General features: G+C 37.3%; 16 protein-coding genes, 1 long non-coding RNA gene, 1 other non-coding gene and 3 pseudogenes across 31 annotated transcripts in view; 3 read left to right on the top strand and 18 right to left on the bottom strand.

Moving 5' to 3' along the window:
- LOC149026893 (protein DETOXIFICATION 40-like) overlaps positions 1-1,075 on the top strand; it is a 4,443-nt gene extending 3,368 nt beyond the window's left edge. The window contains exons 4-7 of the mRNA XM_089146065.1: positions 1-4; positions 468-586; positions 716-802; positions 1,010-1,075. The exon at positions 1-4 is cut by the window's left edge and continues 235 nt beyond it. Coding sequence (XP_089002191.1) covers positions 1-4; positions 468-586; positions 716-802; positions 1,010-1,075 — 276 coding nt within the window. The remainder of the gene's footprint in view (positions 5-467; positions 587-715; positions 803-1,009) is intronic.
- A 1,388-nt stretch (positions 1,076-2,463) lies between these two features.
- Positions 2,464-8,097, top strand: LOC149026891 (phytolongin Phyl1.1-like). Of its 3 annotated transcripts, none has more exons than XM_089157003.1 (3): positions 2,464-2,543; positions 3,137-4,336; positions 4,850-8,096. In XM_089157003.1, the coding sequence occupies exon 2, from the start codon at positions 3,313-3,315 to the stop codon at positions 4,150-4,152; it is 840 nt and encodes a 279-aa protein (XP_089013129.1). In that variant the 5' UTR covers positions 2,464-2,543; positions 3,137-3,312; the 3' UTR covers positions 4,153-4,336; positions 4,850-8,096. The 3 variants fall into 3 exon arrangements, with proteins under 3 accessions (XP_089013129.1, XP_089013135.1, XP_089013122.1); XM_089157009.1 differs by having other exon boundaries at positions 2,478-2,627; positions 4,856-8,097; XM_089156996.1 differs by having other exon boundaries at positions 2,478-2,627.
- Positions 5,731-6,982, bottom strand: LOC149026892 (peroxidase 72-like). Its single transcript, XM_089156985.1, has 4 exons — positions 6,874-6,982; positions 6,555-6,746; positions 6,314-6,479; positions 5,731-6,143 (listed from the first exon to the last, which is right to left on the bottom strand). The coding sequence occupies exons 1-4, from the start codon at positions 6,919-6,921 to the stop codon at positions 5,731-5,733; spliced, it is 819 nt and encodes a 272-aa protein (XP_089013111.1). The 5' UTR covers positions 6,922-6,982.
- A 731-nt stretch (positions 8,098-8,828) lies between the features above and the next one.
- LOC149026890 (RING-H2 finger protein ATL7-like) lies at positions 8,829-10,844 on the bottom strand. The gene is made up of 3 exons (XM_089146052.1): positions 10,060-10,844; positions 9,862-9,944; positions 8,829-9,350 (listed from the first exon to the last, which is right to left on the bottom strand). The coding sequence occupies exons 1-3, from the start codon at positions 10,264-10,266 to the stop codon at positions 8,903-8,905; spliced, it is 738 nt and encodes a 245-aa protein (XP_089002178.1). The 5' UTR covers positions 10,267-10,844; the 3' UTR covers positions 8,829-8,902.
- Positions 10,845-12,758: 1,914 nt separating this feature from the next.
- On the bottom strand, positions 12,759-19,499 carry LOC149026889 (RING-H2 finger protein ATL7-like). Its single transcript, XM_089156974.1, has 3 exons — positions 18,542-19,499; positions 18,352-18,437; positions 12,759-13,611 (listed from the first exon to the last, which is right to left on the bottom strand). The coding sequence occupies exons 1-3, from the start codon at positions 18,746-18,748 to the stop codon at positions 13,164-13,166; spliced, it is 741 nt and encodes a 246-aa protein (XP_089013100.1). The 5' UTR covers positions 18,749-19,499; the 3' UTR covers positions 12,759-13,163.
- A 2,736-nt stretch (positions 19,500-22,235) lies between these two features.
- On the bottom strand, positions 22,236-27,859 carry LOC149026888 (E3 ubiquitin-protein ligase). Its single transcript, XM_089156962.1, has 6 exons — positions 27,382-27,859; positions 27,023-27,093; positions 25,639-25,744; positions 24,063-24,195; positions 23,506-23,682; positions 22,236-22,608 (listed from the first exon to the last, which is right to left on the bottom strand). The coding sequence occupies exons 1-6, from the start codon at positions 27,456-27,458 to the stop codon at positions 22,555-22,557; spliced, it is 618 nt and encodes a 205-aa protein (XP_089013088.1). The 5' UTR covers positions 27,459-27,859; the 3' UTR covers positions 22,236-22,554.
- Positions 27,860-28,243: 384 nt separating this feature from the next.
- On the bottom strand, positions 28,244-28,810 carry LOC149026887 (VQ motif-containing protein 31 pseudogene; annotated as a pseudogene).
- A 467-nt stretch (positions 28,811-29,277) lies between these two features.
- Positions 29,278-30,413, bottom strand: LOC149026886 (polygalacturonase-1 non-catalytic subunit beta-like). Its single transcript, XM_089153832.1, has 2 exons — positions 30,360-30,413; positions 29,278-30,249 (listed from the first exon to the last, which is right to left on the bottom strand). Exons 1-2 carry the CDS (start codon positions 30,411-30,413, stop codon positions 29,278-29,280), a joined length of 1,026 nt encoding a protein of 341 aa, XP_089009958.1.
- Positions 30,414-31,139: 726 nt separating this feature from the next.
- LOC149026885 (ABC transporter C family member 3-like) lies at positions 31,140-37,930 on the bottom strand. The gene is made up of 10 exons (XM_089146029.1): positions 35,561-37,930; positions 35,312-35,398; positions 34,579-35,229; positions 34,315-34,479; positions 32,862-33,156; positions 32,560-32,768; positions 32,192-32,497; positions 31,794-31,857; positions 31,348-31,587; positions 31,140-31,240 (listed from the first exon to the last, which is right to left on the bottom strand). The coding sequence occupies exons 1-10, from the start codon at positions 37,928-37,930 to the stop codon at positions 31,140-31,142; spliced, it is 4,488 nt and encodes a 1,495-aa protein (XP_089002155.1).
- Positions 37,931-48,124: 10,194 nt separating this feature from the next.
- On the bottom strand, positions 48,125-50,421 carry LOC149026884 (uncharacterized). Of its 2 annotated transcripts, none has more exons than XR_016171794.1 (3): positions 49,522-50,421; positions 48,967-49,187; positions 48,125-48,864 (listed from the first exon to the last, which is right to left on the bottom strand). It is a non-coding gene; the product is annotated as an uncharacterized LOC149026884 (long non-coding RNA). The 2 variants fall into 2 exon arrangements; XR_016171795.1 differs by having other exon boundaries at positions 48,967-49,585; positions 49,855-50,421.
- Positions 50,422-50,476: 55 nt separating this feature from the next.
- LOC149026882 (pentatricopeptide repeat-containing protein At1g08070, chloroplastic pseudogene) lies at positions 50,477-56,883 on the bottom strand (annotated as a pseudogene). Of its 4 annotated transcripts, none has more exons than XR_016173611.1 (3): positions 54,856-56,883; positions 53,292-54,624; positions 50,477-51,761 (listed from the first exon to the last, which is right to left on the bottom strand). The product of XR_016173611.1 is annotated as a pentatricopeptide repeat-containing protein At1g08070, chloroplastic pseudogene, transcript variant X3 (transcript). The 4 variants fall into 4 exon arrangements; XR_016173610.1 differs by having other exon boundaries at positions 50,477-53,508; positions 54,448-54,624; XR_016173612.1 differs by having other exon boundaries at positions 54,448-54,624.
- LOC149026883 (polygalacturonase-1 non-catalytic subunit beta-like) lies at positions 50,790-54,295 on the bottom strand. The gene is made up of 4 exons (XM_089153825.1): positions 54,236-54,295; positions 53,413-53,508; positions 51,404-51,761; positions 50,790-51,337 (listed from the first exon to the last, which is right to left on the bottom strand). Exons 1-4 carry the CDS (start codon positions 54,293-54,295, stop codon positions 50,790-50,792), a joined length of 1,062 nt encoding a protein of 353 aa, XP_089009951.1.
- A 75-nt stretch (positions 56,884-56,958) lies between the features above and the next one.
- TRNAG-CCC (transfer RNA glycine (anticodon CCC)) lies at positions 56,959-57,029 on the top strand. The gene has a single exon. It is a non-coding gene; the product is annotated as a tRNA-Gly (tRNA).
- Positions 57,030-57,352: 323 nt separating this feature from the next.
- On the bottom strand, positions 57,353-65,352 carry GDPD4 (PLC-like phosphodiesterases superfamily protein). The gene is made up of 8 exons (XM_089156934.1): positions 65,016-65,352; positions 63,628-63,714; positions 63,151-63,248; positions 61,351-61,411; positions 59,546-59,626; positions 59,260-59,352; positions 58,372-58,461; positions 57,353-57,805 (listed from the first exon to the last, which is right to left on the bottom strand). Exons 1-8 carry the CDS (start codon positions 65,181-65,183, stop codon positions 57,512-57,514), a joined length of 972 nt encoding a protein of 323 aa, XP_089013060.1. The 5' UTR covers positions 65,184-65,352; the 3' UTR covers positions 57,353-57,511.
- Positions 65,353-66,991: 1,639 nt separating this feature from the next.
- Positions 66,992-68,517, bottom strand: LOC149026879 (putative carboxylesterase 18). Its single transcript, XM_089146006.1, has one exon. It carries the CDS (start codon positions 68,328-68,330, stop codon positions 67,332-67,334), a length of 999 nt encoding a protein of 332 aa, XP_089002132.1. The 5' UTR covers positions 68,331-68,517; the 3' UTR covers positions 66,992-67,331.
- An 11,462-nt stretch (positions 68,518-79,979) lies between these two features.
- On the bottom strand, positions 79,980-81,800 carry LOC149026878 (putative carboxylesterase 18 pseudogene; annotated as a pseudogene).
- Positions 81,801-85,846: 4,046 nt separating this feature from the next.
- LOC149026877 (WAT1-related protein At1g68170-like) lies at positions 85,847-88,039 on the bottom strand. The gene is made up of 7 exons (XM_089153817.1): positions 87,846-88,039; positions 87,400-87,462; positions 86,998-87,114; positions 86,620-86,875; positions 86,367-86,525; positions 86,127-86,278; positions 85,847-86,027 (listed from the first exon to the last, which is right to left on the bottom strand). The coding sequence occupies exons 1-7, from the start codon at positions 88,037-88,039 to the stop codon at positions 85,847-85,849; spliced, it is 1,122 nt and encodes a 373-aa protein (XP_089009943.1).
- Positions 88,040-91,685: 3,646 nt separating this feature from the next.
- LOC149026876 (WAT1-related protein At1g25270-like) lies at positions 91,686-94,686 on the bottom strand. Its single transcript, XM_089145984.1, has 7 exons — positions 94,390-94,686; positions 93,924-93,986; positions 92,949-93,065; positions 92,575-92,830; positions 92,295-92,453; positions 92,041-92,192; positions 91,686-91,907 (listed from the first exon to the last, which is right to left on the bottom strand). The coding sequence occupies exons 1-7, from the start codon at positions 94,581-94,583 to the stop codon at positions 91,724-91,726; spliced, it is 1,125 nt and encodes a 374-aa protein (XP_089002110.1). The 5' UTR covers positions 94,584-94,686; the 3' UTR covers positions 91,686-91,723.
- Positions 94,687-96,187: 1,501 nt separating this feature from the next.
- LOC149026875 (pathogen-related protein-like) lies at positions 96,188-97,712 on the bottom strand. Its single transcript, XM_089145973.1, has 4 exons — positions 97,484-97,712; positions 97,234-97,366; positions 96,848-97,146; positions 96,188-96,734 (listed from the first exon to the last, which is right to left on the bottom strand). Exons 1-4 carry the CDS (start codon positions 97,625-97,627, stop codon positions 96,582-96,584), a joined length of 729 nt encoding a protein of 242 aa, XP_089002099.1. The 5' UTR covers positions 97,628-97,712; the 3' UTR covers positions 96,188-96,581.
- Positions 97,713-99,352: 1,640 nt separating this feature from the next.
- Positions 99,353-104,621, bottom strand: LOC149026874 (uncharacterized). 5 transcript variants are annotated; one of them, XM_089156910.1, is made up of 6 exons: positions 103,963-104,619; positions 103,810-103,860; positions 103,584-103,717; positions 103,385-103,476; positions 103,053-103,273; positions 99,353-99,502 (listed from the first exon to the last, which is right to left on the bottom strand). In XM_089156910.1, exons 1-5 carry the CDS (start codon positions 104,368-104,370, stop codon positions 103,086-103,088), a joined length of 873 nt encoding a protein of 290 aa, XP_089013036.1. In that variant the 5' UTR covers positions 104,371-104,619; the 3' UTR covers positions 99,353-99,502; positions 103,053-103,085. The 5 variants fall into 5 exon arrangements, with proteins under 5 accessions (XP_089013036.1, XP_089013021.1, XP_089013030.1 ...); XM_089156895.1 differs by lacking the exon at positions 99,353-99,502 and adding an exon at positions 99,986-100,337 and having other exon boundaries at positions 103,963-104,618; XM_089156904.1 differs by lacking the exon at positions 99,353-99,502 and having other exon boundaries at positions 100,350-103,273.
- A 36-nt stretch (positions 104,622-104,657) lies between these two features.
- On the bottom strand, positions 104,658-134,525 carry LOC149026873 (E3 ubiquitin-protein ligase RKP). Of its 3 annotated transcripts, none has more exons than XM_089156870.1 (11): positions 134,280-134,525; positions 132,245-133,894; positions 126,698-127,531; positions 125,054-125,214; positions 123,076-123,214; positions 121,844-121,927; positions 114,303-114,578; positions 113,775-113,906; positions 112,154-112,353; positions 111,707-111,905; positions 104,658-105,663 (listed from the first exon to the last, which is right to left on the bottom strand). In XM_089156870.1, the coding sequence occupies exons 2-11, from the start codon at positions 133,742-133,744 to the stop codon at positions 105,364-105,366; spliced, it is 3,825 nt and encodes a 1,274-aa protein (XP_089012996.1). In that variant the 5' UTR covers positions 133,745-133,894; positions 134,280-134,525; the 3' UTR covers positions 104,658-105,363. The 3 variants fall into 3 exon arrangements, with proteins under 3 accessions (XP_089012996.1, XP_089013011.1, XP_089013004.1); XM_089156885.1 differs by lacking the exon at positions 134,280-134,525 and having other exon boundaries at positions 132,245-132,530; positions 132,976-133,059; XM_089156878.1 differs by lacking the exon at positions 134,280-134,525 and having other exon boundaries at positions 132,245-134,269.
- Positions 134,526-139,182: the final 4,657 nt, after the last annotated feature.

Genomic DNA, 139,182 nt, shown 5'->3' with positions numbered 1-139,182 from the left:
TCAGGTATGTATTTTCAACATCAAATCAACAAAGAAAAATATTATCTTTTAGGCTTTGTACAACTTGGCCACAAAAAACCTTTGTTCTTAGTATCATGAGCTTGTAAACTTATTTTTAGCTTTATGTCATTCTCTAAATAAAAGCAAGAAAATGGAGAAGAATCTAAGTTCAAGAATATGTTCTACTCTCACAATCAATTCCAATAATGTATACCAAACTTTACTCAAGGAATTTCTAGTATGTGGGCATCCATTCTCAAGGCATTAGAACATGATTATTTGATTGACAATCTTGAATAAGCATCATATTGCCAAATTAAGAATGTGCTAATTCCTACATCTGATTTAAGGATTTATGAACACTTAATTAATAGCAAGTGAGAACTTAAATATTAATCTTGATTTAATTATTTCCTTAATCTATGTAAGTTGAAGAATAAATACAATGTAATCTTTGTTACATGCAGGTGTAGCTGTTGGCTGTGGATGGCAGACATTTGTGGCATATGTTAATGTGGGGTGTTACTATATAGTTGGGATCCCATTAGGAATTCTTTTTGGTTTTAAGTTCAAATATGGAGTTAAGGTATGAGTTTTTGTAATTAGATAAATCATTTAATTAACATTTTAGATTACACTACTAGTATATAATTATCCATGTAATCAAGTAATTAACACTGTTTTTATGCATTTGTGTGTGCTTATGCATTTTTAGGGATTATGGTCAGGAATGATAGGTGGCACCGCGATGCAAACTATTATTTTATTATGGGTTACTTATCGGACGGACTGGAATGTTGAGGTGAGTCATCTATTAGTCTTCCTTCTATTTTTATTTTTTCCAATCTCCTTAGTGATAATCAAAACTTCAAGACAAAATGATCTTTACCATTACATGACTTTTTTGTTTAGAAAAAAAAAGTACTTAAAGAGAGTTTTGGGTTAGCAAGTTCAATGGATTAAACTAAGTTAATAGATTTTTATGGTAATTTTACTAAATATATTGCAGGTGGAAAAAGCTATGAAGCGCTTGGATCAGTGGACACTCAAGCAAAAATCAATAGAAAAAAATTGATGGAAGATGTTTGTAAATAAGGCTTTGTTGATAAATTCATTGCAACGCATGGATTTCGAATCAAAAGGTTTTAAAAGTCATGGAGTAAAATTCTGGAAGTGTTTTCTTATCGGTTGCTCAAGATATTTTGGTTTCTACTTGAAAACCATGGAAAAAATTTGAATCACTCTTATGAATTCATTGATAATGATTCTGATCTAGTTTATACTCTATCAGAAGTAAAAGGTGTTTGGATAGAATTTTTATGGATATAAGAGGGATTGCAATCAATTTGATAATTAATGAGTGACATTGCTTCTTCAGATCGAACAAGAACTCCCACATTACTATCACTATATCACATATTATTATTATTATTGTTACTATTAAAGAATCTGCCAATGGAAGGACCCAAAAAAATAAAATAAAATAAAAGAAGGGGTATTTGATAAAAAAAGCCTATTCAAATGTAATATGTTATCTTAAAGTGGATTCTTCTTCATAATTTAATAATTTTCTGTTAAAAAAAGAAAAAAAATCAATTTTTCATTGGTGATAATGAGGTGTTGTAGGTAGGGGGGTGAAAGAAGTTTGGGTTCTTCTTCATAATTTAATAATTTTCTGTTAAAAAAAGAAAAAAAATCAATATTTTCATTTGTGATATATTGAGAGTATAAAGCTGAGTTTTGTTAGGTTTATCGGATAATATGGGAAGTGGGTTTTGAATGTCTTTAAGAGGCAAAAAGAGAAGGTTTAGATATGATTAGTAACAAAACATCCCAAAGAGTTAACTTTGAAGGATGCCTCCAACAAAACCCAAAGATCCACCAAGTTCGGTTTAAGTGTGAATTATGAACTCGTGCACACATTAGTATCGAACCATGAAGTCAGAGTAGATTTTATAAAGAGATACTAATACAACTATCAAATTTAAGAGGCCGGTAAGGTTACTCTTTTTTTTTGGGTAGAAAAAAAAATCTTTTATTTAAAAAGAAAAACCACGATTACAACATAAACCTAAAATATCAAACAGGAGGAGCATTTATTATTGAAAATGACGTCTTGAGTGAGAATGCCTGCTTTCGCTAAGACATCTGCAGTTATATTAGCCTCTCAAAAAATATTCAAGATAGATTCAAATGAAGCAGTCAACCATAAAATGTCTACTATGATTATTGATTGAGAATACCTTGTACGGATACTCATTTACTGCTATAGTTTATGTTTTTATGTGTTTACTAAAAACAAAAAAAATTTATATTTTGGTGGGGTTGCCATTTGGGTGCTATAATGACTTGGGTTAACTTCAGACCAGGACGGTGCTTCCGGTTTGAAGGCCGGTTGGTTCGGTTTAGGTCGGATCAATGGTCTTACTCGTCAGTTCTGTTTAGAGAGAATGAGAATCTAAAGACTTGACTACCAGTCGTAAGGCAACAGCTTCAAAGTTAAAAGGGCGAAAATCTCAGTGATCTGGTTCTTTCCAGCTTGGGTATTCATATCTGTTCTTTCTTTTTAAATTCAAGTGTGGTTTTTTACTTTTCTTCTTCTTCTGTGATCCCAGCGACCATAGCAGGTGAGACCTCTTTTCTAATTTCCGTTTTCTTTCTGGAGATTGTTTGAAAGTTTGTGATTTTTGGTTTAGAGTTTATTTGGATGTCTTTTCAACACTTTGGGATCTGTAACCCCATTTTGAGAATATCCGTTGGATGTTTCTCATCCAGATGGAGGAACCATTGTGAAATATTTTGATGTTTCGATTCTTCTGTTTGATTTATAAAAGAGGTATTTTTGTTGGCTTTCTCTCTAGTTTGGCAACGAATCTCAGTCCTTCGTGGGGCTACCAATCTGTTTCAGTTTCTGGGTTTGTCTATGGTAATCAACCGAACCCTAATCGGGTATCTTTGATGTTATTCACAATGGACTAGAATGTTGCTTTTATGTGTGGTTTGATTTTAGATCCTTGCCCTACAAATTTGGTTATATTTCTTGGTCGCTTTTGATATTATAACCGATGAACTAATTGAATTCTATTTGGTGCTCGTGGTCGAATGTGAAAAAATCGTTGCTTTTGCCTTTTGTCAGATCTCGATTCTGCAAGAAAGATTTATTAGTCGATTCGGGTGAGATTCTGAAGGGTTGAGAACGACACGAGCACTGTACTGTTTTTAGGTGATACGGAGATTTGCCATTAGTAGCAACGGAAATGGATTCGGATCTTTGATTGATGTTCTCTTTAGATGTATTTTGTGTAAGGCGAGATGGGTTCTATTCAAAACATGGTGTTTTATTGCTGTGTTGCCAAGGGAAATCGAATCCTCTATGCCTACAGCTGTGGTGACCCTGAGATCGATAAGTTGGCAGTTTTGTGCTTGGAGGGGGCTCCTCCCTTTCACACCTGGTATTTTCAGAGTGTCAGGAAAAAGACTTATGGGTTCCTAATGGACGATGGGTATGTCTATTTCTCTATTGTGGATGAGACTCTTGGAAACCGTGGGGCTCTTCAGTTTCTTGAACATGTAAGAGATGAGTTTAAGAAGCTTGCCAAGAGTAGTTCAAGGGGCAGTATATCGGGTTCTAACGTGGACCGCTTTCAAGAACAATTGGTGCCTGTTATAAGCCGTTTGATTAACTCATTAGAGAAGGTCTCACAACATCAATCTGATGGTGACTGGATGCCTGAGAATCCAACATTGCAACATCCAGGGCCGTCACCATCTCCGGCAAGTGGTCAAACTCAAGTTGCCACATCTACCAGGGTTCCATTGCTTGGGAACTGTACCAAGCAAGAAAAAAAGAAAATGAAGGATCGTATTATTGAGGTTAGAGACAGTGGTTCTCTGGAGCACCGGAAGTCTACAGACCGGGAAGTCAGGGATGATGTGTCAACATTTGAATCCCTTAATCAAGGTGTGGTGGTATCTTCATTATCAGTACAGAAGGGTTCAAGTTCAATGAGTGCTACTAGAGATCCACAGCATGCTCAAGACAGGTGGCGGCGTCTAGTTCGGATTGTCATTGCTTTTGATGTACTAGTGTGTTTAATTTTATTTGCTCTTTGGTTGGGGATTTGTGGCGGCTTTCATTGCATTTCTGGCTAGGCGATTCCTGTGTGTGTCTACCTTGAGTTCAAACTGAATCCTATTCCTGTTTTGCATCTGTAATGCATGTCGCGAGGCATCACTCATACATGTGAATATCTGCAAAATCTTGGATGGCTTCCCAAAGCAAAGAAGCAGCGAGCCTCTCATAAAGTTTCAACTGAAGGGGACATTTTCTTCCAAGGTACATCCTGACATCCTAAATGAGTTAGCAGCCTTCCTTGATATATTTGTACAGATATAGCATAGCCTTTATTAGATTTATATCTTTATTATGGCTATGCCCTTTTAGTCATATTTTAACAACATAAGGTTCTCCAACCTTCAAAATTTCAATTTTGTTTGTAGTCTAACATGCCTGATACTATTGGTGAAAGATTTATAATGGCATTGGCACGTTACTGTTGTTCTTTCTGTGCTTGAAATGCTTATGTTTGTAAGCAAGTATTTGAAACCGCTGTCTCATTGAGCTGCAGAGTGAAATGTGTTATAAAATGTATCTAATTAATGCCATCATCGAATTGGAAACCATAATGCAGCACACTGAAAATTATTTTAGGTTCACATGCTTCATGAATCAGGTTAGGTTTTGTAGTTGTTCGATTGAGATTTTTCTTTTTTTGCTGGTTGTGGTTACAAGATGGTTTGATTGTGCTGATTGTCGGTATGGGCATTAACTGAGATTTTGTGTATCCAGTTGCAGATCATATATTCCGACGTTCTCTACATTAGGCATTACAAAGTTCACCGTTCACTGTCCCAGACCAAAAGGGTTGCTGAAAACTTTTTTTATGCATGAGGAACTGAACTTGTCATCAGGTACTCAAATACATTCTTTGTTGGTAATATCAAGTCTCACTGCAAGTGTTGCATTTTCCACGATGAGGGATGTAAACATGGCATTGTATTTTGTTGATGCAGAGTTAAATACATTTTTTTCACACAAATTAAATTGGATACCCCTCCTCTTCCCATTTGCTCCTCTCGGTTATGTGGTGGGGAGCTCACCTGCCAATATTAGCCATCCATATTCTATTTTTAATTTTTTTAATTTTTTTTTTTTTTGGTGTGAAATCTCCACCGGATATTGTTGCAGAGATGCATGCCACTTTTTAGGTGTTTTGGTGAAAGTTGCAAGTTCATGTGGTAGAACAGCCGAATGCTGTCAACTCAAAGTTATTTACTTTAGAGTTATTACCTTGGTCATTTTATTGTCTGAAGGCCTCATATCCCGTCTCCCCCCTATCCCCCGCTCACCCTTATTTGTGTTTGGCAATCCTGTTGAAGCAACCTGCCAAGTGGTGTGAGGAAGAGCAGTGATTAAATTAGGGGGATTCTAACTTCTATTTGTTTTGGTGACAAATAGATAAAGAGTCAAGGAAGGTTAGCTGCTAGGAGAAAAAAAGACAGGCGTGTATGGTCCATTCTCTTTTGATTTCTTTTGACATTTACCCCTTAAGTGAGTCTTTTTGTTGGAACAAGAACTCAAATTTCAACATACTAGGAGGATACAACCACAGAGACAGAGAGATATTTAATTTAGAGGATACAACCACAGAGACAAGAGAGAGATTTAATTTAACTGTTGATCATTCTGCAGTTCTTTCGAATCTCTCCCCTGGAACCTGTTAATGGAGAGATATTTCCCATCTTAATCATGGACTCGGCAAATTGCTTGAAGAAAAGTTCATTGTTCTCTGCATATGTCTTCACCAGCTCCATTGATTCTTTGTTCTTTGTCAAAAGAACTTCATCAGAACTTAACAGGCCCCTATAAGCCAACAGGTTTTTGAAGTAGTAATTATCAAACTTTGTTGGGCTCACATTGTCCAAGAAAAACAGGTTCTGGTCACCTCCAGATCTTGGGCACCCAGTTCGCAATTGTGCAGCATACGATTGGTCAAGTGAATAGTCGGGCTGACCATTTCCTGTCTGGTTGTAAAGCCTTTGCCTGAAGCTGGTGCATCTTGAATTTCCGATTGTGTGGCTTCCTGCATGGATCCATTGGTGTCAGAATTCTCATGTGTTGTGCAGTGGCTCAATTGGTACATGAAGGCACCAAAGATCCCAGAATTTTCCAATATGTTGTCTTCTTTAGACCAGTATGTATAAAAATGAAAAAACTTAAATATCTGTAGTACATAAAATTAAGCCAATGTACCGGAGAGTGCAACAAGATCAACAAGGTGGAGTCCCTGGAGTTTGAATTTAGTAAGGATTGTTCTGAATGTGTTGTTTGGTGCAGGAATGTTATGGTTAGAACCACTTAAGCTTGCACCTCTTGAGTCTCTTCTTCCCAACGGGACTTCCCAGTTAGGACCACCAGCCTACACGTAAACATCCCATCAGGCTCAGTTAGACAAATTTGATTTCTTAAGAAGTAAACTGATTTGGGTTCTTACCAAAACAGTGGAATCTCTGGCGGCAAGAGCCAAGATATCAGCACAGGACACAGTTTCTGGGCATTCCTTCTCCAGGGCTAATTTTATCTCATCAATGACTTCAAATCCTCTTGCTGAATTCTTGTTTGGATTTGAGTTCTTTTCACTTGTAATTGCACCATTGCTATCTAACAAAAGGGATCCATCACAACCCTGTAACTCAGTGAAGATACATTTCAGTGGCAGAAGAAGTTGTATGTACAAAATCAAAAGGTTAAAGGATGGTGAGAGATGTCACTCGATTCAGTTGGTATATATGGACTAGATATAGAGAACAAACCTTGACAAAACAGTCATGGAAATGTAGCCTGAGCAAAGAAGCAGCCATTCGAGCCTCTTTTGCAACAGCCAGTGTTACTATTGACTTTACTATCTCCCTGCGCTTTCGGGCATGAGAAGTCATAGAACTGTGGATAGAGGTAACCACTACTGCTCTTCTGCGAAAAGCAAAGAGGAGCGAAGGCAAAAAGTGAAAGAAACATGAGAAAGCTAAAAGAGAGAGCCATAGTTTTGCTCAGTTTTATCTTCTACTGTATAAGACCAAGTTATACCAAGAAAAGCTTAAGAAGTGGAAGAGACTCTCTCACAACTCCCAGTCGTTTGATCTGAAAACAGACTCTGGGTTTTGGGTGTTATATACTGAATTGACAAGAAATGTGGAAATATAATGTGGAGTTGGTAACTTAATTTACAGCATAAGCTAACTAATCTTCTCGTTACCAAAAGTTAAAGAAAATTCCTTTAAGAGATTCTAAGTGCAGGAAGCTGATAGCCTCACTTACCAGCTTAAATCATCTTTTCCAAAACCATAAAGACAAACAACCCCCACCAACAACTACATCCCACAACTCACCTCAACGTTTATGGGATTGGCTACTCAAATTATAATTTACATCCATTAATAATATTAGAAGTCAGATTATTAATTTAGTATCTTCTTCCATACTATTTTCTGTTTAACTTTCAATGTAAACGATGGCAATCCTAACATGAACAAGCTTTTCCTCTTGAACCACAGTTAAACAGATCTCTTTAATAGTTGACTTTCAGAACTTCACAATTAGGCTGTCTGGTTAACTTTGATCTCTTAGCATTTAATTTGTTAATGTCACGTTGACCTTTTCATTTAGTTCTTGAAGGATTTTTAAGGATATAAAGTTATTAGGAGCAGTCTTAGATTAGTACCTTATGTTTATCAGTTTTTAGTTGTTTAATTAATAAATTTATCCAATGCCTAAGTATATTCACACCGTTTTGAAGTCTTCTGGCTAACCTAAATCGCTTCAGCATAATTTATGTGTTCTTGTGTGTATGGGGTAGTTGAATTATGATTATTTTTTTTTCTCCCTAGAAGCTAGATCTCTCTGTTCTTAGTGTGTGTGGTCAACAAATGGAACACCTAATAGAAAAAGACAGGAACCGAAAGTTCACCAAATTCAAGAGTCAGATGGGAATGTGTAAGTTCAGAGTTGAAGCTTTGGCTTAGGTAAAAGGGTACAATCACCAGTTTTACAACTTTTATATTTTAGGGTAACAGTATTTCATTCTTCACCACTTGGCGATAGGACTATCTAAATGGTTGCAATCTCCAAGTTTTGAAGTATCAGTATCGAGTATCATGTTGAAAGGATGATTTTTAAGAAATTTTCATATTATATTAAAGAAACAAAAGATGTGACAAACATATGCATATAGGATCATTCAGGAAATACATGGAAACACCTGGATAACCAAGAGATGGACATGGAAGTTATGGGATTGAACTAGAGCTTGAAAATTGTCACGAGGATCGAGTCACATGATTTGTTAGATACCTAACCAGCAAAAGAAAGAGGGGAGAAAAGGGTGGGGGGGGGGGGTCATGAACTTTCCCCTGTTTTTTAGTATTTGTCAGGAATGAATTTCAGGGTCATGAATCATGACTGTAGATCTTCTTTAGGCTTAAAGCACAGTAAGTTCACCTGCACCTGTGATGGAAGGGGAAAGGAAAAAAAAAATTCTGAATGGTGTGATACTGATCAGAATCTGAAACAGTAAACATGAGTTTATCAAAGAACCAATTTGCTGATTCATATGTGGGAGGTGGCCTGGCCAGAGGCTTGTAGTGAAGACAATAACCCTGGTTAAGACAATGCTTCATATGGTTTGAAAGGGTGTAGAGGGGGAGGGGTTGGAGAACAGTCCTTTCCCTTTACATTCCAGATTATGGTAATATACAAATGATGAACCCAAACATCTATTATGTACACATTTTCCTTACATGACATAAGAGCTATCTTCAACTTTAAAACAGAAAACCAAACTAGATTTTAAGGCAGCTCAGTCACATGCACTTCCTCGATAGAACAATGTGTTTCAACCTTAATCACAACATCTGAAACCAAACCACCACACCCACATTCTTCAACTTCCCTCTTTGCATCTGATACTTCTTCCTCAGCACAAATAGAAGAACCACCGCCTCTCTCTTCACCGGTGTTCTCGCTCTCAGCCCCTGTTTGAACAGGGGTTCCAACCTCAATTCCAACTCTTGATGATTCCTGATAAGACTGTACATCATCAGTTGGGACTTCAACTCTAACATCAGAGCAGTCAATTGCAGTTTTAGGAGAAGGTATGAGAGAGAAACGGCAAAGAGGACAGGTAGTGTGGGTAGCAAGCCAGTGGTCAATGCAATCCATATGAAAAGTGTGGCCACATGCAGGTATTTGTTGAAGCTTGTCCTCAGCTTGGTAATTCCCCAGGCATACTGAACATCTGCACAAGGTCAAAAGGTGATTTTAAGTGAGAATGGGAAGATAAAGATTGAAAGGTCATAATGAATGGGAAAAACCAAAAACAGAGATTGATCTTACATTTGCCTCTGTTAGTTACATTGGATTTTTATTTTGATTAGTGTAATTTGACCATGTAGCAAAAATTTATTCACCTTTTTTCATAGACTACTTAGTTCAAGCCAACAACCCTGTCTCAAACCTTGGCTGACTAGCCTGTTTACTGTAACATTCAATATCTCCTGCATTGTTTCTGTTTCATTGAAACAACTTCTGGAAGCACAATTCTGCCATGAAACTCGAGATTGTTTAACAGAATTATGTTTTATTCATTACATCATAAATTAGTTTCATAAAATTGGGACATGTGCCTAGAAGAGGGCATCAACACAGGAACATTTTCAAGCCATTCCATAATAAGGGGGGGGCATCTTCAAAGAACGGAAGAATTTTCAAGGCATGGACAGCAAGTGCTCAGAGAAATCTCACTCAACTGCGTATCCTCGACAGAAAAGCTCTCATTGAATACAATTATCGGTAGCATCTCTCTAAACTCCTCCACACCTGGCTGTGATGGCTGCAAATCAGCACAGAGGTTATAAATGGAAATCTCATCGCTGATTGAAAATTGAAAAGTGGGTAATTCCCAAAACACATAACAAAAATAAGAAAAGAAATAATGATAATCTTACTGTGGAGAAGGATTCCGTAATCCCGTTGAATCTCCTCACCCGCAACGATGACCAAACAATCCTCTCTCGTCGAAGATAGCAGAAGTAAAACAAGAACAGAACAAAGGTGAAGATGATTGGTATGGAAAAGATGAAAGCTTCGAATAGTTTCAGCTCGTCTGAAGCTGTCGAGCAACAATGACGCGACTCTGGATGATTATGAGACATCACCAACCACACTCAAAAATCTCAAATCCCATAAATTCAATCACAACAAAAATTTTAAAAACAGTCGAACATGGAAGGGAGATCCCTACGATAAAGTAAACAAATTTGGGAATTATATTTTAGTTAATCTAACAACAAGAAGGAAGGAAAAAAAGCGCAGAAGGAAGAAAAATGAAGGAAAATTAGAGAAGACCACGTTAACTGGAATGCATACTTGAATTGCTTTTTAAGCTAGACGAAAGAAAATAACAGACTATTAAGAGTTACAGAAAGCCGTTGTCCATATCAAAGAACAGGACCGTTGATCAATCAAGAATAGAATATTTATTTAAAAGAAGGAATTATTGTTTTTGAGGGATCAGATACTTGCTAATTCATCTCATCTGTCACTAGAAACCCTAGATTGAAACTCAAAAATCAAAGGTGTGTAGATTTTCTTTGAGATGCAGAGAATGCTGAGAAACACAGAAGCTCTCAACTGGATTCATTTTCACTTTCATGCATAGATCAAAACCCTGTAGCAATGTGAAAGTGAATCCAGTTTGAGGGCTTCAAGAAGCATTCTCTGTATCTCAACTCCCAACGGTCACACTCAAAACCCAGAAGAGTTTAAACGAATTTATGTTTTACTCAACACTATACTTGTAGTTTGTCAACTGTGGAGGAGCCAGGCAGATTTTTTATTTTTTTTACCATTGACTCGTCAATCGAATCTTTGATTGGAATTCGAAGATCTTCTTGAACTTACTGTGTCTATAAAGAGAACTGTCATCACCATATAGAAGCACATCCATTGAAGATTAGCATCAGATTCTCTTATTAATCTCTGTTCTTGAAGGATCAATTCTTTGTGCGGGAAGGCATGAGTTCTGCTTATCTTTTTGCCCAACAATTCTGCTTATCCATCATTAATGGCAAGATGGAGATTGAACTTTGAATCATGGGTCCCATTTTAACTTTTAAGGCAACAGAAAAGTCAAAAACTTAGTAAAATTGTTTCATAAAAGGATTTGTTTCCACCATTTAAAAATGGAAAATTTTCAGTGCCACCCATTGAATTTGTTAATCAGGCATCCCATCCTTATAGGTTGAAACTGGAAAATATATCAAACACACTGCCGACCATTAGAAAATCATACTTGAATATGGATGCAGACAAGTTAAATATTAGATAAATAAACAAGAATAATCTTGAACAAAAAACCTTCGGCTCTAGTGGTTTTTTCGTCAAGTTTTACCATCTGTGACTTCTTCCTCCCTCAATCATCAATTCTCACAAATGACTAATAAATTGGATTACTCAAAAGGTAGCATTAATGTTAAGGGGTAATGGATGGCACTCAAAATTTCGCTTTATAAATAAAAACATGTTTTAGGATATTAAAATAGTAAATTTTCTTTGGTGGGAAAGATAACATAGAATCTTTCAAGGAGCATTGTAATTCTGACCATCTAAAATTTCACTCAATCTGATTTATTTTTTTGTTAGGTAGATCATTAATGGTGCAAGGAGATGGCTAAATGCTATTAGGAGTCTGGATCTGCAACCATGTTTGTGCTCCCTGGAAGCTTCCGGATCACACAAAATATAAGAGGGCCACAGGTATTGGTATGGGTTCTGCTCCCTTTTAAATTTGTTTTTTTTCTGTGCTCCCTTTTGTCTGAATATTTTTACAAAATGCAGGGAAGATATCAAGCCAAATAAAACAAAGTATATATTTAAAAAAAAAAAAAAACACATGTGAACATTCATAAATATTCATGCATAGACCATTGAGAGCATGTCTAGAGATAATCAATGTGGATATAAGTTTCACTGGAGGTTAGATGGTAACTGGATTTGCTCTTCAATTAAGCGCTAGAAACTGCAGAACCAGACCATTTTTTCCTCCTTCACAAGATTATTTACACAATCACTCACTCTGGTAATAAATACAAGGATAACATCAAGGTCACTCATAAACATCATGGTTTGAAACTGCCATATGCCAGAGCTTCTGAACTCCACCTAACATATAATCCAATCAATGTCCAATTCTTCAACCATCAACGTAGTGTCACCAAATATTCAGGGATCCACATTGTCAATGCTCAGAGGGTAGTTTGATCCCAAATCATTCAGCCATGTCATTCACTAGAAAGGCAAAAGTTTCTAACTCTTGGATCATCAGTAATTGAAACTATCCCTATTTGTTTACCTGCCAACATTGTATATTTTGAGCATATAATACAATGTTTGATAACGCATTAGACCATTACAGACCCTGACTTCACCAATCATCTCCAGAAAAATGAAATGAAATGAAGAATCCTTAGATAGGACACAATCATTCACCATAATGACTAGTATCTAATGTGCAAAGCATTGGGTAACAGTTCAGGGCCCCGCCAGGGGGTGGGGGGAAATATTTGACTTGGCTGAATTCCTGTTGGGGAAGAGAGAGGAGGCCCGGGGGGGGGGCAACTATACCCTGTTTTTCAATATTTGTCAGGAATGAACTTCTGGGTCATGAATCATAACTACAGGTCTTCTTTAGGCTTAATGCACAGTTAGTTCAGCTGCACCAGTGATGGAAGGGGAAAGAAAAAAAATCTGAATGGTGTGACATTGATCAGAATCTGAAACAGCAAGCATTAGTTTGTCAAAGAACCAATGTCCTGAATCATCTTTGGGAGGTGGCCCGGCCAGAGGCTTGCAGTGAAGAAAATGATCCTGGTAAGACAATGCACTACTATTCCATATAGTTTGAAGAGGGGTTGGAGAACAGGCCTTTCCCATTACATTCCAGATTATGATGACATACAAATAATGAACCCAAACATCTATTATGTACACATTTTTCTCAAATGACATAAGAGCTGTCTTTAAATTTAAAACAGGAAACTTCAACTAAATCTTAACGCAGCTCAGTCACATGCACTTGCTCAATAGAACAATGTATTTCAACATTAATCACAACATCTGAAACTACACCACCACACCCACATTCTTCAACTTCTATCCTTGCATCTGATACTTCTTCCTCAGCAGAAATAAAAGAACTGCCACCTCTCTCTTCACCAGAGTTCTCTCTGTCAACCCCCGTTTGAACATGGGTTGCAACTTCATTTCCAATTCTTGATGATTCCTGATAAGATTGTACATCATCAGCCTGGGCTTCAACCATAACATCAGAATAGTCGATTGCAGTTTTAGGCGTTGGTATGAGAGAGAAACGGCAAAGAGGACAGGTAGTATGGGTAGCAAGCCAGTGGTCAATGCAATCCATATGAAAAGTGTGTCCACATGCAGGTATTTGTTGAAGCTTGTCCTCAGCTTGGTAATCCCCCAGGCATACTGAACATCTGCACAAGGTCAAAGGGTGATTTTAAGTGAGAAATAGAAGATACAGACTAGAAGGTCATAATGAGTGGGGAAAACCAAAACAGTGTGATCTTACATCAGCCTATGTCAGTTACTGGGATTTTATTTTGATTTGTGTAATTTGACCACGTTGTAAAAAATTATTCACCTTTTTTTATGAACTTATTAGTTCAAGGCTTCAAGCCAACAAACCTATCTCAAACCTTGAATGACTGGCCTGTTAACTGTAACATTCAATTTCTACTGCATTGTTTCTATTTCGTTGAAACAACTTCTGGAAGCACAATTCTGCCATAAAACTTGAGATTGCTTAACAGAATTTTTTTTTTCATTACAAAATATCAGTTTCATAATTCTTGTGGCAAATGTTGTAGAGTTTGGGCTTTGGGGGGCATGTGTTCAGGAATTGGGTTGACCTGCCCCTCGAAAGTAAAGAAATTGAGACGTGCCTAAAAGAGGTTATCAACTGAAGAAATCTTACTGCCAGAAACAAGTCAGACCAGCCTTGGACTGTTAATAGTTCTTTTTATTTAAAAAAACTCAATGATTAATTGATAAATTTAACTACAACCAGATTATATCTATTAACTGAACAGAAACAGTAACCCAAGATATGAAATGAAGTAAACGTCTCATCTGCTTCCCAAATTAAAACCTGTTACCCCTTCACTGAAACCATTTATGGGTTCCAAAAGTGTTACCCACAAGCAAGAAAAAAAATTCATCTGGTCTCCCCTTCTTGCATTTTTGCAACCCAATCCAGAAAATTCATGAGACATTAATTTGCACCAGTAGAGAGAGACACTGGCTACCTGATTTGTCATTCAGTAGGAAGAAGTGTCATAAGAGTTTTGCAAAAAAGAAAAAACAGTGCTGTTACTAGTCATGCCACATCATCAAATATGCACTGCCTTGCTGACTTCTTCCATCTTATGAAACCAATGAAAAGGTTGTGGGTGTCAAGCTCTTTTAGATATGCTTCCTTCCAAATGTAATTCTTGGCATTAACGGATGCTGCTTTAAATCCTCTTTCCTCTTATAACTATACTGCCCTTCACAGGAAAAGATAAATAATGGAAAACTAAGAAAGAGACAGAAAACTACATGCTGGATTGAGTAAGTAACATGGTTTAATTGGAACTAAAATCAGACTGGGAATCCTTGGAGAGCCCAGTGACTCTAAGCCATTGAACTCTACAAAAGAAATGTGAACTGAAAGAAAAAAAAGGGACACAAGGAAGAAGTAGAATGAAAACTTCTGGATTAGTTAATTGGAAATAGAACATTTGAACACGGATAATGTATTGGACCAGTGAAGGATGCAAGAATTAGGTCCAAGTGAAAAAATCATGCAGGAGAATTCTGAAACATCTATGTCACGGTATTATTTGCCAAAAGGAGCATGCTGGAACTAACGTTCAAGTATCAGGATCAGATCTGGTTTGTTGACCAGGATATCAGATTCCCCAGAAAACAACCAGGACAGGGAGAGATTCATCAATCCAGCTCAGGATTAGCAGAAAACAAACAGATCTAATACTGGATCTTGAATCCTAAATGATTAAGAAAAATGGAAATCATAAAAATCATTCTAGCTATTTCTCTTCATCGATGAAAGTCAGACCACCCATTCGAAAGAATTAGTAAATCACCAAAGAATATCTCTAGAATTTCCTTCCATTTTTGTCCTTAGTTAATCTAATTTCAATCCGCCTATCAACAAATGAAACTTCAACAGTTGAAACAACTTGCAATCAGTGGAGGTGGGGGGTGACTTAACGATGACTTCTAGGACAGAGTAATGAGCATCTACGATATCCTAGGTAAAAAGCAACTTATCTAATTGAAAAAAACTACATCATCAAACCTTTTTCGTCTTTAAAAGTAAAAGGACAGGTTTAGCAGTTGGGAAAATCAAGTATTTTCCCCACCTGCAAATAGTGCTAAGTGGGGCCCACCTGCAATAGAAATTACACAAAATCACAAACACAAAGGGTTACGTGGTTCGTCTATGGCTACATCCATGGGATAACTGAGAATTTCTTCACCATGAGAATGATAACAATACAAGAAATACACTTGGATTTATACCCAACCCAATCCTTGTATCGTAAAACTAGATACCCCTTGAACACCCTCTATTAATACTCTTAAACCCCTGAAGAACAACAATCTCAATACCCCCACTGAGCACCACTCATAGAGCACTTGAGATCACCTCTCTCTCTCTCTCTAGGTGTTCTCTCCCTTATGCTCACTGCCTTGTGTTGTTTCAAACAACCCAACCCTCATCCTATTAATAGATGGAGGAGGCAAGGGATCAGCGCTATTTTAACACCATAGAGAGAGAGAGAGAGAGAGAGGTGATCTCAAGTGCTCTGTGAACTGTGAGTAGTGCTCAGTGAGGTATTAGGATTGTTGTTTTTCAAGGGGTTGAGATTGTTAAGAGAGGGTAGGGGTGTCAACGGTGTGGTTTGGGGCGGGGCTGAAAATCACCTAGCCCAAACACGGCCCATTAGCAAAATAACGGTTTCGGACCGGTTTCGGTTTGGTGCGGTTTGGGTTCGGGCTAACTAACGGTTTAGATTCAGGTTGACTAACGGTTTATGGTGTGTAAGAAAAAGAAAAAGAAAAAGAAGAAACAATTGAGCATCCTACAACAAAAGCGAAAATTATATGAAAAGCAAAATTGTTATTGGTCAATTTCCATTAAAAAAAAACCCACCCATTCCATAGAAATAAAAAACCTAGATATTAAGTAGTAAAATGACTATTTGATCTTTGAATTCATGCTTAATTTTTTTAATTGTTTATACCAATTACCTAATGGTAATATAATGATTCAAATACTATTTAATGTAAAATTACAAAATGGGTTGTAAAACGGGTTGCGGTTCGGTTTCGGGTTTGTGCGGGCTCCACAACCCTCAGCCCAATTACGGCCCATTAAGGTTTGGTTCACGCCGGTTCGGGCTATAACAGGTCGGTGTGGTTCGGTTTTAACGGTTCGGGCTATAAATTGACACCCCTAAGAGAGGGTATACAAGGGGTAACCGATTTTGGATACATGGACTGGGTTTTGTATAAATCCAAGTGTATTTCTTATACTGTTATCATTCTCATAGTGAAGAAATTCTCATTTATCTTGTGGATATAGGCATAGTTGAACCACGTAAACCTTTGTGTTTGTGATTTTGTGTATTTTCTATTGCACGTGGGCCCCACTTAGCACTATTCATAGGTGGGAAAAAAATACTTGATTTTCCCAACAAGTGGTATCAGAGCCACTGGTTTGTGTTGAAGATTGTTGAGATCTTGATTGTTTTAGCAATTTGTCGAGTACATCCATCCATGGTACAAACTTGAGTCAACTTGATGGTAAGGGAGGACATCGAGTTATATTAGGCGGCGATAGAGTGAAAGACATCTTTGTTCAACAATCGGCTTAATTAAAGCCTTAAAAGGAAAGGATGGAAAGCTTTTGAGAAGATGGATGATGACCAGAGAAGAAGAGTTTTTTTTGACTCTTGGGTCGGACTACGGTAAAACGTGAAAGCGTTGCTATTAATTAAGGTAGGAATTGTAGCATAAGGTAGGATAGGTTGTCTTTGATGTCCTTGACCCTTGCATACACAGTTCTAAAGAGGACTATAAATGCCAAATCTTCAGATCCCAGTTCTTCTCCTGTAAAACCGAGAAGAAGAGTTGAGAACTAAGAGCGATGGCATAAAACATGAATTTGACTGACGTGATCTCCGATATACATATATATATATATATATATCTATATAGAAATATTTGTATGTCTGCACATATATGTATATTATATATTATAAAATATAAACTAAAAGTAAACTGCATTTAATGAACGACACGGCAATTTTATCAGTTCAAGATGGAAAAATTGGATTTTTTTGTAAATATGTTACACCTTTGAAAATAGTGTTTAATGCGACATCTTGGACCTGCAACCAACTCTCGGTTCAAACTCGATGGTAGGGAGTTCAAACTTGAGGAAGAAGAGTGAAAGACATCTTTGTTCAACAAGGCTTAATTAAAGCCTTAAAAGGAAAGGATGGAAAGCTAGAGAAGATGGATGATAAGGATACGAAGCAGTTGAGAATCAAGGTGTATAAGCATCATTCGATTGTCTCCGATAGACATTATTAATAATGTTCGGAAGAAAAATCAAGCATCACATGGGAAAAGTTAGAAAAGCTTTATCTAGCTAAAAGCTTGACCAATAAACTGCGTTTGAAGCGGCAATTTTATCGGCTCAAGATGGAGGAAGGCGGGAATTTGATGGAACGCATGAATGTGTTTAATGCAATCTTGGAGCAACTAACCAATCAATGCAGTTGATCATTTATAAGAACAAGAAATCCAATTTGTTCTTCTAAAATACAAAAATAAAGTCTTTGGCTCCAGTCCAAAAACTCAAAGATGTTGAAGTACCTAGATACAGCATTTAGTTTGTTCACCAGTTTTCAAGAAAGAAAGATGAAGTTTTTCAACTGAGATTTCAAACTTTACAAACATCTCTGTCATTCTTACTTTGTACTAAAGGTAGCCATTGGTACAGCTACTCTTAGAGGAAACAACTTCGACAGTCATTGTGTAGTATAATAACTGTGGATAGCGCTAAAGTAAACGATGCAAGATCCCCCCATAAACAAGAACAAAATGCAAGTCAGTAAGTGCTCAGAGAAAGCTCACTCAACTGCGTATCCTTGACAGAAAAGCTCTCCTTGAATACAATTATCGGTAGCATCTCTCTAAGCTCCTTCTTCACCCCCGATTGTGATGGCTGCAAATCAGCATCGAAGATATAAACGGAAATTTCATCTGTTAGTAAAACGTGAAATACCCAAAACAAAAAATGAATAATAAAATAAATAATGATAATCTTACTGGGGTGAAGGGTTCCGTAATCCCGTTGAATGTCCTCATCCGCAAAGATGACCAATCAACCCTTCCTCGTCGCAGATAGAAAAAGTAAAACAAGAACAGAAGAAGAAAAGTGAAGATGATTGGTATGGAAAAGATGAAAGCTTGGTATAGTTTCAGCTCAGCTGAAGCTGTTGTGCAACAAGCAGAGTCTTGATAGTTATAAGACATCACCAACCACACTCAAAAATCTCAAATCCCATAAATTCAATGACAACAAATATTAGAACAACAGTCGAACATGAAAGGAAGAACCCTACTATAAAGCAAGATCAATACCAGGAAAGACAAACAAAAATTTGGGAATTATATTTTGATGCTATTGGGGCGAAAACAGAACAAGAAATACACTAAAATAAGAATTAAACAGAGTCAACTGCTTCAAAATGAGAACTGCTCAACTACAAATCATCGACAACCCCAAAATCCGGCATATACTGAAAACTCAGAAATCGGAATTTGTAGAATTTCAGTTAATCTAATAACAAGAGGGGAAAAAAGGGATCAAAACGGAAGAGTAATGAAGAATAAAAAACGAAGACAATGAAGGAAAATCAGAGAAGCCCACGTTAACTGGATGCATGATTGAATTGCTTTAAGCTAGAAGAAAACAACAAAAGGAAAATGTATGACTATTAAGAGTTACAGAAAGCCCGTCCATATCCAAGAATAGGACCGTTGTTCTATCAAGAATAGAATATGTAATTAAAAAAAAAAGGAAAACAGTGAGGCCTCAGATACTTCCTAATTCATCTCATCTGTCACTAGAAATTAGAAACCCTAAACTGAAACTCCCAAAACAAAAGTGGGTAGATCACAACCTCTAGCAATGTGAAACTGAATCCAGTTGAGGGCTTCAATGCTTCTCAGCATTCTCTACATTTTAACTCTCAACAGTCACACTCGAAACCCAGAAGGGTTTATTTACTCAAAACAATGTAGTAGTTGTCAACTATGGAGGAACATGAAGATTTTACCATTGACTCGTCAACTCCAGCTGATGATGGCCTTATGTTTGATATCAAATCCTGAGCGTTAGATTGGAATCCAAAACTTTCTTAAACTTAAAAGTATCTATACAAGAGACTGCACCATTGGTTTAGCAAAAAAAAAAAAAAAAAGACTGCACCATTGGACTATAAATTTTCTATTTACTTGGAGAAGAAAATTTTCAACTGATACATTCATCTCATGTATTAAATTTAAAAATAAAATTATCTCTGAAAAAAAATTTAATTCTTACATTTTTTAATTTTCTCCTGAAAAATATGGTTTTATGTTTAGATTGAATATATATCATGAATTTCACCATGTGGGTTGAAAAAATTCTTCACAAAATAAGTGGATGATCTAAACTTACATTTCACTGTACTAGTAACCCATCCATTAAGATCGAAAAAGCTTGGATCCTGCGACATTTATTGCGCAAGATCATCAAGTCGAAATTTCGATTCCACCTCCAAAAGTGTATGGCTTGATTGTCTTGCGCATTTATTGCACAGGACCCAGTCGATTACATATTAGCATTAGATTCTCTTCAATTTCTCTCTTGAATGATCAATTTTTATGTGGATAGGCATGAGTTGTGCTTGTCCATCATGAATGAAAGATAGAGACTAAACTTTGAATCATACGTCCCATTTTATGTTTAGGAAAACCAAAACCAATGGCTATCATATGTTGACTAGTTCAACATTATGCTCAAATATTATCATTGGCTATAAGAGCATATGGATAAATATAAATAATTTTTTTTTTGATGAATAAACCCTATATATTAGCGGTCCTCACAATTGGTCTAACGTTACGATAATTGTGAATTATGGAAGGAGAATCCAAGTTGTAATGATAATAATGATCACCTTACCCAAAATTTTCCATTTTAAAATGCCAGTGCAATTTGCTCTTAGTTTTATATATGTCTTTTTTTTACTGTTTCTTCTGAATCCAGTTTTCATTAGCTCTCATGATTTTTTCTTTGGCTCGTTTGTATAGAATAATTTTAAGATTTTTTTTATGAAACATTATCATCTTACCTCAACCGACATTGTATAATAGTCTTTCATTATTTTATAGAATTATTTATATTCAATGAACAAAAGGGAATTTTCATATTTAATGGAGAAGACAGCTAGAATTCTTGCTGATCATGTATTCAAAATCACTTCTATATCACTTTCAACTCTTAATCTCATTTAACTTGTTGATTTAGACTTTGTTTTTCGGTCTTTAAATTAATCAAATATCAGGTGCCACTGATACCCACATCATCAATTTTGTGGTGAATAATGTAATAAATTCCCCACGTAACAATAATATCTATTTCGATTAAAATAATGGTTCTTGATGAAGATGACTTTGCCATTTTTTTGCTTCCCATGTCACAAAATGCAAATGGCTGAATATTTTACAAAATGCATGGAGGAAAGTAAGCCAAAAGCTGTGCTATACAATATTCTTTTTTCTATTCCCTGTATCCAAGCACTCTCCCTGGTAGTCTCCTATTAAAAGTGCAGAGACTTTTTTTTTGGATACATGGACAGGGTCATAGAGATCAAAAAATAAAGAAAGAAATCTAATTGGTAGCTAAGTCTAGTGGAGGATTTGAAAAGATGTCATAGAACTCTATGAGACCAAGGATTTTCTCGGCATCCAATCAGCCTTCCATGAAACACCTAACCTAAAGAAAGGCAAAAAACAACCTCTCAGGAATCTGACTCCACAAAAAGTGGATTCCACCCCTACTCAATTAGCAAAGCAAAACCTTCCTTGACGGTATTGGAGGGTATGGTACTATGGCTTGAAATTGTAGAGGTGATGTTATTTTTGCAAAGGTGCTATTCTGTTCTCAGATACGAATCCGGTGTGGCTTATAATTTGTGCAACAACTGAAGATTATGGTTCATGCAAACTCCACAGTGGTAATTAGGACTTTCTGGTACAAACTCTCCCACATTACATCATAGGCCAGCAAACAACTTGTGTATGACCCACACTTCTCATTAGAGTGTAGAGAATTTGAATGTGAAACATTCAAATGGAATACATTAGAGATAAACCCTGCATGAATCGTAAATTCCATCCAAAAATTTCACATATCCACTAATCTTTTTTCAGAAGAGAGATTTTAGAATGTTGTGCACAAAGACTATAATATTGCCAACATGCCAACAACTATAATTGAAAGCCTCTAATTAACTAGTCTTCTAAGAAAAAACAACTAATAACTTGAAAAGGGGATGATATACATATTGAAAAACTATCCATCTAATATCTTGATGGATCTTGTTGAACCAGAAATTATGCGTTCAATCAAATGTAGTTCAAATGTAATATTCATTCTTATCTATACTTTTTAGTAATATGAATTTTATACTTCTTCCTTAGTCTCTGACCACTAGAGGGTTTTTCGTGTAATAGAAAAACAGAGGATAACATATGGTTGTTAGGTTACAGAAGACTAGAAGTTTTTTTCTTATAGAAAATAATAATATCTTTTAGCCCAGAAAAGGATATAAAAGTTTTTTCAAGTAGATAGGTTGGGATACAATGACACAAGCGGTTCTCCAGAGGTTTCCCATACCTATCAATAAATTATTTATTTAAAGATAGGCACGAAACATCTCTACAGATGCATGGACCATTGGAAGCATACCTAAAGATATCAACATGGATATGGTTTTATTTCACATAAGGCTGGATGGTAACTGGGATTTGTTCTTCAAGCGCAAGAATCAGAAACAGAGCACATTTTTTTTTCTTCTTCCCTTTACAAGATTATTTACACAAGCAATCTAGTAATAAACACAAGGGTAGCAATCAAGGTCACTCATAAATATCATGGTTTGAAACTATCAGAGGCCAGAGTATAGAGAATTTCAGAGGAATCACAACCCTCCAAGGTAACCTGCAATTGGGAGCACAAATTCTCAGTCATAAACACCACCTAACATGTCATTCAACGAGAGTCCGGTTCTTCAACCCTCGAGGGTGACGATCATACCAGAGGAATCACAACCCTCCAAGGTAACCTGCAGTTGGGAGCAAAAATTCTTAGTCATAAACACCACCTAACATGTCATCCAACGAGAGTCCGGTTCTTCAACCCTCGAGGGTGACGATCATATATTCAGGGGATCCACATTGTCAGTGTTTAGAAGGTATTTGATCCCAAATCATCCAGCCATGTCATTAACCAACCTAGGTGAATCTTAAAATTCAACCTTAAATCATGATTGAAAAGAATGAGATACTCCTTTTACTTCTGGCCAAAAAAAAAAAGAAAGAAACTATGTACCTATTTCACTAATTTAAATGACAAAAAGTCCCTTCACTGTAGCTTCTCTACAGAGAAGAAAGTGAACCCAGAACGAACTCTAGGACCATCAGAATACTCACACTCTCTATTCATGAAATTGAATCTATCCCTATCTGTTTACTATTTGATGGTACTGATGCTCATGGTGAAGAAATTCCTCCTTCGCTAAGAGAAAAGGATAACCCGATCCCGAAAGGTTTTTCTTCTTGACAGTACATTTCCCAGGAAACAGCTGCAAAATGTTTTAACCCAAGTAGCCCAAATAAAGCATGGTTTTTCTCCCTGTTCCACACATAACTAGATAAAACTAGGATAGTTTTTTCAAGCTTTGTCCAGTCCTGGCCAACATGTTTGATAACGCATTATACCATCATTTTGTCAAAAGCACAAAAGCACTGAAGTCAGAAAACAAATATTTCAGCAATTACAGACATTCCTGTTTTCACCAATCATCTCCAGAAAAAGGATGAAAAATCCTTAGTTATAATACAAAGATTCACCATTGGATAGTATCTTATATACAAAGTGTTGGGAAACAGTGCAAGGGCCCTTGCTCATTGATGGGATGAGGAAGGGAAATTTAAAAATAAGGATGTCAAGCATCCCGTACCTTGAGCTTGACTTCTCTGGGGGAAAGCAGTTGCTTGAGTTCTCTGGGGGAATGTAGTTGCTTCTTTGGGCTTGAAGGACGAGGACCAAACTTTGAAACCAGAAACTTGAAACATGGTAGAAACACAAGGTAGAGCACAGCCAAGATCAATGGAGCCGCAATGAACCAGCCTAGTAACTGTAATGAATTACGAAGTTTTAAAATCAGAAAGACCAATGTGTTTCAGAGAAAATAGTAGACTCATGGTTTGTTTAGCAAATTAATTATGTCACAGTAAGGCTAATAAGTCTCAAGAAGAAATTCAGTGTTGCAGAGTTGCCTTAAAACTCAGTGAGAGCTTCCTAGCCAGGTGACAAGCCAAATAAAAGGTAAAACAAAGCAGATTTGTTGCTTCTGTTTCATTCCTGGTGACAAAGTTAACCCCTTGTTCAATAGAAACTTGTCCAATCATCTTCTATTTAATATTTATGAACGTCAAGAATAACTTTCAAAACACAGTTCAAAAATCATGATCTCAAGGTCTGGAGGAAATATGTTAGATAGGGCAGGGTACATACTGCATGGGCAATGCTGAGTAGGATTTCCCATGAAGCTTGTCCAGTCAATACTTTCTTCAGTGCATCAGAGGTTAATGGGAAATGAGGACCACCAGAAATGACTTCTCCAAAGCGCAAGAAAGGAATCACCAGACTGAGAACAAACACAGCACTGAAAATGAGGATAGGAAGTGGATCCAGAATTCTAAACAATTTGAAAAATAAGCCCAAACAGGAAAATTAATTCTCCATGTTTAAATTTCAGACTTCCATAGTATTAAAAACTGATAACATGGCTTGATTGCCAAAGGCATGGTTATTTACTGAACTTTAATTTTAAAGCAATGGACAGGACAAAATAATGAAAATTTTCGGACAATAAGAATGGACATTTTATCTGCAAAGCTGAAAGAGACACAAGCTAGGTTACTGATGAGTCATGGCAAAGTATGTATTTGGTGTGCTACTTTGTTCTTAAAATTTGAGTTCCAGATTACCGCTCTAGTTTTGAGGCATTGTAACAAAGGTCACAAAGTTATGTTTCTCTCAAGCTTGTCACGGATAAATTCACCTAATATATGTACATTACATTATCACCTAGCAAAGAAAACAAGTGCACCCAGTGCATGAGGTTCCAGTCAAAGCAGGACATGTTTGCAGCCTTACTCGCCCCTCATGGAGAGGCTGGAACATATATTTTAACTAAGCATCTCTTCCCAGAAAACATTATGACAGGCTTTTAAGTCTCAAAATGAGCTCCTGACACAGATTATCATTCATGAATCCCATTCAATGCTCTGTCTCTGGATCTCTCCATTGCTAGTTTTGAAGCAATGCTGCCACCTAAGTCTCTGTTTGGTTCAACAGTATATATTTTATAGGGATCACCGAAAAGAAAAATGAAATTGTATTCACAAAAAGGAAGAGATTGTTTTATAGAAAAAACAATACAAAACTTGGGGAAATGGCTTTCTACATAGACTACTAGATTATTGGAAGACACATTATGAGATCGAGATTCCCTTTTCTCCCAAAAAGAAAAATGATATACATAAAACAAGTGTCCTCTTAGAATGAAAGATCATTCATTTCATCATGAAATCCATCATAACTCCATTTCTGCCGACAAATCATGCAAATTTTGAAGCAAGCTACTTAGGTTCCATTTTGTTTCAACAGATAATATCTCATAGGATTCTTAAAAGCAAAAGGAAATATTATTGTCTTAAAGGCACCAATTATTTTACTTAAATACAATACAGAAACTTCTCTTATATTTCAGGTTTCTGCATGTTTTTGTTCAATGAAAATGGTGGCGTCTTGGTCAATAAAACAATTTTCCATCCACCGAGGACACCAATGTCATCATTTGGGTTATTCTTACACTCATACAAAGCATGTTAAAATATGCACCTTCATGTATACATGAAGAAAGAAGAGAGTAAATGCAATCAATACAATACAAAAAAAAAAAAAAAAAAAAAAATTTGTAAATGAAATAGTCTTGGTAAAAAAAATTTCCAGCAAAACAAACAAAACCTTAAAAGAAATAAGCAGAAGGATTTCATGATACATGATAAGGTTAAGTACAGATTACCTCAACTCTACTGGAGTAGCAACAAAGTTTGCAAGCATCACACTTGGAGCATGACAACGAGAACCAAGTAGTGCAATAGACATCCCACAAAGAAAGAAGGTGACCCCTTTATAATTGCAAAATAAACTTCAGTATCAGATGCTGATGACTAAACTAAGAAAGAAGATCACTCAAACTACCTCAGATATCATGATATATTCTTAAAAGACATGTATTAAACATATGTTGCAATAACATGTATTAAACATACGTTGAACAACAGCACGCACATAAAGATTTTAGACTAGATTAGAAGGTTAACAAAACGTTCAGATATCAGACTGAGCTCAGATTTGGACTTTCATCCCCCAAAGATAGACGAGAGGCAACCAAATTCAAACCCAAAATAATGAGAAAGATCATCAACCAGGCTGGCATGATTGATTTTTGCTACTAGACTATTTTATCAAGTACTATGATCTCTAGCTTCTCTAAGTCAGTCATTTGGTTGATAAAAAGCCATTAATCAATGGCATGTACAAAATGTTTGGTCATTTACATTAGTTCAACAATTTAGATTCTTGTGAATAGAGAGCATGGCAAGCCATAACTTTTGAACCATTCAAACAAAAAATCATTGCCAAAGCTTTTTAGCGGCCATCCCTTGATTTCCTTAAAATGCTTAAAAAGTTAGAGATTAATCAGAGGCTACTGAGATTTAGTCAGTGCTGGAGAAGTAATTGATATGTAATTATTTGTGTCTCCAAAACAAGTTACTCTAAGTTCCTCCTTCGAAGTAAAAAGACAAATTAACATTGTGACTGACTGATGGGATGACTGAGGATAACGAAGATACCAGAAAGAGTCCCTGGAATGCTTGACCAGGGGTCTGATGGGGTTTTGTAATCAGGCGGTGGGCTAGCTAGTGACTTACAGATCAAAGAATATGTGAATCTATGTGATCATTGCATATGTCAAGAGAAAGAGTTGTATGTTAGACAACTTCTAGAGTGGTATAAAAATGCAACCACTCACAGTGTGAGCTCAGAATCATCCCACCCAAACCGTACTCTTTTAGACACTATTAAGATGACCACATGGTTTCAAACTACCAAAAATGTTAGAATTCTTAAAATGTAAGTTGCTGAGTTCAATCTGATTATATTTTTATACAACCACTCACACTGTGAGCTCAGAATCATCCCACCCGAACCGCACTCTTTTAGACACTATTAAGATGACCACATGGTTTCAAACTACCAAAAATGTTAGAATTCTTAAAATGTAAGTTGCAGAGTTCAATCTGATTATATTACCGTATAAATGTGTTTTGGATTCAGTAGCATCAATTACTGTCTTGTAAAGTAGACTGAGTTAAAAGAGCAGAATACAGAGATACTCGTACCACATATGGGGAATACTCCCAAAGTGAAGCCAAGAGCAGTCGAAAATGCTAGTTGCTTAGGTTCTGCTCCCCTGCAAAATTTGTCAGAGATTTTTCAGTAACATTTATCAGGAGAAAAATAATGAAGCTGATCCCTCAGTAGCAAGATAATACGGCTTCCAATCCCAAAATTAGTCTTTTCAAACTTTCTCAGTACAGAGAAATAACCGATCCAGAAAAAAGAAGGAAAATTCTTTAAGCGAAACCAATCAATCCCAAAAATAGATATGCAATCAGAAACTTGAAACCCTAATGAAAAGAGGGCAAGTGATACAATGGCAATCTACTTGGACGGAGCAGAAATGTGGGAGACACATTACCTTTGGAGAATTTGCATGAGAGGATCCACCACCTTCCTGTTGGCCCATGAGATCAACCCGATCTTGGCGATCGGCATATCGAACAGAGAATATTAAGAAAAAAAGGAAACTCTTTATTGAGTACCCTCAAGATCAATCATGAAGCTAAGCTAGGGTTTCTTGTATTGTAAAATCTGCAATTCATCAATTAACCCTGTATCTTAATTTTCTTGACCTGAAAGAGGAATTTCATTCATGCGGAATGTAAAGAGAAGATAAGAGAGAGAGAGAAAGAGACACAGGGTTTCTTAGATTCTGAAGTTGAAGTTTTGACATGAAAATTTCACATTCTTTTCTCCCATTTTCTGTTAATTATAAAATTCCTCACACACGTTAGGAATGGATTGGAAGCACATGAGAGGACAATCAAAGAGCAGAGGAAATCATCAAAACCGGTAGATTTATTCCTAGTTGTTGAGTTGCTGAAGCCTGAAGGAAAATGGAGACGTAGAGGCAATCATTAGAATTAAAATTTAATATATAGTCAATTAAAAAGGAATTAATTACGATTTAATTTTATCAGCCGTTATTTGGAAATTGGAACTTGGAACTTGGAAGTAGATATGACACGTGGGTGGATCTCCTGGTCAAAGTGTCAAAACACAAATGGAGGATTCAAAAGGAATATTACAAAGCTTTGAGGCCCATGGAAACATGGTCTGGGCTCATTGGGCTGGGCTTGTATGAGGCCCATTCATATCCTAAGAGACACTAACATAAATAGAAATACAAACAACAATAGAACTCTTCCATTATAACGCCACTGGCAAAATCATTCAATCTCGAGTCTTTCGGTTCCCTAATCTGATCTGAATTCCAACATTCACGAGATGGTTTTGGGAGAGACGAGTGGAAAGAGGTGAAGTAATTCCGGTTCAGCATTTCCCTGTCTGCACCGATGTGAAGAATGCAAGTAAAACCGTCTATCTTTGATCGCTTTCTCTTCTTCTTCTCTATCGATATCACATGCTTCTTTTGGTGCTTCTTCTGATGTTTCTTCTTTGATGGAAAGGTTTGAGAAAGCCTTTGATGGGGTACCGAAAGGGCTAGCAATGAAGCTGAAGTTAACAGTCCCAGTAGGGGAAAAAACCAGCTCGGTGGAATAAAAGCCAGCCTTATGATGTTGGAGAATGGCTGGACCCGGCTTGCTTTTCAAACCGGGTTTGGTTACTTCCAGCTTAGACATAATGTATCGTCGTCTTTCATAGAGTTTGGACGCTGCCTTCCTGAAGCCTGTGATCCTTGGTGCTGCCTCTTCATTACAGGACCTAGGGGATGGTAATTGGCAATCAACACCGTGGGAGGATAGACCGGTTAACCGCTGAACAAGCTCCCGGAAACCGGTTGTATCGGTCTGAACAAACATAGTCAAGGGTGCTGCTTTATCCATCTCCATCTCTATCTAGTGTGAAGTGAATTGAGGTAGTTACTAAGAGAGCATGGCAACACATATATATGATCTTATGTGTAGGGAGAGAGACTAGAGAGAGATGATGAGAGATCTTGTGAAGTAGGTAAAATTGGTTACACATTATTAAAGTGGAAAATGTAATCTTGTGGAGGAAATGAAGACCACAAATATTGGTTATGGCTCTTATAATATGTATATGTCTCTATCTAAAATGTAAAGCCTATCTTACCAAGAAAACACATGGATAAGATTAACCAGCAATTAGTTGGCATTTTGAAGATTCACTGTAGTGGCATGGTCAAAGAAAAGAGAGTGGGAGAACCCTTTTAGTGATGCAGTCAAGAGCATATGAGAGAGAGAGAGAAGCCTAACTTATCAAGAAAGAAGAGGGACAAGTAGGTCATTATTTTATTAAGTACAAGATAATAAAAATTTTAAAATATTACTCAACCTTGAGCTTTTGCCCATACAAGTCCATTTTCATTTATCCAATGACAGATTTCAATTAGTCCTGGTCCAAAACCTAGAACTTTGAAAGCAAGATGGTTTGGATTCCAAGCTGATGTATCATAGTGACATGACATGATCGCATGTTTCACTCTCTTTTCAACATGTACATCAACTGAATATATTTTTACTTTATGTAAAACATGGCAATAATAAACTTGAAATGGGAATGGCTGACTATGACATATCATTGGTGATTCCAAAAGGTTTTCATAGATGAGTTTCACAACCCCAATTGTGACATTTTCATACAATCCTTCGACACTCTCAGTGGTCCATAATCGTACATTATGTCCAAATTTCTTAACCACAAAATCAATTAGATCCTCAGCAGAAGTCGCACAAGTTCTCTCTTCTCTCCTAATGGGACTTTTCTCACATGTCTTTATGGCATCTTGAATATAATCATCCATGTTTGATTCATCTGCCACTGCAAAAACCTTCTTCAACTCCTTGATCTTGGTGGAGGAAAATGAGATTTTTGAAGCCAAAGATCGCGGCAAGAATGATCTATTAGGCACTGGGTCTCTTAGGTCAAGAAAAAACATGAAACGCCCCTCTTTCACCATTGTCTCTCGGAAAAATGGCAGTCCCTCCTGACTAACAATTGGTATGGGTGTTTCATTTGGAGAATCATATTTCAATTTGGCAATGTTCCACTTTGCTGTTGATAACAAGGTTGTGCCGTCCATTATCTTTGCCTTCGTTGCGTTCGTAGGACAAGCAACATTAGCTTGTTCACAAAATGAATGCAAATGAGAAGCCAATTCATTTTGTTCCATAAGTTTCATAAACATTGTTGTCTGATGGAAGTCCAATGGAGATGCCTTTGCAACTAACCAACTTGGAGGGTGTGGAAGACTGATTTGCTCTTCCCAATATCTGGAGAAGGCATTTTCAGCTTCATAACCCTATAATTTTCATACGACAGTGATCAAGTAAAGATTATAAATCAGTAACAAGCAATAAGATTGCTGAAATTAATGAACAATAGAAGAAAAAAATATATGATTTTTCTTACAGTGGTATATGCTACCATTAGAAGTCCGAGCAATATTAGAATGTCCTGCATCATGGCGGAGCTAAAAGAGAATAGACTTATTGAGTTTTGTTGCTTGGCGAGGTGCTAATTTATAATGATTGAGAAAACAATGTAATTTTCAACTAATAAGATAATAAATCAATCGAACACATAAGCTGTTAAGAGTCTTAAATAAACAACACATCAACCAAAAAAATTAATGCCCAAAAATATAAATTGAATTAAGGATATTTTTGTTTGTGAAGAACCTCGTCCATACATTTTGAGGTCTAAAGCCTCCCACATGGTTTGCTACAGGAACATTTCAAACTACCAATTTTTTGGGGTAATAAGGAGCAAATTTTGATTCTTGAGTCATATTGTATAGCTAAAGGTGGCAAAAATTTGTATGGACGAGAAACTCAGGAAAACTAGCTTCTGGAACTGGTTAAAATAATTAAATCAAAATATACATTTATTATTCAACAACAACTGCTCATAGCCAGAACTGAATAATACAGAAGACTACACACAATTACAAAGACAACTCAAATAATTACGAGCAAATTTGATAGCTTTTCTTCTGCTAGCAAATTATCTGTCAGTCACACTTAAAATATAGTTTAATTGAACTCCAACACCAATCAAAGAATTACAAGCAACTCTCATGTCTATTCCAGTTTTTACCAACAAATTCTGTCAACCACTAAAAATACATTACACTCCTATCTAATGCATTAATCTAGTTAAATTACAATTTGAGCAGTTAAAGTTCTTATTCTAGGAATTACATCTTTGAGTATACTCTTTTACGAGCTTAGCAAATGATGAAGACTTATTTCTTAGTAATTTGGCTGGTGAATCATATTCCAATATAATGCCTGCTAAGACCAAATATTTTTGAATTAATGTAGGCAAAAGTTTAAAAAAAATAAAAATAAAAAATAGCAAGAATAGATGTACTAAATATTAGCTACCAAATACTTACCATTATCGAGATGCAGGACCATATCAATATCAATAATAGATGTTATCCGATGTGCAATTGTGATGACAGTAGATTCTGAGAAGTGTTTCCTAATGGTTTGGTGAAGTAAATAATCAGTTGCAGTATCCATCGATGCAGTAGCTTCATCAAGTACTAATACTTTGCTTTTCTTGAGTAATACTCGTCCCAAACAAACTAATTGCCGTTGACCCATGCTCCAATTTTCTCCATTCTCGGCCACTATGAATACATTTACCATGTCAAATATCTTATTAATTCATGATCTTATTTTAATTTACTTTTTTATCGAAAGGGATTGTGCATTTGCATGGATAAAGTTGGTATAAGCAACTTTAATAGCAAATGAGAAGAAATCAAAGGGATTGTAGATTTGTAAGCATAAATTGATATTGAGTAACTTTAATAGCATATGAGAAGAAATCAACCTGCTGAGTCAAGCTTTCCTTCTGTCTTTCTAACTTTGTCACCAAGTTGGCATCTATCTAAAGCCTAGTGACAAGAAAATAAAATTTCACGTCAACATGCCACTTGACTTCACTTTTCAAGATGATATGGGAGTGACGTGAGGTGAAGAAGAACAAGATATCAAGAGCAATAGAAAATGGAGCAATAAAAACAAAGCACTTCTCTTCCTAGCTAAGATAATCAATGCATGTCTTGGACAAGATGACCGCAGGAAAGCGCTAACACAAATGCATGTCCCAATTAGTCAATTGTGATGGATTTGTTTGGTGTGTGTAAACATCAATAAGGATCATACACATTCATAACCTATTTTTCATAATCATAGATTATTCATCAACATGAGAAAAGCAAAACATACTTCCCAGATCTGTTCATCAGTGTATTCCTCAAGTGGGTCAAGATTGATTCTTAAAGTCCCTTCAAACATTGTTGGATCTTGTGGGATGATACTCAATTTTGATCGCAAGTTATGAAGGTCAATCTTGGATATGTTGATATCATCTATCGATATTTGACCGGCTGTAGGTTCAAGAATGCGAAAGAGAGCTTGTACAAGAGTTGATTTACCACTACCCGTTCGACCAACAATGCCAATATTCATTCCTCCAGGAAAAGTGCATGTGAGACCCCGTAAGACTAAAGGTAGGCGTGGGGCATACCGAACCTACATAAATAAGTAAGTAAATAAGGAGTTAAAGACTAGAGCAATTTAAATAAGATAATTACCTGTAGATTAATAATATCAACTTTCCCATGTGAAGGCCATTGATGATTGAGTGTAGTTTCTTCTGTTGACAAAGAAGATTCACTAGGAATGCATGTATATTGTAGTAATCTTTCAACGGATATCATTTTGTTCTCCAGACTGCTAAGATCCCAGACAATTCCTTGCATACTTAAACCAAGTCCATATGTGACTGCTAAACCCAAAATGCCTTGAAAAAAAAAACGAAAACAAAATATGTTTAAAACAATTGGTAAGGTTGCCCTAAAGAATGACTTTATAAGATTTCAGATCAGCTTTTTACCAGGGTCAAGCACTCCTTTTGGCAATAAGATCAAGAAAATCAAAAAGATAGCATAAGTGATTGATGCCAATATATCCATGCGAAAACATAACCATTCAACTGCTGCAGAGAAATAAAACTTGGGCCGGGAATACCTATCCACCAGCTTGAAGTTTGTATCCATAAATCTCTTTTCTTGATCAAAGCATCTGATTGTAGTTAAACCTAAACTAGATTCAGTTAGATGTTGTATTATTGGAGCTTGACATACTCTAATCAGTCGTGACAACTCCCGTGTTGAATATATATAGAGTTGCTAATCCAAGAAAAAAAAAAAAAAAAAAAAAAAACAAATTAGATACTATGATTAATAATATTTCAGTAATAAACAATAGTATAAGGTTTTTTTAACTCAGAACATAATCGATGTTTCCTACCTATCTTTATACCTGCTTCTTCTTTTGTTTTTTTTTTTTTTTTTATTTTCTTTTTTTTGGTTTTTTATTTTTGTGGGTTTTTTTGTCCTGGTTTTGTTTTCTGGTTTTTTTTTTTTTTTTTTTTTTTGTTTTCTTTTTTTTTTTGTTTTTTTGGTCTTTTTTTCGATAGTGGATTAGATATATAGTATAGTCTAATCCTATGCAACTTATGGAAATTAAAGAAAAATATAAAATATAATTAAAAATAAAAAGGGTAAGACAATGCCAATTGAGTCTTCTCTTAGGCCAAGTGTCAATGCCTTTACATGTTGAATCACTCACTCACAGTGATTGGGGCCCACAGGACCCGAGGGGAGGCGTGAGAGAAGGACAATGTATGGTAAACAGAGGTTCAAATCCATGACCTCCTTGGACTTATTGCCTCTACAAAGAAGGCTGCCATCATTATGCTAAAAACATGTCTATAACACAGACTTTTTGTTAGGTCATAAAAGTAATGTTCTCTTTTTATTGCTTGATATTTAGTTATCGGGAATTACTCATTATTTGTTTATTTATTAATTAATAAGCATTTACCAACTTTAATTGTTCATTTTAAAGTATGTATTTTCACATTTATTTGTTAATTTGTTATTTAGCTATTGATATTGAAAAGATGAGAAATTATTTACACAATGTGTGTACTTTGACGAATGACGACGTTGGTCTTGATTAGTCTTTCTTTTTTATAAAAATTTCCAGAACAAGGAAAATATTACGGATTTGTATTCCTTCATCTGAAAGTATGTGATTTATCAAACAGATTCTTATAAATTAAAGTTTAAATAATATTTCCAAATCCAAGCATGTATGCATTTACCACTAAATGCCTTTTTTTCCCTTCTGGATGAACAAAAAAGAGCAAATTCATATTTTATTGGATTTACCAAAGCTTGAGCCAAGTTGAATTATATATAGTTTGTTAAGGTTTATGAAGATTATGGTTGAGTTTGATTTGAAGCTTTAATAGGAAGAAGAGAAAGTGACCACATAAATACCCGGTACCAAATGCAAGCCACCATCATTGGAATAAAAAGTATCATCATTTGCCATGCAATCAAAGACATCACTGCAATAGCTCCTAAAAATCCTATAATTGAGATAAGAAGTTCTTCTATTTGATGTGGAATAGATGTATCGATCACACTTTGATCTGTAGATACCTGTATAATAAAAATGGTTAAAATTTTAAATTATATATTAAATATTTCACAAAAACAATATTATTTGGATCCAAATATTAAATAAGTATATTTACTTACTCGATTTAGAATCCTTGCACTTGGTGTAGAATTGAAAAATGATAGTGGAGCATGGAAAATACAAAAATGCATCTTGTTGAAAAGTAAATTGGCTGTTTTGTATCCAACAGTCACAATGAGCATAGACCTCATGAGTGCACAAAGAGAGCTTCCAAAAGTTAAAGCAATATAAACAAAAATGAGAGTGGATCTTGAAATATAAGGTCTCACATCATTTGACATTGAAGTAGCCCACACCATCCAATAGCAACTGGCAATTAGGAGAAGATGAAATAGAATTTGCACCAATAATATCAATGGTGCCAAAGCTCCTTTATATACTGCAGTAATGTACTTCCAATATATTGAAAAACTGACACTACCCTTTTCTCTCTCTTCTTCTTGGATAAGTTGTCCTTGTGGCCCAACTAGTATATCTGTTTTGTGCTTTTGAGGATCACTTTCTTCATCATCTTGAGTAGGTTTTTTACTATGATGTTTATCATCATCTTCCTCATTATTAACTAAATCATCCGAAGTAAGGCTATGATCAATAGAATTAAGTTTTGATAAAGCTTTCTTATGTAAATCCACCAACTCCATAAAGTCAGATCCTAAATCAAGAATGTCCTTGTATTTTCCTGCTTGAACAATCATGCCATCTTTCATAACCTACCAAATAAAAATTTATTAATAATTATTCTAAAACTAATATGAAAATAAAACTCAAGGAAAAAGGATAACATATTCTCACCAGGATAAGATCAGCCGAACGTAAAAATTCTACTTGGTGTGTAACATAAATTATTGTTTTTGATTTCAACATTCCCAATATACATTCCTGTCAATGAAATTAAAATATTCACATTTTTATTCATCCAAGATGATGATAAGCATCATAGTAAAAAAAAAACTACTCAAAACCATATAAGCAATAAGATGTATATTTCCTACCATTCTTAATCCATGAAAACAGTTGATGTAGTTGTCAAAGAGAAGTTACCTTAAATATATGATTTCCCGTGTGAGCATCTAATGCACTGAAAGGATCATCAAGTAGATAAATATCAGCATCATTGTACATAGCACGTGCAATTTGAATTCTTTGCTTTTGTCCACCACTTAAATTGATCCCTCTATCCCCTATGATAGTTTGATCTCCAAATGCAAACAATTCCAAGTCTTTCTTCAATGAACATGCTTCAAGAATCATTTTGTATCTTGCTTCATCCATCTCCTTACCAAATAGTATATTGTCTACAATCTTACCACTCTGTATCCAAGATGATTGTGCAACATAAGCCTTTGTCCCATTCAACCTAATTGTTCCGGATATTTTTGGCATTTCCCCTAGTATGCATGAAAGTAAGCTTGATTTACCTGCCCCAATAGAACCACATATTGCAACTCGCATACCTTGATAGACTAGAAAATTAAGATTCTTTAATGTTATATGAGGGGAATCAAGGTCCCAAGAGAAATTTCCATCAACCATTTCAACTGCAACATCAGAATTGTCTCTTGGAAGATCTTGTACTATACTTGAATGAAAATCATCAAGACAAAGGAAAGAGGCTATCCTGTTGAGAGAAACTTTAGTTTGAACTATCATGGAGACTGCGTCTGGGAGATTATAAATAGGAACATGCAATATCTCAAATGTTGAAATTGCAGATAAAACCTTTCCTGACTCCAATGGAATTCCGATAAGCACACAAAACCCAAAAGTGACCATAGAGACACACATAGGAGCAGACAAGAAAAAGAAGGAAGTCATAGCTAAGGTATAGAGCAATTTTTTTATCCATCTTGTTTCAAGTTTTCTGAGTTCGATTATCTTTGCCATAAACTTCATCTCCCAGCTCTGAAGTTTGAGAATCCTTATATTCCTCAAAACCTCAGATGTTGCCTTCATCGTTTGATCCTTTGAGTCCATTAATTCTCTTTGAAATTTCTCTTGTAATTTTCCTAGTGGAAAATTTGCTAACATCAAGATCGTTATGGCAACCAAAGCAACAAGTGAAGCAAGCCCAAGGTTTTTGTACAAAATCAACAATGCTAGAACAATTTGGATAGGGACCCTCCATATATCATGCAAGTACCAACTGAAAATTGCAATTCTCTCAGCATCAACAGACACCAAATTAATGTTCTCCCCACTAGGGTGATCTTGCTTTGCATGGCCAGAAACTTTGAGACTTTTTCTGTAGATTATTACAAAAAGAGCAACACGGACCCTAATTGCCATCTTTCGCAATAGAAAGAACAGATGCCTATCTGAAAGACCCCTTGTGAGCTTTGAGAGAAAGAACATGAATACCAATGCATAGCCTTTATGAGAAAGTTGATGAGAGCTATTGAGGTACTGAACAAAAGCATCAATAAGATATGGCCCAACATAAGATGCTAATGTGGATAAAATAGATAATAGACCAGTCCATAGTATTTCCTTCCACATAAAGAAAATCAGTTCCTTAGCGAGATCTAGTGTGCTTATCCGACCACCATTACCACAATATAATTTAAGTCTACTTTTAAAACTAGCAAAGACCACATTGGCACTATCACAATTGGCAAGTTGAGGGACGTCTTCGAGGTCTAATGTTTTTTTACGCCCAAGTGCAAGCAATGGGTAAATCCAAGCAAAAGTGATAGTACTAACAACATTGGCATTTTCATAAGGGATTATATTTTTTCCACCAACACATGATTCTTGTTTACTGTCACCCTTGTTTTGATTAGTTTCCAAAAGAGGCTTCAAGAGATGAAAATCTTTGTCTTGTCGTCCCTTTCCAAACAACCCAACATAACATAAGAACAAACCAGCAACAACTGATGTCGCATTAGAAACCCATAGTGGTAATGACAAGGATGAATGTTTCCTAAACAAATGGAGAAGTATGATAAGATACGAGCTAGACATTAGGAAGTGAAAGACCCACCAAATCTTTAGCAAAATGGGGAACCTATGTTCCACTGAATGAGAACAATGGATGAAGAGGTAAGCAGAGATGACAAACCATGTAAGAGTTCCCAATGTAAAGTCAAATTGAGCAACAATCTCTAGAACAGACCAACCAGATCTATACACAAAGAAGTAATTTAACATGCATAGGAGTAGATCACAGAAGGATACACCCATGCAACATATAAGGGCTACCCAATAGTATAAAATGCAGGAATTCTTCAACGCTGATTTTGAATTTTCAAGGTGGGGCTTGGTGCATTTCTTGCAAACCCAGTAAATGGATAAAATTAATAAAAAGATCAGATGTGAAGAAACAGAAAACCCATGAAGAAAAAAGGTCTCCGATGACTGAGTAAACAATATCCAAGCATTCTTATCTTCCTTTGATTCTTCACGAGCATCCATGTTTCCAATCTTCTTTGCTTCTTCACAAACATTTCCCCACTGCCTTGCCTCGTCAATGAACTCTAGAACCCATTACATCCACTGGTAACAATATATCTCAGAATCTCAGATTCTCAATATGGAAAGCAGTGAGAGAAGAGAGAGAGAATAGTACCAGACTCCACGGATCATGCTAGGTCTCTAATTAAATTAAGGAGAAATGTTTGAAAGAGCTCCAACAAAAGTGCCCGTTCAAGTGATTTAACCTTCCATAATTATTTTTCTAAAAATACGAAAGCTTATTTAGTAGGAGATCTCAATCCACATCTTTTATTTTACTTGTAAATTTCACTCCTTTGAAATAGGAAAGCTTAGGGCAGTGGGCAATGGCTTTCTCATTTCTTTCATTTCCCATAAATTTTGAAATGAAACATGCTTACGAAGCGTAATGAAATCCCACCCCATCAATCTCAAGGTACAGAGTTGCTACCTGGAAGATCATGTCACCAGCCTAACATCTTCATACATTTATGAGATGATATAATTTATTCAACACATCAAAAAATAAAAAAGATATAATTTATGAGAGACTAAGAGTTGATAGTGTACCAAAATACTAAAATATCTGAAGCCTATAATTTCTTTGATCCTTTAAATCCATAAACTTAACCGGAAAGAAGGACAACTAGGTCATTATTTATTAAATACAAGATAATAAAATCTTTAAAAAGATGGACAATTAGGTCATTATTTATTAAGTATAAGATAATAAAATCTTTAAAATATTAATCAACCTTGAGCTATTGCCCATACAATTCCATTTTCATTTATCCAATGACAGACTTCAATTAGTCCTGGTCCAAAACCTAGAAGTTTGAAAGCAAGGTGGTCTCGATTCCAAGCTATTGTATCATAGTGACATGACATGATCGCATGTTTCACTCTCTTTTCAACATAAACATCAACTGAATATATTTTTACTTTATGTAAAACATGGCAATAATAAACTTGAAATGGGAATGGCTGACTATGGCAAATCATTGGTGATTCAGAATGGTTTCCATAGATGAGTTTCACAGCTCCAATTGTGACATTCTCATACAATCCTTCGACACTCTTAGTGGTCCATAATCGTACAATATGCCCGAATTTCTTAACCACAAAATCAATTAGATCCTCAGCAGAAGTCGCACAAGTTCTCTCTTCTCCCCTAATGGGACTTTTCTCACATGTCTTTATGGTGTCTTGAATATAATCATCCATGTTTGATTCATCTGCCACCGCAAAAACCTTCTTCAACTCCTTGATCTTAGTGGAGGAAAAAGAGATTTTTGAAGCCAAAGATCTCGGCAAGAATGATCTATAAGGCACTGGGTCTCTTATGTCAAGAAAAGACATGAACCGTCCCTCTTTCACCATTGCTTCTCGGAAAAATGGCAGTCCCTCCTGACTAGCAACTGGTAAGGGTGTTTCATTTGGATATTCATATTTATATTTGGCAATGTTCCACTTTGCTGTTGATAACAAGGTTGGGCTGTCCATTATCTTTGCCTTTGTTGCATTCGTAGGACAAGCAACATTAGCTTGCTCACAAAATGAATGCAAATGGGAAGTCAATTCATTTTGTTCCATAAGTTTCATAAACATTGTTGTCTGATGGAAATCCAATGGAGATGCCTTCGCAACTAGCCAACTTGGAGGGTGTGGAAGACCGATTTGCTCTTCCCAATATCTAGAGAAGGCATTTTCAGCTTGATAACCCTATAATTTTCATACGACATTGAACAAGTAAAAATGAAAAATCAATAACAAGCAATAAGCTTGCTGAAAATAATGAACAATAGAAGAAAGAAAATATCATTTTTCTTACAGTGGTATATGCCACCATCAGAAGTCCGAGCAATATTAGAATGTGCTGAATCATGGCGGAGCTAAAAGAGAATAGACTTATTGAGTTGTGTTGCTTGGAGAGGTGCTAATTTATATTGATTGACTAATAAGATAATAAATCAATCAAAAACATAAAGCTGTTAAGAGTTTTTTTTTTACAACACATCTCGCCAAAAATTTTTTTTTTTTTTTTTTTTTTTTTTTTTTTTTTTTTTTTTTTTTTTTTTTTTTTTTTTTTTTTTTTTTTTGGGGGGGACGCCTCTCGCGTGTTTTGTTGGGGGGGCGTTTTTTTGGGGGGGTGGGGTGTTGGGGGGGGTGTTTTTTTTTTTTTGTTTTTTTTTTTTTTTTGTGGGGGGGGTTTTTTTTTTTTTTTTGGTAAAAGGAGATTTAATTAAGAGGGGGACAAGAGCCCAAGACATCCTGAGTACAAGCTTCAAGAAGCCAAGGAGTGGAATTAGACCAAACCATCCTACTTGTCAAGGATAGGGCCTTCCTAGCTAGACAATCGGCTACACAGTTAGCCCATCTAGAGATAAAACGAACCGACCACGACGGTTCAGACATGATGAGACGCCGGACATCATCTACCACACGATGAGCATCCAAATCACATGGGAGAAAGGGATCTTCCACAAGATGAACCAGGTTCATCGAGTCACACTCGAAGATAACATTCAGCAGTCCTTCCTCTCGAGCCCACATCAGCGCTTCTCTGAGAGCCATGGCTTCGCCCGCGAGGGTGCTGCAACAATCTCCAGGAATCGAGAAAGCTCTACTACAAATCCCATCAGAATTTCTTAGAAGAAAGCCAAATCCCCTTCCGTTATCGGCTGGAGAACAAGAGAAATCGGAATTTATTTTCATCCCATCTGCTGTCGGAGGCTCCCAAACCCTAGAACAAGTAAGTGAAGGTTGCAGAGTCTCTGACGATCCATTCCAAAATTCTGTGAATGCTTTCCTTGCTCGATCTACTATCTGATCTGGATTCCATTTAATATTGTTGAAGCAGAGGTCATTCCGAGCCACCTAAACTCCAGCAAGTGAAGAAACAGAGACTCAACATCTCATGTTTGATCTTCTTCTCCGGGAAATAGATGTTATTCCAATTATTCAGCAGCCTGATCAGAGAGTTTTGGGAGTGTGCTTCGATAATTCCGGTAAGTCCCACACCAAACCATATGGCCCTAGAATGATCACACTCGAACAATAGGTGATCTAATGATTCAGTTTCCTTTCCACATCTTTTGCATATTGGATCGACATTAATTTGTCTGATCAGTAAATTGTCCCCTGTAGCTAAAGCCTGATTCAAACCTCTCCATACAAAGGATCTGATTTTTGGAAGGCATTTAGCATACCAGATCAATTTCCATGCTCCTGTGCTTACTTCTTCCCATTTGTGCAGCCGAGAGGAGGAGGGAGCCATGCTCATTCTTGAATCACGCCGATTGCAGAGAATATGATATGCACTTTTAACAGAGAAAATGCCATTGGAAGTTCCTCCCCAAACTGCTGCATCATCCCCCCGGGAAGTGGCCGAGATGGATCTTCAATGATAGCATTTACCTCTTGCTGTGAAAATAATTGTTGTAGCAGATCTCTATTCCATGTATTAGAATTGGACTCGATCAGCTCAGAAACCTTTAGTAAATTGCATGATGTTGGTCTAGGAGAGGAAATCCGAAAAGAGGGGAGACTGGGAATCCAGTTCTCATCCCAAATAGGAGTATTCCTTCCATTACCTATAGAGGAGATGATGCCCATTTGAAGAACTTCTCTACCTTTGAGAATGCTCTGCCAGGCCCAGGAAGCTGTAGAACCTTTACGGGCCTCTAAGAAGGTGCAGTTGGGGTAATAAATGGATTTTATAAATCTAGCCCAATTGGAATCCGGCTGTGACCATAACCTCCACGCCACTTTAGCAAGAAGAGCCCAATTCTGCAAAATCGGGTCACGAAAACCCAGCCCCCCTTTTTCCTTAGATTTGCACAATCTTGACCAAGACATCCAGTGCAATTTATGTTCCTCCCCTTTTTGCCCCCAATAGAAATTGGAAATAATGCTTCTTGTATCATTATGAACTGATGTTGGAAGAAGGAAGTGGGAGCCCGAATATGATGATATGGTAGAAGCAACTGACTTTATAAGAACTTCGCGTCCCGCTTGAGAAAGTAGCTTTTCCTTCCAACCTTGAGTTCTTTTGCCAACTTTTTCTCCTAACTCCTTGAAGATTTCAGATTTCTTGATTCCAAAATCAGAAGGTAATCCGAGATACTTCAAGGCCCTTCACCATATTTAATTTTTAGAACTCTAGAAAACCATCTTCGAAAACGAATAGGCGTGTTAGGACTAAAAGTGAATGAAGATTTACCTTCATTAATAGTTTGTCCACTCGCTTGACAATATAACTCCATACATGCTTTGAGTTGGCAAATCTGATGAAGGTTGACTTCTGAGAACATTAGGCGAGTCTTCCGCAAATAAAAGATGTGATATCCGAGGAGCTCTGTTTTTCACACTGATTCCTTTAATTAATTCTTGGCCTTCTGCATCATTCACAATGGCACTTAGAACCTGAGAACCCAGAATAAATATAAAAGGAGAAAGAGGGTCGCCTTGGCGAATGCCTCGAGTTGGACAAAAGGAGCCTTTTTCTACCCCATTAACCAACAAGGAGTAAGAAACTGATGTAGTGCACTCCATGACCATATCCACCCATTTATTTGAAAACCCCAATTTGAGAAGTGTGGCTTTGATAAAAGGCCATTCCAATCGATCATATGCTTTTTGCAGATCTAATTTCATCACAAGAAATTTTTTTTTCCCTTTCTTCCTATGCTTCACATAATGAAATATTTCATGGGCCATAAAGACATTATCTGAAATAAGTCTATCAGGAATGAAAGCCGATTGTGAGGGAGAAATAATACCTGCTAAAGAATCCTTTAGTCTATCAGCAAAGATTTTTGATATGAGCTTGACCACCACCCCACAGAGACTAATCGGCCTGAACTGTCCTGGAGACTCCGGATTAGCACATTTTGGAATTAGGCAGACATAGGTTCTATTCAGCTCCCTTGGCATAATACCCGAAGTGAAGAAATCTTTAACAAAGCTACAAATTTCTTCTTTCGTGATATCCCAAAATTTCTGGTAAAAGAGAGGGGGGAACCCATCAGGACCCGGGGATTTAAGAGGGCCCATTGCTTTCAGTGCCGAAAGGATTTCCTCATCACTTGGAATGCTACATAGAAGCCCATTTAGCTCACTATTTACCAATGGTTGTACTTTCTCTAATGCAAGGTCCATTGCAGCTTGGGAGATGCCCTCTGATGTGACAGCACCACTAAAGTGATTCAATAATAGCTCCTCCAATTGGTTTTCATTTGCTGTCCAACTACCATCAGATTTCTTCAACTTCAAAATTCTGTTATTTCTTCTTCTTTGAACAGTAGAAGCATGAAAAAAGGCCGAGTTTTGATCACCATGTTTGATCCATTCTACTCTTGATTTTTGATGCCATAAGATCTCCTCCCTCTTAAGCTCTTCATCAAGTAGTTCCTTCAAATGCTCCTCTTCATCAATCAACTCTTTGTAATTCGGCTTACTTTGAATGATCTCAATCTGATTTTTTAAATCTTTGATTTTGTCTTGCACAATACCAAAATCCAGCTTGTTCCATTTCTTAAGAGCTCTTTTACAATTTTCAGATTTCTGAAAGAGTGGGTGTTTTTCACTTCTGCTGCTAGGTACTCTCCATACCTCCCGAATAACCACTTCTTTACATCTTGGGTGTCTCAACCACATAGCTTCGAAACGGAACGGACTGATTAAACCATTCACTTTGCCTCCGAATCGAATCCAAACTGGATTATGGTCCGAATGCGCTGGTTTAATGAAGACAACCGAATCTTCAAAGAGGTAGTTCCAATTCGCATTTGCTAGCACACGGTCCAATTTTATGCGGATATTGGCCCCACCTCTACGCCTATTATTCCACGTAAAGCACGGCCCATTTGAACCTAGGTCCATTAAGGCACATTGTGAAATCATATTTTGGAATTGGCTAATGTCTTTGCTCCCTTTTTTGTTGCCCCCTGCTTTTTCCCCGCCAACTAAGAAAGCTGTTAAAATCACCCATACATATCCAGGCACCCACCCTTTGCCTACTGATATTAATGAGCTGAGTCCCATACTTTTTGACGCTGATTTCTAATGGGATCACCATAAACACAAGATAGATAGAATTTTTTTTCCTTCAACAAGAATTTCAAAATCCATCAATCTGTTATTTGCAAAGAAAGTGGTTACCCGGATTCCATGCTTCCAAAATAGAGCAAGCCCGCCCTGATCCCACCTTTGCATCTCTTGAAAATGAACCGACCCTCAAATTTGATTTTTTTCTTTATCTCTAACATTCTTTTGTGATGACTTTTGGTCTCAGCCCAAAAAAATAACAAGTCGGAAGTTCCGATTTAGAGAGATTCTTTAATGCACGAATTGCCCCGGAACTCCCTAACCCCCCGGCAATTCCAACTTAGGATTTTCATAATTCCCCGTGGGATCGATACCCGTCTCCACGGGTCCACCTCCCTAAAAAATGACCGACATCATCATTGAGAAGAATATTAGCTTGAGTGGTACCAACTGATTTTTTTTTTCGGCCGACCTCTTCTGCCTTTAGAGAGAATCCTAGATGGTTCAGCAATGTTCAAGGAGTTCCTTTTTCTAGAAGTGGGCTGGGCTTTTGGAACATCAGCTATCAGTAAAGGTGGAGGCCTAGGAATTTCAATAATATCCTGATTGGGCTTTGAAGTTAAAGCATCAGCAGGCCCTTTGTTCATCAAAGTCTCCAATGGTAACATGATTGAGTTTAGATGGGCTTGGGTAGAAGGAGGCCCATTATATAATGGATTGTGATTTTTCAAGAAAGCTTCATTCTGGGTAGAGGTGGATGTTAGCTGGCCACTACTTGTGAAATTCTGATTTGGCAGAAGTGGGATAAGCATTGACTTAGTAGTCTCCAGACTACCTTTATCTTTAGAAGTCAGATTAAAACTAGCCATATGGTTTAGGAGAGAGACAATGGCAGGGGAGTGGTCAGGGCACATACGCAGGTATTCCTGAATGGGAGAGGGCAGCTGTTCATGGCAGCTGAAATTTGAAGCCTCTGGAAGGATTTCTTCAGGTGGATTGATTGATGGATGAACAGAGCTGGTTTGGGTTTTCTTGAAATTGCAATCAACAAAAGTGTTTTCATACCTTTCACCAGAAAGGAAGTTCTGCAGGTGTGTATTGACAACGTCTGCATCTTCTGCCATTCTCTTTCCAGGGATGCTCACAGCCGTAGACAGGCTGACCATCTGCTCTTTCCCTGCTTTTCTTTTTGACTTAGCATCCTCAAAGCTTGAGCCCTGATTTTCCGAGCTAACTCCGGTGGCCTGAGCTCCTCTTTCCGGTGTAGTTTCAGAGGTGACACTTTCATTCTCTACCGAGTAAAGCTTAGTAAAAATCACCTTCGCATTCTTGATCAGCCTTGATTCAGTTACAGCCCCTCTAATTTCTGAAACACATTTAGGTTTGGGTCTCTCCCTGCAAATGTTCTGTTCACTGCACCCATGGCAAAATTTTGTATGGACGAGAAACTCAGGAAAACGAACTAGTTGCTGGAACTTGTTAAAATAAATCAAAATATACAATTATTATTCAACAAATTAAGACTGCTCAAGATTTTGCTCGGCAGCAGTGCCACATTGGCGTGGCACTGCTCAAGCACCGAACAGTCAAGCTGAAAATTTGGGTCTTTGATTAAATCGCTATCGTAGATTTTACCCTGTGCAATAAAACTAATTTTATTTAAATGGTAACAAACTCGGTTCAGATCGCACGGTTCAACCATTACAAAACCGAAGCTCCGTTTGAAAATAAAAAATAAAAGAGAGTCGTCTTCTTCTTCTGGGCGTTGCTGTGATCTTCAAAGTGAGAATGAAACTTTGCAGAATAAAATGAAAAACCAACCCATCAAATACCTAATTTTCTAGTAGTGAACACTTCCTCCTGATTTTCTGACCAACCTCCTGATCTTCTAGTGAAATCCATTACACCTTGATTAATTTCCTCCCGATTTGTTATCCCAGTTCGTTATCTATCTCTCTGTCTTCGTTGTTCAATTCTTTAATTTTCCTTCTCCCAATGCTGAGACTCTTAGCTTTAATTGTGTAAGAGTTACTTCTACTTTCTTAAAAACTTGAAGAATCGTTCTGTCCAGGAAATTTCGGTTCTTGAAGATATTGCAGAAATTAATATGATGTATCCTAAACTTAAAAACCCTAGCTTTTTCCTTTATTGCAGCTAATCTCACAAAGACAAAGCACTTGTTGGGCCTAGCCAAAGCGAAAGAGCAACTTACCCTCTAGAAGGCAGAGCTGGAAAGCGAAGGCAGCTTCGATGAGGCATTCTAGGGATGCACTGGTGTGTTCATATTAAGCGTGATAAGGATGATTTCTCATCCTTTCCCTAATTCTTTGTATATCATTTCATCTTCTCATTCGAATTCTTTCCATTCATCACTCCTCTCATTTGAATTCCTTCCATTCATCATTCTTTACATTTAAATTTTTTCCATACAATCTCATCCTTCCATTTCATCAATATCCTAATATCCTAATTTGGCTTTGGTTTGATTAGGTTTCTCTATTAAATCATTTCCATACAAACATTTCCATGTATTATATTTCCATACAAACATTTCCATCTATTGTATTTCTATGTTTTATATCTTTCTAATATTATTTATAGTTACATAATAGCATGGATGTATGCTGAGCTTCTCTCATATGAAATCATTAACTATTTTCCTATTGAGATTGTTTCTTAATAGTTCATGCCGCAACACCGGTGATCTTTGAGTCAACAGACCCTGAGGTAACCTACCATCCACGATCTAAAGAATTTAAAATGGCCCAGACGAAGAAATGAAGAATCATCTATGTAAATGTCACTCAATCTGTGTAGATCGAAGTAATCAAGCTCACGATTAACGGAACACTGAATGTAATGAGATCATCCAAGAAAGCCCAGACAGTGAAACGCATCATCTTCACTTCTTCCGCTGGAGCTGTAGCGGTTCAAGAGCGGAAGCCGCCGCAATTTGACTAAACCTGGTGGAGCAATCTTGAATTCTATAGACGAACCAAGATGACCGGCTGGGTTAGCTTCTTTTCATTTGATCTCTGTTTGAAGCATTTGGCATTAAACCCACATTAAAATCGCAGCATATGACCAAATTTTGAAGCATAATTGCTCTGTTTTAGTATTAGCAGTGGTGACTGCCGCAATTTTCGTTTGTACAGATGTATTTCTGTCTCGAAAATCAGGTATTTGATGGGTCGGTTTTTCATTTTATTCTGCAAGTTTCAATCTCACTTTGAAGGTTCAGCAGCAACGCCCATTGGAAGAAGACGCCCAGAGGAAGAAGACGGAAGAAGACGACTCCCTTTTATTTTTTATTTTCAAACTGAGCTTTGGTTTTGTAATGGTTGAACCGTGCGAAACCGAGTTTGTTACCACTTAAAAGTTAAAATTAGTTTTTTTGTACATGGGTAAAATCTACAGTAGCAATTTAATCAAAGACCCAATTTTTTATCTTGACCATTGCCACGTAGGCACTGCTTCTAAGCAAAATTCGACTGCTCATACCCAGCCCTGAATAATTACAAATTAAAGATAACTCAAATAATTACGAGCAAATTTGATAGCTATTCTTCTGCTAGCAAATTATTTGTCAATCATCTTATCTCTTTTCGGGAAATAAATACCTTCTGGAAAAGAGTTCTCTTTTCCAAAAGGCGATGTGGCCCTGTGCAACAGAACGCTCAGTGGCATCACCGGTAGAATTTTCACTTTTAATGAGGCTGGGAATTCATAACACCCTCACTTCTCTGAGTGGGCAGTGGCTTTCTCATTTCTTTCATTTTCCCATAGAGTTTGAAAAATGAAACATGCTTACGAAGCGAAGCGTAATGAAATCTATAACAGCAACTACAACAGCTTCATCAGATGATTGCACACAGAAGATTAGGAAGCTCTACATGGTGGTATGGCAGTTTCTTCAAATATCAAAAATGGTAGGGTCAATTGTTTTTAAGGTAATCCAGTAGGTATCTACAGCTAGACTTGTTCCACAATTGCATGGAACGAATCCTACGGGGTTGAATGAGAACTATACTATTTTCACCTAAAACAGTGAAGAAGAAATATACAACACCCTTCCCCCCACATGATTGCTGCAAACCCATGAACTGAAGCAATGAGTTGCCGGTGGATTTATTTCTTTATATGAGATGAATGATTTTTCTCGTATAATAAAAATTTTGGTGAGTATTTGAATGGCTATGCTAGTAATTCAATATATTATAGACATGTATGATTGAGCTTTGCTTTTATTAAAATTGAAGTCCATGGAGTGTGGATCTCTTGACGCCTCGATCTTCATGATCAATGTTTCTCTGTTATGTAAAACGTTGAGAAAGTAATGCACAAGAGTACACAAGATGATGATGGCTCAAACACAATGACATAAAGTACAATAGTTTATTCCAGGGACCCAATATCCGTATCAGGATACTAGTGGTAAATAGGTAAATGACATGTCATTTCTAATATTATGATGGTCCCCCCTCCCAAATGATCTGGAACTGGATTCGGGTATTCGATTCCCAATATCCGAATCAGGCGCCCGATATGATATGGATCACCCCTATCAGCCTCGAAAGAGGACCTTAATTGCCTGCAAAATTTCAGGTCTATCCACAGATTGGCATTCTTTAGACAACTGAGAAAGCTTGAATATACTACTACACTACCCAAAAGAGCAGCATTGAGCTTTATACGCATGTAATGAAAGGATTTCTTTCTCCCCCTCTCATCTTTTCAAACCTCAGTTGTTTACTGTTTTGGCAGCTAAGCAGCATTGTATCTTCGAGTATACTCCTGAACAAGCTTTGCAAATGATGAAGACTTGGTTTCTAACAATTTGGCTGGAGAATCATACTCTACTATTACACCTGTTTAATACAATAAAACATGTCAAACTTATTACATAAGTACCATAAAAAGGTTGAAAGGGCATCACTAGTAAGCTGCTAACCATTATCAAGGAGGAGTACCATATCCATATCTGCAATTGATGTTATCCTATGTGCAATTGTGATGACAGTTGAACTTGTAAATTGTTTCCTAAGTGTTTGCTGAATTAGATAGTTGGTGACATGACAGCATCCATTCAAGCAGTAGCTTCATCAAGCACTAATACTTCTCTTGAGCATTACTCGTCCCAAGCATATAAGTTGTCTTTGACCCACGCTCCAATTGCCTCCATTTTCAGTCACTACAATATCCATACCATATGAAAACAGTGCAGTTATATACGATCACATTTACTTTCATAAAATTTTCTTCTCCAACAAATTGTCATAAAAAAAATTTTTTTTAAAATTTAAATAAAAAAAAGAAGAAGAAGAAGAAGAAAGAAAGAAAGAAGAAAGAAAGAAAGAAAAGAAAAGAAAAGAAAAGAAAAGAAAAGAAAAGGAAAGGAAGGGCTGAGGTTGAACAGTGTACTGAAAGTTATAGAGCACAGAATAATAATTTTGGAAGGACTCTGCACTAGTGCATTATAAACCAACACAGAGAAACTTTGGTATAAATTAATTTGAGAGTAATACCTGTAGCATCAAGCTTCTCTTCTCTCATTCTAATCTCATCACCAAAATGGCATCCATCCAAAGCCTATGACAACAAAATATCCAACTCAACTTACCAGATCTCATTATTACTCAAGATGATATACAGGTGACAATTAATGACCAGCTTAAGCAAAAGATGAACTGAACAAGCATGGGGGCAAATAAAAATGAAAAACAGAATAATAAAATAATGCATTTTTTATGCCTAACTAAGATCACATCTTAGGCCCTAAAGGTTGAGACCATCTATCAAAATCTGACCACCTGCAGGTTCAAGTATACGAAAGAGAGTATTTACAATAGTTGATTTACCACTTCCAGTTTGTCCAACAATGCCAATCTTCATTCCTCCAGAAAATGTGCATGTGAGACCTCGCAAGACAAAGAGGAAGTTGGGGGGCATATCGGACCTACATATATATTAACTCCTTAAATTTTTTTACACAGCATTCAAATCATAAAACTAATCAAAGTTCCATAAGAATTAAAGAATTGTCCGCCAACTTTGTATTTCAAAGGCTCTATTTTATAAAACAATGAAATGAGAAAGTAAAGAATTGAGGGATGTAAATTGAAGATTACCTGTAGATCAATGAACTCCACTTTCCCTTGTGAGGGCCATCCATGGCCTACCCTGTTTCTTCTATCAATAGAGGGGGTTCACTAGGAATACAAGTGTATTGTAGTATTCTCTCAACAGAAATCATTCTATTTTCAAGTAAGTGTAAGATCCCATACAGTGATACAACTCCATGCATACTAAATCAAGCCTGTATGTGATTGCTAAACCGACAACACCTTCCATCGAGAAAATGAAACAATATAAATTCTTTATTATTTTTTGTAAAAACTTTATGAAGTCAACCATTTTCTGCTGATTTCAGGATGTCATCTATAAAATGCAGGCTACTAAAAAAATTTAAAAAATAAAAATAAAAATAAAAATAAAAAAATAAAAAATCTATAATTGCAGGAAAATTAAAGAGCAAAATTATAAGTTGGCTTTTAAGGACACAATAAGCAAGCTCTCTCTCCTTCAAATATGATAGCAGTAAAAATGTAAAAAATCTATAATTGCAGGAAAATTAAAGAGCAAAATTATAAGTAAGCTATTAAGGACACAATAAGCAAGCTATCAATCCTTCAAATATGATAGCAGTAAAATGTAACCCAATGATTTTGCCAAAAAAAAAAATGTAACCCAATGATGAAAAAAATGGAAGAGAATCATTATCTTCAAATGTTGCTTAACCACGAGTCTTTGTCCAGACTATTCCATTCTCAACAATCCAATGACAAATTTCAATAAGGCCTGGGCCAAAACCCAACAGCTTAAAAGCAGTATGATTTGGATTCCAGGTTGATGTATCATAGTGGCATGCCATTATTGCATGATTCACCATCTTCATAGCATGTATATCAACTGCATATACCTTTACTTTTGATAACACATGGCAATAATAGACTTGAAATGGAAATGGTTGACTATGGCAAATTGCTGGTGGTTCAGAGAAGTTTCCGTGGATGAGTCTCAATGCTCCAATTGTAACATTCTCATAAGATCCTTCAATGTTTTCAGTACTCCAAATGCGAACTTGGTGTCCCAAAGTCTTGACGACAAAATCCATGAGATCCTCAGCAGAAGTCACACAAGTTCGCTGTTCACCTTGGGTGGGACTCTTCTCACATATCTTGAGGGTGACTTGAATATATTCATCCATGTCTGATTCATCCACCACACCAAAAAGCTTCTTCAATTCTTTGATCCGAGCAAAGCAAAATGGGACTTTAGACGCTAGAGATCAAGGCAGGAATGATTTATACGAAGTTTGGTCCCTAAGATCAGGGACAGCTATTGAACCTCCCTCTTTCACCATTGACTTCCTAAAATATGGTAGTCCCCCCTGCCTAGCAACCAACAGAGGAATATCTGGGAGATCATCATATTTTACTTTGAAAGCATTCCACTTGGCTATTGGTGGCAGGTCTATGTTATCCATTCTCTTTTTCATCAGTGCATTTGAAGAACAAGCAACATTAGCCTGCTCACAAAACAAGCGCAAGTGGGAAGCCAATTCATTTTCCTCCATGAGTTTCATAAATGATGCCACCTGATGAAAGCTTAACGGAGAAGCCTTAGCCGCTAACCAATGTGGAGGGTGTGGAAGACTAACATGCTCTTTCCAGTATTGTAAGAAAGCATTTTCAGCTTGAGAACCCTACAATTTCATGAAAGAAAACATAATGATCATCAATTAATAAAAGGAATAACAAGAAACAAGAAATAATCACATCAAAATAAATGAACACTAGAAAGACAACAACTTTTTTACCCTAAAATATGCGACCATCAAAAGTCCAAGCAACAAAGTGGGGTGCATCATGGTAAAACTGAAGTAAAGAGAAGAATGAGTAGGGAATATCTTTGAGATGAAGAGTAGGATCCTATGTGTGGAGAGTGGGTGCTTAATTTATATGAAGGGAAAGCTTTGTAATTATTGCAGAAAAAGTAAAGTTTCCAGTAGATCAAAACCAGTGTCATTACCAAATTCATTAGAATGAATTTCCATTCGTCTCTCTACAAAAGATAAATGAAGGTGGCAAAATGGGGATGTGATTTAATATAGGGGTCTCGATGTGTTTTTGGCAACAAACTTTTACTAAAATAACTGTAGCCAATTCCAAAGTCCCAAGCTAATTTAATACAGTTAATTATAACCAACTACCCTTTAATCCTCAACACTTATAAATACCAAAATTACCCCTCAAATTTGTTGGTAACATGACCGAGATAGTGAAGTAAAAGCTTCAAGCAACTGATCTACAATCACATATATGATGAGCATATGAAAATAAAAAATACACAGGTTTTAACAAATAAAATGGCTAAGAAAAGTTTGTGTTCAACAAAAATGACACAAACCTCCTACTTGAGAAGCCTAGCAATCACTCATGTCCTCTAAAATTCCTAGTTTACCTGAATTTGGAATGTTAGATACCTGAACAAAAACATGCTAATCAATTGTTGATATCCAAAAGTATTATTTAGTTAAAAGAACTTTTTTCAAAGAACCTGAGCCACACGTTTTTGAGGTTAGAATAACCTTCCACATGGTTGGCTATAGGAATAATTCAAATTACTGCTCTGGTAACCAACTTTCAAACTTTCAAACTGGTGCCAAGACTATGGAAAGAAACTTGGAGGAGAGGAGAAACTCAACAATCTAATCATAAAAAGAATTGACATGAAGACATAGAAAAATTAAGACAGACTCTACAATGAAAAACTTCTAATGGATAAATTACAATATCAGTAACCAGCATATACCCTCCTGTAGAGCTCTATAATTAATCATATTTGAATGGCAAGCTTTAGAAGGTATACAAATGCAGATATTTAGGATTTAACTACATGTCAAAACTTAGACTCAGATGGAAGCATTGAGCCTCCCACCTATTGGTATTTCAGTTTTATTTTTCGGCTGTGTTTATCTATTTCAAAGGCAACATTTATGACATATAAGCAGGGAATGGGGATGTATATATTCACAATTCAACTTCATTCAATATACTACATTTTAGATATTTGTGCAAAAGATACCATTGAACCACTAAATCTTCACTTAAGTTTTAAATAAATGCATGAAGATAATGATTTTTTATTTTTCCATCTCATTTTCTATTTCAGCTTATACTTCAACTGAATACATGCCAACTCAAATGACTAAAATCAGCCTTGATATCCATACCACTATCTTCTCCCAACAAAATTTTGTCCCACTCCAAATAGCAATGCACCTCAGTCTGATATAGCTGCTTTGACATTTGAACCATCAAAAGATTCAAAACTCACTTATTTTGCCAACTCACCCATTTTGCCTTTCTAGAACTAGAAAATATAGACTTCACAAATAATGTGAACTGATCACGAGTTATTGGTCCAGAAATCATATTCCAGTACAAGTCCTGCTTAAGACAAAAAGAAATGCACGTCAATCTGATTAGGCAATCACCAGAAAAGAATGAGAAGCTGTATAACAAACACAACTGAACTCATTTAATATGGTGTATTAGTTATTAGTTACGAACCATCATCAAGATGTATGACAATATTAACATCAAGAACTATATGATCCTATACGTAATTGCAATGACAATAGACTATGAGAAGGGTTGATTAGGCATTTGCTGAATTAGATGGTATATCAAGGAATCAACAGATGGAATATATCAATCAACTCAATGAATTTCTATATGGACACACTTACTTGCCAAGACCACTGGTTGTAAGAGGACCTTTTCTTTGACCCTAGGCGATATTGGTTCCGACTGCTTTCTTAGATTGGATGGAGCAGCTCCATCTAAATTTAAGTCATAATACTGTTTTTAAAAAATAAAAAATAAAAAATCTTGTTGAAGTGGCTCCAACCATAATACTCCACTAGCTGCTCTCACTGAGGGAGATATCTCCCCAATTGAACTCCCATACCACCCTGCACCCCTTTTCTTAAAAAGAGATGGCTGAGTTCACTACTCCATACAGATTAGGCTATACAACAACAATATAAACATAGCCTGTCCAGTTGTTCTCCTGCATCTTCTCCTTTCTCCAACCACCCTTTTCCTTTTTTACGAAACACCCTTCATAAATATATTCTTCATTGTTTTGGCTATTTCTCTAAAAACAACAAACTGATGATAAGGCAGCCTCATCTCCCACATATCCCAGCAATCCCCAGTTCACCCTTCCCATGGTCACATACTTCCGAATTGTATGTGTCACAACAGTAAAGTTCATAAGCAATTACAAATAAAATAGTTAGGATATCCAGTTGATGACCTTGAGTTCCATGTGATGGATGAGAGACTACTATAGCAGGCAGTAGAAATCAGATTCAGACATACCAGTGAAGACAAAAGATGATTCGACTCCATTAATTTATCACAATTAAATGGGACTCTATGTGGATCATCTTCCTCCTATCAACTCCGTTCAATCCATACATTTTGCCATAATTTGTCCTTCCTCATCATTCCATGTAGTCAATTTAAGCCTGCCCCTCACTGTCTTAGCATTAGATCCTGAAAATGGACTCCTAATCAATATGCAGAGATTTTAAGCTAAGGTTCAATAGAATGCTTGATGAAAATGTGCAATATTTCATATGCAAGTGCAATCTTTTCACTTATCTTTTCTTTATTTTAAGAATATGAGATGTTTTGCTTGTGAAGAGCTAAAGGATTACCTAAGAAAATATCTTACTTTCTTTGATACAACATATTATGGAGAGGGGAGTGAGAAAAGAACCATGCCTTTAAATTGAGATATCATGATTCAAGAACTCTAGTTCATAACTAGCCAATTTCAACTGCATTCCCAACCCATCAGTGACACAATAGATTTCATCAGACTTTGGGTGTGATGTGTCTCCAACCAGAAACTTATGCATCCTGTTATCTACTTCTATCCAACTATATGCAGCTGTTTTCTGAACTCTGTTACCACTCATCATTTTCCTCACTTCTAATGCTTCTTGCCATCTCCCTGCATCAGCATACATGTTAGACAGTAAGATGTAGTTCGATGAGTTCTCTGGCTCTAAAACAAGTAGCTTCTCAACTGCCTGCTTTGCAAGCTCTATATTGGAAAACGTCCTAGAAGCACTCAGTAAGGTGCCCCAGATGACAATATTGGGCTCCATTTCCATTTGACATATAAATTCAAACGCCTCTTGTAACTTCCCCGACCTACAAAATAAATCCACAATACAAGCACAATGCTCAACCTTTGGTATAATATTGTAACCTGATCTCATACTATTAAAAAATTCAAGTCCCAGTTCGATAAGGCCTGCATGCGTGCAAGCAGTTAACAAGCTCACAAATGTTATATCATTTGGTTTCACATCAGTTTCTTTCATTTTGTTAAAAAGAGCAATGGCATCTTCAGCAAGCCCATTAACTGCTAGACCCCCAATAATGGAATTCCAAGAAACAATGTCTCTATGAGTCACTTGATCAAACACTTGACAAGCTTTTTTGATGTTCCCACATTTGGCATACATATCCACCAAAGCAGAGCACACATAGGCATTTAAGGTCAAGGTCTCACTTTCTATGTAGTTGCCTATGCGCTCTCCAGCTTCTACCGAGCCCAACTGAGCACAAGATGATAGAGCACTCACTAATGTTACATCATTTGGCTGGATGTTCTCACTTCTCATCAAATCAAAAAGCTTTAGAGCCTCATTTGATCTGCCATTTTGGGCGTATCCCGTGATCATTGCACTCCATGCAATGATATCCCTTTCAACCATCTGATCAAACTCTTGTCGGGCTTCATCAACAGCTCCACACTTCACATACATTTCCAATATTGCAGTTGATACTATCATATTCATACACAACTTGTTTTGATGAATTAGATTCTTAACTTTCAAACCCATCTCTATGTTTCCCAACTTGGCACAAATTGATAGAACAGTCACTAGCGTAGTTTCATTAGGCGGAAATTTCTCAGCTTGCATCATTTCGAAAATACTCAGCGCGTCGTGAAGAAACCCATTATGTGCGTAGCAAGAAATTATGGAATTCCATGAAACAACTGTTCTAACAGTCATCTCATCAAACAATTTTCGTGCAGCTAGAACCTCCCCCGATTTAGAGTAGCCAGATATCAAGCAATTGTAAGATACTGGATCCCTGACCAAAATTTCATCAAAAACCTGCTTGGCAGAGTGCAAATCAGCAATTTTCGCATACATATCTATCAAAGCAGTCTGAATAAAGAGATTTGAGACGAACCCACACTTCATCTCAAGAGAATGGATCTGTTTTCCTTCTTTGATCGCCAACAATGCAGCACAGGATCTGAGAACAGGCGGAAATACGTAACAACCGGCCAAGGTTGACTTACGGTGCATCAAAGAGAATGTCACCAAAGCTTCTTTGTTTAAGGATAGTTTTGAATAAGTGGAAATGATAGAAGCACAGAGATATTCATCCCGTTGAAGCATTCGATCGAATACAAGGCGAGCATAATCAACAATGGACAAGTCTAACAACTTCTTGACGAAGACTGGTGTGACACCTGGATACTTTCTAATAACGAGAGCATGTATTTGCTTCAGTTGGCTCTTATGCACAGAGGATCCAAGTATTGATATCAGATATTGCTCCATATAAAGGGGGAGAAAAGAGCTTTTGTGGATCCAGAAGTTTGCTGCATTACTCTGCATATGGTATGGAACATGGTCTGCTCAATCGCCAATGCACCCCAACTCGCAAATCAGCGGCCGACCTTCTACATTCCACAGTAAAGGTCGACTGTAATTTCCGTTGAACTATAAGAAGAGAATGCAACCCAGAAGTAACAAAACAATCTAAATAAATCTTACAGAGTAGCTTGTCAACGAAGCGCATCTGGTGTAGTGGTATCATAGTACCCTCCCACGGTACTGACCAGGGTTCGATTCCCTGGATGCGCATTTACTATATTATTTTTCCAATTCTCTCATCTTTCTTCCTACCTTTTTATTTCTTGCAAACAAATATTAATTAAATATTTTGGGTTTTTTAACAAAAAGAACAGAAAAAAATTTTCTGTTGCATGCTTTTCCAAACCAGATTATACTGAACGTGCTGCAGCTGATGATTCACATCAGATCTCACAGACTTTAAAGCTATATAAATAAGACCTCAATCCACTGCATGACTGAAACCTAATTGTATTAAGTGCTTCATATGAATCATAATTGAGTTTTTTTGTACTGAAACATACATGTAACCTAAAATGGAACATCAAAGAATTACGCAGCACTACAAAGAATCACCAAGAAAGATGAGTATAGAAGGCCCAATTCAACAATCCAAACGTGCAAAATTTTTGATTAATACAAATTGGTGGATCATAACAAGGATATATGCATTCACTGGGAAAGAAAAGAAAAAAAAAGGAAAGAAGGATTAATCATAGAAAAGAATATCCTTCGTCAAAACATTCTGTCCTAATTTCCCGCATAAGGTGTTGAAGAAGAGTAGGATTGCTGGTGACGATGGCATCTACACGTTCCAACAGCATTTTCCGCATGGAAACTTGATCATCAACAGTCCAAGCATAAACCTTCTTATTGTTCTCATGCAAAATCTTCACTAGTTTCTCATTAATCAACCCATGATAAACACCAACGACACCAGCACCTTTCACCCTCAGTAAGTTTGTTCTAACGCCGGTTGATGGATCCTTCATAACAATGTAACCAACCTGCACATGGCACCATGAAGGAGAAAGTGATGTTAGAATGAGACATGCTAAAATAATTTAGCATCTCCTTGGATAACAGCATCTCCTGTCCTAGCTTTCTTTCCAAACAATTCTTCATCACTGAAAAAGTATGATAGCAGTCGTTTTGTCATTACAGTATGCAAACCCCCACTAGAACAAACGCAACATGCTAAATCAGGATCTCTCTACAGACTGGTTTTGAAACAAGACTCAATCTAAACATACAGGCCGACATGAAGCCCAAGCCAGACAAGGGAATATCCTGTCTCAAAACACCATGGCCAACCCTCCACTAAACTGGGGACATCAGGATTGGGACTTGAACTACTGCTCCTTGAGAATTGCTGAAATAGCCAGTTACTTGAATGATTAACTTTTTCTTCCAACTTTCTGATTCATTTGCTCAATATTGAAAAATTCACACCCTAATCCGTTGCAAGTTCTACAAGTGTGCCCCTTATAATTGCAAATGATGAAAGCGTCATAAAAAGGAAAGACTAGTATTTTCTTCAAGGTAAAAAACAACAAGAAAAAAAGACCCTTACTGCAGCATCTGATGAGAGATCAATAACATCCCTCACTAAAATGTCACTTTTAGCCCAAATGATGCAGTTTCTACATTGTGTCTTTTCCACCTGCAAAGTTCATAAGCAAAGCCTCAGTGAGTACATTAAGAGAGAACGAGAGAGAGCCAGCATTGAAGAGTATGAAACTCAATCTTCACTTTTCAAGTTGAAATAGCCTCGGAAAAAGAAACTTTCAGTTCTAATCACACACACTAATGCACCTTGGGGGGAAAAAGGCCAGGCAGAAAAGGGGTTCAAGTTTCAATATTTGCGTAAGTTTTTCCAGGGCAGTACTAGAAGTATTACCCAGTTACAAAATACTAATAGAACTCATCTTTCACCCTACTAGGAAGAACCAGAATTAGTTTCTTGACAGAACCTATCCAAGTCATGTTTAGTCTCAGTGGAGGCCAATTAGCCAGGTTGCAAATGACTAGCAGTATATGAAAAAATTAGTCCAAACTAATTCCAGGGCTCTTCGTACACCAAGTGAATCAGAGCATTCTGAATTCCAATACAATCAGGAACATCTCAGTTAGTCAAATATCACCATCTATGAGCAGAACCAGCAAGGCACACCCGTAGAACCTCAAAAAGACCTCAACAAGGTTTTAATACCAAATAAACTTGAGTTTCCCAAGAGCAATGAGAAAATAACATATTTTGTCCTTCGTCATTGACGACACACCCCATAAAGGAGAAAGTACAACCATGCACTATAGCCACATCATAGAAGATGAAGAGATGGACCAAATTGTCTTCAGCATGAACTTCAGTTGAGACCATTATGATTATAAGTGCAACTTTTTCACTGTCATTTCCATTTATAACAAACAGTAGCAGGGGGGGTGGGGAGAGAAAGATTACCACAGAAATAATGTCCTTTGCAAGCCCTTGCTCAAATGATGGAGGCCCAACTTTTATGTCCAGTATCACCTGCCGAACTGACCTTGACACTGACTGAAAGAAGACAAAACAGCTGCCTTAATCAATTGAATTACTTTTTTGAGGAGGAAAAGAACTCAATACACATAATTCAAGCGAAGCAGATGTTCAAAGAAACATCATGCAAATGTATCATATTCATAAAAGTATCACTATTGAGAAAGGGAGGCTTATAAAGAGGCAAACCAACAACAAATTTAAGATATACCGTCAAAGCATCTTCTATCATAGGAATATCTTGATCGTCCAACTGCTGTACGAACTGATGCCTCCCACGCAGTTTTTTTATCTAAAAAAAGAGTTGGTGATAATCAAAAGAATGTAGAGTTTTGAACAGATGCTGAATTTTGACACCTGCAAAGCTGCTGCTTATAAACAAATGAAGCTATTTGGGGTTTGCAACAAATCATGTTCCACCATCATGCCATAGGATCTGCTTATTTCATTTACTTGACAGTAGCACTAAACTATGTTGCTAACATATAAATGTTAGAAATGCATTCCCAAAGCATAAACTAAGTGAGACAGATGCATAGCCGTCAAGCAAGCCATGGCCTGTGGTGGACACCTGGGCACCTAAGCAACACGGCTTCCCCTAGGTGCCCAAGCAATGCAATATATGTAATAACGTAATGAGAAAGAAAATGCTACCTAGCCTCTAGGGCCTGCATATGCATGGTGGCCAATGAAAGCATGCATAGAGGCATCATGGGGTGTTAGAATACTGCCTTTCTGGGGGTGGTTTGGGTTTGGCCATTTTACACCCCCATGAGTCTAGGCACAGGGGGCTACTGGCCCAGTTAGAGTTCACTTTTTGTAATCTAATATACCAACGACAACTTTATGGAATACAGTTTCCTATAGAGCCAATGTGAGGCTATTTTCCCCGAACACACCAATGGCAATGCAGAGAGCAGTATCTTCTGGAGAGAAAACATACAAACCAATATGCAAGGTAATATTACACTAATATGGTGGTATGTAATTATACCTTGTATGAACATAGAACATATATCAATGCTGTCTGAAATAATTATATTAGTGAAGATGAAAAGGAGAAAACCAACTATGATAAACAAAGAAAAGGATTTAAAAAACCATTTTCTCAAAAAACAAAGCAACAAATTCAGTCATGAAGCCATCAAGTATTGCCATTTTCTCCTGTTTCCAGCCCATCCTTTGCTTTTTAACCAGTTCAAAAGTGAATATTCAAAGCTTTACACGACCATTACAACAACTCTTTCATGCTAAAACTTGATGTCTTAGCAGGGGACCATGGATCCTACTAAGATTGGGTCCCATGTGATCTATAGCTTGCAAAACACACAGTGGGCCATGCAGGAAACCAGAAGACAAAAAAGAATCAAACTAACAACAGAGATTAATTAGAAACAGAAACATCCAGAAAATCAACAGTTAAAAGGGAATGAGAAAATATAATACTAAAAAGAACTCCATGACATCTATCAATCAAGGATCTCAAGGAGAAACCCATTCTCATGTAAGACAAAACCCAGGAAACCCTTTACTTTCTGATAAAACATTACTAGAAATTTTTCTTCCTTCCTTTAACTTTTTTTTTTCTCTCTCGCTCTGTGGGGGGGAGGGGTGTTTTGAGTGGTTGGGGTTGGGGGGCCTTTAGGGGTAAACAGGATATGATGAGGCAATGAAGGTTGCTAGCAGCCATAACCATATCTACTCTTTGAAATAAAGTAATTTCCAAACCCAACAAGAGAATCAGTTCATTTGATGACCTTATTCAACCAGAATATTTTGTACAGATTGGATTTCTTGAAGAACAGTTCAAGCTGAAAGATTCTATAATCACATTCAAAAGACATGAAATCCAACTCATGGATTAATATTCGACAATCATACCCAGATACCTACTTATAGATTATGGGAAAGCACTGTGCTGATATAAACAATACAGTTTTCTTTGTCATCAGCCAGTATTTAATCTTAACATAGTTTACATTAGTTAGATTTTCATGTTATATAAGAATTACTCACCTCTTTCATGCTCAAGTGCCCAACTTTTGCAGTTTTATTACCAGATATCCGCTGCAAATCCCTGCCTGTGTCATCTAAGTTAGTGGACTAGTGGCTTAAAGAAATAATTCTATAAATATTATGACTATAAAAAAGAAACAATAATCCTGAGACATAACATAATGCTGGTATTATACTATTTCACATCTGTTTGACTGAAAAGAATCAGAATACCATGCCAGAACCCTCCACTGTTTAGTCACATGAAAAATGTAAATCTCCAACTTCTAAGTAAACCTCGATCCCCTAAACCCGGCCCTCAACCCCACCACCCAAAAGAAATTTGGAATAAGAAAAAAATAAAAAAAGAAGAAAAAGTAGATAGCTCCAGTTGTAATATAAACCAGTAACTTAACTCTCCCATCCCCAAGTGCAAAGCTATCGAGCTTACCCATCTTGCCTTTGCTAATGACCTAATGATCTTTCTCCGAAGCCTCGCGTTCCTTCATCTCCTCATTCTTTCCTTCCTCTCTATCCCTCTCTCTCTCTTCAAGTCTCTCTCTGGCCTCCGAGTCAACCGACATAAATCTCTCATCTTCTTGTCAAGTTTCTCTAACTCTACCAAAGCCTCTCTTCTAAAACTTATGGGCTTTTCACTCGGTACCCTTTCTGTCTCTTACCTGGGCCTTCCCCTCATCCCTAGTAGACTCACCAACCATTATTGCTCCCCCTTGCTTGATCTAATCAGGAAAAAGCTCCAAGTTCGGAAAAGCAAACTCCTTTGCTTTGCCGGTAGGACTGTCCTATGGAAATCAGTCCTCTAATCCTCCCATCTCTACTAGTGTGGCATTTTCAGCCACACTTTGTGCCATAGAAGACCTCTTTTGTGCTTTCCTCTAGAAAGCCTTCCAAAATCCGAGGGTCTTGGTTTTTGAAGCATTTCTGATTATAATTTTGCCAATCCATTAAAGCGCCTCTCGAAGATCTCCAAGCACAATTCGATCTTGAATCAATTAATTCTACTTTTACTTTTTGAAATTGGACTCCATTTGAGCTAATCTCAACTCCCTCAAACCCTTCTTAGGTTTGGAGAAAGCTTCTCATTCTGAGGCCCCATGCTCTTTACACTATCTTCACCTAGATGCTGACGGCTCCTCCACCTTCTTTTTTGGGTAGACCCCTCGCATCCTGTAGGCATCTTATACAACCTACTAGGACCCCACCAGGTCTACGCCTCCCACATTCCAAAACTTGCCCAGCTCTCAAACTTAATCTCAAATAGCTCCTAGGCACCCCCCCCCCACACACACACACTCTCTCACTATGTTTGGTCTATTATTTCCCCTGCATTCCCTCCCTTGTGATCCCACCATGTAGACTCTTTCACACTGAAAAGCAAGCTAAATGACTCAAATTTTTTTAAAGAAGGCCTAGAATGGGCTTCTATAAAGAATTTTTTTTTAAATCGGGTAGGGCCACGGCCTCCTGGGCCCAAGGGAGCTCTGCCCATGCTCCCCCCTTTTCCCCTAGTACATTCCCCCCTCCCCTTCTTCTAGGTTCGTGGTAATGAATTTTTTATTCATCCAAAAAAATGTGATCATTCTCAACAATCTAGAAAGACAAAGAGTAGCTAAGACTTTCGACTTTCCAATAAAGCAAAGGCACAAAGGCATCTAAGAGAAGTAGGATTCTACTAAGAATAAATGATAGCATGCAGATGTCAGACTTTTTTTTGGGGGTGGGGGGGTTTAATAGTCAAACTTAGTCATATATAGACTATACATGGAAACTCGTGCATAGGAAAAAGCTCTGAAACAGTACCTGTCATGGAGAGCAAACAATGCTCCATCTGAAGTGCGGGAAACATCGATTTCAATGCAATCTACTTGAGAAAGAAGAGCAATACGATATGCAGACATCTGCAAGCAAAAATGAATAAAAAAATATATAAAATAAATTTGATGGTTTGAGAACCATGAAGATGGTCCTCCATGTATAACTAATAACAAATATTAAAATGAATAAGGAAAATTAAGGAATCAATATTAAATTTCAAAGGGAACTGTTTTATGCATAGAAACACTGCCTTTCTAAGCAGCAAATGAGCAGTGGCAAATTAACAAAAAGGTTATTTTCATGTCACTAAATTTTTTTGGCAAGTCATTATCTTTCCAAATAAGGAATAGGGAAGTTGACCAAAACACAGCACAGACCATGGGAAAACAAACAAATTAGCTATACAATAATCAGCGCCATTATTGAATTATGATAGGCATAAGGACACCTCAACATACATACAGTGTTGGGAAAGGCCTTGGTTGAATCACCCCCATGAGCGCAGACAATTGGAGGATTATTTAGCCAACCACACTTCCTCAGTTGCATCTGCAGAAAATGCATCAACAAATAAAGATCAAGAATCCACTTTCAATTATTCCACCTCAGCACATAAACAATAAATTCCAAATATTAGAAGAAAAAAAAAAAAGTTGAAATTCAGCTTATCAACAAAAGAGAGCATTAAACAGTGTAAATCACTGATGTTCAACAGCATTCCAATGAAAAATGTACTGCATAGAAAACTGAACTATATACCCTCTAATATAATGTTGGATAGCCATAGAAAGTGTGATTAATTTTTTATGTACATTAGAGAGTTCAACTCAGGAAGGTAAAAAAAGATGACTGGGGGATTTGGGTTGTGCCAAATATAATTAAAAATCAATTCCATCACTCAAGTACCTGAAGAAAAGGACATAAGAGGATATAAATGATTTAAGTTCTCCACCTTTAGACTTAAAATGAGCTCCTCTATCTTACAAAAAAAATCTCTTCATAATGCCAAACTAACAAGAACTAGGTCATGAAAGTTAAAAATGCCTCTGACTAATGGCTGACATATTGGAACTGATTCATATCAAGTATAAGCATAGCATTCATTTCTGTTTAACACTAACAACATGCCAATGGGATCCAATTGGCAGTAACTGGTTGTTTTAGCTATTCAAAGGAACTTCAGTACCTGGGTTTGGGACCGGTCTTCCAACCTATTCATCAGCCAGTGCCCTAGCAACCACTATCGGGTAGTTTCCTTCACTAAAGGATCAAATCCAGGGGGAAAGAATCTATTACTTGCATAGGCTCTATCTGCTTGCAAGGCAAGAGAAGGGATATAAGGCTAAATTGATTTTAAACCAGGTAAGGAAAATTTATCCTACGATTAGATACTTTAGATGGAATCTTTGCTTTTCCTCTAAAAACGAACGATTTTAACTGCAACATGTACTAAATTTAATAATCAAATCTAAAATGTGTTGGAGTAATTAATGAAATCCTATTAAGTAACTATTATAAAAACCTTATTCTAGTTTTGATTTGAATTCAACTCCATTCCCTTCGATTTATTTTCGGTAAGTGATCCATAAAGTAGGACAACATGAAATCTCATTTTAACTCAATGAGAAGAGTCAATGATTCTTATCGCAATTTTGATAGCAACACAGGGTATCGCAAGCCAAAGCATAACCAAATCCAGCCAGTTGCAAACATCGGAGTAACCACGAATAAACCCCCAGAATATTAGTAGAAGGAAATTAGCAAAAGAAGACGACCATAGGAGACTTAGACCGCGACAATTAGAATGAATAAATGAAGATTTCTTTCCAAAAATGGAAGAAAATATAAACCTGTTGAAATCGTTTGAGCCTGAAATGGAAGAAAATTGGAGGAACTATAGCCAAGAATGCAAGAATCAAAAGCAAACGGAAGAATCTTCGGTTAATAGTTCTGGAGAACTGATTCCAGCCAAAACCTTGCCGTTGTGGTTGTCTCCTAACTGGTTTCAGATTCCGCATTTTCAGGAGACCTAGAAAGAGAATAGAATTCTCCCCTCGTGGAGAATCAGAAAGAGGAACTCAAGAGGGCTGAAGCCAAAGTTAGCTGGTAAACCAGAGCATCCTCAATTCCTCAGAGTCGACGCAGACGCTCTTAATGGTTATGGACTTTTTCCCTTTGACCGCTTCTACTTTTTCACGCAGAACTTTGAAGAAGCATATTGGCTGGCTCTACAACATTTTCAGAGAGGTTCTCAATGGGCCGAGATGGGCTGGGCCGATCTAAATCCTAGCCCAACCCAACCTTACGGATCGTAGTCTAAACCCAAACTCTGGAGATCTACGGATCAATATCGGGTCCATTTCCTTCTAAATGTGTGACGTGTGTCTCAACATCACATCAAATTGTTGAAATCCACATAAATAAATTTCAACAATTTGATGTGATGTTAAGACACATGTCACACATTTACAAAGAAATAGATGTCCATTTCTTGGACTTTGATAAATTTTTGGAGATCTACTCACGGAGAGTTCTCTCTTCGAGGAGGAGGAAATCCGGTGCAAGGAAGAGCAAAGATCTTGAAGTTCGGCTATTGAGGTATTGTATTTGGCAAAGTGAGATGGGTCAACGCTTACCCATTCCACTTGGGTCCGTCAAATTAAAAGGATGAGTTTAGAATAGGTGAAGAAGCTCTATGCCTCTATTTTCAATAACTTTTAGTTTTTTTTTGCCAAAACAAAAAAACAGCGATTATATTGAATGAAAGAGTTGAGGTCAAATGACTTATACAACAAGACTCTTAGTAAAGAACAAGGCCAACAAGCCTTAGACTATCCCCACAAGTGATCATCAATCAATTTGAAGAAAATGGGAGAATCAATTTGCCCACAATACAATTCACGTCTAAATTTGACAATGTCTTCTTAATTGGTCATATTCATACATCATATTATAAAGAAATCAAATGTAAAATGTAATTTTCATTTAATTTTTCATAAAAAATACTTTATATTAACTTACTCCACACTTAGGTAACATTGATTACATCTGAACCCCGTTTTATTTCTCTTTTATGTCAGCAAAATTTCTTCTTTATATTGTTAAATTTTCGGCAAACTTTCACCATTTCACCAAGTTCACTAGGCTCGCGAACAGCGAATGTTTTTTACTACGATTCTCACTTTGCTACCGGATGAGACAACGTGACTCGTGAGTTCCAATGTAACTATAATTGTTGCAGTCAAAAGACATTTTACCATTGAAAGTTAGTTCAAAATTGATGGTACAACATTTTGCTGAAATTCGGGCGAAATTCTGCAATTTCGCCCGATTCGTAAAACATTGAACTTTTTTTCCGACCAAAACCGAAACCAACAAAAAATCTCCAAAATTTTGGCAATTTCAACGATTTTTTTAACGCCAGAATCTAGAGATAGTCGTTGACACCAAAATATGCTTCCTAGATATTTTGCTGAAACTACTTTTTCTCTTCTCCTACAACAGTCGGATTTTCAGTCATGACGTCATTGCTAACTCCAAAACACAAAACAAGAAATAAAAATAAAAATAAAGAATTCTATGCACCGAAGATAAGTAAAAGGAGAAAAGAAAAAGAGGAACGCCACGGACTTCAAAGTACAGTTTTCATATTCTCCTTTGTCATTGTCAACAAGGGTAAACCCCACACCGAGTTGATGCATCTTATGCCAGGATTCCCTTCTTCAAATCTTCATCTATTCAATCTCGAAACTTCAATGCTTCACCCTGGTAAAGATTGTTTAGTCAAACTTGAAAAGATAAGAAATTGATGGATCGTTTATGAGCAAATATTTAATGGCTTAGAAAATGAGAAACAAGACAACTGCATTGTTCGTGCAAATATTTAATGCTAGGAAAATGAAACATAACACTACGTCCATGGAAAATGAAACATAACACAAGTCCATTTTGTTCACACAAATATTTAATGGCTTTTTGTGCGTTTGGAGCCGAGCAAGCATATCCCTAATAATCATATCATCTTACAAGAAACCCATTTAAGGCTTCTCGCCTTCTCCAGTTCTCCGTTCCTTTAGTAAGATTACATAATAACCCCTCAGTCTTATTTAATCTATATCACAAAATGGTTAGGAGTAGGGCGAAAATAAGAGGTTATACTTATACAGTTAAGCAACATTGGCATGATCGCAAACTTGGTGGATAAAATTCCTGGCCTCCGTCATAAACGCAGAAGCTTCGGGCAATTCCGGAAAAATATAAAAAGCATGGATCGCGTTTGGATACTCCACCATTTTGACTTCTTTCCCAGACTTCTTGAGCCACTGGTAGAAATTCCTCTGCCTGTCCTGCAACGGATCAAACCCTCCGACCACCACCATCGTCGCCGGATATTTCACTTTACTTATATCAATTGCCCTGGGCCCACTCACATTCACTGCTTCATGGTCTCTGTTCTCCCCTTCCGGCAAGAACACCTTCCACATCCAATCCGTCCTCGCCACCGATATCAGCGGCGCGTTCGCCAAACGAATCTCCGATTCAGTCCTCTCTTCGCCGCCAAAGAACGGCTGTATCGAGATCTGACCGATCACTTTCACTCTCTCGAGATCAGTCTTTCCAGCTCTGACAGCCACCTGGTGAGCAAGGTTGCCGCCGGCACTGTCGCCGGCGAGGAAGCACCTGGACAAATCTGCGTTTGCCGGAAAGTCAAAAACGTCGAAATTTGTCTCGTCTAGGAACTTAACAGTGTCAAAGCCGTCGTCGTACTGTGACGGAAATCGATGTTCTGGTGTGAGACGGTAAGTGACGGAGACAATGACGGCGGGGAATTCGACGGCAAACCGGCGACAGACTCTGTCGTAGCCTCTGGAATCGGCGGTGAGGAGAGAGAATCCTCCGCCGTGGAAGAAGATGATGACGGGGAGTGAATCGGAGTCAGTTTCGGTTGGGGTGAAGAGGCGAAACCAGAGGTTTCGAGTTGCGTCGACGGTAACGTCGGAGGTTTTGACACCTTTTACAGGTTTGTTGTTTGCAGGGGCTTTGAGTTCAAAGAAGTTCAGCAAACGACGGTTTAAAGTGCCGTCAGGACGACGAACTGTGTCTGTAACTGCAGAGAGAACGGTGAGAGCGATCTTCGTCTTCCATGGCAGCAGTGGTGACGCCATTACCGTGCTTGTTCACAATCTCTCCTTCCCAACAAAGAGAAGAGACTCTGTGTGTGTCTGTGTCGGTGTGTGATTACTCATTATATTGAGGGGTTGGTTTTCATATTTCATTTACGGCTCTTCTCCCATTTTACGGTTCCACGCCATTGACACGGTGGGGTTCTTCTTCAAGGAAGAGTTGGCGGTTGGCATTAGTGCTGGTTGGTAAGAGTTTTTATGGGACTTAAATGCACAGTACCGTCGAGTCAGCATCAGATCACAATTTTGGACGAAATTTTGTTTACGACGACCATTGAAATGATCGATATTTAATCTTGATTGAGAATTTGAATCTGACAGTCTAAAATTTCGACTTAACGACCGTGCACAACCAAGTATCAACCAAAGTTAGTTTTGACAAGATGGTCGAGACGTGTGGGGAAGTTTAGATCCATCCTCATCGTTTTTATGATTGTGGATTATTAGACAATATTGAGTGAAATCTCTGTTATCTCAATATGAGAATAACACATGTGTATTTATAGTATGACAGAATAATACATGATACGGTATCTAAGAGAAAATACACAATACAATACTTTTATACAATACTTGTATCTCTAACACCCTCCCGCAAAGTCAAGGGTCCTGAGCGCGACTTTGGACCGAGAGTTGAAACGAGTAGATGAGGCCCTTTGGTGAGAATATCCTAACGGTCCGGTAGAATATAGCGACCCGAAGATCACCTTTGGCCACTTTATCCGTCAAATGAAAATCAATTTCAATATGCTTGGTTCGGCATGAACGGTTCACGACGGTGTGCCCCAATATTGTCACACCATAAGCCGGAGGGAGCGGTGCCTAACTCGGAAGAGAGTTGGATCCGGTGCTCGGAGTAGCAAGAGCACCGATACTCACTCTCGGACTAGAGCGGGCTGGTTTTGGGCTGCAAGATACTAGATTATCCCCAAATAAGATATCCGCTTTGGGATTTTCGATCATCGGGGCACCCACCATCGGCATCGGCGCTAGTGAACAAGAGGATGATGGAGTGATATGAAGACCATAGAATGGTACCTTTCAAATAGCGAAGTAGACGTTTTAAGCCACCCAATGATCATCGTCGGGAAGCAAGAACGACAAAGCTTGTTAACGGAGTGCAATCTCTGCCGTGTCGGGTGACATATTGCAAAGCACCAACAAGACTCCTAAATAGAGTCGGATCGGACAAGGGCATTCGGTGGAGAGGTGATGAGAGACATAATAGGAGTAGATATGGGCTTGGATCGGACATACGACGTTGAAGAAGTTCACAAATATATCGTCTGAGAGTAGTAGACCATTAGAGAATGGTATAAGCTCAATACCCAAGAAGAATCGAGCAGGACCCAAATCCTTGAGCGCAAACTCTTCCCGGTTTGACCAAAAGCTCTTCAATAGCTTTAGAAGATGGACCGGTTATCAAAATATCATCAACATAAACCAATATGTAAAGAGGTCCATGGGGCCCATGATAATAGAATAAGGAAGAGTCATCGTAGAACCATGAACCCAAGAGTCGAAGAAAAGAACTAAGCCGTTGAAACCATGCTCTAGGGGCTTGCTTGCCCATAAAGAGAACGTTGAAGCTTGCAAACATGAGAAGGATAGCTAGAGTCAATATAACCGGGGTTGCTGCATATAAACATCCTCTCGTTAAATGCCCATGCAAGAACGCATTATTAACATCGAGTTGGCGGATTGGCCAAGTAGAGGAGACGGCCATGGCAAGCAAAATCGAATTGTAGTTGGTTTGACGGGGGCTAAAAGTCTCATCATAATCAAGCCCGTACTCTTGGGTGTATCCTTTAGCCACTAATCGCGCTTTATAGCGTTCAATGGTGCCATCGGACTTCCGTTTTATACGGTATAACCATTTACATCCAATAATACGTCTACCCGGTGGAGAGGAGTAAGAGTCCATGTGTGATTCGACACTAAAGCATGAAACTCATTATCCATGGCATTGCGCCACTCCGCATGCTTAGATGCTTGTGTGTAACAAGTGGGTTCACAAGTGGTTGAGCGGAGGCAACCAAAGCATAGGAAGAGGATGTCGAGTGGAATAAAACTCCGTGGAACTCGAAGTTTCGGGTCCCGTCTTGAGCCGAGTTAACATAGAATGGGTCGAATAGTATTAGATCCATCTACTATAGAATTGGTAGTGGAGGGTGGAGGAACTAGCAAACCATCTGGTTCTAAAATGGAAGAGGGTGCAACATCCAAAAACTCGGTACTAGAACAGATTGGCAAATTGTTAGAGGCCCAGCAGCAACTATGAAGGCCCAACAACAATATTAGAAGGCCCAACAACAAAGGTAGAAGGCTCAACAGCAATTTTAGAGGCCCGACAACAATATTAGAAGGCCCAACATCAATTTTAGAAGACCCAACAGCAATATTAGAGGCCCAACAGCAACAGTAGAAGGCCCAACATCAATTTGAGAAGACCCAGCAGCAATATTAGGGCCCAACAGCAACGTAGAAGGCCCATCATTAACAATAGAGGCCCAACAGCAATACCAGTAAGCAATTCATTAGGAATTCTACTACCAACAGGGAGTACATGACCCATTATTAAAAGAATTACACTCCAAGTCCGGAAGACTTATCATACAGTCCAAGAGTAGTACAATTATTATTACAAAACTCATTATTATTAACAAATGGTTCGGATGGAGTAAGGTCTTGGATAGTAGCGAAACTCTTGGAACACCATTCGGAGGCGAGCATTTGTAGAAACATCATGTGCGCAAAACAAAGAGAATACCATTGGCGATTCAACAACGTTGAATGAGAATCGGCGACATACATGGGGCCCAAAGAGATCTTGAAGCTCCTGTGAAGTTGAAGAAGAAGCCAAGAAACTAGGCAACCTTGTGCTTATAAGGAAAATGACTCATCAAAAATCACATGGCGAGATACAATAGTCTTCCCGGATGGTTAAAACATCTCGATCCATGATGTTTAGGGCTGTACCAATAAAGGTGCAAGGAGCTGATCTAAAATCCATTTTATGAGAATTAAAGGACGAAGAAGAGGGTAACAACAACAACCAAACACCCGCAAAAATGATAATCAGGCCATGTTGATAAAGCCTATGAAATGGAGAGTCAAACCGAATAGCAGAGGGCCGATTCATTATATAAACGAGTGTAGAAAGCATCGACCAAAATTTTAAAGGAAGCCCGACTCACCAAGAGAGCAAGACCCATCTCCACAATTTGTCTATGTCGCCTTTCAACTTTCCCATTTTGCTCGAAGTATAAGGACAAGAGGCCGTGGACAATACCGTGTGTCCAAAAGTTTAGAAAAACTATGAAACTCACCACCCCTCGATGAAAAGATTTAATTGTAGTTGAAAATTGATTCTCCACGAGAGACTTAAAATGTTGAAAAACCTTCACGGCATCGGACTTATGAGAGATAGTATATAGCCATGTATATCTAGAAAAATCATCAACAAAAGAGATATAGTATCTCGTGACCCTCAACGAAGCCTCATGTGATGGACCCCATAAGTCGAATAGATGATTTGCAAAGGAGCAGAGTGTGAGCAAACAGCAGTAAAGGCAACTTATGTGACTTGGCAAGTTGACAAGAGGAGCAAACATTAACACTACGAGGACCAACACATGGTAAATGAAAAGTACTAAGAATTCTTGAGACGTTGGATATGCGATGACCAAGCCTAAGATGCCATAAATCGAGGTCACCTTAACGCAGATAAGGCAATACCTTTATGTATAACATGCTTCACAGGAGGTAGAGAATAAACACCATTGTCAAGATGACCTTTCAGCAGAATATGGCCCGAGGACGGATCCTTGATATAAAGCGTCATGAAATTCAAAAAGAACATCATTATCGACAAAACTTGCTTACGGACAACAAGTTATTTGAAGCGAAGGCACATGTAAAACATCAGTCATCTTGAACAAATTCTTATCATAAAGAAAAGAAGATGACCAATATGGCGTATAGGCAAACCTGATCCATCCCCAATCATACGAGTCAACACCTAATACTCACGGTGAATGAATATTTTGTATTGAGAGTGGTGATGAGAAGCCCCGAGTCGGAACCCATCGGGCGCGCATGTTGACGGGTGATGAGCGCAGATGAGCCATATTAACTTGAGGAGACTCGAGCATACCTCTGAAAACAATAACGAGGTGTGTGGCCGTCCGATCACAAATATGACAATAAAATGTACGATCACCTCTACCAGACTTCGTTAGCATAACGACCACCATAACCTCTATGTGCACCTCTAGCTGCATATCTACCACCAACAAAGGAACCCCTAGAGAGCAATTGATCGAGAGATGAGATGCCTCTTGAGTTACTCCGGGTGCACATACGAGCGTTTAAGACTCGGATCCAAGAGAATTGAGAACTTGAGCGAAGATTTGTGACATCATGAAGAGCATTGTTAATCCTTATTTCTTCACATAGAAGGAGTCCCCGAAGATCGTGAGCTGAGCGAGACTCTCTGGTAGTCGAGGTGACAACGATTGATATTCGATCCGAGTCCTCCCAAAATGAACAAAACTTGCTCGGTCGTCGGGTTGAGAAGCTAGAGAAGAGCATCGTATTTGCTTGATGCGAAGAGATAAGATATGGAGTCGAGCCCTTCCTCAAATTATGAGCTGCATTCGAGTTGCATCACCCGAGCTTGAGAGAGGATGCAAATGTGAGGAGAGAGCATTCAGCGAAGAGGGTAGAATGCCAACCACTTGAGAATGCCGTTCGGTGGAGCTAAGATCCAACTAAGAACCAACTGATCATGTCGCTGCCAAGTGAAGTGCGGTTAGGGGAGGAACTCGAGAATCAAGATAAGAGAAGGACAAGGGCTCGTGCCATCAACAAAGCTTATCAAACCGGGAACGAAGCGGTGGCATGAATTGAGAGCGCCGGACTAAATAATTGTTGGAATTGAGTTTACCGACAAAAAATGATGAGCATTTGACACAGAGAAAAAGGAAGATTCAATGGATGAAAACATAGCAGAGGGTGGAGCAGAGGTGGAAGAATCAGAGGTCATTTCACCAAAAATATCAAGAAATCACAAGAAAGAAGCCAAGAAGATCAGCCAAAGAATCTGCAAACACGATGGAGAAAGCACTTCAAGAAAGGCCCAAACAATTGAAGAAAAATACTGCAAACCAAGATCGCACAACCAGCAGAGTTGGTTCGACAAGACAACAAAGAGAAATCAAGTTCACACAACCGGATCTCACAACCAAAGAAAGTTTAGTCTTCAGAGACACAAGAAGAATCGCACAACACATCAAGATCGCACAACCATATTAAACACATCAAACACAAGCTAATCGCACAACCAAAGACACGATCGCACAACCGTGAATCTTAGAACCAGCAGAATCGCACAACCAGCAGAGTTTAGTCTTCAAAGCAAACATAGCAAACACAAGAAGAATCGTAGATCTCAAGGAACGCGAAACGCAGAGTCGCACGCAGATCTTCACAAAGAGTACAAACACAAAAACGCAAGAAGTTGGTGAAGATCGAAACATAGAACAACAGAACAAACAGATCAAACACAGATCCGAAACACAAAGTTCAGATCGACAACAGAGACACGGATCTAATCCGAAACCCGAAAAAGAACAAGAAAGATCGAAAGAAGCTTTGAAGCGAGACGAGCGGACGGGGATCGAATGAGCGTCGATACCATATTAGACAATATTGAGTGAAATCTCTGTTATCTCAATATGAGAATAACACATGTGTATTTATAGTATGACAGAATAATACATGATACGGTATCTAAGAGAAAATACACAATACAATACTTTTATACAATACTTGTATCTCTAACATGGATCACATGATTCACGTGACATGAAAAAAATCTGAATGGCATTTTCTATGATGACCATTATTAGTGCATTTGAATTAATTTTTGAAAATGTGGTGGCTAAACCGTCGTGAAGTGCTTGATTGAATGGTCTTAAAATTTTTATCATTAAATTTGGTAGAAAGATGAACACTAAATTCAGAATTCGGATCTTCTCCAAGTCGAGAGTGCTCCCCCATGGCTTCCTGACCACAAACATCAGTGGGTCCCACTGGTGAAAATTTTTTTTTTATTTTTTCCAAAAGGTATTTTTCACCGTGGGCCCCACTGTGTGTGTGGTCAGGAAGCGTGGGGGGAGCACTTTGTGCTCCCGGGGCGGGGGGGTTCCCCGGCGCGGGGTCGCTGATCCGGACTCCTAAATTCACATGAAAACATTGTAGCCCACAAAGGCAATGGTGAAACGTTAAATTATAAGAGCTTATTCGGCCGGGAGTCAATAAGAAAGGAAAGTATAGTTGCATTTTCCAAAGATAATGCATGATTTTAGGGGAAAGAAAGAGAAAAAGTTATATACCTTTGAATAAAGTTAACTTCTATTACGAAATTACCAATACATTCTCGTATGAAATTAAAATAGACAAATGTATTAAATACCCTTGTTTCTTATATTATATCTGACCTTTAAGTGGGTATAGGTATTTCTCCTGCACCGACTCTCCACATGGATCACCAACCACCAATTAAAAAAAAACATCCTTCACCCCTCGGTAAATCCCTTTGATATTTATCACCAGCACCCATGAACATATAAATCACCCCACCACACCACCGGTGCAAACCCCAAAGTCACACAACATCTCATCTTTTGTAGCTTTCAGTCCTTTTATCATTCATCAGTTTCATTGTTTACATTGGAAAGTAATTTAGGTAGTTCATAATAGAATATTAGATAGGCGAAAACAATTATCACAAAATTTGTAATTTGTTAATTATTTTCAAAAATGGAATCCTTATTTCTTTGTTAGATTCGTTAACCAACATAAGTGGAAGGCAATTTGGAGATTATCTTTGCCACATAAGATATCCCATTTCCTATGGCTATTAAGTAAGGATCGGTTACTTACAAACTCACGAAAGAAAAGGAAGCTCGGATGTGCGTGTAATCTTTGTCCAGAGGAGATAGAAGATGGGATTCATGTGTTTCGTGACTCAAATTGGCGGGGTATTTGGTACCAAGTGGTAGCTCGTGAACCAAGCGTGGTTTTTGGTTGTGTCGGCATGAATGGCTGTGGGAATTTGGTTGGACATGCATCGAAATGGTCTCCGGGCGGAAATTTGGTGTTTGTTATTTCTTATGGGGTTGGAGGAATAAAGATATTCATGATGAATCTTATATCGGACCTGGAAATGGGTTTGCTATCATACAAGATTATTATGCGGTGGTAAAAAAAGCTTGGGAGTCAAGTAGAATAGCTGCTCTCCACCCGTTGATGGGAAAGAGGAAACGGGGTTGGATGTGTCCTCGTGGATGGTTCAAGTGCAATCGATGCGTCGGTGAGCACTCGGGATAATATTACCCGGTTAGGGGCTATTATTCGTGATCGGGATGGCAAATTTCGAGCTGGTTTTGCAAAGAAAGAGAGGATGTGGAGGTTAGGCCGTTGCTAGCGATTAAAGAAGGACTAAGATTTGCTCTTGACATGGGAGCATGGCCGGTTCAAATGGAGACGGATTCTCAAAAGGCAGTTATTATGCTTGAATCTCAAGCAATGGATCTAGGGAAATATCAACCCTTAATATTTTCTATTCGGCAACTAGTGGCTTCAAAGGGCCATGTGAGATTTTCCTATGTAGGAAGAGCAGATAATGGAGCAGCAGATTGGGCCTCAAAAATGAGGATTGCAACAGGCGTTACTTTGGTTAATTTCCAAGACCCGCCCCAAGATTTGGAGGCAATTTTAAAGTCAGATGTTCTGACTGAGTCGTTGTAATGTTTTTTCCTTTTTGGGTCCCTGTGATCCCACTTTCATACCAAAAAAAAAAACCAACATAAGTGGATTGGTGACTTTTTTAGATTAATATTGAAAAATAGAAAACTAGACACGTTTTATGGATTAAAAATAAGATAAAATATTATAACTTTTTTTACAAAAAAAAAAAAAAAAAAGTTGTTGGATCTTTGGAAACTATAGGAAGCTAAAGCTACATATTTTCTACTATCTCTTTTTTGTATCAATTCTCATTCTCTATTATTATCTATTTAAAAGAAATAAGTTTAAGAATTCATTATTGGTCAAGAATGAAAAACAATTTGGTGAATTTTGTTATAAAAAAATATATAAAATGAAAAATAAGTTTGGCGTCAAAATAAAAAATTATTAGAAAATGATAGTGAGCAAGTGAGAAAAGAGGCAAAAAAAATTTATTTTTTATTTTTGTGAAATATGTAGTGACTATTCTACCATCATCTTAACTATAGAATTTTAAGTAAACCCGTATACAAATGGAGAGAATGAAATTTTGGAAGTTTTTCTATTATTTTTAAATAAAAATAAAAATGATAATAGATGCCAAACAATTTAATAGAATGAAAAAATCTCATAACTGAGAATAATAATTGATACAAAAAAGAGCCTAAGTACAACGTTAAACGTGAGGGCCTTAAAATCTTTAAAAGTTAATCAAGAATTTGAGAGGGTAAAAATTGAGTTATAATGCAACAATGGACTTATGGACAGGAAATAATAAAACCTTTGACTCCTAACGCCAATTATTCATCTTCTCAAATTATTCCAACCCAATCTTGACTACCAACGCCAACGGATTTGAATCCTGCTAAAATCAAGTTTATATTTAACCGTTTATGTTTTGATTCACTCTCTTCAGTGCTATCTTTTTAAATAATATGTGAACAAAATCCCTTATCTTTGGAATACCCATAAATAAATGCATAGTAAGATTTCAATTTTCTCCAGTATCTCAACCTTCTCAACCATGCTGTACATCAAGCTCTCTAGTGTACCATAAAGTTCTCAGCTTTTCAGTTTCATGATATTTTGACACTCATTTAATCATAAAATATCGATATGTAGATTTATGAAGGCTAGAGAGAACAAATAGAGATTTGTTCCCAAGACTCATATTTCATGATGTGTTATTGTTTAAATGATATGACTTCCTCAGCATTTGAACAACATGCCTGATCAATAACCAATTGTTATCTTTAAATAAATAACCTAGCTCAATTTAATTTAGAATTTAAAATTTTAAAAAAATAAATAAATAAAATAAAATAAAAACATAGAGACCGAAATCATGCCAATATAGTGCAACAATACTGCCAAAATATGAAAGACTTTTTCATAATCTGAAACTAACCAATATGAGAAACTGAAACCAAAGCAAACCGCTCATCACTTTCTTTGATTTGGTCTAAATTTCATAATTCCACATCGATACTGGTCCAACCCAACGAATTAACATTCCTACACCCATCCACCCATCAAGATACAATGGAAGAAGTGTATCCAACCTGCTCGTAGGAATACTTCACAACAACAAAAAAAATATATATATCTATGAAAAAGAAACCATATCAATAAGGAACTCTCAGTTGCACTCATATAGGCTCGCACAATGTGTGGTGAAAAAGCGTAGACAAGTACTATCTGACAGGAAGGTGATTCCGACTCATAGGGAGTAAAATATAACAATGAACCGTACGATCCACGGTCGGTTCGTTAGTCCGGTCGAGACCGGTTCAACAACCAAGTTGAGAGCTAACGTAAGTATGAAGGAACTCAACGGTTATGGAAAGAGACGTGTTCTTGTCAAATTCGGGATAGGCGATCGTGTCTTACATGTAAGGGTGTCAATTGCGTACCGAACAGTGTTGTCTAAAACCGTACCGTTCAAAGTCGGTACGGTACATACCAAAACCGAATTTCCTCATTATCCGGTTTTGGTTTTAGGTACTTATACCGTCGGTTTGTACCAATACCGTACCGAATTGGTACCGTACCAAATTAAGGAATGAAAGTATAATTTTACAATTAAAACACTTTACCTTTACCCTATCCCTAATTCACTAGTTTTTCATTTCGTCATTGCCTCCTCTTCTTAGATTTATTTGTTTTGTCTATGTTAATATCATATTCTATTGATTGTTTGATTGCAATTTCATTAGGATCTTAATGAACTAATAACAAAAGTGGCATGGGTTCGTTCGTACTAAAATTGTACCACACTAGATACCGTGTTTAAACCGTTTTTCTACACCAATTTAATAACAAAACCGTGCCAAACCGATTTTGCAAATATCAAAATCATACTGTACTGGATCACACAAAGCAAATGAACCTAAATCGTCTCCCTCAATTATCATTATTTAATTAAGCTCTTCAACTAGCCAAAGGTGGCTTCTCGACCATGGAGCCAACCCACACCTAATCTTGTTTTGCAGGCACGGCCCAATGACTAATTAATTTTTGAATGCATCACATAGTATACATCAATATCTACTCGAATTTGGATCCTCTATCCATTAGAGTTGAGGTGTATATTACTCTCATATTTCTTCATCACATATTAGGAAAGGTGTCCATTTCTTAGTACTAACAAATTGAATCAGAGCAAACTCTTGGTGGATTCATACGGCCCATTCTAATTTGTGGTCAAGAGAAATGAGGTTGCGCATATCTCTACTAGATAGAGGATCCGGACTCTATCTACACTAGCCAACATGGGTGGACCTACAGTGGAGCTGGGGTCCATGCCCCCCCTTTTTTTAAATTTTCTTATTAATTGCTTAATTTTTATGGTTTTTATACTAATTCTCTTATTTTTCTTCAATTTTTTTTTCTTTTCTTCCCACATGTGAAATATCATTATTTGGCCCCTCCAATATTGAGAACAATTTGTAAAGGTAATATAATAGGTATAAATGTCATTCCTAATTAAAAACTAACTCATCATTCCTTATTTATTTAAAATGTCATTCCTAATTAGAAACTAATTCTTCAATCCCTATTTATTCTCTCATCCCTCTTATTTTCTTCTTATTTATTATCTTCCCTTTCTATAAGTGTACAAATTGGAAGAAAAAAAATCTTATTAAACCAAACGGGTACAAATCTCGCATTCATGAATCTAGAGATTTCAAATCTCTCGATTCATGTAACCAAACAAACCTTAAAATAAAAATAAGTTCCATAGTAGATACCAAACATACACAATGAAAAATAATTCAAGTTATGCCGTAGAAGGCACGGATCTTTAACTTTGGTCTTGTTATGTCGGATTGAATCAAATTAGATATTTAACCTTAATTCCTATATTGTCATTTACAATTTCTTTCAATCTCTTGGCAATTCTAGGGTTGACAACATCTTATTTTTCGTAAATTTCAGTCTTCCTATCATTCGTCAATTTCATTGAAGAGTAATTTAAGTAGTTTATGATAGAATATTAGATGGACGGAAACAATTATCACAAGATTTGTAATTGATAATTATTTTCAAAAATAGAATCCTTATTTCTTCGTTAGATTCGTTAGTCAGCTTATGTGGATTAAGGTTCTTTTTTCCTTGTTTTTAGGTTGAATGTAGATTAGTAATGAAAAATAATAAAGTAACATGTTTTATCAATTAAAAATAGGACAAAATATTAGAACTTTTACACACAAAAAAATAAAAAAATAAAAAAATACAAAAGAAGAAAAGGAAACAGTTGTTGGATCTTGGAAACTAAACCCACTGTTTTTTTTTTTTTTCTATAAGCACAACCGTAAATTTTAGGACCTTAGAATCTTAAAAAATTAATCAATTTTTGGAAATGATAAAAATTAATCAGCTTTGATCCGGTAAAGTTCAATCCTAATTTCTAATTACCAAACTTTTACTGTATTTTCTGCTTCATATGCCTCGCTAATGTATCTCAGACTCTTTCTTATTGAAATCCTTGAAAACTATGAATTTTTAGGCAATTATTCATATTCTCAATTTCTTCGATCATTTGAATCCTGCTAAAATCAAGTTTATATTTAACCATTCATTCATCTATAGACTTACTAACTCCACCTTCGAAATAGTAAGTGAACGAAACCCCTTATCTTTGAAATGCCATAAAAAAATGCATCATAAGATTTCAATTTTCTCCAATATCTCAAACTACTCAACCATATTGTAATTAAAATTTAATCTCTTAATATAACATAAAGTTCTTAGCTTTTCAGTCTCATGATACTTTAAAACTCATTCAATCATAAAATATGAATCTGTAGATTTACGAAGATCAAATAGAAGTTTGTTCCCCAAACTCATATTTCATGATGTGTTATGGTTCAAATGATATGACTTCCTCAACATATGAACAACATTCCAATTGTTATCATAAAATAAATAACCTAGCTCGCATAGAAAGTATGAAACTAACAGAACCCAAACCTAATGAACCAATCCTTATTGGAATAATTTGCTTTCCATAACCAGAAACCATAGAAAGATCGATTTAATTTAAAAAAACAAAAATAATTTATTTAAATTTATGTTTCATAATTTTGATTCACTCACTTCATTTTTGGTCTTTTGAGATGCTAGATGAAACAAAATTCCTTACCTCTTCAACGAACTGTGAAGCTTCATGAAGTTGAGAGAAAAAATAAAAAGCATGAACTGCATTTGGATACTCAATCAGTTTGGCTTCTTTCCCAGATCTTCGAAGCCAGTGATAGAACTCCCTCTGCCTATCCTGCAATGGATCGAAACCTCCCACCACTACCATCGTCTCAGGATACTTTAACCCACTTATATCCACAGCTCTTGGACCAGAAACGTTCACCGCTTCGTGGTCTCTGTTTTCCCCTTCCGGCAAGAACGCCTTCCAAACCCAATCCGTTCTTGGAATCGTCACCAAATACGCCTCCTTCGTCACTCGCATCTCCGACGAAGTCCTCTGTTCGCCGCCGAAGAACGGCTGTAGAGATATCTGTCCGATCACCTTCAATTTCCGGAACTCTGCATCTCCGATCCGGCATGCCACGTGGTGAGCAATATTGGCTCCGGCACTGTCGCCGGCGAGGAAGCACTTGGAGAGATCGGCATTCGCTGGAAAATTGGGGAATTCTGTCTCGTCAAGGAATTTGAGAGCGTCAAAGCCATCGTTATAGTGAGATGGAAAGCGGTGTTCAGGTGCGAGGCGGTAATTGACGGAGACGACGACGGCGGGGACTTTACCGGCCAATCTGAGGCAGAGATCGTGGTAATAAATGGAACCGGCGGAGAAGAAGGAGAAACCTCCGCCGTGGAAGTAGACGATGACGGGGAGGTTTACGGCGGCGGAGGTTTCAGTAGGTGTGTAGAGGCGAAACCAGAGGTTTTTGGTGGCGTCGATGGTGACGTCGGAAGCTTTAACACCTCCGACGGGTTTATCTCTGGCTTTGGCTTTCAGGTCAAAGAAATCATGTATGCGACGGTACATGGTGCCGTTGGGGCGCTGCAAAGCGTCTGTTATGGCAGCAAGGACAGTAAGCACGAGCTTTGGCTTCCATGGAAGCTGTAGCTCTGAAGCTGTTGATGTCTCTCTCTCCATTCTCTCTGATCTCTAACGCAGCACGACCCAGTTGAGTGGAGTTCCTGGTGAAGAAGAAGAGAGATTTGTGACACTGAGATATATACACTCTTTAAAAGTGAAATGAATTTTTCCGGCAGAGTGGGGTCCATCACAGCGCGCGCCAATGGTTTTTTCTGGGAGTACACATCAGATTTGGTTGTTTCTAACAAAATGTCACGATCGATTCATATACATCAGAAAAGAAAGAAAGAAAGAAAGAGGAGTTAAAAGCAAGCATTCCAAACTTCTATTTCTCCTTGTTTTTTCATGCCAACCCACCCACCGTTCATTCTTAGGAACCAAACCCAACCCCAGACCCTCCTCTTCAAAGTGGGGGCTGCAAAGTGGGGGCTGAGGTGGGTGTTGGATCTTGTCACTGCAATACGAGCTCAATTATTTTGCCCTGCAAACGGTCTAGATGAGCTCAATTAATGTGGGTCGCTAACGGTCAAGATCGATTGTCCATTTTTCAAAACTGTAATTCACACTTTTGAAAAATGGACAATCGATCTTTGACCATTTGCAACAATTGTGCAGCACCCAAGCAATTTCCCATGGCATTCCTGGAGACCATTATACAGTAGCAACTCTTCCAAAAGAAGTTTTATACCTAGGGTGTAGGGGATTTTTATGTGCAGCAACTGCTACTGTCAGCAGCCAACAGCTTAGATTACGCCATGTAATATAAATAAAATCGGACGGATCAATTCGCTTATGAGATAAATATTCCACAATCGTATTCTAAGACATCCTTGTCGGACCTTACGCCTTAACTCGGTCTACAAAAAGAAATGGGATTTGAGATTCAGGTAAGTTGAGGGGTTTGTGTTTGTGAATTAACAAAGTATTAAACCCTTCGAATATGAAAATAAAAAGTAGTATTTACAAGTAAACCCTCTTTATTCGATTGTTTGTTGACCTTTTGATTTTATTTAGATTATGTGGCGTAATCTAAGCCGTTGGCTGCTGGCAACAGTAGCTGCTGCAAATAAAAATCCAGGTGTAAGGACAATCTTTTGTATTTTTTTTTTACCATTTTAAATACTCAACTCCAAGAATACTAGAGTGACGAGAAAGTGGATAACGGGAATCCTAGTAGAAATTAAAACTTGTCAAATTGAGAGAAAAAGCAAAGCCAAGTAGCATCCCTAACATGAACCCTACAATTGAGAGAGATTTCCATGCGGCAACTTTAATTATTCAAATTGCACTCCTCAAGATAGAGGTCTTAAAGTACTGACATCCATTTTATGTTTGAAAAACATAAACATTTCAAAATTGGATTTTCATTTGACACATTAATTCAATTTTTCATTGAAAACGTTGAAGTAAGAGTTAAATTTCATTTTCTTCTATTTCTTCTCCCACATATTTATGTTCAGTGAATCTCCCACAAAAACAGTCTTTTTTCCTTTAAGTCTCTCCAAAAAAGTATTTGTATTGAACCTATAGATATATTAAAGAAGAAGAAGAAATAGATATTACCGCCAACCAGAATTGACATCCCTTGATATTTTGGTTAAACTTAACTAACCCATAAATAATGGGAGAAAAAATAGAATATTATTAGATGATTCAGATTTAATTTAACAAATTTGACGTTGAATATTCAAAGTCGTTCAGCTAACCTATTCATATTCATACGTCTGTTCAGCTATACTTTAGCCTATAAATAATGATTTAACAGTTTTCAGTGACAAGTTTGAATAATGTATGTAATGAAAATCTACTATATTTTTAAAATGTAAGTAAGTAGTAGTACTTTAGTGCCTCCATTTTGGACTGAACATGGAAAGATTGCAGGTTATGGTGCTAATGATGAGAAATAAAGAGGTGTGGGAAATTTGATCCTTGGTGAGTGGATTTCCACGTTGGAATTATCTTTTCCAATTTTATAGCAAAAATATTATCAGATATGACGTCACTATCGTTCCATATCACATGATTCACATCCAACGTTTTCTTTAAAACAGAACCTACCATACCCAACGTTCACTCTCTCAAAGTTGATCTCCTTCCGAGGTTCTCTCTGATCTTTCTCTTCGTTTTTTTATTTTCAGAAGTTTACGGGACATGTTAGGTTTTGAGGAAAATTTCATACTAGAATTTCCAGAAGAGTCATGGATCATAAGGCTGCAACTCTTGGTGATGTTCCTTCTATCTCTTCTCCTCCTCATCACTTACCTAACATTCCATGGCTCCAGTACCGCCGCCGCCGCCGCCGCCGACCACAAACGGAACAGTTCCAGTGTTGCCGCCGGTGATTGTACGAGTTCAAAACACCACTGGAAGAGATTTAAGGAAGTAAATAACAGATCAAGTTGTAACCTCAGCGGCATCAACTGTTCTCTGGATAACAAGGTAGGTAAATTACGATCTGTATTTCGCTTGTCTCTTCTTTAATTTGATTGATTGCTTCGTTGATCTTTCGATTCCAATATGAACTCCTCCTGTTTCACTGATTTTGATCGGAACCTCGCTAAAAAATCGCTCCCGTCCCGTGTATCGATAAATCGAACGATTTACTTCGCATTTCCCAATGTCCTCAATTAGGTTAGTTGAAATGTAACTGTCACGCTTTCCCCTTGTGAGAAACCGTTTGGGGACCACGAGGTTAGTCGGCCACTTACCAGTCCCACCCAATGAGTCAAGTTTGCCTCCCCCTCACTCTTTCATGTTTTTCAGCGACTTATAATGGTGGACGTGGATCTAACTTATAAATACTTTTTTAGAAAAATTCAGAGGTAAGAGAAAGTTGTCCCTCTTTTGTGGTCATAAAAAGTGTCGCATTAAGGAAGGTGACACAGACTCAGGATCTCAATAATGGGTTTCATGTGGGCCTCACTCTCTATAGCGTGGTTCTAAAGAGTTGGGAAAAATGTTAGTTCTCCTTGAGAGGGAACCCAAGGGAGGAGTGTGGATTATCTTTCCTGTCCGACAAGCACAAATTATGTGGAGCTTAAGAGTTACAAATAATATAAAATTAAAAAAAATCTCTATCATCTTAATCTTGTAGGTCCTCTTGTGGTCATCTTAATCAGCTTAAGAGCACTCTATGCTCCCCATTAAGGGAGTTGGAAGGCCAAAATCTGATCCAATGACACTAGAGATGAGTTGGGATCTTCAACCCTTATGTATAAAGGGATTCTAACATTATATTCCAAGAAAGTCTTATGTTCGAAACTCCATGCCCTTACACGGTCTTCCCCTGATTTTGCTTTGGTTCAACAATGCATTGAACTATTGAGCAAGATATTGTGGGCCGTCTGATTGAGATCTTAGTAAAGATTTTGATTTTTATTGTAAAAAAACGAGTAGTCTGAGATCGAACCTCGACCGAATGTACAATTTGGCTACCTAAAATCACATTTAATGGTTTCAGCATATTAATGGCGTGAACCAAAGCAAAATCCTTCTACCCCTTTATAGCCCCAGACCTTGACGGGTTGATGATGAGCAGAAAAACAACACGAGTAGGAATGGATTTGTCTTTCATCTATAGAGTAATTATTTTATGCATTTGTTATGTTTGGATTGGTTGGAGCTGATTCGTGTCAACATTGGTAGAATGGATATCATTTCTAATATATTTTTTTAATTAATTATTTCCGAAGAGGTTGAAGAATTAGAGATTTGAGTTGGTATAATATTTTTCTCTAATATTTTTGTAATTGTAAAGTTGATGCAGGTGACTAAAGATCAAGCAACTAGTAGGGGCCATTTGGCAACATCATCTACAAGAAGAAAACCAATAAATACGAAGGAAATAGAGGAGGAAGATATAGATGAAATAGAAGAGTCTTCAGCAATGTTGGTCAAGCAACCAACAATAATGCAGTTTTGTCTCAACCCCTGTTATTTTCTGGAACAATTTTTAAAGCCTTTTCTGAAGTGCTTGGGTTTTGAATCTACATATCATGATGCTTAGCAACAAAGCAAGGAAGGAAATGTATTGTCTGTACTTCGGATGGTATCGATCACAGAATCAATTTGTCAATTTTGAACAAGATTTGGCAAAACACAAAGTGCTTTAAATCCTTTGATCTGGGCATCATATAATAAAAAGTTAAACATCAGGCTTGCTGATGGACGTCCCAGTAGTAGCAGTTGAAGAACATATGATGGGAGTGGTAACCAACTCGATATGCTCTGGTTCTCTAGAGACCTGATTCATCTTCTTCATCTCCTTATGCTTTCCCCACAACACAGCATACAATCCCATCACTATCAGCACAGCCCCTATTATGCTGTCAAATATTTTGTAAATAAGACTCAAATTGATACAGATCTCATCTCCTGTAAATAACTAAATGTGCTTCTAGCTCCCAATCCAAATAAAACATTACCTTCCAATGTGTAGCTTTTCACCAAGGAGCAATGAGGCCAATATTGCTACACCCACCAATGAAAGAGGTGAGAAAACCGATACGAATAGTGGACCTCTTACTCTTATCGTCCATGCAACCAGTGTAAACATGAAACCCATTGCCACTATTCCCTACATCACCATCAAAATCATGAAATTAACGATGTTGGGTTTTTGAATGGGCTCCATCAGAAATTGTCAATCAACAGTGTATATATACCGCATAAGCCACTGTCCAAAGTCTGATGTTCCATGCAAGCTTCCAATCCTCCCACCTCCTATCTATACATAAAGCATAAATAAAGCTTTGTATTGATCCCATAATACACATAAGTGCACTCATTGATAAGGAACATGGATAAATCTTGCTCATCTTACTCTGCAAAAGCAAAACAAAATATGATTGAAATGTGAATGTGATTCAAAAATTTCAAAAGAATAGAATGAATATGTTATCATAGAATCATATATACCTGGACAATCAACCAAAGTGCATAAGACAAACAACAAGCGAGGCCTATTAATGAGCCAAGACCATAATTACCAGCATGCGGTGTTGACTTATTAGAAGCTTCACGCCTTAACCCATGGGTAATGTCAACATGTGTTGACCAAATGTTGATCTCTACTCCTTTGTAGAAGGTCAACACCATTGCTCCTCCAATGCCTATAATAGTCCCTACAAGCTTTGCTTTCCCTACTGGTGTTCGAATTCCAAATCTCTCCAGTCTTTGATTTGCCAAACACATCAAAACTCATCATCGAGTCATTAATATGTAATCAACATAACATAAAATGTATATTCTTATTAATGAATTGAATCAGTAGTGAAAAAAAACCAAAAAACTTACCCAAGAATGGCACCCAATATAAATGTTGCTGCTGGAATTAGGTTAGTTATGGCCGTTGTAAATGTCACGGATGTTAACTTTATGCATGCCACATACAAGTTCTGAGACAATGGTCCCCTGATTAAGGGATTAATAATTGGTTGTTAGATAACTCATTTTCTTAATAGTTGTTCTTTTATCATCTCATTGTGAAGAAATTTAACTACAGTCCTAATAATAGGATTTGGGTAGGTTGGTTTGGGCTTTTTAAAACCCTAATCTTGGATTGTTTTACTTGACCTTTAACTAGTTGACCAAGCCAAACATTCAACCTTTACCTTAACTTCTGGGTTTAACAATAAAATAATACACAATTCCATATTGTTACCTTGCATTACAAGTTGAACAAAAGAAATTACTTACCCAAATAAGCCTCCGAGGAATGCTTGAATGATAATCATCCAAGTCAACTTTGGTCTGATGTTTCTGTGTGCAATAAAGTATACAAAAAAGAGATTACTCACGAATGTATATGGTGAATTTAACCAGCTTAGATCTTCAATTACTGAACCAATTTAGGTCAATTCTGATATGAAATCTTCTGCAGACGGTGATTTTAATATCCCATTCCAGTTTCAATTTGTTTTGTTTTCAGAATATCAGCTTTATATTACGGGGTAAGAACTATTACATATATCAGAGGGAGCTCACCTGTGACCTCTTTACTAAAAAGTACTGGTTTTATCGACTAAAAAATCTTTCTATGGTATTAGACTTTCAAATTTTAAAACCATGCAAGTCTGTAGGAAAACCTCATAACCGAAGCAAATAAGAAATGAAAAAAAAAGTGGCAAGAGAGATGAACATACCTTTCAACAAAATAGGCGATGGGAGCCATGAAAATAGTTGCGAATATGCATCGATAGGCAACCAAGATTGGCATATTCATGCCATCAACGATTGCCAACTTGTACATTAAATTCTGCCCCACAGCGATTAACTGAACCAGTAGCATCGCCATTACTGGTTTCAAGCTATGAAAAATGTTAGGAAGATCAGCCATACCGCTGCTACAACAAATTAACGGTAGCTGAGTAATTGGGAGAAAAATTATCTACAGTGTTTTGGGTTTTTCTTCTTAGCAAAGAACAAGAACAACTCCAGGCGTAATCCTCATTGTAATGATGATGACAGGTAACACTACGAATTTATATTTTAATCTTGATTTGTTTTAATTTGATTTCCTTCCTTTCATTTCCAGATCCTAACCAAACATAAATATTTCAACTGCCATTAATGGAGTTGAATAAAACAGGCAACTATTCTCTCTCCTCCAAAATAAAAAGTAAGAAACACAATGATTTTTTTCTTTTTTTGAAACAGAGATTTTCATATATTGATGATGGGAAATAAGAAACGGATGTGTTTTTTGAAACATAGGATTTTTTATATATTAGGAATGTGGGATATTAATTAGTAACATACCATGCATTGCATGAAATAGAATCAAAACTACAACATCTTTACTGAAAAGTATTGTTCTTACCAACCCAGCAACCTTACAATAGTGAAAAAAAACCAGACGCAATAGCTCCTTGATGACTATGCAACTGTGTCAGAATCTGTTCATCTCCATTTTAACTTGTTGAATGGTATTCGACTGAGACTATCTCTCTTCAAGGATAGTATATACTCCTCCACTACAACACATTTAACTGGATTTATTAAGATGGTAAATGATCATAGTGTAATCCTATAATTTCTGTCAAATGAAACCCATAAAATAAAATAAGAGAAAAATAAATTAAACTCTTCAGAGATTAACATACCTTAATTTCAATAAGAAAAAAAGGCGACAGCAGCCCTGAAAATAGTTACAAAGATGCATTTGATACGCAACCAAGATTTGCAGGTTAATGCCATCGATCAATGATTGCTAATTTTGAATAGTAAATCTAAGCTCCATAGTGATTATCTCGGTGACATTCTTCAGGGCCCGAAACCCTGAAGAATGAACTAACACATCCTTGCCATCACCAAGCCATATATGAAGAATACGTTATAAAAATCAGCCATACATGAATCGTAAAAACATAAATTTGAGAAGGATGAAATAGAAAAGAAGAATGGTGGTCAAAAGATCAAGCAGACAGTGAAGATAAATGAATATTCTTGCTCTATAAAAGCCTTTATTTTAATTTTGATTTGATTTGATTTGATCTGATCTGATCTTATTTTTATTTGGTTTGATTTGATTGCTAAATTAAGGTATTAACTTCAGAATCCCGATAACATTTTAAAGAATTAATATAGTAAAAGCAAATAAGGTAAGATTTTATTGACACAAATCCAAAATATTCAACACTCTATTTGCATAAACGGTGGTCTAAATGGTTGCCTATATTTACTACGGTTTTTAACACCCGTGGTAAATGAATGTTAAAGTATACATGACAGAATCTTATTTCTGGGGTAAATGATGCAACAAAGTGATCCGTATCAAAAGTATAATTAATACTACGGTTGTTTGTCACTAGACCTATGAATGGATAGTTGAAATTCACCTCCGAATTCACATTTATATTTGTTTAACGGTATCCGTATCCGGAATTTTTCTTACCAAAAAATATTTGTATTAGTTTGTAAAGCAACCGGATTTAGATTTGGATTCTTATAATTGTTTATAGGATCAGATAATATCCGGATAGAGTAAATGATTCAATATTTTTTTCTTAAAATGGATGGGGGGGGAATTTTCTTAAGAATGGATGAAATATTTTCTTTAAAAAGAGGCTACTAATCCGATTAGGAAACGGGTAATCAATAATCGGAAATTTAAAATTGAAAAACAAAAATAAGAAAAATGACAATCACCAATAAAAAATCAGATATTTTATCGGATCCGATTATTTTCGGATATCCAATAAAGTTCGAGATTCAGATCCGGATGCCTTTCAATTTGCCGTTGGGTAGTGTCTAATGAGATTTGGATTCGAATACAATTATACCCGAGCCGAATCCGATCGACAGGTCTATTTGTCACCATCATATTAACTTACTAGTGGGCGATATTCTAGAGTTGTTATTACGGTCGCAATTAGTTGTCTTGATGCCCCAACGCTACTGTATTTGACTATTGGCTACGGTATTTGGAAACCCTAGCAACTAGCCAACTACTCCACTTAATTATCACCTTCCACAATTCTTATTATTATGGACTTTTATGCTATGGAAACAAGGAACTATGGTATATATTTTGCTATATGCTAGGGTTATTACTTTGGTATATAGTTTGTTTTATACCATGGTTTTTTATTTTTGTATTATAAAATGTTTTCGCGAAATACTTCTCCTTCCGGTACAAATGTCTAAGTTATCTCACAGTCTCTTCCCAACTCTCAATCTCTCACTTAGTCCCTCAAATTATACACGTTACCAAAAGAGGGGGCCCACACAAAGCAATTTGAAGAAAAGGGATTTTTGAAATTCGGTTTATGGGAAGAACTTAGGGTCTCATGATTTATAGGTTGATCCAACAGTTCTAATAGGAATCATAAGACTAATTAGGAAAAAAACAATCAACTTGGTTGGGCAAGGAGAAAAGAGGCAACTTAGCTCAATGTCTGCAGGTTTACATGAAAAAAATGAAATCTCAAAAAATAGATGAAGAGAAATTGTTTTTAAAGCAATGGTAAAATTTTATTGACTCTTGGTAGAGAGAGAATACAATGGAATGAATAATCAAACTTAGATCACTGAATCTTCTTATAGAGAAGAGATTTTTCTACCTTAAAATTTTTTATAATGATATTCTTTCTGGATTATCATGGGAGTGAGGTAGAAGGCACAGATCATGCTCAACAACTGGAAAATTTTAATGATGTTATTTTCCTTCTTTTTTTCTTTTTTTTTCATTCTTAATTTAATAAAATGACCTTTAGCAAAAATAAAATAAAAATTTACATACCCAAATAAGCATCCGAGGAATGCTTCAAGTGTAACCATCCATGCCAACTATTGTCTCCTGTTAATTTCTGTGTCCAGTACTGAAGTTTACAAAAGAGATTTAACATAGATGGGAGCCAGGAAATAGTTGTTGAGGATGGATCATATTCAAAGAAGCTGGCGATGGGAGCCAGATATCTAGTTGCAAATATATATGGATCGGTAAGCAACCAAGATTTGCATGTATATATGTTCTGCCATCAAAAATAGCCAACTTGAACAGTAAATTTTGCCCCACAGAGATTAACTGAATCAGCAGCATCGCCATTACTGGTTTCAGACCATGACGAATATTATGAAGACCAGCCATAACGTATATTGATTAACAGAAAAAGATAGCTTCAGTAGAACAGATAGGATAAGAAATTCTAGTAGGAGAATAAGAAGAAGACGAAGATAGTTAATCAATTTACTAGGTCTTTCTTGATGGCCAACGTTTGAGAATGATTAATTTGTTGTCATTAATATAGCTTTTAATAATGAATAGGGTATAATAAATACCGAGCTTCCTCATCTATTTGTTTGAGAATGATTTCTTGTCATCAATTTTGAACAAGATTTGACCACAAAAATTCAATGTAACATTAGAAATCATCATAAAATTAAGAAATTAACAAGTGTTGTTTTGGATCTTCTTTTAGGTTAACACGAATGTTAAAAAATAGAACTTGTTTATTATTTAGTTGGGAAAATTAACCATTGGCAAATTATGAACAGGCCGGGGCATCATCTAAGAAGTTAATTAAATATCAGGCTTGTTGATGGATGTGCCAGTATTAGCAGGTGAAGAACATACGATGGGAGAGTTAATAACCACTTCGATTTGCTCTGGTTCTGTAGAGATCTGATCCATCTTCTTCCTCTCCTTATGCTTTCCCCACACCACAGCATACAATCCCATCACTATCAGCACAGCTCCTATTACACTGTAAATTATTGTTTTTTAAATAAGATTGATCGATCATCAGATTACAATAATAACTAATTGTGTTTCTCTGAAACAACAAATAAATTAAAACAATTCAAACATATATCAAGATTACTTATAAATTACCTTACCTTCCAATGCGTAGCTTCTCATTAAGGAGCAATGAGGCCAATATTGCTACCCCAACAAACGAAAGAGGTGTGAAAACCGATACGAATAGTGGACCTCTTACTTTTATCGACCATGCAACCAGCGTATACATGAAACCCATTCCCACTATTCCCTACATCGACCACCATTAAAATCACAGAAATTAACATTAATATAAAATTTGGTTTCTGGGCTCCATCAGTAATTCGTATTCATCTAGTGTATATATACATACCAGGTAAGCCACTGTCCAAAGTCTGATGTTCCATGCAAGCTTCCAATCCTTCCACTTCCTATCTATACAGAAAGCATAGATGATGCTTTGTATTGATCCCATAATACACATAAGTGCATTCATTGATAAGGAACATGGATAAATCTCGCTCATCTTACCCTGCAAATAAGCCAAAACCAAAACAAAATATGATAATATGAACTATTAAAGTGCAGTTCGATCAAAATTTCAAATGAATATCGATCATATCATCGATTAATAACCATACATACGTACGTACCTGGACAATCAACCAGAGTGCAGAAGACAAACAAGAAGCAATGCCTAGTATTGAGCCAAGAACATAATTACTATCAGCTGCTGACTGATCAGAAGCCTTGTCGCTCCTAAACCGATCGGTAAGGTCAACATTCGTTGACCAAATATTGATCTCTATTCCTTTGTAGAAGGTCAACACCATTGCCCCTCCAATGCCTACGATAGTCCCTGCAAGCTTTGCTTTTCCTACTGTTGTTCGAAACCCTAATCTCTCCAATCTTTGTTTTGTAAGCCCCATTAATTAACGGTCATGATCAATTCAGCATAGCATAAAATTAATGTATGTTCTTACTTAGTAACGAATAGAATCAGTAATGGAAAAACCAAAAAACTTACCCAAGAGCGACACCAATTATAAAGGTTACTGCTGGAATTAGGTTAGTTAAGGCCGTTGTAAATGTCACCGATGTTAACTTTATGCATGCGACGTACAAGTTCTGAGACAATGGTCCCCTGATTAAGGGATTAATAAATGGTCAGAAAACTCATTTTCAAATACTTGTTCTTTTATCATCTCATCTCATTGTGATGAAATTTAACTGTTGCAGTTGTAAGAGAATTGGAGTAGGTTGTGTTCGGGTTTTTTTATAAAACCCTAATTTTGAATTGTCTGCTTGACCTTAACCTTAAAATACTTGACAAAGTCAAACATTAATCAACTATAACCTTCTTGACTCAGGGTTTAACAAGAGTTTTCTACATATGAGTCTCTTTAGTGGACCACAAATTAATGTTGGGTCTTCTTAATATATATTACATGTGGGTCATAACCAGACTAACTAATGTTAGTCGCCGTTAAGTATGTTTAAATTTCAAACGTGGAGGGACCCAAATGCCTCTCAAGTTATTTAATACTTTTTTATTATATTTTTTCTTATATATATAACCATATAATTAAACATACATAGCTAGTTATTTCTTTTTAAAACCATATATTAACACAATATATTAAATAACTTGAAGGGCACTTTGGTCCCATCACGTTTGAAATTGAAATATATTTAATGCTTGGAACTTACACGTAATATATTGCATTAATGAGACCCAACATTAATTTATAGATTGTCCACTAAAGGGACCTACACCTAAAAAACTCATAATAAAATAATACATAATTCTATATTGTTGTATTGCATTTGTCAATAATTTTGGTTTTGAGGTCCCCCCATGTTCACAACTATTTAATTAAACACAAACTTTATTTGGACCTGCGTAATTTCGCCGGGCACCCCCTATAGATTGGTGGTTTTTTTTCTTTCTTTTTCATGTCCAAACAAGTTAGAACCAAGTTAAACAGATCAAATTACTTACGCAAATAAGCCTCCAAAGAATGCTTCCATGATAACCATCCATGTCAACTTTGGCCTGTTGTTTCTGTGTGCAAGAAAGTAAACAAAAAAGAGATTACTCATGTATGTATATGGTGATTTTAACCGGCTTAGATCTTCAATTACTGAACCAATTCAGATTGAAACCTTCTGCCTAAGGTGATTTTGAATATCCAATTCCAATTTCAATTTTTTTTTTTTTTGAAGTAGTTTTATACTATAGGCTAGTGACTATTACATATATCATAAGGAGCTTATCGATGACCTCTTCACTAAAAAGTGTTTGCTATTATCGACTGAGAAATCTTTCTATTGTATTACAATTTCAAATTTTATTACCATGCAAGTCTATAGGAAACCTCATAACAAAAGCAAAGAAAAAGAAAAGAAAACAAACAAAGAAAGAAAGAGGAAAAGAAAAGAAAAACTGGCAACAGAAGTGAACATACTTCTCGACAAAATAGGCGATGGGAGCTATAAAAATAGTTGCAAATATGCATCGATAGGCAACCAAGATTTGCATGTTCATGCCATCAACGATTGCCAACTTGTACGCAAAATTTTGCCCCACAGCGATTAACTGACCCAGCAGCATCGCCATTACTGGTTTCAAGCTATGAAGAATGTTACAAAGATCAGCCATAACCAAAACACCAAAAGCTGCTTCAAAACAAATTCAAGAAGAAGAAGAAGAAGAAGTAGAACCAATCTGCTACAACAAGTTAAAGATAGCTCTGTATTTGAAAGAAGATTCATCTACGCGTTCTTGAGGCCAGGTTATATTTCTACTTAGTTTCGCAGATAACACAGCTGTAATCATTATAGTTGTGATTATGACTGGTACCAGGATAAAATTTTCAATTTTAATTTGATTGGTTTGGATTTGATTTCCTTCCTTTTAATTACTGTTCTTAATCAAACTCAGATTCTTTTAATAGCACTTGATAATTGGGTAATCGTGTCAGATTAACAGTGTTACATCTTTATTTTTAACTTAAAATTTCAAATTTATAGAGTCATAATTCATAAAATTAACTGTTTGGTTGTGGAATGAAATATGTGTATTCATCTTAAAAAAATCTATTTTGTAGACGTAATTTTTGTGAATGTGCAAATGTTTAACACTTTTATAGTAACAATGAAATCTCTGGATTTTATCTCATACTCATAAATCTACAGATTCATATTTTTAGTGTAAAAAGATAAATTTCTATATTCCATGAATCTAGAAATTTTTACAACTAAACGGACATAAATATCAAATTCATGAATCCACAAATTTGAAATCTTTATGTTCATGTAACTAAAAGGCCCTAAGATGGTACATGAATGATTAGAAAGTAATCTTGATAAATTTATCTCAAATGAAACCCATAATTGACTAAGAAAAGAAAATGTAACCCATAAACAAAATAAGAAAAAAAACAATAAACCCTTTAGAGATTAACATAACTTAATTTCAATGCAGAAAAGGAAAAAGACGATAGCATGAAAATAGTTACAAACACGCATTTGACACACCTACCCAGATGCTTCTGATTGCTAATTTTGAATGGCAATCTAAGCTCCATAATGACTACTTCATAACATTTTTCATGGTATAAAACTCTTGAAGAATGAACTAACACCCTTACCATTACCAGTTTTGGAGTACATCGTGCAAGATATATTCGAAAATGATGAAATAGAAACGAAGAGTAGTGGCATTTACTGTGAGCTAAACCAAGAGAAACAAGCAGAGTGAGTGTAAATGAATATTCTCCCTGAGTGTAACAGTATAAAAGCCTTTATCTTAGTTTTGATTTGATTTTATTTGGTTTTCTTTTCTCACTTACTATATCATCAAATGATCCAGTGATTTTGTCCTTGATCTCCATCTGGATTCAGGTATTAACATCAAGAGGAAAAACTTGACCGACAACATTATGTAAAATTAATAGATAAGAAGAAATAAGCTAGGTAAGATTTCATTCACACACAAATCCAAAATATTTAACACTGTTATAAATAATATTTATTTATGGATGTCCGTTATCTCCAAAGAGATTATACATCCAATTGAAGATCTCAACTACCTCAGGATGCAATCTTGGTGATTTACATTCTCATATTAATTGAATATCATAATCATTTCATTACACAATATTGGTAGTCAATATTTTCATATATTCTATGCATTTTCTATCTTGAACGATAATTTATTCTTCCATATCAAGATCATCTTATTGTATGTGAGAATCATATATTATATTTCTTTGTAAACTCTGATATTTTCATATCAGAGAATATGCTAGTTTCATTATAAATACATAATGAATAGCTCAATAGAATAATTGAACTCATCTTGTCTTTCTTCTGTATTTTATAACAAACACTTTATTTTAATTTATTCTTCAAACTTTTTTTTCTTCTTTTTTTAGAATTGACAGTTTTAGAAAAAGGATTGAGAACTATTACATGTACGTACCACAAGCATTGAACCCATAACCTCTTCAATAAGAAGTGTCGGCCATAACCGATGATGGTCTTCAAACTTAATTTCTTCACCAGAAAATCACTTAGTAAATTACAACCACACAATCCCATAAGCCATTATTTTCACTATTCACAACAGGTTGATAGACAATATTGATGACAGTGCTCATTTGAGGAAAGGGCAACCAAGAGATGCATTTGATGGGGTATGACCAGATTCAAATCCTTCAGTAAGTAGAGGACCTTTGAGAAGACCAGCAAGCAGTTCCCCAGCATCATAGAAGAACTCCAGCTTCTCAATTTTCATCGATTGATCAACCTGAGAAATTAATTCGACACAGAGATATCACCCTCACCCATGCATGTAGATTGTCAAAGGTGGAAAATACAAGGTAATTAATCAAGGAGATCGAAGAGATGTGATGTGCTGACCTTAAGGATCCCAACTCCATAGAGTTCTATTTTCTCACCAGAGGGAGCATGGTTTTTGAAAGGACCCTCCATGTAACCCCAGTGTCTAAACTTATAGGCAATCACTGGAGGACCTGAATACACTTGAACGATTTCCAGGGCAAAACCACGAGGGAATGCTGTTCTAAATGTCTCCTCATATTGCTTGGGTGTCTCAGTTGAGGGGTCATAAGCATGTAGACGATCAGCTGAGGAGGTTTGCCAGAACGCCCTATAGCCTCCAACCTCTGCAATCTCCTCCAGAGACATGGGTTTCCTTCCTGCATTCACCCATGCACTTACAAATCTGTCAGCAAGAAGTTCTATAATTTGAAAGAGTGACCAGGAGACTGTTACCCAATACATACCATTGATGCTGATGGTAAATTTTTCACTGTTCATGGATTTGGTGTCAGCTGGGCAAACCTTATGGTGGAGTTCCATATCAAAAGTCTTGATGAGATTTTGCACTTTCTCTTCAAATGATCCACTGGGCCACTCCTACAAGAACACAAACCAAAAATTTCTTAACCAAAAACTCTACATAGAAATTTTAATGATATGGAATCTTAGCATGCATTAAAATGAAGTGGAAGTAATGAATATGGTTCTGATCACCTTAAATCGGTCTTCTTCAAAGAGCTTGTTGACAACATCATAGGTAGGAGGAGCACCGAAAGTCCATTTGGTCTTCTTCTCCTCTTCCCCGTTCATATAGGACCTGTACTTATCTTCCTTCATAGCTACTGCGTCGGTGCCCATCTTCAACACAGATCTCTGGGACTAAAAGAGAGAGATGAGCAGGAAGAAGGAAGGAAGGCTATCAAGCTGTACAAACTTAAGCACTCATACACACATATAAATAGACACAGAGAGTTTCGCCTGGAATAATTGAAGGGGCTGTAGTAGAGACACGAGCTCAACTTCAGTGCTACGTAATTAATGCTCAGCACTGCTGCGAACGGTCGAGATTAGAGATTTCGATCTCGGACCTTCCGTTTCTCAAAAATGGGATACTACACTTTTTAGAATGAACGGTTGAAATAAAAATGTTCGCTGCAATTGGGCTGAGGATATGAATCACATCATGTCGTTGGTGCATCATTGTTGTCCATAATTTTTTAAAAGCCAAAAGATAATCGCATCCTAGGACTCAATATCGTAACGCTATGGATCTAAAATAGGATTTTCATCTTTTATAATTCACTTTGATGTGATGTAATTCCTTATAATTAGTTGTTAGGATTGTAAAACTGATTTTATAATATTGACGATCTTTTTATAAAACCCAGATGCAAAAATAATTGTAATGTCTCTTATTACAATCTTTCCCAAGTTGTTAGCATATACCCAATCTATTTCTTTGAGCCAAGTTGAGTTTCATGTTTTGAGATGAGAGGCCAAACAAAATTTGTCACATCTACCAATGGTCACCTTATTTTTTTGTCTTTTATGGTGAAGCACAAAATTGGCTCATGTTTTTTAACAATTGTCAATTGGTGATAGTCACCGCTCACCAGTTCACCCTAAATACCGGATTATTGCAATAATTGGTAAGACTTGGTCCTTAATTTTGTCATTTACCTATAAAAACAACTCCTTCAAATTCCCCCCAACTCATCATCCCCTGTTTGTCTTTATTTTCGTATGTTTTCTTTCCGCATTTTAGGTTCCCAAAACTCATGTCTTTTTTTTTATTATTTTTTTTATTTACACAAAAGTGTTTTCTTATATTAATATAGAGGATGGAAATATACAATTCGCCCCGCCTCCCTTCCCCCTCTACCCTTTGGGTTCCTCTCTTCCTTCCCCCTTCTTCAACTTTGTCTTTGTCGGGTCCCTTGCCTTTTTTTCTCTTTTAATTTCGATTATGCTTGGGCCATGCCCTTACGTCTTTCTTTTTCTTTTTCCTTCCGATCTTTAGGCTTCGAAATCATTCGAAATTGAATTCCATATTCTCTCACTGAAATTTCGATCTTACAGTCCTTTGCTTTCTTTTGCTTTACCCACCGTCTAATTTGCACTTCGGCTCCTTAAGTTCCAACTCCCTCTTCTTCTTCTCTCTTCTCCTTCGTTCTTACCTTGACGTTCCTCTTTCCGATAGAATGAGTCTTCCTTTCCTTTTTCTTCCTTTTCCCTCTCTTGTTTCGCTCTTTCGGTCCTACCGAGGTTTTACTTGATCGTTACATCATTTCTTCCATTTCAGAATCTGAATCATCCGTTTGCTTTTCTGCTGTTTTGGGTCTTCCCGTCCGTTCTTTTTTCGTGTTTTTTTTTCATGCTTGTGTTTATTTTCTTGTTTTTTTTATGGGGTGTCAGCCTTCTTTTGGGGTTCGTTTCTCTCTTTTGTGCTCTGGTTTCCTCATCGATCCAAAATCTCGGGATTGAATTTTCCGTTTCGGTCTCGGCGGTTTGTTCACGCTCCGTTCTTTACACTACTTCGTGCCCCCTTTTGCCCGTCCTTTTTCTGGAGGTCTGAGGTTTACTGATCGTTAGATCATATTTGATGCCTAACCATTCCGATTACTCAAATCCCGCAGGCTTGACTTTCTGAAACCCAGTTGCAAATTCGACAAATCCTCAACTCAACGGAGTACATAGTCATTGATCACAAGCTCGCTCTCGGTATCAGCCTAACTGGAATTTTAACCACAAATAAAAAGTTGTAAATAAATTGAAAAAAAAATAATAGCAGAAAGGATCTCGTTGAACATGCATTTGAAAATTCTAGGGATTCTAATTCTAGCGCATCTTTATAGCGTATGAACTAATCTTAACCAATCTTTTTGTCCTTTGATGGATCGCAGCTATAAACACTGAATCTGGATCTTTTTTTTCTAATTAGGGTATCAATCATGAAACTACTTCTAACACTCCAATATTAAAGCCTCATCATATCATATCACAACAGAAACACCTTGGATCCAAATCTGGGTTTCACTAAAACTGGGTCGTGTTTTAGATAGATCAGTAAATCCCCAAACCCAACCCTCACCGTGTATCAACGGGCACATTATCTGTGTTCTTCTGGCCCGTTAATATGTAATAATTATCTCGAGCCCCTGCAGCTGTTGCTCCGTTTGATGGTGGCTCGTGGTGTTGGTCAAATCCTCCCTGGCCAAATGAAAATCAACATCACAGCATCTGGAAAATGCTAAAATCTAAAGCAAGAAATACACAAAGTTTCGAACATCTAGATATCAAATTTACATGTCCAAAGCACAGGAAAGCTAGCAAAATCCAAGGATAATTATCAAACCATCCGGAGGAAAACCTCTATACCAAGGGCCATGACAGAATAAAATTTATTAGTCCACAACAATGATTGTACATCCAACTAGAGAACCATTACATCTCTTTGCATCACAAGTAGCATGTCTGTACTCGGGGGAGTTTCAGATTGAAAACCTTTTTAACTCTCTCGCATAAGCATTCAGCTTCAATCCGTTATACCAGTTCAAAAAGAGGCAAACTGCAAATTACATTAAATAAAGAAAGGTTACGACGACCGTAAAACTGCAGCCAACTCATATCACCCCACGGGCACATTAGGTCAATAACATTGGGGAAGGTCAGACCTAGTTATGATGGGATGATTCTATCACATAATGCTTAACATTATACAAGTATAAAGATCAACTAGGTGCAGATACAATTATACTACAAGACAAGGTTTCCTAACATACGTACATCTACTCTTCAGATCCTTTCTACCAACAATAGAGATTCACTAATTATAGATAGTCTTCCAAATCATATCAAGGGGGGATCGAGATTTGGAAGACCAATGCCTAAGATTTCGCTCCCACCATAAGTGGTGTATAATCCCACCAAACACTAGCTTACCAACTCGGTCGCAAAGAGAGGAGCTCAAGAAAACTCACAAGCACCAGGCCCAATCTCAAGCAAAGCCATAAGAGCGCCTCAACCTATGCCAAATGGAAGCATGGGCTTTCTCCCAAAGAGATCGGGAGAAGGGGCATAAGAAGAAAATGTGCTCAAGGTCTTCAGGACAGCTCCAACAAAGGTTGCAATTAGGGTTAACTGGAGATGTGACGGCTAATGAGGAATGCTTGGGTAGGTAAGGCTAAATTAAGGGCTCTCCAAAGGATAAGGAAATGACGGGGAATGTGACCTCTAAACCAAACTAGGGGGCCCAAGGTGCATGGGCAGAGGGGAGTCTGAGAAGCTCCCAGGCAGAGGAGGTGGTGAAGAGCTTGGTGTAGGAAGCCAAGTGGTGGAGTCACGGGAGATGCCGGCATTTAGGGGAGGGAGAGAGTTCCACACTTGTGTGAGTCTAGGGTGTGGGGGAGGAGACCATGAACCATTGGTGATGAAGGCAGAGAGTGTGGTGAGCTTGGGATCTTTGCAAAACAAGAAGTGGAAAAATGTCATGCATCCTGTATTAGCAATTTAAATCCCCCCCCCCCCCCCCCAAAAAAAAATCCCACCCGCTGCATCTATTTCATTTGTGTTGTCACATGCTTGTAGATGATATGTTCTATTTTAAATATATAGGCTATACTAAAGTGAGAATAAAGAATAAAACCTTTGCAATAAAACATAAAAAACCTACTGACAACTAATCAGAAATAAAAGCATTTTGATAATCTATAAAAAATGGTTGCCAAAAATGCCAGTATGCAGTTCCCTCTTGCATGAATTTTTTTTTCCCATTATTCCTCACTTCCTCTTATAGCCTCTGCAAGACCTGGTGTGGCATGCAGATTCCTCTACTATAGGCGTACGATCCTGCCCTAAATTAATAGACAATCAAATGAAAATTGATAAAATTAGAAAGAAGACACCGAAGAGGTCTAATGATACTACCACTCAACACTATAGTTGTACAGAAGTGAAATCAATATACAGAGGGGCCCTAGAAGAAGAAAAAGAAAGCAGGGAGTATTGGTTCAGCTACTACCCTATAATTATTATGGTTCTCTCTCTAACAGAAACGAAGCCAATGATCAGTTAGGAAACGTTAAGGAATGAGGTCGTTTCTGAAAATGGAGTGGAAGAGAGTCTGCAAAGAGTTAGTGCACCAGTGTTGAAATCATGAATATATTGAAGTAAATCCCTTTCAGGATCCTCAGTATAATGACATCCTAGCATCAGATGCAACTCCCTATTTTCAGAGAATAGGTACTGTAAAAATTCTGAGGGTCTTTCTTTGCCATTTTTTGGTTAGATATCAACCAGGGTGGAGCAGAAACTGAATACATTGGCACATGGATGCTTGAAACTTCACATTCAGTGAAATATCTAGAAGACGACAGAAATGGAGAACTGACCAAATGTTTGCTTTTCAACAGTGAAGATAATTTGTCATCTTTTTTCTAAAAACCATCCTTCTAAAAGTATTTAGAAAATAAACCCAGTCCATCATTTGGAGAAACATTAATGGATCAGAGAAGGGTGCAAGAGTCTTGCAAAGTAACTATGAGAGTTCACAAGCCCACAGTCACAAAGATCAACTAATTCTCACACATCTGCGAATTCACATTCCAACTTGCAGTTAGTAGGCACCAAGTTTCTTGCTAAATGCACAGGAAACAGGACATAATTTCCAGCTAAATGTGCAGTAAAGGAGTTAAAACAAAATGAAATTTATGTTCAGATCTCCAGTTTACAATTAACTGTTACTACTTTTCCTTCTGTTACTTTTCTCTCTTCCCATTCTACAATCTCGATACAAATATGACAACAATAGTCCCTGATACAAATACTAAGTTCTCAATAGTTGGTGCAACTGTGTAACCCTTCACCAATCAAAATGACACATCAATGATAAACACAGTTCAATCATCCATTCATAGTAATCCTAAACATCCAGAGTCAAAAATAGCTAAAATAACTTTAAGGTAAAACAGACAGTGAAACTGCAAAAATGAGAAAAAGAGAGGACTTTAAACCCATTATCAATCATCAATTTAAAAGAAAAAGCTACTGATAATTATTTACTCAGACCATCTGTAACTATAAAAATAAAAAAGAACGAAGCAATCCCATTATTACTGGATACTCAATATCTCCCAATGTAACACATAATGAATCATGATAGGTAAACAACGAACTCAACCTGAAACCAAAATATATATCTTTTTTTCTTTTTTTTAAGGGGGGATCTGAGGAGGTCAAATATATCTATCATGTATGCACAGAAAAGAGATTAGCTTGCGCTCACCATGAAAGCATGAGAGAACGAGTCAACGCGTAATCACTGCTTCAGCTTCTGTTTCCGAGCAGCAAAATAGTTAAAAGCCAACCTGGAGAATCGGGTTAAGCTAAGGATAATTTGGAAGAGAGAACGCCCCTTCACAATACCCACTCGTAGGCCCCTAGCAGTTCTAGCTAACACTGGTTCCATCTTCTGGATTTTTTGATTTGTCTGTTCCTGCACCAATGCTAATCAAGTGAAAATGAAGCAAAACCATCACTGTGTTCAGTTCAAAACCTAATAACCAGGCAAAATAAGGAAGGAAATATGTCTAAGAAAAAAGAAGCCAAACAGCCAACCTCTTTGACCCATGGTCGTCATGCTACGCAACCTATCCTCAGCCACGCGAACCGCTCGAGTGGAGCTTCTAACACCTTGAGTTATCTCCTGCCTAAATAAGGATACAAAGCAAACAGGAATGTGTAGGGTTAAAAACAAGGATAATATAGAATTAATCATGAGAACTTTTTTTTTTTTTTTTTTAATTTAAATGCAAACCCGAGATCGCTGAGCTCCATGGTAAGGTCACCGATCTCCATGCCGGATAAGCGGACGGCAGCCATAGTATCGGGGAGCTCCTCCCTCGTGACATCCAGTAGCTTCTCTAGTGATTCGGCAGCTCTCTTGAAAGCCTGCATTGAATGAACGACAGAACAAATTTAAGTGAAATCAGTGACATAAATAAACAAATATTTTCCAGTTGCTGGAATCTGAGATTACGAACCAGAAGAGTCGGGATTGCAGAGAAAAAAAGCCAACATGCAGAAATAGCTGTCTGCAAAGAAAAACGAAATTACCATCCAATCCAATATAAGAAAAGGAAAAGAACGACAAAGACAAACCCTAGGTGGGGAAGGAGTTGAGCAGGAAATGGTACCACGCACGCCATGACATTTAAGATGAAGATGTGTCGATCGGTGATGTTCCAGCAAGTAAGATGGACCGGAAGCGGAGAAGCGACTGTAGAAGTGAGGGGAGAAGATGAGGGAACAGCTGAAGCACCCGCATCATCGGACTCGAAAGAAATAGACGACACGCGAAGAACAGGGAAGCGGAGCTGAGACGGAGGAGGACGGCGGAGAGCGCCGTGGATAAGACTGCGACGTAACAAAGACCTAGGGTTTACCGCTGCTTTTGCAGGATCCCAAGCCTGGATTTTGATCGTAGCGAACATTGGTTGATGGGATGATGAGAAATGGTGCGAGATGCAACTCTGGTCACACACACACAGTTCTCTCTCTCCGTCTTCGCTCACAATCAGATGGGTGCTTCTCGATTTGGGCATGTCAAGGGCAATTTTAGATTTGATACCTTCATCCGTTTCAAGTCTTTCGACCAAAAAAGAACAAAAAACCTAAGTCTGAGGTTGAAATCAACAACACACCGATTCGATACAACCAAGGTGTAGAAAAACAAAAAACAGAAGAAATGGAAATTCCTGTGAAAAACTCAGGAAAAAAAATTAGTTCACGTGTAAATCAAATTTTGCAAAATATATTTCTATTTTTCCTTTTTAATGACCAAACAGAATATATCTTTCGTTTTCCCTTTTTTTTTTCGGGTAGAAACCAAGTAAAATACATCACTGGTATGTATACGTATGCGAAGAGCATGAAATGCTTACTAGCAGTGTTGTCTTCTTCAACTCTGGTAGTTCTTATAGATCGATCTTGCTTTCCTTAAATTGTTGAAACTCATGTTTGCATTTGACAGCAATTTCAATTTCAATTTCAAATTCAGAATCCAATGCGGGATATCGACTCCAGGAATTATTAACAAAGACGATTCTGATTCCCAAGCTCGGCAATCAGAATAACAATCCAAACAAAAACATTGCAATGAAGTTGGAGTCGGATCCTTCAAGAATCTGAGAGCTAATGGGCGATTCATATATACAAATGAGAGACCATCGGGTACAGAGAAAGAGAGCCTGAAGATAACTTTTCTTCTTCCATTTTACATCTCATATTTACAGAATGATGCCCTCTGCTCTCTACAAAATTCCTTGTGAACCCTAACACGGCCAATTTTTTTTTCGCCAGCTTGGTACAACTTTTGGACACATTTTCTTATATACAGACACCAACTCAACAGAGTAAAACAATAACAACATCTTGAAATGGGAACCCCCACGTCTCATAGCAACTTCTGTTGGATCACATCTGTCGCGGATCTTGAACTCTTCACTGCATTCTGTTTGTTTGTTTATGCCTCCATCAGCCAATGGATTGACAATCAGATTCACAACATAGGTAATCAAGATAAAGTTCACCATCCATTACACTTTCTTCTCATCCAAGTGCACTCCCACGACTATAGCGTTGCAAAAGAAACACCTTTGACAATTTAGAAGGTGCCTGGTTATGCAGCTATAGCACGATGCATGAGAACATGGTTCAAACCGAGCATCTGCTACAGATGCATAGCAGATGCAGCACTGGTCATCATCATCCTCCTTGGCCTCACCACCAGAAAATTTCTCTGCTTCCATTGACTCTGTCCTGCTTCGAAGGAGGTCTGAGAACTGCTCGAGTTGCCTCAGTCTTGTTACAGAATGGTTTCCTCTCAAGGATCCAGCCTGAAAATTCGAAGGGGAGAAACTGTTACTGGGTTCCTGGAATTGGTTATAAATATAGAAGAGCATCTTGGTGCATGACAATCACAATACTGCAGGATTCCAGGAACACAAATGTATACAGCCTTAACCCCGCTCCACTGAGAGGCTGTTTATGTGTTTCAAACCCACAACATGATGATTGCAATAGTGCAACCGGTTTCTCAGACTAATTATACATTTTGAAGGTAAAAACAGCCAGCATAATAAAACAAGATAAAAATTAGAACACATTAAGGGACCAAAACTATTGTTTTCTCAGTAGTCAACTTCCCAAGGATCTGATAATTTTAACGATTTATTTCACTTAACGCATTGCCTCAACTTATTTGCACTTGTAATTGATGAATTAACTGGAGATACTCAAGACTTGATTCCTTGATATATGCTTTTTGCTAATGCTATTGTTTTGATGGGTGACACACAAGTATGGATTAATACCAAGTTAAAATACATGTGAAGCAACTTTTGAATCAAAAGGCTTTAAATTAAATAGAACAAATACAAAATATCTATTACGTAACTTTAGTCGGGATAGGGCATAATGAAGCGATGAAACTGGATGAGAAGGAGATTCCACAAACTGATTATCTTAGGTACCTTAGCTCAATCATAAATAAAAAAGGTGATAGAGGATGATGTTCTCCAAAAAAATTAAAATCTAACGGATGAAGTGGAGAGGTGGGCCCAGGGGACTTTTGTGATTTGTGTATTCTTTTAAAACTCAAATGAAAATTCTATAGGACTGTTGTACAACCAGCTAAGATGTATAGTGTGAAGTGTTAGACTATTAAGAAGCATCATATACATAAACTTAGTGTAGAAGAAATGAGGATGCTAAGACGAATCAAATGGCAAAACCAGGAAAGATAAGGAATGATCATGTTAGAGTTGGTCTCGGAGTAGCTCCATAAATAAGCTACGAGAAAGCCATTTGAGGTGTCATGACCACGTTCAACAAAGGCCTGTAAATGCCCTTGTACAAAGAAGCGATTTAATCCAAATTCAAGGAATTAGAAAAACTAGAGGTAGACCTAAGATAAGTAGATAAACTTCAAAGAAGTAGTGAGAAATGATATGCATAGTTAGGCCTTTGTATATAGTATGGCCACAAACAGAGTAGTTAGGCCTTTGTATATTGTTGGGACAAGTCTTGTTTTTCATTTTTGTTGTGTTGTTGTTGTAATGGGTGTAGAGTCTTCTAGACCCATCCATTCAGCTACCTCTGACACAAGGCAAAAGTTTGAAATCATGATGATGCTTATTATATCTTATAACAATAGTAGGTAACAAAACATGCAATATATATCCAAGGGAGTTAAAAGGTATCTAAGTTAGAATCATGGAGAGCAACTTTGGAATCAAGAGGCTTTAAAATCAATAGAAGCAAAGACAAAATATCTAGTTTGTACCTTTGGTCATGATCGGGCAAACGATGAGGTGGTAAAACTTGATGAAAAGGAGATTTCTCAAGGTGATTGTTTTAAGTATCTTAGTTCAATCATAAATAAAAGAGGTGATATAAAGGATGATGTTTCCCAAATAATTCAAATAGGGTGGATGAAGTGGAACGGTGCTTCCGGGGTCTTGTGTGATCGACATATTTCTTTAAAGCTTAAAGGAAAATTCTATAGGAGCATTGTTCGGCCAGCTATAATGTATGGTGCAGAGTGTTGGGCTGTTAAAAAGAATCATACAGACAAACTCACTGTAGCAGAAATGAGGATGCTAAAATGGATGAATGGCAAAACTATGAAGGATAAGATGTTAAAGATGATCTAGGAGTGGCTCCCAAAAGTGATAAGCTATGAGAAAGTCGTTTGAGGTGGCACGGCCACATTCAACAAAGGCATGTAAATGTCCATGTACAAAGAAGTGATATAATCCAGATTGAAGAAACTAGAAGAGCTAGGGGCAGACCTAAGATAACCTTAAGAGAAGTGGTAAGAAAGGATATACATTGCAGCTAGGCCTAGTATCTAGCATTGCCTTAAACAGAACTGACTGGAAGGCAAGAATCCATGTAGCCGACCCCATTTAGTTGGGGCAAAGCTGCTTCTTCTTGTTGTTGTTGTTGTGAGTTAAAAGGTATCTAGCCCCACAATGTTAACTCCTACACACAATTATGTAAGCGGAGGTACTAGAGATATTTGAGGTTCTTTTTTTTAAGGCATCCAGCCCCACAATGACGTAGTCATAACTCCTACAGACAACTGTATAAATCAGGTTCTTGAGATATTTGAGGTTATTTTTTTGGCTTTTGTTCTAGAAATGAAACTCCTTCCAGGAACCCAGCATCTCCCAAAGACATACATCACATATAATAACCATAGTAATACCCACACGTTTGATTGGTGTCGACAAAGACAGATTCCACAGCCAGAAATATAGCTGCCGGAACCTAAAGGTACAGGTCCATGTTCCCACTTTAAGTCAACCAGCCAACCCTTTTGAGTTGGATGTCACTGAGTCACTCAAACTAGATCACAGAGGCTGCTAATATGACCGTTTCCTTCTAGGTTTTGGCAACATTCATTACATACGTAATGGATCCCTGGACTCCTCCCCATGATTATAATGAAGCTTGAGTTCTGGTTTCTGTAAATGGCTGGATGAAACAGTGTAGGAGAGAATCCTATTTGAGGTGAGAACCCAGGGGCAAGTGAGTTAATACATTTATCTATTTCTTGCCCATTAAACCCTCGTTCCTGTTTTATCCTACTGCAATTCTGAAACATCAAGAGACCTCGAAAGCTTGCTGATGTTGATGATTTGCCAATAGACCCTAGAAGGCTACCCGAGTCGTCAGTAAAGCTCTGTTCTCAAAATAAAAGGAACACAACCTGCAGCAGAATTTGTATGGAGGGGCTTCCTTCCCCCACTCGCACATTCTTTTCTCTTCTCTCCGCTAGTAACTTCAAGCCTCAGAAACTGAATATCCACTCATCTGATGGTCCATCTTCAACTTTAGTATTAGCCGTTTACAGGTTTTTCTCTGAAAGGAGTTCAAGCCAGATTCGGGGGATGATTGACTAACATCAGTGAGTAGCCGAGTTCACTTTCTCATTTGGAGTCTTCTTCATAACTTTGTACAAAGCCATCAGATTAGGTTGGATATTGAAAAGTTATTTCAACTGTAAGACTCTACCCTCAACTGGAAGATTAGGCCCAACAGGCCTAAGACTAAGATTGACTGTATTTGTAAGTGTCTCAGACAGGCTTTTGTCTAAATGAAATAATAGCTGCAGGAACCTAAGGGTTCAGGTCCATGTTCCCACTTTTGTTGGCACTGCTGTTCTCCAGTAGAGAAACTATGAGCACTGTTGTAACTGCGAGTGATCCTATCATGGGCCATGTTCATAGTTAACTAGTTGTGAATCAGCTCGACATTATTAGCCATGTTAGTTTTTTTTGGATGAATAAATAATGATATTAAACAAACAACAGACTACAAGGACAAAACCAAGCAAGAAGGATCAGGGAGAAGGGGTGATTTGGGAGTCGAGGCCCCAGGAGACAACAATAAGTATGTTCCATGGGGAATCAACAACCGGGGGATGGGGAATGCTAATGAATCTAGCCGATACATCAAAATAAATCGCGTTCCAAATCGAATCAAGAGAGCGGGATTTAGAAGTCCAACGGCTTAGATTCCGCTCCCACCAGAGATGATGGATCACAGCACCATAGACAAACTTACCAACCCGATCACAAATGGAGGAGCCTACGAAATTACTCAAAATCCAAATCCAGTCATGATCAAACCCAAATGAGCGGCGGGAGCGGGGCCAAATGAAAGCAAGGGCTTTTCTCCAGAGGGAACTAGAGAAGGGGCAAGAGAAAAATAAATGTTCAATGTCCTCGGTTCCGGTCCAGCAAAGGATACATTTTGGGTTCACAGGGATATGACGGGAGATAAGGAAGGCCTAGGTTGGGAGGGCATGGTTTAGGGCTCTCCAAAGGGTGAGGGCGTGCCAGGGAATATGTCCAGGGTACCAGACAAGGGAAGGCCAAGGGGGGGAAGGGGAAGGGTTACGAACCAGGTTCCAAGCAGAGGCCGAGGTAAAGGATTTTGAGGTTGAGGGAGCCAAACTAAAGTGTCATGAACGGAGGGGATAATGGGGGGAAGGGAATTCCAGACTTGTGTGAGGCTAGGGTGGGGGATAGGGGTCCAAGAACCATCGGAGATGAAGTCCGATAAAAGGGAAGACTTGGGGATGCGGGAGTCATAGATGGTGTGGGCGGGAAAAGGAGAGAGGAGAATACCCATCGGATGCCACGGATCTAGCCAGAACTTTGTGGAGAGGCCAGAGGAAATTTGAATGGTGATGGCAGGGAGAGTACAGGGTCTGAAGGAGAAGAAGTTTCCTCCAGATCCAAGAAGGGTTGGAAGGGATAGGGATAGACCAGAAAGAATCAGATTTAAGGAGGTAGGAGTAGACCCAATTGACCTAGATGGAATCTTGTTTGGAAACAATTTTCCAAATGAGACGAAGCAGAGCGGTAGAATTGACATCTTGGATCCTACAGATTCCTAGGCCCCCCTCAAATTTAGGCCGACAGATGTTGGACCAGCTAATGGGGCAGAGGAATCTCGAGGATTCCTGGCCTTTCCAGAGAAAGGCACAGAAGATGGACTCCATCTCCAAAGTGATAGACTTGGGAAGGGGAAAATTGCCACACCAATAGAGATAAGAGGATTGGAGAACTGACCAAATTAGCTCAACACGACCGGCAAAGGAGAGAAGCCGTCTTTTCCAAAGTTGGAGACTTTTCCAAATATGATCTAGCATGGGAGCACAGTGGTGGCGAGAAAGCCTACCAGGGGATAAGAGGAAGGCCGAGATAGACAACAAGGAAGGAGCCAGGCTTGAATCCAGAAAGATTCAGAAGATTGGAGCGGAGGGTGTCAGAGACTCCCGAGAGGAAAATGGTAGATTTATCAAGATTGACTTTAAGACCCGAGATGGACTCGAAGAGATTAAGGGCAGATAGGATAGAAGAGATGGATCTGTGATCAGCTTTGAAGAAGATCATGAGATCATCAGCAATGGCGAGATGAGTGAGATTGAGGGATTTGCATTTGGGAATTGGAGAGATCAAGAGTTGATCCGTCTTGGATTAGAGGATGCGGGAAAGAACCTCCAGAGCAAGGGAAAAGAGGTAAGGGGAGAGAGGACAGCCTTGATGAATCCCAACTCGAGAGGAGAAAAAACCAGCCGGAGAGCCATTGGTGATAATGGAGAAGTAGGTAGGAGTGGAAATGCAGACCTCAATCCAATGGATAAAGGAAGGAGGGAAATTCATGGCAGAAAGAACATCACTGATAAAACCCCAACGAATGGAGTCGAAAGCTTTATGGAGATCCATTTTGAGGAGAGCAGCAGGGGAATGAGATGATCTCTCAAAGCCCCCAACTATCTCTGCGCAAAGAAAAATGTTATCCGCAATGCTACGACCAGAAATGAATGCGGTTTGGTTGGCACTAACCAGGCTAGGCATAACCTTCTTAAGCCGATTCGCAAGGATCTTAGAGATAAATTTGTAGAGGAGGATTGCATAGTGACTCTACATTAATTGTCCAAAACACACACAACACGACCCATTATGCCATATGGAGCACACTCCAAGCTAAAGAGAAAACTGCCTGGTCAACATGACACACATGCCCCATCAAAAATCTTTAAGATACATCTCTCCATATCTTTCCACATATGTATTTTGTAGATATTTTCTTCTTTCCATCTTTGTTGTAACTTGTAATCACAAATTGATAGTAGTGGTAGGAAAGACAATATCCAGAATTAGGAAAGTAATTTCTATTCATGTATAAATATCCCACGTTTGTGGAAGGGATAACATAGTGATATGACTCAATCGTCATTAACATGGTATATGGATTTACCTTCATAACAGTGTTAAATAAAAGTAGCATGCTCCAGGAAATTTAAAATTCCAGTAAGTCAGAATCAGTCTTCAAAATATATGGAGTTGGTCAAGAACTAACCCAATTATAATCCAACAGGTACTGGAAGCCGCACTGAACAGTAACAGGGCAGTCCATGCTAGCAAACACCGCCAGAAGATCGTTTTGAAATTCTGGATCCAGACTAGCATCCATCAAATTCAAAATAATCCCCACAAGAGGCGCTAATATCATTCCTCGATTAATTTTCTCTTGTGATTGGCCCAGTCTCCTTAGTTGCCTGCTTGCAGTCAGAGACAAACTCAAAAGCAAGAAAATGGAGCTGTAAAGTAGGACATCAATATAATATCATCCAACGCCAGAAGAATTCACTAAAAATCTCCCTAGTTCACAGTACCAGCTATATATATATATATATATATATATAAAACCCACAATCTATCCAACAAATTTCAAGGCTAAAAGAAGAGAAGAAAAAAGTGAGTCAGCAAGACAGTAATAAAAAAGCACACTCGTAAGGAAACATACATCTCATAGAACTCAGCATCGGCCGCTGAAGTTTCGTGGTTCAAAATAAACACAATCAACTCAGTTAACCTCCGAAGGTTCATATCCGAACCTGCAAGGAATGCTTGAGGGATCTCATGGGTAAAGAACTCCAAGACTCTCGCCAGATTGCACGAGAGATCAAATATGACGATACACTTCCTTTGCTGCAACTCCAACACCTGCAAAGTATATATTACACCAATTTAACATACAGGATTATTATTTTTAAAGTAAATCACTAAAAAATATTTATTGTTCCAAAAATACTGCAAGGGGCAATCAGCCAGATCTAATGCATCAAGATGCAGACTGAAATTCTTTTCTGGAAGAAATGCAGCTCAAACTCATGGCATCGATCAGACAGTTGAGAATAGATCAACCTAAACAAAGCAAGCAAGTCGAATAAACCAAGTACATAACCCAGTGATTCGGCAAACCTTACGTTAAAGATTTTTCTAAGGCTGAACTGCAGGGATCTTGTTGGGGAATATAAGTTAAAATTGATCAGGGTTTCGAGAACTAGAATATATCAAAGGAAGAACAAGCTTCAGGTGCTGTTCTGGAACTGACACTAATAGAAATAAGAAACGAACCAGAAAAGAAAACAGGAACCAAGCAGCAAGATTAGAGAATGTACACTTCAGCTGTAGCTGAAAACCATAAGCAAGCAATCAAACCACTCCTGAAAATTTAACTTTTTCCAATCAACTGTTCTGGCTAGAAGGGTGGGTTCATATCTTCATCCTTGAACTCTCAAAATATAACTCAGCAACTCATACTATAACTCAGAAAAATGTAACTGGACTAAATTTATAAGGCAATAAAGTCGACTAAAACTTAATAACTCCTAATGAAACAAAGATAATAATAAAAAATTCATAGTCGCAGATTCCTAATGCCACTAGGGAAAAACAAAATTCGTGTACCACTACTGGAATATAGGCCTATAGTCAGCCAGTACCAAAAAGAGGATTATTCTTGTCTCCTTGACATACCAGACAACCAGGCATCAGTTCCATTTGATTTGTGCACACATCAATCAGGACTGAATCAGTTCCCTTAAGGATTGTAATTCCAAGGAGATTGGGCCCAAATCTGGAGCTCTTTTATATATATATATATATATATATATATATAACACACACACACACACACACACACATATATATATGTGCAATTTTTGAGCTCAAAGCTCTCATGTTTGGATAGCATTTAACTAAATTGTTCAAGAAGTATGGAAGGTGATGGATAATTTTATGGTAGATCAAGCATGCATCTCAACTTTGCCAGGGATGAAGGACTTGATGGAAGTTATCAATCATGCATCTAAACACTCTGGCAATTCCTCCATACAACTCAGGAAGCATTTGGCTAAATTGAACAAGCAATACCAGTGTCAAGGCTTCTCTCTGAAACCCATAGAACCCTAGATTGTGAGAATGGGAACTTGTAATCTCACATGGTTTCATTATTAGAAATTTATAACTAAAAACAAAAAGATAAAATCAAGTGAAATCAAGGAGATAAAAAATAGATCCATAATCAAAAACATAGTTATTGAATCCACCAACACATTAATAAATTCAAGTAGCGATACTACCTGGTATTTTTCTTGCATCTCTCGAACAGACACAGAGAACTCAGTCATTGTCCAGCTGAGAGTATTGAATAGTCGATTCAGGAAAGCTGAAAATAATGCTTCATCATGGATGCATGTGTCCCGTAGTAATCCCTTTACAGAGAAAATAACATAGAAACAAGTGATGATTAGATGTTACAGGAGACAGTTTCCATTATCCCAGCCAAATCAACTTGGAATCAAGAAATTGGATCAGTTTTTTCCTGAAATAATATAAATTTCGTATAAATTCTAACTTGAATTAGTTGAAACAAGACATATAAAAAGGAGGGTGGGGGAAAGGGGAAGGGGGGAAAAAATAAGAGGGTGCAGGGAAGAAGGGAAACAGAAAGAAAAGAGAGGGGGGGTTTGCAGAGCAGCAGTGTTGCTTTATCATTGCTTATCATGGAGGAACAGGATCTTACGTTACATGTAATCAGTACAAAAAGACCAAGTAATAGAAATTGAAACATTGTGCGAGCATAATAATTATCAAATTTAACAGGTTACCTGGAAAAGAGTGGAGGACAATTCACCATGCTTCGAAGAACCAAATCCAGAACCCTTAAAAAGCCGCAAAAGTATGTTTGTTACAGGAATCCAAGATCGATTGTCAAATGCTGAGAGCAATGCTCTGGGAAGCGTTTGAATGGATGCTACATTACTCTCAAAAGCAACTAAATAATCTTTATATTGCAGCAAGACTGAAATAGATTGAAGAAGAAGATCTCTTAGATCTGCGCTTGATATCCGAGAGTCGTTGAAGTGGGTAACAATAAAAGTTACCTGACAGTCATAAAGACAAGTGTAATTCTGCTTAGTCCCCATTGAAGCTATTAGAATAAAAATAATAACAAAAGCTATCTTATAAATTCAAGCTCCCATTGTGTCAAACTTAAAACTTGTTCATAGCACAATTTTCAGCCTGATACAAAGCAATTTCCGTAAACCAACATCATTTCCTGCACAAAATTCTCTTCAAACTCTACAGGCAATCAGGCATAATATGTTTAACTTTTTGGTGAGAGCACCACATTCACCAGTAAAAGAAAATTCTAGCCCTCTGGACTAAACAATAACCACCAGATCCACATTTCTAGAGCTGACTGACTTAAAGAAAGAAATCATTCGATTCAGACCCCATGTAGATGTCTGAGATCTGTCAATTGATCTTCAAACTAAGTATGAATCAGTTGAATTAACATAACCATTTGATTTTGTGGACCCCCCCCCCCCCAGATGATCACTGATAGACAATAAATGATTTTGATTTCAAGCCCAACAGTTTGTTATTTCCATCATTCAAAAACCTGGCAAAATTTCAGAAATCTCAGTGAATTCAAAGGGCAAGAGACAACTGCTACACTAAATAAACAAACCAAAAAAAAAAACCTGTGTATCAAAATATCATATTGTTTCAGTAATATGCTCAAGAGGAAATTATGTAAGACAGTGCTTCAAATGTGCCTGAGTGAAATTTCAACCAACTCAATCCCTTTCATCACCTTTCCCTATGGGAAGAAGGAAAACATATACCTAGGGCTGAGTTTGCAATCTCACCTTACACAGTACACATAACTAGAACATGGTGTTCCCAGTTTGCCACATCAATCAAAGGACATTATCTGCTGCATTCTGGTGAATACTTAACCACATTCAATGGTTCAACGTATGAACTTCTTCCCAAGCATGAATTTTTCACAAGCAAAATTTTCTCTTGTGGAAGGGGAGTCGGTGATAAAATTTTATAAGCCAGACACTGAGCCCAATCTATGGTCTCATGGTGTCAGATTCTTTTCTTCCTCTTTTGTTTATAAATTTTTTATCTTCTGGTTTTTATTAAGGGACTTCCCTACAGCAAAATTGTGAAAGAAAAAATTACATTAAATGTCGACTGGATGGGGGGCTTAAATGTATATAGGTCAAGCACTGTTATGGATATTAGTGCTATAACTAGTGAATACCAGGAGGGGTATTTTTGGGTTTGCTCATTTCTCTTTTTTAGTTTTTCCTTTTTTTCTGTTTTTGTTTGTCATCTTCATCTTAAATGTAGTGGATTGGAATGTGGAGCCCTATTCTAATGGCTGAACATCCGCAAAAATTACATTAAATATCGACTGGATGGGGCTTAAGTGTATATACATCAGGCACTGTTATGGATATTAGTGCTATAGCTAGTGAATACCAGGAGGGGTATTTTTGGGTTTGCTCATTTCTCTTTTTTTGTTTTTTCTTTTTTTTGGTTGTCAATTGTCATCTTCATCTTCTATGTAGTGGATTGGAATGTGGAGCTCTATTCTAATGGCTGGACTCCCCAAGAGTTGCAGCTACATTCTTCTTCTCTCTTCTTCTATTTTCATTCCTTTTCTTTTATTACTTACATGCAAGGAACGAAGGTTCGCCGGGTTCGCTATCCCCCATATATAAAATTTCGCTCCAATTTTTTTTTGGTATTTTTACTCAATAATTTTGGTAAATTTGATGCCTATCCTAATCTGATGCAAATATGTGGTAAATTTGAATTATTTCCTAAAAATTATTCCATTTAAATTCTCCTACCTAGTCACATTTAATATGTTACCTTCTGAGGCGTACATCATTCGGACATAATTGGAATGATTATCCAATCACTCTGAAGATTCTATTACAAGATTCATTAATAATTTAAATTGTTTCCATAAATTATTTCGTGTATACAATCTTCTCTAATCACATTTGGCATATTGACTTTCTGTAATTTTCGCCCACCAGTTTCGGGGGTATTTTTTGTCATTTTGAGCCCATATTTGATGCATATCCTAATTTTATGCAAATATGTGGTAAATTTAAATTATTTCCATTTAAATCTCCTGCTTAGCCACATTTAACATGTTACCTTCTAAGGCCTAAATCATTCGAACATAGTTGGAATGATTAACCGTCGATTCTATTACAAAATCCCTTCATAATTTAACTTGTTTCCATAAATTATTTCATGTATATACTCTTCCCTAACCACATTTGGCATATTGACTTTTGAGGATTAGATCACTAGAATATAGTTGGTAAGATTGCTTATTAATCTTGAAGATTTTGCTATAAAATGTTTTCCTATTTATAAATTATTCTATGTAGATTCTCCTCCTAATTACATTTAGCACATTAACTTTTGAGTTTTGAATCATTGGGATAAAATTAGTAAGATTGTGATAGAATCGCAAGAGGAATCGCCTAAAAAGTGCAAAAAATAACATAAAAAGTAAAAAAATAATAATAATAATAATAATCCGATATCTCGGCGATATTATGAAAAATTCGTTTCGCCCCCTGGTTTCGTTTCGCCAGGGGGCGAAACTGGCGAAATTCACCAAAATATAGTTCTATGCTTACATGTATGAAAGAAAGAATCTTGTTCACTCCTCCATTCTTTGTCAAGGACTTCCAGTTTTAAGTTTCCAAGTATATGGGTGCAGACCCAATGCTACGTCATGGATGTTTCTAGAAACTAGATCATAATTGGGAATTCAACACTGATTCAGGTTACAAATTGTTTTATACAGGGTTCAGATTTCAATTCTTTATTGGATATTTTATCATCAATATTTAGTCATTGGGATTTTGTTTCCTGAAACTGATTTGTGGTATTACTGATTTACATCTTCTTCTTCTTTAAGGGGGGGACAAATCGGTTTTTATTGGTTATTTGAAAAATGAAGATTGATTTCTCTAGAATCAAATCTAATCTAACTATCTAAGCATACTCCATGGAATTAATTGTACAGCTTCCATTGTTTAGCTGAAATCCTAGAACTTTATCTTTTCACTATTTCAAAACCTGGAAGAAGACTAATTTTTCTGAAATTCAAATTCAGCATTCAAACCTTATCCACATAAACCCAAACATCCGCTATTAGAGTCCCTGCTTAGTAGTCATAAGCCCACCATGAACCCCTTCGAAACAACCCTAGCCTTCAAGTGGTCCCCATCCACACCTTTTTTTCACCAACCTGAGTTAATCAATTCGTCCCAGAATCTGGATATTGACTCCTAGTAAGTCTGCTATCAATCAAGAACAACATCACTGGAGAGGCATTAGAAATTTTCAGGTTTGAAGTGGCTCAGTTGAGTAAAGGAATTTTCAAGAAACTCAACTTTCTCAGTTGGGTAAAGTAATTATAAGGTTCACTGAATTCTCCTTTCCCAAGATCCAGCAAACCCTTGAATTATCCAAAAAACCCTAGTTCACACTGTGGACTGACGATCCACTTAACACACCATCCAAAGTCAATCCCCATTCCCATTTTTGAAATCCAAAAATTTTGGAAGCCCAAAACCTAACCCTAAGCCCCACAGATATAGTAACCCAACCATCAGCTCCATCCTATTTTTGGACACTAAAGTCCCTTTCCCTTTATTCAAATTTTATCCAAACTACTGACCAAAATTCAACTACGAAACCCTATAAAGCTGAAATTCCAGATTTCAGTAATCCTAACCCTAATTCCCAATTATCAAAGTTGGTTCTTTTCAAGTTCCCTAGGAGCATTGGCCCTTATAGTTGATCCTATCAATCTAAGGCTACATCAGAATGGTACCAGAGCATCGAAGAACCAACAAACATACAGAAAGCCTAAAAGCGATTTTCAAGCAACTCCACATTAAGCATCAAACAGGGATGACAGAGCTGAAACTTGATCAAGCTGCAGCCAGAACTGAAATCAGAGGTTCAATTACCAAAGTACAAGTGCTGGAGGATCCTAATCCTACTAGTAGCAGTATCACCAACACTGATTAGAATTTATATCAAATCCAGCCCCAAATAGGGATTCTTCACAGGAATGGTCACGATGGATGGGAAAACCAGAAATCCTAATCCAATCTATGGAGAGATGTTAATGGCACAGAGGGCAGGTACGCCAAACCCCATATATGATAGGAAAGACAGTCAAAGAACAAGATCTAGAAATAGAACTCAGAGAGGGTAGAATAAGCAATCTTACATAAGGTATACAATGAGGTTCAGTATACCAGTATATACTGCAACCAAATTGTGCAAATCCCAACCACCACTTCGAATTTTCTTCCAATATAGGCTAAAGTAAGGTTTTCGGAAATCATATTATCCTAATAATGGTGTGAACACAGATCGACCCCCCTGGCCAAACCCTATTACAGGGGTATTTTGGGTACTTTAAGCCCCATTGTACTGCTGGAATCTAAAAATCAGAATTCTAGCTTTATTAGAAGAGTCCCAGTCCATTTCAAATTCCTTAGTTGAATTGTAATTGAGTTGGTTTCCTTAGTTAAGTTGTGGATAAGATAAAGACTCCTTTACAAGAGTTCCTATCTTTTAGAAGTCTGTTTTTTATTGGAATTTGTCTTTATTAGTGGCTGCGGTTTAGTTAGGTAAGGAGTCTTCCTCTAAAGAGGACTCTTATAGGTAAATCAATCTTTTCTTTCAAGACGAATTCTTTTATTTAGTGATTGTTAATTAATTGTAAAAGGTTATCCTAACTTATAAAGGAAACCCTAGTTAAGTTGGTCTCTAAGTCCAGTTGAGTCAAGATAGAGTCTCCCAGTTTGAGTTAAGTTCTTTCTTTTTTATGCAAGGCTATACATAAGCCAACCTATGAATCATGATTGTAAACTTTGGTTTGCATTGAATAAAGATCAAATATTGCTCATGAAGAAACATGATGGGGATCTCTCTGGGAGGGCCTTGGCGGATTTACGATTTCTGGATTCAATTGCAGCAGCCTCATGGGGTTCTAAGAATTCAAGAATGGTTTCTCAAGGATCCATCCCATATTGATCATTCCATAATCTTTCCCTTTTCCAAAATTCAACCCATATACATCATAAGATCCCTTCTTAAAACAAAGAGAATTTAGGAACCCTATTTTCCCTTCCATCCCATATTTGTCTCATCCCATATCATTCTTGGGTATCTCAAACCATCCCATCAGTGATTTGTCAACAATCCTAACTTTTCCTAAGGTTTCCAATAGATTCTAGAAACTATCAATAATATATTACCAATATTTGCTGGAAGATACCAGGCAAATCCTTAATTCTAGGGAATCTTTCCATGAAACCCTAACCCCAGAATTGGATTCACATCAACTATACACAAGCTAAACAATGGGGTTCAGAGTATAATGCAACCAATTTGTCAAATCTAACTTTCCACTTTGTGTGAATTTTTATATAGGCTAGATAAGGTTTTCCCACACTATCGTAGCCTAATAATACATGCCGAAGGCTTTCAAAGAAGCAGAGTTCGAGAAAGGGAGTGCAATTTCCCTCACTAGTCTTACCCCAGCAGTTTCTGCCAAACGGCTGTTTCGATCAGCCTAAGAATACATATACAAGGTAAATAACACAATTTGGAGAATACTGCAACTACTGTGTGCAAATCAAAACTACCACTTGCTGTAACTTCTCTTGCAATATAATCTACAATAAGGTTTCCCCAAAAAATCATAGGTTAATATGGCCATGTGCCCTGATATCCTATTCCCCACCCCCCCAGGGGAAATAAATGAAATAAGAAGGCCAACAAAAACTCACAAACAGGAATTGCATCCTAAAGAAAATTTTCAGATCTCAGCCAAGCCGAAACAAGAACATAGATGGCTCCTCCAACCCCTCGGTGCTTGTGAGCTGATGCATCGATTGAAAATTTGAAAGTAGACACTTTCCATCCTGTGGGGATTAGAATAAATTTCTCCGTCTTATCCCAGTTGATGTTCCCGTCATGCTGTTTTTAGCAGTCGCCAATCCTGTGGGGATTAGAGTAAATTTCTCCGTCTTATCCCAGTTGATGTTCCCGTCATGCTGATTTTAGCAGTCGCCAACCACACAATATTTTGTTTATGGAGCTATCTAATACTCTAATGTTAAAAATTTTAGAAATACGTATATCCTGGAGTGATGCTACAAGTGCTCACACAGAATTTTATTAGCAAATGATAATTTACATGGTAGTTCCAAAATTTACAATACCAATCACATGAGGACCTGATATTTGAATTAAAAATTAATGTAGCATAAACACCATTTAATGCATTATCTAGCACTAACTTTGAACAGGACATAGGCACCACACACCAAATATTTCAATCATATCAATCATTAAAACGCATATGGTCCCTTTTGTCCACCATAAGGTGTGTACATGGCTCGTGCTTGAGCCCTTTATTCAGTAGGGGTAAAGATGGACAATTGGTATGACACACCTTCCTTCTCCCTGATGCAGAATTGAAGACAGATTTAAGAAAGAAGAAGCCCATTGGGTCAGGCCCATCAAAGGCCTAAAGCTATCAGCCAATGGCTTTCATGGGCTAGGACTGTCTTAGTGGGTTAAAGTTAGCCCACATATGTTGAACTTCAAAGTCTAGACCTAAGCCCAAGTCTAGATTTTGAAAAGTCAATAAAAGGGGCTATGGTTTGAAAATAAAAGAACTCATTGTCAAAGAAGTTTTCCTGTGTCAAAGAGTTACGTGGTAGTTGAGATACTAATAGGTAGGTGATGTTAGCTAGTGGTTGGATGTTACCCTTAATATTTGTCTCTTTAGAATGCTATATAAAGAGACTTATGTAAGAGGTGAAGACACAACTCATAAACTGAAATCAAATTGCTTTGTTAGCATTCCTTCTCTATGGAGACTCTTAGGTTGGTGTTTGATCCAATCGATCCACCTTGCGGTGTGAAACCCGGGTGTTACATTGTTATTCTCAATTCCCTCATATTGTCCTTTCAATTTCTTCATCATAGTTCTGCCCCTGTTTTGAAGACTTATTCAGCCCGTATTGGTATGCTATTATCCTTATAATACCACTCTAGTTTCAGCCCTCTTTCACATCTAAATTCGGTTTCATCTTAAGTCTATCATTCCCTGTGAAAGGTCCTATTTGGCTACTGTTTTGATCAATCAAATACAATACTACATTTATTCCCCCCATCAGAAAGCTGAAGCAACAGCTGTGTTCATACATGGCAGTGCACAAAACCTTTTGCCAAAAGTATACATCCAGAAGGTAGAAAAATTCTTTTAAGAACAAGCACATACAAATGAAGTGAGTCCATGTTTGAGAAAAACGGTAGAAGGAACAAATGGAGGATCACTCCGCCGCAACGCATGAAAGCAATCAACCTGCAATAATAAATGAAAGCAATTAATAACAGTTTGTGTTCAACATATCAGTCCAATCAGTTTAGAGCATAAGCAATTATAGAAGTAAGGTAACTGAAAAATCCCATCAACATTTAAACAAAAAAAAAAAAATAGCATTCAAGCATGAAAATGTATATGTAGTGTACATTAGACATATATCTCATGTGGCAGTTTTTCAGAAGCAGAAGCCAAATGTGAAATAAGAATCTTAGCAATGACACCCCTGGAAGCACAACTGTCGAATATTTGCCAACTGTATTCTGTACCTAACTGATCTCATGCAAGCAAGGTGGTGAATCTGCTAAAACTGCAATCCAACTCACACTTATCCCATCCTAACTAAATCACATTGGCTTCATGGATCCTTATGCAATCCTTAAACCTAAACTCAGGTGCTTACTGTCAATTAGCTGTCCTTTCCGTCTGGTCTATCCATTATATATGTGGGTGTCTGTGCTCCGTTGATTGTGTGAGACTCCAAGACTCTGCAGGGTCCAAATGGTTAGGGTTTTGAAATACAATATCTCAATTAGCATTTTTGGTGATATGCTTTGGTGATATGCTTTGATCAGAATTTGGAAGGTATACATCCAATCAGGTACAATGGATTGTTTCAAGTTTGAAACAACCTGACCGTGTATAAGTTAGGTTTCTTGTATGCCACAGTTCCTTTGGATTAGAGAGGAATTGCTACAGTTCAATAAGGGAGCCTTATTGCCCCTTGTAATTTATGTGACAGGTGATACTTGGCGTCGCCAGCAAGATTTATAGCTTGGTGACCTCTATACATGCAGCTCTGATGAAACACACCCCCTCCCGCCACCCTCAAAAAAAAAAAAGAGATTTTCATTACCTACCAGACTATAATTACCCCAAAAAGAAAAAATCATAGAAGCTCAACATAAAGAAGCATGAACTCATCTGGGCCAAAGGCCAGCTTCAGAGATGGAACTGGTAACAGCAATTGGGCAAGATTTTAAAATACAATATGAACTGCCAGCGAAACATGCCATGAACAATGAATTTATTATTCATCAGAGCTGAAGTCTAGAAATGAACCACAAGCAGTAAATCTCAACCCAGTTAACTACACTACAGTATGTAAGATGATGAAAGCATTCTCATACCAGTGCTTCAAGATAAAACTCTGGGATGTAAATGAATAATGAATCCATCTTGCTAAGAACCAAGAGCAATTCAACAATCCACCTGCATGTTGCATACATTCCCCTTTGCTTCCACTGCGACGCCAGAGATATGCGATACCTAAAGCAAAGAAAAAATAAAACTAAGTGCATAAGAAAACGCGATTCATCCTTGATAGTTTCTCCATTCAATACTTTCCAAATGCACGAAAGGGTTGATTAAGAAACTGAACACCCGAGGCAGGTGAGCACAATCAGAACCGTAAAATTAACCCATAAAAAGAAGGGTAGCCAGTGCAAAAGCTCCTGCCACTGCAGGACTTGGGAGGATCATAAAGTAAGCAGCTTTACCCCTGATTTTTGAAAGGCCTTTTCCCAACTTGAACTCATGATCAGGTCAGTACAAAGCAACTTAACTGTTGTGGTAGGGCCTGCAGTGGCAGGCAACTTACCCCTAGTGTCTAAAAATATGGAAAAAAAAGGCAAGCTTTAGTCTTATTGTTGGCAAGGATCCAATCAGATATCTAACAACACCATTCTACATAAGGCCATACAAGAGACAAATAAGCTTAAACCATTAGGTAGGGGATAGCACAAACCATAACAGACACAATGTATAAGAAAATGGAGCAAACACAGGACAGGGGAAGAAATTCAATAAATAATAATAATATAACAAGATATTTAATGGAGCTCAGTTGTTACTTTCACAACCACATCATTTTTTGTTTGGTGGTTTAGTAACTTGGTATGTTTGCCAATGGAGCATTCAGTTTCTGTTAACTAACAGCAACTGTGACTAGTACGTGGATAAAACCAGAGAACTGGTGTGGGAGCAATTACAAACTAATGGTACATTAGCAATTTACTGTCAAATCAAAGAGTCATACAGCAACAAAAAGATTTACCTATCTTATAAACTAAATTTCAGTTCCAATGAGTAGGGTAAGTGGCATAAACAGCGAGTTAAAAGCTTTACCACAGTATAAGAATGTCATTTCCCTGTAGTTCTATCTAATGAACATTCAGATACTTGTCCTTGACTAGCTTTGTGAACACTAATATGTATGCAGACGGGGGAGGCATATGGAAATATGTGCACATTCACACAAAAATAACTAGGTAAAGTTAAGTGTAGTTTTTTTTGGGTCATTGAAATAAGAGAAAAACTGCAATAAATCAAAAAAGAACCAGGGGACCCATAAAAACCAGAAAATTTATGAGTCTATGATAAACTAAGAAGATTAGCCTTCCTCCAACTGCAGCAGAAGTTGGAACCAACAGTATGGAATTTTAAGCCAGATCCTGTAATACAGACATCAAACATTCACAAAATATTCACAGGACCCTTCAAGGTTTACTGACTAATCCAATACTGACAAAGAAATCAAGTTGCATTACCACATATAAAATAATCTAGGAACTTTCATGGAGAAGACAAGAACTATTACAAATCATCTTGATTTTTTAGTAAAATAGGTAGTGCTAGGAAAATGCATAAAAACACCAAACACAAACAAAATCATAGCAAGAAACAAGTAGGCCAAGAAAAAGGGCATAGAATCTAAAAAATCAGTGTTGGCCGAAATGCAGAAAAGCATTACAGGTTGGACTGTTCAATTTTTAGCAAATATACAAGCTCATCAACTACATGTTACATTACTGCAAACACTCAAAGGCAACACAAAGCTTTCAGCTCAATCAAGCAATCACTTTTCATCACAGCCAGATTATAATGTGTAGTGTCCAACAAGAACAGGCTAATTGACCAACACAAGAAAATTCGGGATCATGGAAACAAAAAAATTGTACAAAAAAGGTAAAGGGATGGGGGGGGAGTGTATATAAGTCGCAACTTCTTTAGCCAGAACTGGAAAATGTTAAATGTTTATACAGAGATATATTATATATACGGGTGGCAGATAAAGACGAGTTTTGACATCATTGGTCTTACTCTTACCATGCACAATGTCGAACACAGTCAATCAAATCTTCTCGATAAGCATTCCGAGACTCTTTTAAACGCTTTAGTTGTTCACCACCAGCTTTTTCTTTAATTTGTTTATCAGTTTCCTCTAGAAGAGATATTGACTGCGACTGATGAGACATGTAGTATGATGCCTGCATCAAAGATAATGAATCCCAAGAGTTTGGTATGGAAATTTAAAACATAATTAATAATCGCTGTATAAGCACTATTAACTAACAATGGAGCACAATAGCTGATCTCTACAAACGTAATATCACATCAAAGAATTTCTTATATCCTTGTTAAAGTTCTACCTATCCCTCTTTTTTTTTCTTTTTTTTTTTTTGGGGGGGGGGGGGGGATGGGGGGGTGGCAAAAGTTGCTTCAAAATCTTAGGAAAAAAAGTTCACAGCCAACATTCCATAAACTGGAATGGTAAGAAACAACATTTCAGAGAGATACATCTGGTCTTTCAAAAAGGTTAAAGTTTCCATACTAACATTTATTGGATAAATTACACCTATGCCACCTAACATTCAAAGAAACTACACCTTAGGTATACCCTCATGTTTTACATTTAAAGATCTCAATCTCAAGGCCCATCCCACCAACTCAAAAGCAAGTTGGTGGATTTTTTTCCCCAAGGCACCAACTCAAGGGGTATTAGGGATCATTTGGCTGAAACTTGCACTGCAGCCTATTTTACCCCTTTGAACACACTGGTGACCTCAGATTTATGAAAAAGATAGTGTGAATGTGAGTTCTACTTCATACCCCAAGTTAGAAACAGCTATGCTGACATGAAATCTTAAAATGTTCTATAATGTGTACCATATGCTCATACATTAATGCTCAAAATTCAAAATTCAAGCAAGTCTAATACAAATACACATGTTTAAGTTACAACTCGAGACCCTATATGCTAAGCACATCATCACATCTCACTACATGAAAAATGCAAGATCTCATGAGTTCTCCAACCATGTTTATTATGTTTGGAGTAACCTCACATTTCACAAAATTTATGTTTCAAGTACCTTCTCTTTTCACATATCCAACTTTTCACACACGTCACTTTCCAATGGAAGGGAGAAAAACATCACCACAGCACCACTGCCAGCTCCAACTCTGCCGCCACCATTGGTATATTCTCCGATGCACACAGCAGGACCACATCATTGCTTTTGAGTCATAGGAGATCATAAAAAGGAAATGTGGAAGGTCCAAGGTTAGGGAATGTATACTCCCAAAGATATCAGTGAAGGGGGAGAATATAAGAGTTTGGGGGCCAGAGACGGTTCTAAAGCAAAGAATCTTGACAGTTGTTTAGGTTGGCTTTTGGTGTTATTATTTGTTAAACATTTCTTAGTTCTATTCTGGTCTTGTATTTGATGCAGTTTTAGATCGGAAGGGATCCAACTATAAGCCAGTAACCAAGATCTACTAAGAATTGGGAAGTTTGAATACAAATTTCATGTTTGAAATCATGGCCAGCTAGCTAGCTCTACTCAGCACATCATCGACAGAATGTAATCATTAAAGAAGCAACAAATCATTACACAATAAATGCAATTTATAGATAAGAAAAAATATACATGTATAGTTGTGGAAATAGCAGTACCAGAACCTCCTCACCTGTTTAAAATTAGGAGCAAGACCTATATGATATAACAACAGCATAGCATCTAACAGTTCCTCTTCTCTTAGTGTTGCTGAAGACAAATGACTTGCCCTGGTACTTATATTCCTCAGATGATGTTGCAATGGCCGGTAAGAAAATTCAGTTTCTGATCGGTCACTTGAACTGGGTTTATCAACCATATCATCATTCAAACTGCCAGTACTGCACTCTGCAGCAACGTGAGCAGATCTATCTGGAATGGGACCACAATAAGCCCGTGATCCTTTAAACCTGAACTGAATAGGACCCTTAGAATTCCCTGTAAAATCAACATCAGTGCTTGAACAACAACATGGCTTTTGGCTGGTTGAGTGTGTGACTTTACTTTCTTCATCATCCATACAACCTTCCTCCCACTGAAATACCTCTGTTTCTCCATCATTTACAGGGTGAGAATTCATCAGGTGACTGAAAGATCCCCCAAGTCGAGAAATGTCTGTACGATGGGGATCATTTTTAAGAAAAATACCCACAGGGAAGCTTCGGTGTCCACCCCTGTGAAGAAAACCCACAGCATCTCCAATTTTTGAGCCAGTGCCTTTTATCCATCTATAGATGTCTCCCTCTGCAAACCCTTCAGATAGGAAATGGAGAATCACCGTATACAGAGAAACAATGACAGAATTACTAGAAATTCCAGGTGGTGGAAGGTTGCGATCTGCGTCTCTGTTCTTTAATAACAGGTTCCCTAAAAATGTCATGAAAACTGACCCAGGTAATTGGGGCGGTGTAATTGGAGGTATGAACTGTATGATCAAGCAGCAAAGCTTCCGATGCATCTCCTCAATCTGCAAATAAGTTTGGTAACAGTAAACACCATTGGAATTTGACAGAAACTGGAAACATTAATTAGGCACTTAAAACTGTACAGTCCCCAATACAATAATAAGAAGCAAATGCATTAACATAGAAAGGAAAGAAATCTGCAGCATCACAAAAATAAGAGGCTTAAGCACGTCAACTTAGCCTGTAATCAGAGTCAACCATCATTTTCAAGTCATAACCTAGGCATCCAGCTGCTTTGGTTGCCTTATGGGGGTCCCTTAGTCTAAGCCCCTCCCAATGCTTTACTTTTTATTATATAAGTTTATTTTTGGTGGTGTGGGTTGGGTTGGATCGCTGGGGGAGAACAGGTAGTCCTCAACACCGTATAAAAATATCCATGAACTACTCCACACAATAGAGTTCATGACTAAATATTGCTGGCTCAGCCGAGAAGAGGATTAGAGACCAAAAAAATTATTCCGTAGTGTAACTGATGCAAGGAGATTTCCTACTCCAAACCATCCTCTTTCTACTACTAGTCACTCTCTTTTCTTTCTAATGATTCCTTGGTACAAATGGTGCAAGACAAGAGGCAGCAATATGAAAAGCATGGTTCAATAACTCATGAGGTCCTGCCAAGATATCTCGTTTTTTAGAAAACCGAAAGGAGTTGCAGTGCGAGTTTGGAAAATTAAAAATCCTTTTGAGATCTTGGTTGAGATGAGATCTTGGTTTGACTGAAATCCTAGTCCACCTGTAGTTAAAAAAGCAGCATAACTCAACTCGATCTTGGCAAGATCTCGGTGCTCTCATCTTCCCCTTGCTGCCTTGCTGGGAAAATCAGTTTTGCCAGATTTTTTGCTGGAGTCTTGGCCAGAAGACCTACTAGTCTTCATCAACAAGACGACAACCCGACAACCCTCCTACAGCAAACAAATCTTCAAGAAAGGAGAGATTTCATCCCAAATATGACTTTTTCAAAATCTATGTTGTACAATTGTTTCATGCACGTTGATTAAATACTTATTAAACAACTTGGTCTGATCTACATTTTCAACAACAACAATAAGCCTTGTCCCAACTAAATGGGTCGGCTACATGGATTCTTGTCTTCCAATTAGTTCTATTTGAGGTCATGCTAGATACAAGGCCTAAAATTTGCATATATTTTCTTAAGGTTATCATAGGTCTGCTCCCAACTCTTCTAATTCCTTCAACTTGGATTATATTATTTCCACATAAAAGGGCATCTATATGCCACCATTGAACGTGGTCATGCCACCTCAAACAACTTTCTCGTTGCTTATCACTTATAGGAGCATCTCCCAAACCAACTCTAATATGATCATTCATTATCTTACCCTTCTTAGTTTTGTCACTCCTCCATCTTAGCATCCATCTTAGTTGTTACACTGAATTTATCCATATGATTCTTTTTAACAGCCCAACACTCTGCACCGTACATCATAGGTGATCAAACAACGGTCTTATGGAATTTTCCTTTAAGCTTTAATGGGATACATCAATCGCACAAAACCCCAAACGCCTTGAGACTTCCACTGTTTACCTCAAAAGAGGATTTGACAAACTTAAAGAGGGACACGGTCCAAGGAATTGGCTGACAAATGGCATTTTGCCAACAGCGGATACTAGGGCTGGTGCCAAAAGAAGGGTAATGGACATGGGGGATGGGGTTAGTGGACAAGAGAGGGATAAAGGTTAAGTCACAACCAAGAGAAGTTCTAGAGCATGGGAGGAAAAGAGAGAGTACCATGGTTTAGGAATACAAGGAGCAAGGAAGATGGTGGAGCCAAGAGTAGGGTCGCGTGGTGGGGAAGGAGCAAGGTGGGGAGGAGGGGAGGGATTGGCATTTGTCATTATGGAGAGGGAGGGGGATCAGAGGGAGGTGGGGAGCAGAGGTCACCGAAGGCTGAGCATGAGTTAGCTGGTTGGATCTCTCAACTAACCAACTTCGAACTTCATCAATTATGTTATTAATTTTCAATTTTTTATTTAATAATTTAATTTAAATAATTATAAAATAACTATTTTTATTTTTAACTATAAAAAATTATCTTTTTGTTAATTATTCTTAGGTTATGTTGTCCTTTTTAAATATACAATGATTAAAATAACCATGCTATGTATAAAATTTTATAACAAGTGTGTATATCATGCATTAGAAATTATTTTTCTATGCTTTTAATTAACCAAATTATATGATTTCATTAGTTTAGTGTTTCTAGTGTTTGAATATCTTAATGTATTTGTGTAACAGCTTAGGCTTTTGAGTAAATCAGTGTATTTGAATGCTTTATGCTGATGATGCAATCATGCAAGTCCAACAACAAACTGGTTCATTTCTCTTTGAAATCAACTTAGGGTTGATAGATATGGGGGTTAGGCCTTTGTTCAGCAGGTTTGCATGGTTATGGGCCTATTTTATGGGCCCATAAATTTTGTGTTTAGACCAAGTACGAAAATAGGGTGTCCACTTTGTTTAAATTAGGTCAGGTCTTTTAAGTTTAATGTACCTTAATCAAGTAGACTTTACCAGCCCCTGATACACCTTCATTGAATAATCCTTATCAAGGGCCTGATGCATGTGAGTAATTAGTCCTTATTAAGTTAGTATCTAAGTACTAACAGTCCTATTTCAAATTTAGTTTTTATTTTAAGTACAACTACAAGTATAACTAAGAGGGTATAAATACAAGCTCTGTGCATGTCATAAAATTCAGATTTCAGATTGCAAATAAATAAAGAGTGTTGTTGCTGCCTTAGAGTAAGGTGATAATAGAGTCTCTTCATCAGTGGTAAGGTACCTTCAGGTGATTGCGTAAGCAAGGTAAGGTTTCTACTGGAAGGAATCTCCTTCAGCGAAGCTTGTAACCTGCCTTCACTACTCCATCATAATCTCAGGTAACATGTCAGCAACTCATCCCATTCCCTTTACAGCGTACCTGAGAGCTCTAAAAACCCTAACAAAACCTAATCCGAGACCCTTGAGAGCCCTAACAATAATTCCAACTTATAGGGGTATTAATCTAGCATTCTGTTATACAGAAAAATTCAGAAACAGAAGACTTGATTTCAAAATTCAGACCTACTTCGAAAACCCGTTTTCCTAAATGAAGGCCTGAAAAAGTTCTGGTCGAAACCTCTTGAAATCCTAGTTATTCTTACTGTTATTCATCTAAAGACCCTCAATTCACCTGAGAGGGTACATCACTGACCAGCCAAACCCTACTTATTGGAAATTTTCTATCCACATTTGAAACCCTAAAATAAAAATTTGCCACTACTTCAGGTTTTACCATTCAAACTTGATGGAACTTGGTAAGCATCTCTTAAGTATCGCACTCTAGATTTGAACCAGGATTCAGGTAGGTCTGAGTTTGCTCGACTCTCCAAACCCATCTTAGGGAGTTTTCTGTAGGCTCTCCTCTGAGAGATCCACTTTGCTTTCCATGAGACTTGACCTATTCTGGTTGAACCCTAACCTAAATCAGTTCTTAGAAATTCCCAACCTTTCCACGTCAATTATCTCCATCCCTAACCCCAAGAAAACTCCTCCACCACTAACCAAGAAAACCCCAAGACCAGCCAACTAAATCTACCCTAGACCCTATCCGTTTGAACTTAAAGTAGAATCTGAGTCAGATCTACGATTGTTGGCCTTTACTTAATTAAGGTTATATCAGGGTGGGCAACATATAGCCTGAAGAGTGTTTTTAGATGCTTTCATTCAGTACTATTCTGCATGCATGAGAGTTGAGACAAGACAAAAGAGGTAGTATTTATCCAACTTCAGCAGGTTTTTGTGATGCAATATGAGTTACGGTTCCAGGAGCTGTCCCATTTTGCACCCCACCATGTGGGTCAGACACGGGGATCAGTACGAGAGAGGTCTGAGGCCTGAAGTTAGAGGCTTCTTGTTGTTTTGTAGCTGGACACTAATGTAGAGGTTGTGAAGAGTGCTGAATTGTATGAAGGCAAGAATCAGAGGCTCAGAATGCCACTAAATCAGGAAGAGGTTCAAGCCAAACTTGATCAGAGGAGGAAGACCATCTAAACGGCAGCCAATCTAGTATGACCAGCATATCCTAGTGTGGGCTCACTGAGGATGACCCCAAATTAGGAGGAGATGCTTCAGCGGTGCATCTTAAACTAGTGGCCCACCCTGCCATCTTGCCCACTATTGTGTATTGTCCCTATCAAGCACACCACCAACTTGCGTAATCAGAGACCTAAAACAGAAAGGAGAGTTTATGCTTTGACCCCCACCAAAATGAAGATGCTTCATCATCCATAGTGGTACAGTTTCCACGTTTGGTATCTCCATTCGAGTATTATTTGGTCCTGGATCTACCCATTTGTTTGCTTTTTTTGCATTTTCTTCTAAGCTTGGTAGAAATCCTAAAACTTTAAGAGGTATTTCATCTGTTGCAACTTGCAACCAGTTTAAAGGAGGTTAGGTGGTAATTTATCTGGGCCTACTACTGTTGGGACAATTATTGTTGTTCCACTGCATCACAAACCAAATATGAGCAGTACAAGATTTTAAAAATCAGAAACAGATCTTGCAAGAATTCAATCCTCATTTTCCACTTAAAAAAGGAGTTGATTCAATTTTACCCCCTAATTCCACTTATATATTCACCACAATTTTTTGAGCTAGAATAAATTTAAAAAATCTGGTGGTAAATGCTAAATCAGAATAAACAAGGGCATACCTTACTGACTGATTCAGACAATGTTGTAGTCGTCAGCATCATACTACTTTCATAGGACACATCCTCACATGATCCAGGCCACCAAACAGATGGTATCAAGCACTGCAGATCTTGCTTGTTCAAGCCCTTCCTTGATAGAAAGCCTTCAAACAAGAAATCAAAATCCGAGGATTCCCACCAAAGTACCATCAGTTCTTGACGTCTTAGAATATGACACACCAACGCAAGATAGGAGTATGACCCCGAATATGGACATTCAGTCAGAACCAGGGGAGCTATTTTGCAACTACAAGAAAGAGAACTAATTACATGCCGGAACATCATACGAGAGGCCTGAAATTCAAGAAAGAGGTCAATAACTCCATCTAAGCTTTCAAAATCGTGCGGTGGCTGTTTCCTAAATGCATCCATCAAGAATGATACAAGTGGACCCCAACAAACATATTCAATGCTTTCCAACTCCCTATCAACCATAGAGAGGAATTCCTCACAGATTGCATGAGCAATTGGGTGGAATAGTTCTTTGATTGGAGCAAACCTCTTCAACCTTCCCAATTTCTCAACAGAGGTTGAATCAGCCTTCTCCATCCGTTGCAATTCCAACAGCCTTAAGAAACATTGCAGTAAGTGGGTGGCAATAGAGTTCACCAAGGGTGGACTTTGAACAGGATAGAACCCCTGAATAGGATAATTAAAAGGGCGAGCTCCAAAATTCAAACTGCAACGCTCACCTTGAGAAAGAGAAATGGCTGGATAATAACCAAGTCCAGGAGCCATCTTGCGAACCTTATCGAACGCCACTCCCAATGGGAGACCATTCCTATAAAATGATATTTCATTCCGATCCAAGTCTATACAGCAACCAATTACATCACCAACAACCCAAGACTGGCCATACGTCTCAGCCTCCTTATTCCATTTAGTAACTCTCCTCCCATCAAAAGCATATGAATCTTCTGCATCTCCCACACCCTTATGTTCTGTGAAGGGACACGCAATTGTAGCCCACCCAAGCTGTTGTATTCCCGGAGTTTCCAGAATTACTTCATACATCCATTTGCCTTTCCATACACAAGCATTCGCCCTTACACTGCTAAACATAGCTTGGCTCTCTATGATTAAAGGTTGCTTAATAATCCTAATATCACCACAGATACTGGCATCATCAATTGTAACACTGTGAGGTCCACAACCACTATCAGTTATATACACGCCATCCCTGTCATGAAGAGTGGCATCTTTGTTATCCCTAAATTTGCAGATATCATTCTTCAAAATAGAATGAATTAGACTTGCTTCAACTGGAGTAGGCAATGGTCGAACAGATTTGTAAGGAAGCTGAAATATATGCTCAAGAGTTCGTTCTACAGATTGGTAGCCAAAATCATCAAAAAATGAAATCAAATGGCTTTTCTGAGGATTATCTCTCTGATCGTCGCTTGATAATATGACAGCCAAACCAGAAGCGAGCCCACCAATCCTCTGACAGTCTTCTGCCATTGCTGGGGAGGAATAGCCCTTCCTCCCCTCCAATTATCAAGTACCTAAGAAAATTAGATGTTGATCTTCCAAATTCTTGAATAAATTACGTTCCTCCGCATTAAACTGAACAATTTCCAACGGTAGCCACCAGCGAAGTGATCCTCTTGCCTGGAAAGAAATTTATAGACTCGAACATAACTTACATGTATTCATGAAGAAACACCACTTGCATGGAGAAGAACGACGAGAATCTCGAAAGTACACCGACACTTGGAAACCAAATTTACACATCCCAGGAAAAAACAACGAACCAATTTATCAAATAATTAAGGGGAGTCGTCCATAATTTGCAAAAGATCAAAAAAACCCAAAAGGCAATTCCGATTGAACAATAAACAAAGGAAGTTCAACAAAGACAGGAGGGGGAAGGAAGAAAAAAAAAACCCAAAAGGCAATTCCGATTGAACAATAAACAAAGGACGTTCAACAAAGACGGGAGACAAAAGCGGAAATTTTGGGATTGAAGGCGAATGAAAATTTGTGAATAACTTACAGGCGTCTAAGCTCCACAAAATCCACCGCGTAAGAATAAAGCCAGGTTCATCTTCTGCAGAATCTGCTCCTGCTCGGCCATGGAGGCGGCGTAAGAACCTTAGGGTTTCCAGCAGCCAATTACATAAAAACGTTAAAAAACTGAATAGAGGTGGAGATTAGAGGAGAGAAGAGAGAAGAACACGCAAATGAAGTCGTTCTCAGGTCCCTCGCCATAACTCGGGAATTCAACGAACCACACAGACATAGCAGCTCTCACACGCTGACTATAACCCTAGGATTCTTCTGATGTGTTCGCCACGTGTTAACCGCTGTCGAGAGCAGATGACTGATCACGTGGTTCATGTTATGCCATTAACTCACCACAACAGCACCTTCCAAAACTTCCAACTTTCGATGTGAATCGTAGATCTTGAAATCAACAGCTGAGATTTTCTTAGGTCCTTTTTAGTTTTTGATTTTGGAGATTTCAAAAATTTTAGGGATTTCATAAAATTAACTATTGTTAGCCTGATGCTTTACAACGAAATTTGTAAATTTATCCTGAAAAAATATTTATTAAGTCATGGTTCAAATGTATAACGTTTTTATAACAGGATTTCATCTCATACCCATAAATCTATAGATTCACGTTTTTAGTATAAAAAGGTGAATCTCTAGATTTCATGAATTAAGGGATTCACAAAACCAAACTAATATAAATCTCCCATTTGTGAATCTAGAGATTCCAAATTTATAGATTCATTTAATCAAACAGGCCCTTACACTAATAACGAAATGAAAGATCAATCGGCTAAATGCTGGGGGGGTTAGTAAGAAGGTTAGTACTTCTAGTAGAGTTGTCGTGGGTTCAAGCCTTGCCCTTGTCAGCGGTATATGTAATATATTATAAATTATAAAGCATACCTTACACCATAGCGTATATTAAAAAAAATTTATGCAAATATTGAATGTCAAATATGTAGAGTGATGAAGCCCTTCTCCAATCTCCTATATATAAAAGTTCATTTGTATCAAAAAAAATAAAAATAAAATAATTAAGGGATAATTACTATTGTCCCCCTATACTATAGCTTAATTACTAATTTACCCCCTGTACTTTTTGAAATTACTAATTCAACCTTCAACTTTGCTTGTAATTACTATTGTCCCCCTACTGTTAAACTTCGTTAGTTAAATGATGATATGGCATATTTTATTTATTTAAAAATCCCAAATTAACCCTATAGTCTTATATTATTTAATTACACTTTATATTAAATTACATTACTATCCTAAGTAATTAGGGAAAACTTAAACTTAATTAAACAATCTTCTTTTCTAGTCAAAAGAAAGAGAGAAAATCAAGGGATACTCATTTTCAAATTTCGATATGTACTTTTCAATTTGGTAATAAAAAAAATAGTAATTCCTAATTTTTTGTGTTATTTTTAATTTTGTTATTTACTTTATAGTTTAATGTTATCAGTTTAAGAAATTTCTACTTCCAATAGATTATTATTTATTTATTGTCTAATTTGATGTTAGCTATTTTGAGAAGTCCTACTACCAACATGGTGCTTTTTTTTTTTTTTTTTTTTTTTTTTAATTCAAGATGATAAAAATACACATGTAAAATTATTTCATATGATTTTTTTTCTAAATGAGGATAATATTTTATTGGACATTATTAATTGTAAAAGGGTAAAATAGACATTAAACATTCAACCTTAATGGTCGCTTAACTCCTGTTAGAATTGAGGGGGCATATAATTTCATAAAGAGTAGGGTTTTTTTTTATTTTTAAATATTTTTTAAGGGTACCATTTTTTTATTCACCCAAATTTTCATTTTTTTTTTTTTTTTTTTTTTTTTTTTTTACGGTTTTTGTTTTTTTTTTTTTTTTTTTTTTACTTTTGGGCCGCCCCCAACAACCCCACACCCACACCACCAAACCCCCACCCCCCCGCGGGGGGGTTTTATTTTACCAGCACTTATATAAAAAAACAAAAAAACTAAGACAAATTTTTGTTTTGTTTTTTTTTTTCCCCCCTGCACTTTACAAATCCTCCCCTTTTTTTGACAAAATTTAAGTTCACTCCGGAGTTTTCTCGTTATTCTCTGCTGGCGATTCTCCCGCCATCCGTTCGTTCGTGGATATTCCTTTTCTGGAAGGAAATAAAATTTTAGATTAACAGTAGGTCAACCTTGGCTTTTCTTTCAGTTTTTCCAATTTTCCAATTTTCCGTATGCCAATCACCAAGTCAAACTCGATTATGATCCACTGCATCGCGCCTGCATGATAAGAACCGGTGAGGTCCTCCAAGCGTTCCAACAGTGAGCGTAATCCGCACGTGCGAGTCAATAGCCATCATCTCCATCGTGGCTGCGAGCCTGCGACAAGATAGCCAAATCTCCAGATAAGGCTTTACAATTTCGTTATATGGACGGTTCCAATGAAAGTGACGTGGAACCATCAAAGCACGTGCAGATATATTATTCTCATACTTACGTAGAAAATGTTCATTTAAACATAATTGGAATCTTCTACCCCCAAGAAAATGCACGATTGGTTTCAAATTTTGATTCGATTAAAATTCTTCTAATTATATTCTCTTATCACACGGCTTAAGTTCAAACCTTCATCTCTTTTTCACTTCTAGGCGTATGGTGGCTATGGGTCCCACTAATCTGTCTGATTTATTTGAAAAATCGATGATGACCAAAACGAAGGTTTATTCATTTATGGGAAATCAATGATATGGTTGATTGCCTTATTATAGAAGTAAAATCTTTTGAAAATTCAATATAAAGGGACCTCGTTCTGTAGATGGTCTTCTACCTAAAAGAATATTCTATAAACAGTACTAACAATTAATTATATTAGTTGATTGCCTTATTGTAGAAGTAAATTCACTTGGATGTTCAATATCATGGGCCCTATCTTATCGTGATGTTTCTCTTCTTAAAACCAATTTTGATGGTAGGATTGGAATCTATTTTCATGATCGATTAGATCGAATCGCCACATCTTCATACCAAAATTCAAGGAGGAATTGTCACAACCCATGCACTTTAAACCAACCCACTTGTTAGGCCTCCAACATATTAAGTAAAAGATGGCAAATTATAACAGACTTTTAGCTCCTTGTAGCTCTCGATGCTTCTTCTTCTCCCAATTGTATGAAGTAGCCAATTTAATAGCCTTTTATCCCATAAGTAATCTCCATTCAATTTCCACCTATGGTCTCAAAATTTTCGAACTCTTTTCTCTGGCTTAACAAGCATGGTAGTAAATTCATAGTATCATTACACTTCAATTCTCCAACCTATTGTAGGGTTTCATTGAGTTTAAGAGGTTGACTTGTATTAAGATGTAAGAACTAAATTCTTTAATCAGTGGGTCGTGTCTCTTACAAAATTAATTCCCTCCACGATATTATATGGAATCTCTTTATTGACATTTAATTGATACAGGGATCACATATCTAGACAATATTGTCTTCCTAATACTCTTTACGGAGGTCACAGTTTTTCTTCTGTACTTTTTGAGACCCTATAGATTAATATTGACGTAGTCATAACTATGAGATAATGTACATGTGATCAACCACATGCTCCATGGATGAGAATGCAAACAAAAAATTCAAACGTAAAATGAGTGATTCCATAATGGAATATGGAAAGCGTGAAAAGGCAAACCTCGAGAAAGATATGCGTTATAATGCATTATTCCAACAAATCATACCAAATGCAACACTACTTCTCTTTGTGATATTATAAAGTTAGCATCAATTACTATCTATTTAGCATATACTTGATATCTCAACTTCAACATTTTGAGGGTCTTAAATATTTGTCTTCTTGGGCATTTCAATTATAAATCATGTTAAATAAAATAAACTAGAAAAACATGCCAAAAGCGTTTAAAATTGGATCAAGTCAATATTCAAGAAGTAATATATTTAAATTGTTTCACAACTTAGGAAGAAATGATCTAGTGAAGGTTTTAAGATTTATGAGAGGACCACATAGAGAAAAGGTTGATGGCTTATGTGTATGGATGCATACAAGTTACACCAACCAATTTGTTTGAGGATGAAACCAACTTGGTTAGTGGAGAATATCTTTACATGAGAGGAAAGTTGATCCATCAAATGTGGGTGTTTCAGTTCAACTTTCAAATTTCCTGTCATTCACAGGGAAAGCGGAGTAGATTCTCCTACTCGATGAGGATTAGAGTTTGGTAAGGTTATTGTAATTCTTTGATTTGCAGAAACATTGGTTGGCATATGAAAACCTTGGAATGGGGACCATGATCGCTAATCAAAGAGCACCCTTTTTTCAATGATCAAAAAGTAGAGTTACAAGCACATACGAAAAGTGATACAAATATACCTATCATACTAGTATACTATCATATCATACTACTATTATAAAAGCATAAATTAAGCTGTGATGGATACATTTCACCTTACTTATTCAATATGATTCCATCCAAAATCCAACCTGAAAGTATTCAATTTAACGTTATATTTTCCCGTCTCATTTAATATAATTATAATGTTGCATTTCCCCGTCCCATTCGCTTATTAAATCACATTCACTCATGTAATGAAATAAAGATTCATTACATGGGGATTTTCGCGGGGATGCTCATGGTTGACGGAGTCTACATGTTGGGAAAGAAATTCTTAAAAAGGGTATGAATCAAAGTATCGGTAATGGTCACCAAATTAAGGTATTTTTTGACCCTTGGATTTCTGATCTACCTTTAAACCGTATTTGAAGAGATCCCCTTCTGACAGTCCTTTAGGCTGTTTTTGTTTGCTGGAATAAATGTGGGGTGATAAAATTATTGAAAAAAATAAATTTTTTATAAAAGTATATATTGTTTGGTTGCTTGGGATGGGAAAGTGAGAGAA

This window comes from Hakea prostrata, chromosome 1, assembly GCF_041222555.1.
Source record: "Hakea prostrata isolate BN-2017 chromosome 1, UWA_Hpros_2, whole genome shotgun sequence".
Classification (NCBI taxonomy): Eukaryota; Viridiplantae; Streptophyta; class Magnoliopsida; order Proteales; family Proteaceae; genus Hakea; species Hakea prostrata.
The sequence above is the reverse complement of the archived record's forward strand: the minus strand, read 5'-3'. Positions and strand labels throughout refer to the sequence as shown.

Excerpts from the sequence above, each read along its gene's own strand:
- LOC149026891 (XM_089157009.1), top strand. The coding sequence starts at position 3,313 with ATGGGTTCTATTCAAAACATGGTGTTTTATTGCTGTGTTGCCAAGGGA.
- LOC149026892 (XM_089156985.1), bottom strand. The coding sequence starts at position 6,921 with ATGGCTGCTTCTTTGCTCAGGCTACATTTCCATGACTGTTTTGTCAAG. Across the intron at positions 6,480-6,554 it reads CCAGAGATTCCACTGTTTTG|GCTGGTGGTCCTAACTGGGA; the intron begins GTAAGAACCCAA and ends GTTTACGTGTAG. Across the intron at positions 6,144-6,313 it reads TGATCTTGTTGCACTCTCCG|GAAGCCACACAATCGGAAAT; the intron begins GTACATTGGCTT and ends GGATCCATGCAG.
- LOC149026890 (XM_089146052.1), bottom strand. The coding sequence starts at position 10,266 with ATGTCTCATAATCATCCAGAGTCGCGTCATTGTTGCTCGACAGCTTCA. Across the intron at positions 9,945-10,059 it reads TTACGGAATCCTTCTCCACA|CCATCACAGCCAGGTGTGGA; the intron begins GTAAGATTATCA and ends GCTGATTTGCAG. Across the intron at positions 9,351-9,861 it reads TTTTCTGTCGAGGATACGCA|ATGTTCAGTATGCCTGGGGA; the intron begins GTTGAGTGAGAT and ends GACCTTGTGCAG.
- LOC149026889 (XM_089156974.1), bottom strand. The coding sequence starts at position 18,748 with ATGTCTTATAACTATCAAGACTCTGCTTGTTGCACAACAGCTTCAGCT. Across the intron at positions 18,438-18,541 it reads TTACGGAACCCTTCACCCCA|CCATCACAATCGGGGGTGAA; the intron begins GTAAGATTATCA and ends GCTGATTTGCAG. Across the intron at positions 13,612-18,351 it reads TTTTCTGTCAAGGATACGCA|ATGTTCAGTATGCCTGGGGG; the intron begins GTTGAGTGAGCT and ends GACCTTGTGCAG.
- LOC149026888 (XM_089156962.1), bottom strand. The coding sequence starts at position 27,458 with ATGCCGATCGCCAAGATCGGGTTGATCTCATGGGCCAACAGGAAGGTG. Across the intron at positions 25,745-27,022 it reads GGGAGTATTCCCCATATGTG|GGGTCACCTTCTTTCTTTGT; the intron begins GTACGAGTATCT and ends GCAATTATAAAG. Across the intron at positions 24,196-25,638 it reads GCTACTCCAGTAGAGTTGAG|TCTGGTGATTCCTTTCTTGC; the intron begins GTAATCTGTACT and ends GTTTGTTCTCAG.
- LOC149026886 (XM_089153832.1), bottom strand. The coding sequence starts at position 30,413 with ATGATGCAGGACATTCTAATATTGCTCGGACTTCTAATGGTAGCATAT. Across the intron at positions 30,250-30,359 it reads TAATGGTAGCATATACCACT|GGTTATGAAGCTGAAAATGC; the intron begins GTAAGAAAAATC and ends TGAAAATTATAG.
- LOC149026885 (XM_089146029.1), bottom strand. The coding sequence starts at position 37,930 with ATGGATGCTCGTGAAGAATCAAAGGAAGATAAGAATGCTTGGATATTG. Across the intron at positions 35,230-35,311 it reads GTTCGGCTGATCTTATCCTG|GTTATGAAAGATGGCATGAT; the intron begins GTGAGAATATGT and ends TTTATTTGGTAG. Across the intron at positions 32,498-32,559 it reads TTGATATTATTAATCTACAG|GTTCGGTATGCCCCACGCCT; the intron begins GTAATTATCTTA and ends TTATTTATGTAG.
- LOC149026883 (XM_089153825.1), bottom strand. The coding sequence starts at position 54,295 with ATGGGAAGGGTGAACTGGGGATTGCTGGGATATGTGGGAGATGAGGCT. Across the intron at positions 51,762-53,412 it reads GTTCTAGAAAGGCAAAATGG|GGTTCTCAAGCTGAAAATGC; the intron begins GTGAGTTGGCAA and ends ATGAAATTGTAG. Across the intron at positions 51,338-51,403 it reads GTCAATGGTGAAAGAGGGAG|CGTCTAAAGTCCCATTTTGC; the intron begins GTTCAATAGCTG and ends CTTGATCTCTAG.
- GDPD4 (XM_089156934.1), bottom strand. The coding sequence starts at position 65,183 with ATGCGGAATCTGAAACCAGTTAGGAGACAACCACAACGGCAAGGTTTT. Across the intron at positions 63,715-65,015 it reads GGCTCAAACGATTTCAACAG|ATGCAACTGAGGAAGTGTGG; the intron begins GTTTATATTTTC and ends CATTTTCTGCAG. Across the intron at positions 58,462-59,259 it reads CAAAGGACATTATTTCTGTG|GTGGAAAAGACACAATGTAG; the intron begins GTAATCTTTCTC and ends TGAACTTTGCAG.
- LOC149026879 (XM_089146006.1), bottom strand. The coding sequence starts at position 68,330 with ATGGCGTCACCACTGCTGCCATGGAAGACGAAGATCGCTCTCACCGTT.
- LOC149026877 (XM_089153817.1), bottom strand. The coding sequence starts at position 88,039 with ATGGCTGATCTTCCTAACATTTTTCATAGCTTGAAACCAGTAATGGCG. Across the intron at positions 87,463-87,845 it reads ATCGCCTATTTTGTTGAAAG|AAACATCAGACCAAAGTTGA; the intron begins GTATGTTCATCT and ends TATTGCACACAG. Across the intron at positions 87,115-87,399 it reads TTCCTCGGAGGCTTATTTGG|GGGACCATTGTCTCAGAACT; the intron begins GTAAGTAATTTC and ends TCCCTTAATCAG.
- LOC149026876 (XM_089145984.1), bottom strand. The coding sequence starts at position 94,583 with ATGGCTGATCTTTGTAACATTCTTCATAGCTTGAAACCAGTAATGGCG. Across the intron at positions 93,987-94,389 it reads ATCGCCTATTTTGTCGAGAA|AAACAACAGGCCAAAGTTGA; the intron begins GTATGTTCACTT and ends TCTTGCACACAG. Across the intron at positions 92,831-92,948 it reads ATAATTGGTGTCGCTCTTGG|ATTGGAGAGATTAGGGTTTC; the intron begins GTAAGTTTTTTG and ends TACAAAACAAAG.
- LOC149026875 (XM_089145973.1), bottom strand. The coding sequence starts at position 97,627 with ATGGGCACCGACGCAGTAGCTATGAAGGAAGATAAGTACAGGTCCTAT. Across the intron at positions 97,367-97,483 it reads TTGAAGAAGACCGATTTAAG|GAGTGGCCCAGTGGATCATT; the intron begins GTGATCAGAACC and ends GTGTTCTTGTAG. Across the intron at positions 97,147-97,233 it reads ATTTACCATCAGCATCAATG|GAAGGAAACCCATGTCTCTG; the intron begins GTATGTATTGGG and ends GGGTGAATGCAG.
- LOC149026874 (XM_089156910.1), bottom strand. The coding sequence starts at position 104,370 with ATGCCCAAATCGAGAAGCACCCATCTGATTGTGAGCGAAGACGGAGAG. Across the intron at positions 103,861-103,962 it reads TAAATGTCATGGCGTGCGTG|ACAGCTATTTCTGCATGTTG; the intron begins GTACCATTTCCT and ends TTTTCTTTGCAG. Across the intron at positions 103,718-103,809 it reads CTGCAATCCCGACTCTTCTG|GCTTTCAAGAGAGCTGCCGA; the intron begins GTTCGTAATCTC and ends CATTCAATGCAG.
- LOC149026873 (XM_089156870.1), bottom strand. The coding sequence starts at position 133,744 with ATGGCAGAAGACTGTCAGAGGATTGGTGGGCTCGCTTCTGGTTTGGCT. Across the intron at positions 127,532-132,244 it reads TGTCTGAATCAGTCAGTAAG|ATTGAGGAGATGCATCGGAA; the intron begins GTATGCCCTTGT and ends ACTTATTTGCAG. Across the intron at positions 123,215-125,053 it reads TGTGTTCGACATTGTGCATG|GTATCGCATATCTCTGGCGT; the intron begins GTAAGAGTAAGA and ends TCTTTGCTTTAG.